The sequence below is a fragment of the Oncorhynchus nerka genome, linkage group LG20, assembly GCF_034236695.1.
Source record: "Oncorhynchus nerka isolate Pitt River linkage group LG20, Oner_Uvic_2.0, whole genome shotgun sequence".
NCBI lineage: Eukaryota > Metazoa > Chordata > Actinopteri > Salmoniformes > Salmonidae > Oncorhynchus > Oncorhynchus nerka.
Genome location: NC_088415.1, coordinates 65,238,686 through 65,382,864, shown reverse-complemented (window position 1 = coordinate 65,382,864; position 144,179 = coordinate 65,238,686). Strand labels below are relative to the sequence as shown.

The window sequence follows — 144,179 nt, the reverse complement described above, 5'->3', positions numbered from 1 at the left end:
GTAGAGAGTAGTCTGAATTGGGTTCTGGAGGTGTATTCCAACTCACACATTGCACTCATATGCCAGCCATGAGTGTTTCCAAGCCAGTGAGGTCACATCCACCAGTAGTGCTGGAGAGGTGCACTGGCTGGTTTCTCCTGTAAAGACAACTCACAATGGCTCATATTCTCTGTGTACTCACTCACCTAGATCAGGAGATACCCTGCAGGGTAGTGATTGGCTCTTGTCTCAGACCTTCCCCAAGGTGATTGGTTGAGTGACGAGCACCCTGCATGTGACCTCTATGATTCCACCCACAGAAACAGAGACAGGGTAGATGTTGTTATATAGTGCCACAGTGGCCTCGACCTCATCTATTACGGTTTTACAACTATTTTGAAAGGTACCCTTGAAAAATATTTACGGGCAGAGTATATATTTTACATATGATAATTTTTGTTAATCAACAATCCCACCCACCTAGGTACAGTTGTCTGTGGTTGTGAAGTGAAATTCTGGGAATATGCAAATCAGGACAGCTAAGATCAGTCATTAAAGGGATAGTTCTGGATTTGGCAATGAGGCTCTTTATCTGTGGGTAATAGTCGCATAGTAACGGAAATTTGAATAATAAATGTGTTTGTTTATTTAGTTGAAAGAGTAAATGTGATAGACAGTAGTTTGAGAATAAAACTGTGGGTAGAGAGTAGTCTGAATTGGGTTCTGGAGGTGTATTCCAACTCACACATTGCCAGCCATGAGTGTTTCCAAGCCAGTGAGGTCACATCCACCAGTAGTGCTGGAGAGCTGCACTGGCTGGTTTCTCCTGTAAAGACAACTCACAATGGCTCATATTCTCTGTGCACTAACTCACCCAGATCAGGTGATACCCTGCTAGGGTAGTGATTGGCTCTTGTCTCAGACCTTCCCCAAGGTGATTGGTAGAGTGATGAGCACCCTGCATGTGACCTCTATGATGAGCTTCCACCCACAGAAATAGATACAGGGTAGATGTTGTTATATAGTGCCACAGCGGCCTCGACCTCATCTATTACGGTTTTACAACTATTTTGAAAGGTACCCTTGAAAAATATTTACGGGCAGAGTATATATTTTACATATGATAATTTTTGTTAATCAACAATCCCACCCACCTAGGTACAGTTGTCTGTGGTTGTGAAGTGAAATTCTGGGAATATGCAAATCAGGACAGCTAAGATCAGTCATTAAAGGGATAGTTCTGGATTTGGCAATGAGGCTCTTTATCTGTGGGTAGTGTAGTCGCATAGTAACGGAAATTTGAATAACGGAAATTTGAATAACTCACAATGGCTCATGTGTTTGTTTATTTAGTTGAAAGAGTAAATGTGATAGACAGTAGTTTGAGAATAAAACTGTGGGTAGAGTAGTCTGAATTGGGTTCTGGAGGTGTATTCCAACTCACACATTGCCAGCCATGAGTGTTTCCAAGCCAGTGAGGTCACATCCACCAGTAGTGCTGGAGAGCTGCACTGGCTGGTTTCTCCTGTAAACACAATGGCTCATATTCTCTGTGCACTCACTCAGATCAGGTGATACCCTGCTAGGGCAGTGATTGGCTCTTGTCTCAGACAAGGTGATTGGTTGAGTGATGAGCACCCTGCATGTGACCTCTATGATGAGCTTCCACCCACAGAAACAGAGACAGGGTATATGTTGTTATATAGTGCCACAGCGGCCTCGACCTCATCTTTTACGGTTTTACAACTATTTTGAAAGGTACCCTTGAAAACTATTTACGGGCAGAGTATATATTTTACATATGATAATTTTTGTTCATCAACAATCCCACCCACCAAATCCAGAACTACAGTTGTCTGTGGTTTTGAAGTGAAATTCTGGGAATATGCAAATCAGGACAGCTAAGATCAGTCATTAAAGGGATAGTTCTGGATTTGGCAATGAGGCTCTTTATCTGTGGGTAGTGTAGTCGCATAGTAACGGAAATTTGACTAATAAATGTGTTTGTTTATTTAGTTGTCTGTGGTTTTGAAGTGAAGTTTGAGAATAAAACTGTGGGTAAGAGTAGTCTGAATTGGGTTCTGGAGGTGTATTCCAACTCACACATTGCACTTTATGCCAGCCATGGGTGTTTCCAAGCCAGTGAGGTCACATCCACCAGTAGTGCTAAGCTGCACTGGCTGGTTTCTTTAGTTGAAAGACAATGTGCTCATAGTTTGTGAATAAAACTGGGTAGATCAGGTCTGATACCCTGCTCTGGAGATGTATTGGCTCTTGTCTCAGACCTTCCCCAAGGTGATTGGTCCAAGAGTGAGGTGAGCATCCTGCATGTGACCTCTATGATGAGCTTCCTCCTGTAAAGAAACAGACATGGCTATATGTTGTTATATCAGTGATCAGGTGACCTCATCTATTACGGTTTTACAACTATTTTGAAAGGTACCCTTGAAAAATATTTACGGGCAGAGTATATATTTTACATATGATAATTTTTGTTAATCAACAATCCCACCCACCTAGGTACAGTTGTCTGTGGTTGTGAAGTGAAATTCTGGGAATATGCAAATCAGGACAGCTAAAATCAGTCATTAAAGGGATAGTTCTGGATTTGGCAATGGCAATGAGGCTCTTTATCTGTGGGTAATCGCATAGTAACGGAAATTTGAATAATAAATGTGTTTGTTTATTTAGTTGAAAGAGTAAATGTGATAGACAGTAGTTTGAGAATAAAACTGTGGGTAGAGAGTAGTCTGAATTGGGTTCTGGAGGTGTATTCCAACTCACACATTGCACTCATATGCCAGCCATGAGTGTTTCCAAGCCAGTGAGGTCACATCCACCAGTAGTGCTGGAGAGGTGCACTGGCTGGTTTCTCCTGTAAAGACAACTCACAATGGCTCATATTCTCTGTGCACTCACTCACCCAGATCAGGTGATACCCTGCTAGGGTAGTGATTGGCTCTTGTCTCAGACCTTCCCCAAGGTGATTGGTTGAGTGATGAGCACCCTGCATGTGACCTCTATGATGAGCTTCCACCCACAGAAACAGAGACAGGGTAGATGTTGTTATATAGTGCCACAGCGGCCTCGACCTCATCTATTACGGTTTTACAACTATTTTGAAAGGTACCCTTGAAAAATATTTACGGGCAGAGTATATATTTTACATATGATAATTTTTGTTAATCAACAATCCCACCCACCTAGGTACAGTTGTCTGTGGTTGTGAAGTGAAATTCTGGGAATATGCAAATCAGGACAGCTAAGATCAGTCATTAAAGGGATAGTTCTGGATTTGGCAATGGCAATGAGGCTCTTTATCTGTGGGTAATCGCATAGTAACGGAAATTTGACTAATAAATGTGTTTGTTTATTTAGTTGAAAGAGTAAATGTGATAGACAGTAGTTTGAGAATAAAACTGTGGGTAGAGAGTAGTCTGAATTGGGTTCTGGAGGTGTATTCCAACTCACACATTGCACTCATATGCCAGCCATGAGTGTTTCCAAGCCAGTGAGGTCACATCCACCAGTAGTGCTGGAGAGCTGCACTGGCTGGTTTCTCCTGTAAAGACAACTCACAATGGCTCATATTCTCTGTGCACTAACTCACCCAGATCAGGTGATACCCTGCTAGGGTAGTGATTGGCTCTTGTCTCAGACAAGGTGATTGGTTGAGTGATGAGCACCCTGCATGTGACCTCTATGATGAGCTTCCACCCACAGAAATAGATACAGGGTAGATGTTGTTATATAGTGCCACAGCGGCCTCGACCTCATCTATTACGGTTTTACAACTATTTTGAAAGGTACCCTTGAAAAATATTTACGGGCAGAGTATATATTTTACATATGATAATTTTTGTTAATCAACAATCCCACCCACCTAGGTACAGTTGTCTGTGGTTGTGAAGTGAAATTCTGGGAAAATGCAAATCAGGACAGCTAAGATCAGTCATTAAAGGGATAGTTCTGGATTTGGCAATGAGGCTCTTTATCTGTGGGTAATCGCATAGTAACGGAAATTTGACTAATAAATGTGTTTGTTTATTTAGTTGAAAGAGTAAATGTGATAGACAGTAGTTTGAGAATAAAACTGTGGGTAGAGAGTAGTCTGAATTGGGTTCTGGAGGTGTATTCCAACTCACACATTGCACTCATATGCCAGCCATGAGTGTTTCCAAGCCAGTGAGGTCACATCCACCAGTAGTGCTGGAGAGCTGCACTGGCTGGTTTCTCCTGTAAAGACAACTCACAATGGCTCATATTCTCTGTGCACTCACTCACCTAGATCAGGTGATACCCTGCTAGGGTAGTGATTAGCTCTTGTCTCAGACCTTCCCCAAGGTGATTGGTAGAGTGACGAGCACCCTGCATGTGACCTCTATGATGAGCTTCCACCCACAGAAATAGATACAGGGTAGATGTTGTTATATAGTGCCACAGCGGCCTCGACCTCATCTATTACGGTTTTACAACTACTTTGAAAGGTACCCTTGAAAAATATTTACGGGCAGAGTATATATTTTACATATGATAATTTTTGTTCTTCAACAATCCCACCCACCTAGGTACAGTTGTCTGTGGTTGTGAAGTGAAATTCTGGGAATATGCAAATCAGGACAGCTAAGATCAGTCATTAAAGGGATAGTTCTGGATTTGGCAATGGCAATGAGGCTCTTTATCTGTGGGTAATCGCATAGTAACGGAAATTTGACTAATAAATGTGTTTGTTTATTTAGTTGTGTTTGTTTATTTATAAAACTGACAGGTAAATGTGATAGACAGTAGTTTGAGAATAAAACATGTGGGTAAAGAGAGTAAAGTCTGAATAAAAATCTGAATTGGGTTCTGGAGGTGTATTCCAACTCACACATTGCACTCATATGCCAGCCATGAGTGTTTCCAAGCCAGTGAGGTCACATCCACCAGTAGTGCTGGAGAGCTGCACTGGCTGGTTTCTCCTGTAAAGACAACTCACAATGGCTCATATTCTCTGTGTACTCACTCACCTAGATCAGGAGATACCCTGCTAGGGTAGTGATTGGCTCTTGTCTCAGACCTTCCCCAAGGTGATTGGTTGAGTGACGAGCACCCTGCATGTGACCTCTATGATGAGCTTCCACCCACAGAAACAGAGACAGGGTAGATGTTGTTATATAGTGCCACAGCGGCCTCGACCTCATCTATTACGGTTTTACAACTATTTTGAAAGGTACCCTTGAAAAATATTTACGGGCAGAGTATATATTTTACATATGATAATTTTTGTTAATCAACAATCCCACCCACCTAGGTACAGTTGTCTGTGGTTGTGAAGTGAAATTCTGGGAATATGCAAATCAGGACAGCTAAGATCAGTCATTAAAGGGATAGTTCTGGATTTGGCAATGAGGCTCTTTATCTGTGGGTAGTGTAGTCGCATAGTAACGGAAATTTGAATAACGGAAATTTGAATAACTCACAATGGCTCATGTGTTTGTTTATTTAGTTGAAAGAGTAAATGTGATAGACAGTAGTTTGAGAATAAAACTGTGGGTAGAGTAGTCTGAATTGGGTTCTGGAGGTGTATGGAGGTGTATTCCAACTCACACATTGCCAGCCATGAGTGTTTCCAAGCCAGTGAGGTCACATCCACCAGTAGTGCTGGAGAGCTGCACTGGCTGGTTTCTCCTGTAAACACAATGGCTCATATTCTCTGTGCACTCACTCAGATCAGGTGATACCCTGCTAGGGCAGTGATTGGCTCTTGTCTCAGACAAGGTGATTGGTTGAGTGATGAGCACCCTGCATGTGACCTCTATGATGAGCTTCCACCCACAGAAACAGAGACAGGGTATATGTTGTTATATAGTGCCACAGCGGCCTCGACCTCATCTTTTACGGTTTTACAACTATTTTGAAAGGTACCCTTGAAAACTATTTACGGGCAGAGTATATATTTTACATATGATAATTTTTGTTCATCAACAATCCCACCCACCTAGGTACAGTTGTCTGTGGTTTTGAAGTGAAATTCTGGGAATATGCAAATCAGGACAGCTAAGATCAGTCATTAAAGGGATAGTTCTGGATTTGGCAATGAGGCTCTTTATCTGTGGGTAGTGTAGTCACATAGTAACGGAAATTTGACTAATAAATGTGTTTGTTTATTTAGTTGAGAATAAAACTGTGGGTAGAGAGTAGTCTGAATTGGGTTCTGGAGGTGTATTCCAACTCACACATTGCACTCATATGCCAGCCATGAGTGTTTCCAAGCCAGTGAGGTCACATCCACCAGTAGTGCTGGAGAGCTGCACTGGCTGGTTTCTCCTGTAAAGACAACTCACAATGGCTCATATTCTCTGTGCACTCACTCACCTAGATCAGGTGATACCCTGCTAGGGTAGTGATTAGCTCTTGTCTCAGACCTTCCCCAAGGTGATTGGTAGAGTGACGAGCACCCTGCATGTGACCTCTATGATGAGCTTCCACCCACAGAAATAGATACAGGGTAGATGTTGTTATATAGTGCCACAGCGGCCTCGACCTCATCTATTACGGTTTTACAACTACTTTGAAAGGTACCCTTGAAAAATATTTACGGGCAGAGTATATATTTTACATATGATAATTTTTGTTCTTCAACAATCCCACCCACCTAGGTACAGTTGTCTGTGGTTGTGAAGTGAAATTCTGGGAATATGCAAATCAGGACAGCTAAGATCAGTCATTAAAGGGATAGTTCTGGATTTGGCAATGGCAATGAGGCTCTTTATCTGTGGGTAATCGCATAGTAACGGAAATTTGACTAATAAATGTGTTTGTTTATTTAGTTGAAAGAGTAAATGTGATAGACAGTAGTTTGAGAATAAAACTGTGGGTAGAGAGTAGTCTGAATTGGGTTCTGGAGGTGTATTCCAACTCACACATTGCACTCATATGCCAGCCATGAGTGTTTCCAAGCCAGTGAGGTCACATCCACCAGTAGTGCTGGAGAGCTGCACTGGCTGGTTTCTCCTGTAAAGACAACTCACAATGGCTCATATTCTCTGTGTACTCACTCACCTAGATCAGGAGATACCCTGCTAGGGTAGTGATTGGCTCTTGTCTCAGACCTTCCCCAAGGTGATTGGTTGAGTGACGAGCACCCTGCATGTGACCTCTATGATGAGCTTCCACCCACAGAAACAGAGACAGGGTAGATGTTGTTATATAGTGCCACAGCGGCCTCGACCTCATCTATTACGGTTTTACAACTATTTTGAAAGGTACCCTTGAAAAATATTTACGGGCAGAGTATATATTTTACATATGATAATTTTTGTTAATCAACAATCCCACCCACCTAGGTACAGTTGTCTGTGGTTGTGAAGTGAAATTCTGGGAATATGCAAATCAGGACAGCTAAGATCAGTCATTAAAGGGATAGTTCTGGATTTGGCAATGAGGCTCTTTATCTGTGGGTAGTGTAGTCGCATAGTAACGGAAATTTGACTAATAAATGTGTTTGTTTATTTAGTTGAAAGAGTAAATGTGATAGACAGTAGTTTGAGAATAAAACTGTGGGTAGAGAATTGGGTTCTGGAGGTGTATTCCAACTCACACATTGCACTCATATGCCAGCCATGAGTGTTTCCAAGCCAGTGAGGTCACATCCACCAGTAGTGCTGGAGAGCTGCACTGGCTGGTTTCTCCTGTAAAGACAACTCACAATGGCTCATATTCTCTGTGCACTCACTCACCCAGATCAGGTGATACCCTGCTAGGGTAGTGATTGGCTCTTGTCTCAGACAAGGTGATTGGTTGAGTGATGAGCACCCTGCATGTGACCTCTATGATGAGCTTCCACCCACAGAAACAGAGACAGGGTAGATGTTGTTATATAGTGCCACAGCGGCCTCGACCTCATCTATTACGGTTTTACAACTATTTTGAAAGGTACCCTTGAAAAATATTTACGGGCAGAGTATATATTTTACATATGATCATTTTTGTTAATCAACAATCCCACCCACCTAGGTACAGTTGTCTGTGGTTGTGAAGTGAAATTCTGGGAAAATGCAAATCAGGACAGCTAAGATCAGTCATTAAAGGGATAGTTCTGGATTTGGCAATGAGGCTCTTTATCTGTGGGTAGTGTAGTCGCATAGTAACGGAAATTTGACTAATAAATGTGTTTGTTTATTTAGTTGAAAGAGTAAATGTGATAGACTAAAACTGTTTGAGAATAAAACTGTGGGTAGAGTAGTCTGAATTGGGTTCTGGAGGTGTATTCCAACTCAACATTGCACTCATATGCCAGCCATGAGTGTTTCCAAGCCAGTGAGGTCACATCCACCAGTAGTGCTGGAGAGTGCACTGGCTGGTTTCTCCTGTAAAGACAACTCACAATGGCTCATATTCTCTGTGCACTCACTCACCCAGATCAGGTGATACCCTGCTAGGGCAGTGATTGGCTCTTGTCTCAGACAAGGTGATTGGTTGAGTGATGAGCACCCTGCATGTGACCTCTATGATGAGCTTCCACCCACAGAAACAGAGACAGGGTAGATGTTGTTATATAGTGCCACAGCGGCCTCGACCTCATCTATTACGGTTTTACAACTATTTTGAAAGGTACCCTTGAAAAATATTTACGGGCAGAGTATATATTTTACATATGATAATTTTTGTTAATCAACAATCCCACCCACCTAGGTACAGTTGTCTGTGGTTTGAAGTGAAATTCTGGGAATATGCAAATCAGGACAGCTAAGATCAGTCATTAAAGGGATAGTTCTGGATTTGGCAATGAGGCTCTTTATCTGTGGGTAGTGTATCGCATAGTAACGGAAATTTGACTAATAAATGTGTTTGTTTATTTAGTTGAAAGAGTAAATGTGATAGACAGTAGTTTGAGAATAAAACTGTGGGTAGAGAGTAGTCTGAATTGGGTTCTGGAGGTGTATTCCAAACATTGCACATGCCAGCCATGAGTGTTTCCAAGCCAGTGAGGTCACATCCACCAGTAGTGCTGGAGAGTGCACTGGCTGGTTTCTCCTGTAAAGACAACTCACAATGGCTCATATTCTCTGTGCACTCACTCACCCAGATCAGGTGATACCCTGCTAGGGTAGTGATTGGCTCTTGTCTCAGACCTTCCCCAAGGTGATTGGTAGAGTGATGAGCACCCTGCATGTGACCTCTATGATGAGCTTCCACCCACAGAAACAGAGACAGGGTAGATGTTGTTATATAGTGCCACAGCGGCCTCGACCTCATCTATTACGGTTTTACAACTATTTTGAAAGGTACCCTTGAAAAATATTTACGGGCAGAGTATATATTTTACATATGATAATTTTTGTTCTTCAACAATCCCACCCACCTAGGTACAGTTGTCTGTGGTTGTGAAGTGAAATTCTGGGAATATGCAAATCAGGACAGCTAAGATCAGTCATTAAAGGGATAGTTCTGGATTTGGCAATGGCAATGAGGCTCTTTATCTGTGGGTAATCGCATATGATAATTTTTGTTAATAACGGAAATTTGACTAATAAATGTGTTTGTTTATTTAGTTGAAAGAGCTCTTTAATGTGATAGACAGTAGTTTGAGAATAAAACTGTGGGTAGAGAGTAGTCTGAATTGGGTTCTGGAGGTGTATTCCAACTCACACATTGCACTCATATGCCAGCCATGAGTGTTTCCAAGCCAGTGAGGTCACATCCACCAGTAGTGCTGGAGAGCTGCACTGGCTGGTTTCTCCTGTAAAGACAACTCACAATGGCTCATATTCTCTGTGCACTCACTCACCTAGATCAGGAGATACCCTGCTAGGGTAGTGATTGGCTCTTGTCTCAGACCTTCCCCAAGGTGATTGGTTGAGTGACGAGCACCCTGCATGTGACCTCTATGATGAGCTTCCACCCACAGAAACAGAGACAGGGTAGATGTTGTTATATAGTGCCACAGCGGCCTCGACCTCATCTATTACGGTTTTACAACTATTTTGAAAGGTACCCTTGAAAAATATTTACGGGCAGAGTATATATTTTACATATGATAATTTTTGTTAATCAACAATCCCACCCACCTAGGTACAGTTGTCTGTGGTTGTGAAGTGAAATTCTGGGAATATGCAAATCAGGACAGCTAAGATCAGTCATTAAAGGGATAGTTCTGGATTTGGCAATGAGGCTCTTTATCTGTGGGTAAGTCGCATAGTAACGGAAATTTGAATAACGGAAATTTGAATAATAAATGGCTCATGTGTTTGTTTATTTAGTTGAAAGAGTAAATGTGATAGACAGTAGTTTGAGAATAAAACTGTGGGTAGAGAGTAGTCTGAATTGGGTTCTGGAGGTGTATTCCAACTCACACATTGCACTCATATGCCAGCCATGAGTGTTTCCAAGCCAGTGAGGTCACATCCACCAGTAGTGCTGGAGAGCTGCACTGGCTGGTTTCTCCTGTAAACACAATGGCTCATATTCTCTGTGCACTCACTCAGATCAGGTGATACCCTGCTAGGCAGTGATTGGCTCTTGTCTCAGACAAGGTGATTGGTTGAGTGATGAGCACCCTGCATGTGACCTCTATGATGAGCTTCCACCCACAGAAACAGAGACAGGGTAGATGTTGTTATATAGTGCCACAGCGGCCTCGACCTCATCTTTACGGTTTTACAACTATTTTGAAAGGTACCCTTGAAAATATTTACGGGCAGAGTATATATTTTACATATGATAATTTTTGTTAATCAACAATCCCACCCACCTAGGTACAGTTGTCTGTGGTTTGAAGTGAAATTCTGGGAATATGCAAATCAGGACAGCTAAGATCAGTCATTAAAGGGATAGTTCTGGATTTGGCAATGAGGCTCTTTATCTGTGGGGTGTAGTCGCATAGTAACGGAAATTTGACTAATAAATGTGTTTGTTTATTTAGTTGAAAGAGTAAATGTGATAGAAAGTAGTTTGAGAATAAAACTGTGGGTAGAGAGTAGTCTGAATTGGGTTCTGGAGGTGTATTCCAACTCACACATTGCACTCATATGCCAGCCATGAGTGTTTCCAAGCCAGTGAGGTCACATCCACCAGTAGTGCTGGAGAGCTGCACTGGCTGGTTTCTCCTGTAAAGACAACTCACAATGGCTCATATTCTCTGTGCACTCACTCACCAGATCAGGTGATACCCTGCTAGGGTAGTGATTGGCTCTTGTCTCAGACCTTCCCCAAGGTGATTGGTTGAGTGATGAGCACCCTGCATGTGACCTCTATGATGAGCTGGTTTCCACCCACAGAAACAGAGACAGGGTAGATGTTGTTATATAGTGCCACAGCGGCCTCGACCTCATCTATTACGGTTTTACAACTATTTTGAAAGGTACCCTTGAAAAATATTTACGGGCAGAGTATATATTTTACATATGATAATTTTTGTTAATCAACAATCCCACCCACCTAGGTACAGTTGTCTGTGGTTGTGAAGTGAAATTCTGGGAATATGCAAATCAGGACAGCTAAGATCAGTCATTAAAGGGATAGTTCTGGATTTGGCAATGAGGCTCTTTATCTGTGGGTAATCGCATAGTAACGGAAATTTGAATAATAAATGTGTTTGTTTATTTAGTTGAAAGAGTAAATGTGATAGACAGTAGTTTGAGAATAAAACTGTGGGTAGAGAGTAGTCTGAATTGGGTTCTGGAGGTGTATTCCAACTCATTGCACTCATATGCCAGCCATGAGTGTTTCCAAGCCAGTGAGGTCACATCCACCAGTAGTGCTGGAGAGGTGCACTGGCTGGTTTCTCCTGTAAAGACAACTCACAATGGCTCATATTCTCTGTGCACTCACTCACCCAGATCAGGTGATACCCTGCTAGGGTAGTGATTGGCTCTTGTCTCAGACAAGGTGATTGGTTGAGTGATGAGCACCCTGCATGTGACCTCTATGATGAGCTTCCACCCACAGAAACAGAGACAGGGTAGATGTTGTTATATAGTGCCACAGCGGCCTCGACCTCATCTATTACGGTTTTACAACTATTTTGAAAGGTACCCTTGAAAAATATTTACGGGCAGAGTATATATTTTACATATGATAATTTTTGTTAATCAACAATCCCACCTAGGTACAGTTGTCTGTGGTTGTGAAGTGAAATTCTGGGAATATGCAAATCAGGACAGCTAAGATCAGTCATTAAAGGGATAGTTCTGGATTTGGCAATGGCAATGAGGCTCTTTATCTGTGGGTAATCGCATAGTAACGGAAATTTGACTAATAAATGTGTTTGTTTATTTAGTTGAAAGAGTAAATGTGATAGACAGTAGTTTGAGAATAAAACTGTGGGTAGAGAGTAGTCTGAATTGGGTTCTGGAGGTGTATTCCAACTCACACATTGCACTCATATGCCAGCCATGAGTGTTTCCAAGCCAGTGAGGTCACATCCACCAGTAGTGCTGGAGAGCTGCACTGGCTGGTTTCTCCTGTAAAGACAACTCACAATGGCTCATATTCTCTGTGCACTCACTCACCCAGATCAGGTGATACCCTGCTAGGGTAGTGATTGGCTCTTGTCTCAGACCTTCCCAAGGTGATTGGTTGAGTGATGAGCACCCTGCATGTGACCTCTATGATGAGCTTCCACCCACAGAAACAGAGACAGGGTAGATGTTGTTATATAGTGCCACAGCGGCCTCGACCTCATCTATTACGGTTTTACAACTATTTTGAAAGGTACCCTTGAAAAATATTTACGGGCAGAGTATATATTTTACATATGATAATTTTTGTTAATCAACAATCCCACCCACCTAGGTACAGTTGTCTGTGGTTGTGAAGTGAAATTCTGGGAATATGCAAATCAGGACAGCTAAGATCAGTCATTAAAGGGATAGTTCTGGATTTGGCAATGAGGCTCTTTATCTGTGGGGGTAATCGCATAGTAACGGAAATTTGAATAATAAATGTGTTTGTTTATTTAGTTGAAAGAGTAAATGTGATAGACAGTAGTTTGAGAATAAAACTGTGGGTAGAGAGTAGTCTGAATTGGGTTCTGGAGGTGTATTCCAACTCATTGCACATTGCCAGCCATGAGTGTTTCCAAGCCAGTGAGGTCACATCCACCAGTAGTGCTGGAGAGCTGCACTGGCTGGTTTCTCCTGTAAAGACAACTCACAATGGCTCATATTCTCTGTGCACTCACTCACCCAGATCAGGTGATACCCTGCTAGGGTAGTGATTGGCTCTTGTCTCAGACCTTCCAAGGTGATTGGTTGAGTGATGAGCACCCTGCATGTGACCTCTATGATGAGCTTCCACCCACAGAAACAGAGACAGGGTAGATGTTGTTATATAGTGCCACAGCGGCCTCGACCTCATCTATTACGGTTTTACAACTATTTTGAAAGGTACCCTTGAAAAATATTTACGGGCAGAGTATATATTTTACATATGATAATTTTTGTTAATCAACAATCCCACCCACCTAGGTACAGTTGTCTGTGGTTGTGAAGTGAAATTCTGGGAATATGCAAATCAGGACAGCTAAGATCAGTCATTAAAGGGATAGTTCTGGATTTGGCAATGAGGCTCTTTATCTGTGGGTAGGTAGTGCATAGTCGGCATTTGAGTAACGGAAATTTGACTAATAAATGTGTTTGTTTATTTAGTTGAAAGAGTAAATGTGATAGACTAAAACTGTTTGAGAATAAAACTGTGGGTAGAGAGTAGTCTGAATTGGGTTCTGGAGGTGTATTCCAACTCACACATTGCACTCATATGCCAGCCATGAGTGTTTCCAAGCCAGTGAGGTCACATCCACCAGTAGTGCTGGAGAGCTGCACTGGCTGGTTTCTCCTGTAAACACAATGGCTCATATTCTCTGTGCACTCACTCAGATCAGGTGATACCCTGCTAGGGCAGTGATTGGCTCTTGTCTCAGACCTTCCCCAAGGTGATTGGTTGAGTGACGAGCACCCTGCATGTGACCTCTATGATGAGCTTCCACCCACAGAAACAGAGACAGGGTAGATGTTGTTATATAGTGCCACAGCGGCCTCGACCTCATCTATTACGGTTTTACAACTATTTTGAAAGGTACCCTTGAAAAATATTTACGGGCAGAGTATATATTTTACATATGATAATTTTTGTTAATCAACAATCCCACCCACCTAGGTACAGTTGTCTGTGGTTGTGAAGTGAAATTCTGGGAATATGCAAATCAGGACAGCTAAGATCAGTCATTAAAGGGATAGTTCTGGATTTGGCAATGAGGCTCTTTATCTGTGGGTAATCGCATAGTAACGGAAATTTGACTAATAAATGTGTTTGTTTATTTAGTTGAAAGAGTAAATGTGATAGACAGTAGTTTGAGAATAAAACTGTGGGTAGAGAGTAGTCTGAATTGGGTTCTGGAGGTGTATTCCAACTCATTGCACTCATATGCCAGCCATGAGTGTTTCCAAGCCAGTGAGGTCACATCCACCAGTAGTGCTGGAGAGCTGCACTGGCTGGTTTCTCCTGTAAAGACAACTCACAATGGCTCATATTCTCTGTGCACTCACTCACCCAGATCAGGTGATACCCTGCTAGGGTAGTGATTGGCTCTTGTCTCAGACAAGGTGATTGGTTGAGTGATGAGCACCCTGCATGTGACCTCTATGATGAGCTTCCACCCACAGAAACAGAGACAGGGTAGATGTTGTTATATAGTGCCACAGCGGCCTCGACCTCATCTATTACGGTTTTACAACTATTTTGAAAGGTACCCTTGAAAAATATTTACGGGCAGAGTATATATTTTACATATGATAATTTTTGTTAATCAACAATCCCACCCACCTAGGTACAGTTGTCTGTGGTTGTGAAGTGAAATTCTGGGAATATGCAAATCAGGACAGCTAAGATCAGTCATTAAAGGGATAGTTCTGGATTTTGGCAATGAGGCTCTTTATCTGTGGGTAATCGCATAGTAACGGAAATTTGACTAATAAATGTGTTTGTTTATTTAGTTGAAAGAGTAAATGTGATAGACAGTAGTTTGAGAATAAAACTGTGGGTAGAGAGTAGTCTGAATTGGGTTCTGGAGGTGTATTCCAACTCACACATTGCACTCATATGCCAGCCATGAGTGTTTCCAAGCCAGTGAGGTCACATCCACCAGTAGTGCTGGAGAGCTGCACTGGCTGGTTTCTCCTGTAAAGACAACTCACAATGGCTCATATTCTCTGTGCACTCACTCACCCAGATCAGGTGATACCCTGCTAGGGTAGTGATTGGCTCTTGTCTCAGACAAGGTGATTGGTTGAGTGATGAGCACCCTGCATGTGACCTCTATGATGAGCTTCCACCCACAGAAACAGAGACAGGGTAGATGTTGTTATATAGTGCCACAGCGGCCTCGACCTCATCTATTACGGTTTTACAACTATTTTGAAAGGTACCCTTGAAAAATATTTACGGGCAGAGTATATATTTTACATATGATAATTTTTGTTAATCAACAATCCCACCCACCTAGGTACAGTTGTCTGTGGTTGTGAAGTGAAATTCTGGGAATATGCAAATCAGGACAGCTAAGATCAGTCATTAAAGGGATAGTTCTGGATTTTGGCAATGAGGCTCTTTATCTGTGGGTAATCGCATAGTAACGGAAATTTGACTAATAAATGTGTTTGTTTATTTAGTTGAAAGAGTAAATGTGATAGACAGTAGTTTGAGAATAAAACTGTGGGTAGAGAGTAGTCTGAATTGGGTTCTGGAGGTGTATTCCAACTCAACATTGCACTCATATGCCAGCCATGAGTGTTTCCAAGCCAGTGAGGTCACATCCACCAGTAGTGCTGGAGAGCTGCACTGGCTGGTTTCTCCTGTAAAGACAACTCACAATGGCTCATATTCTCTGTGCACTCACTCACCCAGATCAGGTGATACCCTGCTAGGGTAGTGATTGGCTCTTGTCTCAGACAAGGTGATTGGTTGAGTGATGAGCACCCTGCATGTGACCTCTATGATGAGCTTCCACCCACAGAAACAGAGACAGGGTAGATGTTGTTATATAGTGCCACAGCGGCCTCGACCTCATCTATTACGGTTTTACAACTATTTTGAAAGGTACCCTTGAAAAATATTTACGGGCAGAGTATATATTTTACATATGATAATTTTTGTTAATCAACAATCCCACCCACCTAGGTACAGTTGTCTGTGGTTGTGAAGTGAAATTCTGGGAATATGCAAATCAGGACAGCTAAGATCAGTCATTAAAGGGATAGTTCTGGATTTGGCAATGAGGCTCTTTATCTGTGGGTAATCGCATAGTAACGGAAATTTGACTAATAAATGTGTTTGTTTATTTAGTTGAAAGAGTAAATGTGATAGACAGTAGTTTGAGAATAAAACTGTGGGTAGAGAGTAGTCTGAATTGGGTTCTGGAGGTGTATTCCAACTCACACATTGCACTCATATGCCAGCCATGAGTGTTTCCAAGCCAGTGAGGTCACATCCACCAGTAGTGCTGGAGAGCTGCACTGGCTGGTTTCTCCTGTAAAGACAACTCACAATGGCTCATATTCTCTGTGCACTCACTCACCCAGATCAGGTGATACCCTGCTAGGGTAGTGATTGGCTCTTGTCTCAGACCTTCCCCAAGGTGATTGGTTGAGTGATGAGCACCCTGCATGTGACCTCTATGATGAGCTTCCACCCACAGAGACAGGGTAGATGTTGTTATATAGTGCCACAGCGGCCTCGACCTCATCTATTACGGTTTTACAACTATTTTGAAAGGTACCCTTGAAAAATATTTACGGGCAGAGTATATATTTTACATATGATAATTTTTGTTAATCAACAATCCCACCCACCTAGGTACAGTTGTCTGTGGTTGTGAAGTGAAATTCTGGGAAAATGCAAATCAGGACAGCTAAGATCAGTCATTAAAGGGATAGTTCTGGATTTGGCAATGAGGCTCTTTATCTGTGGGTAGTGTAGTCGCATAGTAACGGAAATTTGACTAATAAATGTGTTTGTTTATTTAGTTGAAAGAGTAAATGTGATAGACTAAAACTGTTTGAGAATAAAACTGTGGGTAGAGAGTAGTCTGAATTGGGTTCTGGAGGTGTATTCCAACTCACACATTGCACTCATATGCCAGCCATGAGTGTTTCCAAGCCAGTGAGGTCACATCCACCAGTAGTGCTGGAGAGCTGCACTGGCTGGTTTCTCCTGTAAACACAATGGCTCATATTCTCTGTGCACTCACTCAGATCAGGTGATACCCTGCTAGGGCAGTGATTGGCTCTTGTCTCAGACCTTCCCCAAGGTGATTGGTTGAGTGATGAGCACCCTGCATGTGACCTCTATGATGAGCTTCCACCCACAGAAACAGAGACAGGGTAGATGTTGTTATATAGTGCCACAGCGGCCTCGACCTCATCTATTACGGTTTTACAACTATTTTGAAAGGTACCCTTGAAAAATATTTACGGGCAGAGTATATATTTTACATATGATAATTTTGTTAATCAACAATCCCACCCACCTAGGTACAGTTGTCTGTGGTTGTGAAGTGAAATTCTGGGAATATGCAAATCAGGACAGCTAAGATCAGTCATTAAAGGGATAGTTCTGGATTTGGCAATGGCAATGAGGCTCTTTATCTGTGGGTAATCGCATAGTAACGGAAATTTGACTAATAAATGTGTTTGTTTATTTAGTTGAAAGAGTAAATGTGATAGACAGTAGTTTGAGAATAAAACTGTGGGTAGAGAGTAGTCTGAATTGGGTTCTGGAGGTGTATTCCAACTCACACATTGCACTCATATGCCAGCCATGAGTGTTTCCAAGCCAGTGAGGTCACATCCACCAGTAGTGCTGGAGAGGTGCACTGGCTGGTTTCTCCTGTAAAGACAACTCACAATGGCTCATATTCTCTGTGCACTCACTCACCCAGATCAGGTGATACCCTGCTAGGGTAGTGATTGGCTCTTGTCTCAGACAAGGTGATTGGTTGAGTGATGAGCACCCTGCATGTGACCTCTATGATGAGCTTCCACCCACAGAAACAGAGACAGGGTAGATGTTGTTATATAGTGCCACAGCGGCCTCGACCTCATCTATTACGGTTTTACAACTATTTTGAAAGGTACCCTTGAAAAATATTTACGGGCAGAGTATATATTTTACATATGATAATTTTTGTTAATCAACAATCCCACCCACCTAGGTACAGTTGTCTGTGGTTGTGAAGTGAAATTCTGGGAATATGCAAATCAGGACAGCTAAGATCAGTCATTAAAGGGATAGTTCTGGATTTTGGCAATGAGGCTCTTTATCTGTGGGTAATCGCATAGTAACGGAAATTTGACTAATAAATGTGTTTGTTTATTTAGTTGAAAGAGTAAATGTGATAGACAGTAGTTTGAGAATAAAACTGTGGGTAGAGAGTAGTCTGAATTGGGTTCTGGAGGTGTATTCCAACTCACACATTGCACTCATATGCCAGCCATGAGTGTTTCCAAGCCAGTGAGGTCACATCCACCAGTAGTGCTGGAGAGCTGCACTGGCTGGTTTCTCCTGTAAAGACAACTCACAATGGCTCATATTCTCTGTGCACTCACTCACCCAGATCAGGTGATACCCTGCTAGGGTAGTGATTGGCTCTTGTCTCAGACAAGGTGATTGGTTAGAGTGATGAGCACCCTGCATGTGACCTCTATGATGAGCTTCCACCCACAGAAACAGAGACAGGGTAGATGTTGTTATATAGTGCCACAGCGGCCTCGACCTCATCTATTACGGTTTTACAACTATTTTGAAAGGTACCCTTGAAAAATATTTACGGGCAGAGTATATATTTTACATATGATAATTTTTGTTAATCAACAATCCCACCCACCTAGGTACAGTTGTCTGTGGTTGTGAAGTGAAATTCTGGGAATATGCAAATCAGGACAGCTAAGATCAGTCATTAAAGGGATAGTTCTGGATTTGGCAATGAGGCTCTTTATCTGTGGGTAATCGCATAGTAACGGAAATTTGACTAATAAATGTGTTTGTTTATTTAGTTGAAAGAGTAAATGTGATAGACAGTAGTTTGAGAATAAAACTGTGGGTAGAGAGTAGTCTGAATTGGGTTCTGGAGGTGTATTCCAACTCACACATTGCACTCATATGCCAGCCATGAGTGTTTCCAAGCCAGTGAGGTCACATCCACCAGTAGTGCTGGAGAGGTGCACTGGCTGGTTTCTCCTGTAAAGACAACTCACAATGGCTCATATTCTCTGTGCACTCACTCACCCAGATCAGGTGATACCCTGCTAGGGTAGTGATTGGCTCTTGTCTCAGACCTTCCCCAAGGTGATTGGTAGAGTGAAGAGCACCCTGCATGTGACCTCTATGATGAGCTTCCACCCACAGAAATAGATACAGGGTAGATGTTGTTATATAGTGCCACAGCGGCCTCGACCTCATCTATTACGGTTTTACAACTATTTTGAAAGGTACCCTTGAAAAATATTTACGGGCAGAGTATATATTTTACATATGATAATTTTTGTTCTTCAACAATCCCACCCACCTAGGTACAGTTGTCTGTGGTTGTGAAGTGAAATTCTGGGAATATGCAAATCAGGACAGCTAAGATCAGTCATTAAAGGGATAGTTCTGGAGCTGGCAATGGCAATGAGGCTCTTTATCTGTGGGTAAGTAGTAACGGAAATTTGACTAATAAATGTGTTTGTTTATTTAGTAAATGTGAAAGATAAATGTGTTTTGAGAATAACGGAAATTTGACTAATAAAGATCAGTCATTAAAGGGATAGTTCTGGATTTGCCAGCAATGAGGCTCTTTATCTGTGTTTAACGGAAATTTGACTTAAAGTTGTTTATTTAGTTGAAAGTAAATGTGATAGACAGTAGTTTGAGAATAAAACTGTGGGTAGAGAGTAGTCTGAATTGGGTTCTGGAGGTGTATTCCAACTCACACATTGCACTCATATGCCAGCCATGAGTGTTTCCAAGCCAGTGAGGTCACATCCACCAGTAGTGCTGGAGAGCTGCACTGGCTGGTTTCTCCTGTAAAGACAACTCACAATGGCTCATATTCTCTGTGTACTCACTCACCTAGATCAGGAGATACCCTGCTAGGGTAGTGATTGGCTCTTGTCTCAGACCTTCCCCAAGGTGATTGGTTGAGTGACGAGCACCCTGCATGTGACCTCTATGATGAGCTTCCACCCACAGAAACAGAGACAGGGTAGATGTTGTTATATAGTGCCACAGCGGCCTCGACCTCATCTATTACGGTTTTACAACTATTTTGAAAGGTACCCTTGAAAAATATTTACGGGCAGAGTATATATTTTACATATGATAATTTTTGTTAATCAACAATCCCACCCACCTAGGTACAGTTGTCTGTGGTTGTGAAGTGAAATTCTGGGAATATGCAAATCAGGACAGCTAAGATCAGTCATTAAAGGGATAGTTCTGGATTTTGGCAATGAGGCTCTTTATCTGTGGGTAGTGTAGTCGCATAGTAACGGAAATTTGAATAATAAATGTGTTTGTTTATTTAGTTGAAAGAGTAAATGTGATAGACAGTAGTTTGAGAATAAAACTGTGGGTAGAGAGTAGTCTGAATTGGGTTCTGGAGGTGTATTCCAACTCACACATTGCACTCATATGCCAGCCATGAGTGTTTCCAAGCCAGTGAGGTCACATCCACCAGTAGTGCTGGAGAGCTGCACTGGCTGGTTTCTCCTGTAAAGACAACTCACAATGGCTCATATTCTCTGTGCACTCACTCACCCAGATCAGGTGATACCCTGCTAGGGTAGTGATTGGCTCTTGTCTCAGACAAGGTGATTGGTTGAGTGATGAGCACCCTGCATGTGACCTCTATGATGAGCTTCCACCCACAGAAACAGAGACAGGGTAGATGTTGTTATATAGTGCCACAGCGGCCTCGACCTCATCTATTACGGTTTTACAACTATTTTGAAAGGTACCCTTGAAAAATATTTACGGGCAGAGTATATATTTTACATATGATAATTTTTGTTAATCAACAATCCCACCCACCTAGGTACAGTTGTCTGTGGTTGTGAAGTGAAATTCTGGGAATATGCAAATCAGGACAGCTAAGATCAGTCATTAAAGGGATAGTTCTGGATTTGGCAATGAGGCTCTTTATCTGTGGGTAGTGTAGTCGCATAGTAACGGAAATTTGACTAATAAATGTGTTTGTTTATTTAGTTGAAAGAGTAAATGTGATAGACTAAAACTGTTTGAGAATAAAACTGTGGGTAGAGAGTAGTCTGAATTGGGTTCTGGAGGTGTATTCCAACTCACACATTGCACTCATATGCCAGCCATGAGTGTTTCCAAGCCAGTGAGGTCACATCCACCAGTAGTGCTGGAGAGCTGCACTGGCTGGTTTCTCCTGTAAAGACAACTCACAATGGCTCATATTCTCTGTGCACTCACTCACCTAGATCAGGTGATACCCTGCTAGGGCAGTGATTGGCTCTTGTCTCAGACCTTCCCCAAGGTGATTGGTTGAGTGATGAGCACCCTGCATGTGACCTCTATGATGAGCTTCCACCCACAGAAACAGAGACAGGGTAGATGTTGTTATATAGTGCCACAGCGGCCTCGACCTCATCTATTACGGTTTTACAACTATTTTGAAAGGTACCCTTGAAAAATATTTACGGGCAGAGTATATATTTTACATATGATAATTTTTGTTAATCAACAATCCCACCCACCTAGGTACAGTTGTCTGTGGTTGTGAAGTGAAATTCTGGGAATATGCAAATCAGGACAGCTAAGATCAGTCATTAAAGGGATAGTTCTGGATTTGGCAATGGCAATGAGGCTCTTTATCTGTGGGTAATCGCATAGTAACGGAAATTTGACTAATAAATGTGTTTGTTTATTTAGTTGAAAGAGTAAATGTGATAGACAGTAGTTTGAGAATAAAACTGTGGGTAGAGAGTAGTCTGAATTGGGTTCTGGAGGTGTATTCCAACTCACACATTGCACTCATATGCCAGCCATGAGTGTTTCCAAGCCAGTGAGGTCACATCCACCAGTAGTGCTGGAGAGCTGCACTGGCTGGTTTCTCCTGTAAAGACAACTCACAATGGCTCATATTCTCTGTGCACTCACTCACCCAGATCAGGTGATACCCTGCTAGGGTAGTGATTGGCTCTTGTCTCAGACAAGGTGATTGGTTGAGTGATGAGCACCCTGCATGTGACCTCTATGATGAGCTTCCACCCACAGAAACAGAGACAGGGTAGATGTTGTTATATAGTGCCACAGCGGCCTCGACCTCATCTATTACGGTTTTACAACTATTTTGAAAGGTACCCTTGAAAAATATTTACGGGCAGAGTATATATTTTACATATGATAATTTTTGTTAATCAACAATCCCACCCACCTAGGTACAGTTGTCTGTGGTTGTGAAGTGAAATTCTGGGAATATGCAAATCAGGACAGCTAAGATCAGTCATTAAAGGGATAGTTCTGGATTTTGGCAATGAGGCTCTTTATCTGTGGGTAATCGCATAGTAACGGAAATTTGACTAATAAATGTGTTTGTTTATTTAGTTGAAAGAGTAAATGTGATAGACAGTAGTTTGAGAATAAAACTGTGGGTAGAGAGTAGTCTGAATTGGGTTCTGGAGGTGTATTCCAACTCACACATTGCACTCATATGCCAGCCATGAGTGTTTCCAAGCCAGTGAGGTCACATCCACCAGTAGTGCTGGAGAGCTGCACTGGCTGGTTTCTCCTGTAAAGACAACTCACAATGGCTCATATTCTCTGTGCACTCACTCACCCAGATCAGGTGATACCCTGCTAGGGTAGTGATTGGCTCTTGTCTCAGACCTTCCCCAAGGTGATTGGTTGAGTGATGAGCACCCTGCATGTGACCTCTATGATGAGCTTCCACCCACAGAGACAGGGTAGATGTTGTTATATAGTGCCACAGCGGCCTCGACCTCATCTATTACGGTTTTACAACTATTTTGAAAGGTACCCTTGAAAAATATTTACGGGCAGAGTATATATTTTACATATGATAATTTTTGTTAATCAACAATCCCACCCACCTAGGTACAGTTGTCTGTGGTTGTGAAGTGAAATTCTGGGAATATGCAAATCAGGACAGCTAAGATCAGTCATTAAAGGGATAGTTCTGGATTTGGCAATGGCAATGAGGCTCTTTATCTGTGGGTAATCGCATAGTAACGGAAATTTGACTAATAAATGTGTTTGTTTATTTAGTTGAAAGAGTAAATGTGATAGACAGTAGTTTGAGAATAAAACTGTGGGTAGAGAGTAGTCTGAATTGGGTTCTGGAGGTGTATTCCAACTCACACATTGCACTCATATGCCAGCCATGAGTGTTTCCAAGCCAGTGAGGTCACATCCACCAGTAGTGCTGGAGAGCTGCACTGGCTGGTTTCTCCTGTAAAGACAACTCACAATGGCTCATATTCTCTGTGCACTCACTCACCCAGATCAGGTGATACCCTGCTAGGGTAGTGATTGGCTCTTGTCTCAGACCTTCCCCAAGGTGATTGGTTGAGTGACGAGCACCCTGCATGTGACCTCTATGATGAGCTTCCACCCACAGAAACAGAGACAGGGTAGATGTTGTTATATAGTGCCACAGCGGCCTCGACCTCATCTATTACGGTTTTACAACTACTTTGAAAGGTACCCTTGAAAAATATTTACGGGCAGAGTATATATTTTACATATGATAATTTTTGTTCTTCAACAATCCCACCCACCTAGGTACAGTTGTCTGTGGTTGTGAAGTGAAATTCTGGGAATATGCAAATCAGGACAGCTAAGATCAGTCATTAAAGGGATAGTTCTGGATTTTTGGCAATGAGGCTCTTTATCTGTGGGTAATCGCATAGTAACGGAAATTTGACTAATAAATGTGTTTGTTTATTTAGTTGAAAGAGTAAATGTGATAGACAGTAGTTTGAGAATAAAACTGTGGGTAGAGAGTAGTCTGAATTGGGTTCTGGAGGTGTATTCCAACTCACACATTGCACTCATATGCCAGCCATGAGTGTTTCCAAGCCAGTGAGGTCACATCCACCAGTAGTGCTGGAGAGCTGCACTGGCTGGTTTCTCCTGTAAAGACAACTCACAATGGCTCATATTCTCTGTGCACTCACTCACCCAGATCAGGTGATACCCTGCTAGGGTAGTGATTGGCTCTTGTCTCAGACCTTCCCCAAGGTGATTGGTTGAGTGATGAGCACCCTGCATGTGACCTCTATGATGAGCTTCCACCCACAGAAACAGAGACAGGGTAGATGTTGTTATATAGTGCCACAGCGGCCTCGACCTCATCTATTACGGTTTTACAACTATTTTGAAAGGTACCCTTGAAAAATATTTACGGGCAGAGTATATATTTTACATATGATAATTTTTGTTAATCAACAATCCCACCCACCTAGGTACAGTTGTCTGTGGTTGTGAAGTGAAATTCTGGGAATATGCAAATCAGGACAGCTAAGATCAGTCATTAAAGGGATAGTTCTGGATTTGGCAATGGCAATGAGGCTCTTTATCTGTGGGTAATCGCATAGTAACGGAAATTTGACTAATAAATGTGTTTGTTTATTTAGTTGAAAGAGTAAATGTGATAGACAGTAGTTTGAGAATAAAACTGTGGGTAGAGAGTAGTCTGAATTGGGTTCTGGAGGTGTATTCCAACTCACACATTGCACTCATATGCCAGCCATGAGTGTTTCCAAGCCAGTGAGGTCACATCCACCAGTAGTGCTGGAGAGCTGCACTGGCTGGTTTCTCCTGTAAAGACAACTCACAATGGCTCATATTCTCTGTGCACTCACTCACCCAGATCAGGTGATACCCTGCTAGGGCAGTGATTGGCTCTTGTCTCAGACCTTCCCCAAGGTGATTGGTTGAGTGATGAGCACCCTGCATGTGACCTCTATGATGAGCTTCCACCCACAGAAACAGAGACAGGGTAGATGTTGTTATATAGTGCCACAGCGGCCTCGACCTCATCTATTACGGTTTTACAACTATTTTGAAAGGTACCCTTGAAAAATATTTACGGGCAGAGTATATATTTTACATATGATAATTTTTGTTAATCAACAATCCCACCCACCTAGGTACAGTTGTCTGTGGTTGTGAAGTGAAATTCTGGGAATATGCAAATCAGGACAGCTAAGATCAGTCATTAAAGGGATAGTTCTGGATTTGGCAATGGCAATGAGGCTCTTTATCTGTGGGTAATCGCATAGTAACGGAAATTTGACTAATAAATGTGTTTGTTTATTTAGTTGAAAGAGTAAATGTGATAGACTAAAACTGTTTGAGAATAAAACTGTGGGTAGAGAGTAGTCTGAATTGGGTTCTGGAGGTGTATTCCAACTCACACATTGCACTCATATGCCAGCCATGAGTGTTTCCAAGCCAGTGAGGTCACATCCACCAGTAGTGCTGGAGAGCTGCACTGGCTGGTTTCTCCTGTAAACACAATGGCTCATATTCTCTGTGCACTCACTCAGATCAGGTGATACCCTGCTAGGGCAGTGATTGGCTCTTGTCTCAGACCTTCCCCAAGGTGATTGGTTGAGTGATGAGCACCCTGCATGTGACCTCTATGATGAGCTTCCACCCACAGAAACAGAGACAGGGTAGATGTTGTTATATAGTGCCACAGCGGCCTCGACCTCATCTATTACGGTTTTACAACTATTTTGAAAGGTACCCTTGAAAAATATTTACGGGCAGAGTATATATTTTACATATGATAATTTTTGTTAATCAACAATCCCACCCACCTAGGTACAGTTGTCTGTGGTTGTGAAGTGAAATTCTGGGAATATGCAAATCAGGACAGCTAAGATCAGTCATTAAAGGGATAGTTCTGGATTTGGCAATGAGGCTCTTTATCTGTGGGTAGTGTAGTCGCATAGTAACGGAAATTTGTAACGGAAATTTGAATAATAAATGTGTTTGTTTATTTAGTTGAAAGAGTAAATGTGATAGACAGTAGTTTGAGAATAAAACTGTGGGTAGAGAGTAGTCTGAATTGGGTTCTGTGAGAGGTGTATTCCAACTCACACATTGCACTCATGCCAGCCATGAGTGTTTCCAAGCCAGTGAGGTCACATCCACCAGTAGTGCTGGAGAGCTGCACTGGCTGGTTTCTCCTGTAAAACACAATGGCTCATATTCTCTGTGCACTCACCCAGATCAGGTGATACCCTGCTAGGGCAGTGATTGGCTCTTGTCTCAGACAAGGTGATTGGTTGAGTGATGAGCACCCTGCATGTGACCTCTATGATGAGCTTCCACCCACAGAAACAGAGACAGGGTAGATGTTGTTATATAGTGCCACAGCGGCCTCGACCTCATCTATTACGGTTTTACAACTATTTTGAAAGGTACCCTTGAAAACTATTTACGGGCAGAGTATATATTTTACATATGATAATTTTTGTTCATCAACAATCCCACCCACCTAGGTACAGTTGTCTGTGGTTTTGAAGTGAAATTCTGGGAATATGCAAATCAGGACAGCTAAGATCAGTCATTAAAGGGATAGTTCTGGATTTGGCAATGAGGCTCTTTATCTGTGGGTAGTGTAGTCGCATAGTAACGGAAATTTGACTAATAAATGTGTTTGTTTATTTAGTTGAAAGAGTAAATGTGATAGACAGTAGTTTGAGAATAAAACTGTGGGTAGAGAGTAGTCTGAATTGGGTTCTGGAGGTGTATTCCAACTCACACATTGCACTCATATGCCAGCCATGAGTGTTTCCAAGCCAGTGAGGTCACATCCACCAGTAGTGCTGGAGAGCTGCACTGGCTGGTTTCTCCTGTAAAGACAACTCACAATGGCTCATATTCTCTGTGCACTCACTCACCCAGATCAGGTGACACCCTGCTAGGGCAGTGATTGGCTCTTGTCTCAGACCTTCCCCAAGGTGATTGGTTGAGTGATGAGCACCCTGCATGTGACCTCTATGATGAGCTTCCACCCACAGAAACAGAGACAGGGTAGATGTTGTTATATAGTGCCACAGCGGCCTCGACCTCATCTATTACGGTTTTACAACTATTTTGAAAGGTACCCTTGAAAAATATTTACGGGCAGAGTATATATTTTACATATGATAATTTTTGTTAATCAACAATCCCACCCACCTAGGTACAGTTGTCTGTGGTTGTGAAGTGAAATTCTGGGAATATGCAAATCAGGACAGCTAAGATCAGTCATTAAAGGGATAGTTCTGGATTTGGCAATGAGGCTCTTTATCTGTGGGTAATCGCATAGTAACGGAAATTTGACTAATAAATGTGTTTGTTTATTTAGTTGAAAGAGTAAATGTGATAGACAGTAGTTTGAGAATAAAACTGTGGGTAGAGAGTAGTCTGAATTGGGTTCTGGAGGTGTATTCCAACTTACACATTGCACTCATATGCCAGCCATGAGTGTTTCCAAGCCAGTGAGGTCACATCCACCAGTAGTGCTGGAGAGGCGGTTTCTCCTGTAAAGACAACTCACAATGGCTCATATTCTCTGTGCACTCACTCAGATCAGGTGATACCCTGCTAGGGCAGTGATTGGCTCTTGTCTCAGACATTCCCCAAGGTGATTGGTTGAGTGATGAGCACCCTGCATGTGACCTCTATGATGAGCTTCCACCCACAGAAACAGAGACAGGGTAGATGTTGTTATATAGTGCCACAGCGGCCTCGACCTCATCTATTACGGTTTTACAACTATTTTGAAAGGTACCCTTGAAAAATATTTACGGGCAGAGTATATATTTTACATATGATAATTTTTGTTAATCAACAATCCCACCTAGGTACAGTTGTCTGTGGTTGTGAAGTGAAATTCTGGGAATATGCAAATCAGGACAGCTAAGATCAGTCATTAAAGGGATAGTTCTGGATTTGGCAATGTGGGTAATCGCATATAACGGAAATTTGAAATTTGAATAATAAATGTGTTTGTTTATTTAGTTGAAAGAGTAAATGTGATAGACAGTAGTTTGAGAATAAAACTGTGGGTAGAGAGTAGTCTGAATTGGGTTCTGGAGGTGTATTCCAACTTACACATTGCACTCATATGCCAGCCATGAGTGTTTCCAAGCCAGTGAGGTCACATCCACCAGTAGTGCTGGAGAGCTGCACTGGCTGGTTTCTCCTGTAAAGACAACTCACAATGGCTCAAATTCTCTGTGCACTCACTCACCCAGATCAGGTGATACCCTGCTAGGGCAGTGATTGGCTCTTGTCTCAGACCTTCCCCAAGGTGATTGGTTGGGTGATGAGCACCCTGCATGTGACCTCTATGATGAGCTTCCACCCACAGAAACAGAGACAGGGTAGATGTTGTTATATAGTGCCACAGCGGCCTCGACCTCATCTATTACGGTTTTACAACTATTTTGAAAAGTACCCTTGAAAAATATTTACGGGCAGAGTATATATTTTACATATGATAATTTTTGTTAATCAACAATCCTACCCACCTAGGTACAGTTGTCTGTGGTTGTGAAGTGAAATTCTGGGAATATGCAAATCAGGACAGCTAAGATCAGTCATTAAAGGGATAGTTCTGGATTTGGCAATCTCATAGTAACGGAAATTTGAATAATAAATGTGTTTGTTTATTTAGTTGAAAGAGTAAATGTGATAGACAGTAGTTTGAGAATAAAACTGTGGGTAGAGAGTAGTCTGAATTGGGTTCTGGAGGTGTATTCCAACTCACACATTGCACTCATATGCCAGCCATGAGTGTTTCCAAGCCAGTGAGGTCACATCCACCAGTAGTGCTGGAGAGGCTGGTTTCTCCTGTAAAGACAACTCACAATGGCTCATATTCTCTGTGCACTCACTCAGATCAGGTGATACCCTGCTAGGGCAGTGATTGGCTCTTGTCTCAGACATTCCCCAAGGTGATTGGTTGAGTGATGAGCACCCTGCATGTGACCTCTATGATGAGCTTCCACCCACAGAAACAGAGACAGGGTAGATGTTGTTATATAGTGCCACAGCGGCCTCGACCTCATCTATTACGGTTTTACAACTATTTTGAAAGGTACCCTTGAAAAATATTTACGGGCAGAGTATATATTTTACATATGATAATTTTTGTTAATCAACAATCCCACCTAGGTACAGTTGTCTGTGGTTGTGAAGTGAAATTCTGGGAATATGCAAATCAGGACAGCTAAGATCAGTCATTAAAGGGATAGTTCTGGATTTGGCAATGTGGGTAATCGCATAGTAACGGAAATTTGACTAATAAATGTGTTTGTTTATTTAGTTGAAAGAGTAAATGTGATAGACAGTAGTTTGCGAATAAAACTGTGGGTAGAGAGTAGTCTGAATTGGGTTCTGGAGGTGTATTCCAACTTACACATTGCACTCATATGCCAGCCATGAGTGTTTCCAAGCCAGTGAGGTCACATCCACCAGTAGTGCTGGAGAGGCTGGTTTCTCCTGTAAAGACAACTCACAATGGCTCATATTCTCTGTGCACTCACTCAGATCAGGTGATACCCTGCTAGGGCAGTGATTGGCTCTTGTCTCAGACATTCCCCAAGGTGATTGGTTGAGTGATGAGCACCCTGCATGTGACCTCTATGATGAGCTTCCACCCACAGAAACAGAGACAGGGTAGATGTTGTTATATAGTGCCACAGCGGCCTCGACCTCATCTATTACGGTTTTACAACTATTTTGAAAGGTACCCTTGAAAAATATTTACGGGCAGAGTATATATTTTACATATGATAATTTTTGTTAATCAACAATCCCACCTAGGTACAGTTGTCTGTGGTTGTGAAGTGAAATTCTGGGAATATGCAAATCAGGACAGCTAAGATCAGTCATTAAAGGGATAGTTCTGGATTTGGCAATGTGGGTAATCGCATAGTAACGGAAATTTGAATAATAAATGTGTTTGTTTATTTAGTTGAAAGAGTAAATGTGATAGACAGTAGTTTGAGAATAAAACTGTGGGTAGAGTAGTCTGAATTGGGTTCTGGAGGTGTATTCCAACTCACACATTGCACTCATATGCCAGCCATGAGTGTTTCCAAGCCAGTGAGGTCACATCCACCAGTAGTGCTGGAGAGCTGCACTGGCTGGTTTCTCCTGTAAAGACAACTCACAATGGCTCATATTCTCTGTGCACTCACTCAGATCAGGTGATACCCTGCTAGGGCAGTGATTGGCTCTTGTCTCAGACCTTCCCCAAGGTGATTGGTTGAGTGATTAGCACCCTGCATGTGACCTCTTTGATGAGCTTCCACACACAGAATCAGAGACAGGGTAGATGTTGTTATATAGTGCCACAGCGGTCTCGACCTCATCTATTACGGTTTTACAACTACTTTGAAAGGTACCCTTGAAAAATATTTACGGGCAGAGTATATATTTTACATATGATAATTTTTGTTAATCAACAATCCCACCCACCTAGGTACAGTTGTCTGTGGTTGTGAAGTGAAATTCTGGGAATATGCAAATCAGGACAGCTAAGATCAGTCATTAAAGGGATAGTTCTGGATTTGGCAATGTGGGTAATCGCATAGTAACGGAAATTTGAATAATAAATGTGTTTGTTTATTTAGTTGAAAGAGTAAATGTGATAGACAGTAGTTTGCGAATAAAACTGTGGGTAGAGAGTAGTCTGAATTGGGTTCTGGAGGTGTATTCCAACTTACACATTGCACTCATATGCCAGCCATGAGTGTTTCCAAGCCAGTGAGGTCACATCCACCAGTAGTGCTGGAGAGCTGCACTGGCTGGTTTCTCCTGTAAAGACAACTCACAATGGCTCAAATTCTCTGTGCACTCACTCACCCAGATCAGGTGATACCCTGCTAGGGCAGTGATTGGCTCTTGTCTCAGACCTTCCCCAAGGTGATTGGTTGGGTGACTAGCACCCTGCATGTGACCTCTATGATGAGCTTCCACCCACAGAAATACACACAGGGTAGATGTTGTTATATAGTGCCACAGCGGTCTCGACCTCATCTATTACGGTTTTACAACTACTTTGAAAAGTACCCTTGAAAAATATTTACGGGCAGAGTATATATTTTACATATGATAATTTTTGTTAATCAACAATCCTACCCACCTAGGTACAGTTGTCTGTGGTTGTGAAGTGAAATTCTGGGAATATGCAAATCAGGACAGCTAAGATCAGTCATTAAAGGGATAGTTCTGGATTTGGCAATCTCATAGTAACGGAAATTTGAATAATAAATGTGTTTGTTTATTTAGTTGAAAGAGTAAATGTGATAGACAGTAGTTTGAGAATAAAACTGTGGGTAGAGAGTAGTCTGAATTGGGTTCTGGAGGTGTATTCCAACTCACACATTGCACTCATATGCCAGCCATGAGTGTTTCCAAGCCAGTGAGGTCACATCCACCAGTAGTGCTAGAGAGCTGCACTGGCTGGTTTCTCCTGTAAAGACAACTCACAATGGCTCATATTCTCTGTGCACTCACTCACCCAGATCAGGTGACACCCTGCTAGGGCAGTGATTGGCTCTTGTCTCAGACCTTCCCCAAGGTGATTGGTTGAGTGATGAGCACCCTGCATGTGACCTCTATGATGAGCTTCCACCCACAGAATCAGAGACAGGGTAGATGTTGTTATATAGTGCCACAGCGGCCTCGACCTCATCTATTACGGTTTTACAACTACTTTGAAAGGTACCCTTGAAAAATATTTACGGGCAGAGTATATATTTTACATATGATAATTTTTGTTAATCAACAATCCCACCTAGGTACAGTTGTCTGTGGTTGTGAAGTGAAATTCTGGGAATATGCAAATCAGGACAGCTAAGATCAGTCATTAAAGGGATAGTTCTGGATTTGGAAATGAGGCTCTTTATCTGTGGGTAATCGCATAGTAACGGAAATTTGAATAATAAATGTGTTTGTTTATTTAGTTGAAAGAGTAAATGTGATAGACAGTAGTTTGAGAATAAAACTGTGGGTAGAGTAGTCTGAATTGGGTTCTGGAGGTGTATTCCAACTCACACATTGCACTCATATGCCAGCCATGAGTGTTTCCAAGCCAGTGAGGTCACATCCACCAGTAGTGCTGGAGAGCTGCACTGGCTGGTTTCTCCTGTAAAGACAACTCACAATGGCTCATATTCTCTGTGCACTCACTCAGATCAGGTGATACCCTGCTAGGGCAGTGATTGGCTCTTGTCTCAGACCTTCCCCAAGGTGATTGGTTGAGTGATTAGCACCCTGCATGTGACCTCTATGATGAGCTTCCACCCACAGAATCAGAGACAGGGTAGATGTTGTTATATAGTGCCACAGCGGTCTCGACCTCATCTATTACGGTTTTACAACTACTTTGAAAGGTACCCTTGAAAAATATTTACGGGCAGAGTATATATTTTACATATGATAATTTTTGTTAATCAACAATCCCACCCACCTAGGTACAGTTGTCTGTGGTTGTGAAGTGAAATTCTGGGAATATGCAAATCAGGACAGCTAAGATCAGTCATTAAAGGGATAGTTCTGGATTTGGAAATGAGGCTCTTTATCTGTGGGTAATCGCATAGTAACGGAAATTTGAATAATAAATGTGTTTGTTTATTTAGTTGAAAGAGTAAATGTGATAGACAGTAGTTTGAGAATAAAACTGTGGGTAGAGTAGTCTGAATTGGGTTCTGGAGGTGTATTCCAACTCACACATTGCACTCATATGCCAGCCATGAGTGTTTCCAAGCCAGTGAGGTCACATCCACCAGTAGTGCTGGAGAGCTGAACTGGCTGGTTTCTCCTGTAAAGACAACTCACAATGGCTCATATTCTCTGTGCACTCACTCACCCAGATCAGGTGATACCCTGCTAGGGCCGTGATTGGCTCTTGTCTCAGAAAAGGTGATTGGTTGAGTGATGAGCATCCTGCATGTGACCTCTATGATGAGCTTCCACCCACAGAAACAGAGACAGGGTAGATGTTGTTATATAGTGCCACAGCGGCCTCGACCTCATCTATTACGGTTTTACAACTATTTTGAAAGGTACCCTTGAAAAATATTTACGGGCAGAGTATATATTTTACATATGATAATTTTTGTTAATCAACAATCCCACCCACCTAGGTACAGTTGTCTGTGGTTGTGAAGTGAAATTCTGGGAATATGCAAATCAGGACAGCTAAGATCAGTCATTAAAGGGATAGTTCTGGATTTGGCAATGAGGCTCTTTATCTGTGGGTAATCTCATAGTAACGGAAATTTGAATAATAAATGTGTTTGTTTATTTAGTTGAAAGAGTAAATGTGATAGACAGTAGTTTGAGAATAAAACTGTGGGTAGAGAGTAGTCTGAATTGGGTTCTGGAGGTGTATTCCAACTCACACATTGCACAGCCATGAGTGTTTCCAAGCCAGTGAGGTCACATCCACCAGTAGTGCTGGAGAGCTGCACTGGCTGGTTTCTCCTGTAAAGACAACTCACAATGGCTCATATTCTCTGTGCACTCACTCACCCAGATCAGGTGATACCCTGCTAGGGCAGTGATTGGCTCTTGTCTCAGAAAAGGTGATTGGTTGAGTGATGAGCACCCTGCATGTGACCTCTATGATGAGCTTCCACCCACAGAAACAGAGACAGGGTAGATGTTGTTATATAGTGCCACAGCGGCCTCGACCTCATCTATTACGGTTTTACAACTATTTTGAAAGGTACCCTTGAAAAATATTTACGGGCAGAGTATATATGTTACATATGACCATTTTTGTTAATCAACAATCCCAACCACCTAGGTACAGTTGTCTGTGGTTGTGAAGTGAAATTCTGGGAATTTGGCAATGAGGCTCTTTATCTGTGGGTAGTGTAGTCGCATAGTAACGGAAATTTGAATACATGTGTTTGTTTATTTAGTTGAAAGAGTAAATGTGATAGACTTTTTGAGAATAAAACTGTGGGTAGAGAGTAGTCTGAATTGGGTTCTGGAGGTGTATTCCAACTCACACATTGCACTCATATGCCAGCCATGAGTGTTTCCAAGCCAGTGAGGTCACATCCACCAGTAGTGCTGGAGAGGTGCACTGGCTGGTTTCTCCTGTAAAGACAACTCACAATGCCTCAAATTCTCTGTGCACTCACTCATCCAGATCAGGTGATACCCTGCTAGGGCAGTGATTGGCTCTTGTCTCAGACCTTCCCCAAGGTGATTGGTTGGGTGACTAGCACCCTGCATGTGACCTCTATGATGAGCTTCCACCCACAGAAACAGAGACAGGGTAGATGTTGTTATATAGTGCCACAGCGGCCTCGACCTCATCTATTACGGTTTTACAACTACTTTGAAAGGTACCCTTGAAAAATATTTACGGGCAGAGTATATATTTTACATATGATCATTTTTGTTAATCAACAATCCCACCCACCTAGGTACAGTTGTCTGTGGTTGTGAAGTGAAATTCTGGGAATATGCAAATCAGGACAGCTAAGATCAGTCATTAAAGGGATAGTTCTGGATTTGGCAATGAGGCTCTTTATCTGTGGGTAGTGTAGTCGCATAGTAACGGAAATTTGAATAATAAATGTGTTTGTTTATTTAGTTGAAAGAGTAAATGTGATAGACAGTAGTTTGAGAATAAAACTGTGGGTAGAGAGTAGTCTGAATTGGGTTCTGGAGGTGTATTCCAACTCACACACTGCACTCATATGCCAGCCATGAGTGTTTCCAAGCCAGTGAGGTCACATCCACCAGTAGTGCTGGAGAGCTGCACTGGCTGGTTTCTCCTGTAAAGACAACTCACAATGGCTCATTCTCTCCACCCTGCCGCTGGAGAGCTGCACTGGCTGGTTTCTCCTGTAAAGACAACTCACAATGGCTCATATTCTCTGTGCACTCACTCACCCAGATCAGGTGATACCCTGCTAGGGCAGTGATTGGCTCTTGTCTCAGACCTTCCCCAAGGTGATTGGTTGAGTGATGAGCACCCTGCATGTGACCTCTATGATGAGCTTCCACCCACAGAAATACAGACAGGGTAGATGTTGTTATATAGTATATAGTGCTATTGCGCTTGCAATGATGTCCGAGGGGGGGATGCATTTGTTTGTAGTAATGTCTTTGTTGTTGTAATATCACAAATGCCACGGATTCCAGCTTTAGAAAAAATAAATGTTTCATTTACATATTTGTGTCCCCAAAAAAAAATACATTCAAGTGCGTATGTGCATAGCCTGTATTTTCCCTTCTTTTGGATAGCAACATATACTGATTATATGTTCCAGGAGGAGCAGGGATAGAACCTGATCTGCCTGCCGTACACCACGGCAACATCGGTGATGTGTTCCGACGGGACCATCTGGCTGGAGCCTGAAGCGCTGTTCTCTGGGCCTCACCAAGCCTTTGAGTTCCCTCAAATCAACTATTAGAAGCACGGTGAGAACAACTACACATATGCCTACGCCTCAACCACTTCAGAGTTGAGTCGTCTTGTTTGCCACAAATCTGTCTTCAAAATCTTCTAACTCTGAGCAGTAAATAGCAGGGGCCATAGCATGTTACCTGAGTGACCATGAGTTTCTGTCTATATGTGGTTGTACATCATCAAACTGAATGTGAATACCAAAACATGTATGTTAGACCTTGATGAGTCTCTGTCCACTTGCGGCTGTAGATTATCAAGTTGAACGTGAAGACCAAGGAGACCTAGGTGTGGCAGGAGCCGGACTCCTACCCCTCAGAGTCAGTTTATGCAAACCCCCGATGGCGTGGATGAGGATGATGGTATGTACTGTACTGTTACTGTTTTATACGGTAACAGTTACAGGTATGGTGCAGGGCAAACACATACCCAGTATCTTGTTTGTGTTAGTGTTAGGAATAGAGTTTAAGAGACTTTAGCTATTTATCCAGGGACAAGGTATTTTCAATTTAGTAGAAAAATGTTCTAAGCAAAATTTGTTCAAAAGTGGGGTTACTGTAAAATTTGCTGGGTGCTGTATTTTCAAACCTGGACTCAGGGGTAGACATAGTAAATGTAAATCTGTCTACCTCCATTTAGTATGATATGTTGTGTATTAATTTGTGGATGTCCATCATCCATCTCGTATAATATGGTATAAATTACAATTCGTATGATATGTTACGAATTGCAATGCGTACAATATGCTATGAATATGCAATATGTATGATTTGTTACTAATTTCAATTTGTTGTGGCTAACGTTACCTAGGCTAGGGGTTAAGGTTTAGGTTAAAGGGTTAAGTAACCTTCTGTCTTATGTAACCAAACATAACATATCATACTAATTTGAGATTCCCCGATATAAAATGTAATATGTTACATCTAGTCTATGAGTCCAGGCTGTTTTCTAACAACCAGTGTGGTTTTCCAATGACCCACAGGTGTCCAGTTGACCATTGTAGTGGCCACCGGGGCCCAGAGGCCAGGGTACATGCTGATCCTCAACACCAAGGACATGTCGGAGATCGCCAGGGCAGAGGTGAAGTGCTCTATGCGGGTCACATTCCACGGAATGTACAAGCCATAACCTGGCAACAATACTCTGGGCACAAAGACTAGTAGTCACCACTCCAAGCTATTCAAACTAACTAAGCATCAACTGTCACTCAACAATAGAACAAACAAATAAACAATGACAAACTATAGGTTACAAATAACTCGCAAAAAAAGCCACTCACCTGATCATCTTACATCATGATTTAAAGTCATTTAACTTTGTGAAACCTATGATTTAGTATGGTTGAGCACAAAATGGAACCTGCAGGTATCAGGGCATCAGTAGGCTTCTTACAATTATTTCTTAGGGAGCCCACAGACAGCGTACAAGATCAGCTTGTAGTTTTTGAGTACTTCAGGGTTGCAATACTAAAAAACCTTACTAATGCTGATCGGAACTACTAGTGAAAGGGCAACAAAGACTAGCTGTTGCCATAGAAAATCTGATTAGGTGCATTGTATGCATGCAGTCGTTTTGGATAAAAGTGTCTGCTTAATGGCATGTATCATCATGATTGTATTAAGTTTCAAGGAAAAGTACAAACATGTTAGCATGTTGCAACAAGAGTCATTATTTTGACAGAGCCCATGTTTTGTGTAACGTTGCCTAATGTAATCTTGCCTACGTATCATGACATTAGCCCCGCTAGCCTAAACTTTCACAGGTGAATGCATTGAAACATTGCTAAATTAAGCTGATCACACCGATTAACTGGGACAAACACCTAATCTGAGGAACAAACAGGCATGTTGCCAATCCCTTTTTGTAAAAGCACAGATCATGGCCATAAAAGCCTGGCTTTGTACAAAACTGTCTGGCCATGTCTCAACAGGCAGCCTAATTCCGATTTTTTCTTCTTCTCACTAAATTGGTCTTCATACCAATCAGATCAGCTCTGAAAAACAACTTATGTGATTGGTCAAAAGACCAATTAGCGTTAAAAAAAAATCTGAATAGGGCTGCCTATGGCAAGAGACTTTCAAAAAACATGGCCATGATAATGACAGCGAAAAAACAACAAAGGAGCAAAATATACTGTATGTACTGTGTTGATAGAGCTAGCTTTAAAGGGGAAATATAACACTGTACTACCATCTGGTGTAACAAGAAGATACTACAGTCTCAGAACACTAATAATTCAGGGATTACCCAGGTGTGTGCTTTCCGGTTTATTTTATACAGATTACATATAGGGGCTGTTTGGCCTTCCAAAAATCAAGATTACATTTATTTTCAGATTCCTGAACAAAAAAAAAGAAGCAAAAGATGTAAAAAAACATTTACTTTTCCCACATTGTTACATTACAGCCTCATTCTAAAATGGATTCAATTGTTTTCCCCCCAAATCATCAATCTACACACAATAACAAAAGCAAAAACTGTTTCTTACATTTTGGCAAATGTATTAACAATTAAAAATGCATCACATTTACATAGGTATTCAGACCCTTTACTCAGTACTTTGTTGAAGCACCTTTGGCAGCGATTACAGCCTCCAGTCTTCTTGGGTATGATGCTGCAAGCTTGGAACGCCTGTATTTGGGGAGTTTCCCCCATTCTTCTCTGCAGATCCTCTCAAGCTCTGTCAGGTTGGATGGGGAGCGTCGCTACACAGCTATTTTCAGGTCTCTACAGAGATGTTTAGATCGGGTTCATGTCTGGGTTCTGGCTGGGCCACTCAAGGACATTCAGAGACTTATACGAAGCCACTCCTGCGTTGTCTTGGCTGTGTCCTTATGGTCCCTCTCCTGTTGTAAGGTGAACATTGGCCTCAGTCTGAGGTCCTGAGCGCGTCGGAGCAGGTTTTCATGAAGGATCACTGCACTTTGCTCCGTTCATCTTTCGCTCGATCCTGACAGGTCTCCCAGTCCCTGTAGTTTCCTGCAGCAGTGATGCTTGGCATTCAGGCAAAATAGTTAAATCTAGGTTTCATCAGACCAGAGAATATTGTTTTTCACGGTCTGAGAGTCTTTAGGTGTTTTTTGGCAAACTCCAAGCGGGGTGTCATGTGCCTTTTACTGAGAGGTTGCTTCCATCAGGCCACTCTAACCTAAAGAACTGTTTGGAGGAGTGCTGCAGAGATGGATGTCCTTCTGGAAGTTTCTCCCATATCCACAGAGAAACTCTGGAGCTTTGGCAGTGACCATCGGCTTCTTGGTCACCTCCCTGACCAAGGCCCTTCTCCCCTGATTGATCAGTTGGGCCAGGGTTGCCAGCTGAAGGAAGAGTCTTGGTGGTTCCAAACTTCCTCTATTTAAGACTGATGGAGGCCACTGTGTTCTTGGTACCCTTCCACACATCTGTGCCTTGACACAATCCTGTCTCGGCGCTCTACGGACAATTCCTTCGACCTCATGGCTTGGTTTTTGCTCTGAGATGCACTGTCAACTGTGGGACCTTATATAGTCAGGTGTGGGCCTTTCCAAATCATGTCCAATCAATTGAATTTAGCACAGGTGTCAAGTTGTAGAAACATCTCAAGGATGGTCAATGGAAACAGGATGCACCTGAGCTCAACTTCGAGTCTCACAGCAAAGGATCTGAATACTTATTTACAGTTGAAGTTGACATCCACTTAGGTTGGAGTCATTAAAACTCATTTTTCAATCACTCCACAAATTTGTTAACACACTATAGTTTTGGCAAGTCGGTTAGGACATCTACTTTGTGCATGACACAAGTCATTTTTCCAACAATTGTTCACAGACAGATTATTTCACTTGCAATTCACTGTATCACAATTCCTGTGGGTCAGAAATTTACATACACTAAGTTGACTTGTGTTTAAATAGTTGGAAAATTCCAGAAAATGATGCCATGGCTTTAGAAGCTTCTGATAGGCTAATTGACATCATTTGAGTCCATTGGAGGTGTACCTGTGGATGTATTTCAAGGCCTACCTTCAAACTCAGTGCCTCTTTGATTGACATCATGGGAAAATAAAAATAAATCAGCCAAGACCTCATAAGATAAATTGTAGAACTTCACAAGTCTGGTTGATCCTCGGGAGCAATTTCCAAACACCTGAAGGTACCACGTTCATCTGTACAAACAATAGTATGCAAGTATAAACACCATGGGACCACGCAGCCGTCATGCCGCTCAGGAAGGAGATGCATTCTGTCTCCTGGAGATTAACGTACTTTGGTGTGAAAAGTACGAATCAATCCCAGAACAATAGCAAAGGACCTTGTGAAGATGCTGGAGGAAACAGGTACAAAAGTATCTATATCCACAGTAAAACGAATCCTGTATCGACATAACCTGAAATGCCGCTCATTAAAAAAGCCGGACTACGGTTTGCAACTGCACATGGGGACAAAGATCGTACTTTTTGGAGAAATATCCTCTGGTCTGATAAAACAAAAATATAACTGTTTGGCCATAATGACCATTGTTATGTTCGGAGGAAAAAGGGGGAGGCTTGCAAGCCGAAGAACACCATCTCAACTGTGAAGCACAGGGGTGACAGCATCATGTTGTGGGGATGCTTTGCTGCAGGAGGGACTGGTGCACTTCACAAAATAGATGGCTTCATGAGGAAGGAAAATTATGTGGATAAATTGAAGCAACATCTCAAGACATCAGTCAGGAAGTTAATGCTTGGTTGCAAATGGGTCTTCCAAATGGACAATGACCCCAAGCATACTTCCAAAGTTGTGGCAAAATGGCTTAAGGACAACAAAGTCATCACAAAGGACTGACCTCAATCCAATAGAACATTTGTGGGCAGAACAGAAAAAGCATATGCGGCAAGGAGGCCTACAAACCTGACTCAGTTACACCAGTTCTGTCGGGAGGAATGGGCCAAAATTCACCCAACTTATTGTGGGAAGCTTGTGGAAGGCTATCCGAAACGTTTGACCCAAGTTAAACCATTTATAGGCAATGCTATCAAAAACTAATTGAGTGTATGTAAACTTCTGACCCAATGGGAATGTGATGATAGAAATCAAAGCTGATATAAATCATTCTCTCTCCTATTATTGACATTTCACGTTCTTAAAATAAAGTGGTGATCAAACTAACCTAAGACAGGGAATTTTTACATGGATTAAATGTCAGGAATTGTGAAAAACTGAGTTTAAATGTATTTGGCCAAGGTGTATATAAACTTCCAACTTCAACTGTAAATAAGGTTTTTGTTTTTATATATATATATATATATATATATATACACACACATTTGCAAAATGTCTAACTCTATAATGACAAAGAGAAAACAGGTTATTGTGTGTAGATTGATGGGGGATTTTTCAAATGTAATCAGTTGTAGAATAATGTGGAAAATGTGGAAAAAGTCAAGTGGTCTGAATACTGTCCAAATGCACTGTAAATCTTCTCCCTCTTGCACTTTATATCTCTGGGACAGAGTTTTGCAGATGCATAGTCAAAACCAGTGTAAACTCTAATGGCCAAAACTTTTATCTCCTACAAACACAATGACAAACAATACATCTAAAGGTAGGAGATATACAAACATCCAGTGGTGTAAAGTACTACTTAAGAAGTTTTTGGGGGTATCTGTACTTTAATATTTATATTTTTGACTACTTTTACTTCGCTACATTCCTAAAGAAAATATTGTTTTTTTTACTCCATACATTTTACATGACACCCAAATGTACTCGTTACATTTTGAATGCTTAGTAGGACAGGAAAATGGTCCAATGCGCGCACTTATCAAGAGAACATCCCTGGTCATCCCTACTGCCTCTGATCTGGCAGGCTCAATAAGCACAAATGCTTTGTTTGTAAATGATGTCTGAGTGTGTCCTTGTCTATCCGTAAATTTAAAAAACGAGAAAATGGTGTCGTCTGGTTTGCTTAATATAAGGAATTTGAAATTATTTATACTTTTTATATTATTTATACTTTATATTTAAAACCAAATACTCTTTAACTTTTACTCAAGTAGTATTTTACTGGGTGACTTTTACTTGAGTCATTTTCTATTAAGGTATCTTTATTTTTACTCATGTATGAATTTGGGTACTTTTCCCACCAGTGCAAACATAAATACAGAAAAGGGTATCAATTATAATATAAACTAAACATTTAACGGAAATAATTCACCACAGCAGCAGTTACAAACATATATATATATAAAAAGCGACAAACAAAAAAGGAAATCATAGTGTATGTAAAAACAGCCAGAACGTATTTTTGCACAATGATGTATTGACTGTGGGAGAAGACTGAAAATACAGATAAGTAAGCTAAGTACTTAAGGGAAGAAATTCCACTATTCTTAATGTCTCCCCTCCTCCCAGTCACTTTCACACAAAAACACACGCTAGGATCAAGACAAGCAAAACAAAGCAGAGACTCACTCTACTGAATCACACAATTCATGAATATATATTCAGCTATTGAGCTTTTCTTTAATGTGATAAGTGACCAATGGTAGCATTGATACCATTATCAATATCAATCCTAACTTCTGTGCTGCAAAAATAATAAATAATATTGAAAAGTGCAAGGTTCTAGATATAGATATATATTAACATAATGCTTCCGTTAATGTCCTATAAGTAAAGTGCAAATCTCGGGATCAGATTTAATGTGTGTGCAAGCATTCCTAACTTCTAGACTGATCCTCCACCACATGCACAAACGAGCCCTTTACATTGGCTGACAGCTATGTTAATCCTCTAAAAGTAAAACATATGAACCTTACACAGGGTGACTGACATACAGCTCATACACTTCTTTAGGCCATTCGGAATGGCAGTGGAGCTATTTCGAATGGTAAATCTGAATGGCAAAACAAAAGCCAATGCATGTAGTACATAGTCTAATAAAGGATGGACTTTGGGTGATTTCTGCACTGTGTATGTGCATACTATAGTTACTTTGTTGTAAGCCTAAAGAATACTATGCTCTGTAACTTATTTTACTTTGCAACTGTAACACTAAAACAGGGTAAGCTTCAGTCCATAGAGAGATACCGATTATTACGCCACCATGCCGGCTTTCCTGGGGCTTTTTTACCCTTACTAAGCCATATTCAGAGTGCAGGATTTGGAGACTTTAGAAGACAGATGAGTCATGTCATGGTGTTGCCAGCTGTGGCTTTTAGAGGAATCTGATAGGATACCTCCTGGTGGCCAAATTCAGACGACAGAGAATTATCCAATCACATTTTCAGCTACTAATCATGGTGAACAAAATGCTGGAATGGGATACCACCGAGACCTGCTCAAATGGAACTGCAGTGAGCCATCACTACGGTAACAGCCCCCTCCTTCCCACCATAACATCACCAACCCAGGCCTACTGTATTCAACAGCTGGCTCAGGAACCCAGTCCACCACAGACACACAAACATATTTTCATGCTTGTCCTCCTATGTCCTCCATGACTCAGCCTGTTCAGTTCAGAGCCAGTTCCAGGTGATGGGCGGATGGGTCAAAGTCTTTTCATTGTTAATCACTAGTGTTCGCATAGTCTCTCTCTATCTATGTCATCACCGACCAAGACACCATGCTACTCGTTATCCCAAAGTTAAAAGCGGAGGAGGGCAGCGTGTGTATGTATTTGTTGGGGCTGGTGGAGGTGGAGCTGTAAGAAGTCTGTGATGGTTGTAGTGTGTGTGTGTGTGTATAGGGGTGCAGCTTTGCGGAGCTCATCATAATGGGGTAGGGTTGTCTTAGGGGTCAGTTGGTCTCGTAGGTAGAAAGCAGGGCAGCATCCACAGGCTCCATGCAGGAGGGGCAGGTGAAGGACCTCATCAGCCAGTCATCTATACAGTCCATGTGGTAAATGTGCATACAGGGCAGGAATCGGATGGGGTCCCCGTACACAAAGTCCATCATACATATCACACACCTAGAAAATGGGTTATATACAATTATGAATAGTAGTTTTAATTAGAGTCTGTCGTATATTTCTCCTGAGCACATTACCTGACCAGGAAAAACCATGGGCACTAGTTATGTTAAACACATGTTACAGCTAGGGCAGAAGTTTTACCTAGTTAGGTCACATGATCAGTGATCTTTATCAATAACATCAAAGAATAAAAACAGTGGTATGCAGATGCTCACTCTCTGATTTTTTTCTCGGAGCCATCCCGGCCTCCGTCATAGACGCCCCGGGGAAGATGCTGGATGAGGCCGATACGCTGGGCGATACGGACCTGCTCCTCCTCAGTCAGCTGGGTGGCCAGGCGGGCCTGGCTGGGGGTGGGGTGGTACACCGGCATGTGCGCCTGCTCCTGGAGAAAAGACACACATACAGAGGAGAGTCAATAAACAGGCCAATTCAACTGGACTGATTGCACAACCCAGTGTTTTATCAATCACTGTATGCGTGAGATGGGATGGGCCCCCCTCCTAGCTCAGTTTCACCCTGCCTATAAGAGTGGCTGGGCTTATATTGGTTTCAATTGATAAAGTTGATGCCAGATGACACCTAGTTGTAATAGTAGAATGCACAGGGTGCAATTTTGAAACTGGGCGGTGCATCATCAGTTCCTTTTGTCATGTTAGTCATTACATACCTTAGAGAGCTATTTCTAACTTGTCAGAAATTTCATGTCAGCTAAAGTTGTTCATTTAGGCTTTATAAGCCCATAGATATTGTTGTACTGTTATCCACCCTGCCGTGGATAAAGCCGTTGACAAAAACTGCCCATTCTGGACATTCTTGGCAAGCCTGTTAGGAACACTTTTGTGAGATTGAAAAGCATTTGGGCAACAAAAGTGCTGCGTGTGTGATTTTTCCTTTGTGTAACTGGGTTTGTTAAACTATTGTAATATGAAAACTCAGACCCATAATCAGTTGCAATACCTAGCTAATACAATACATAGTCTAAGGTGTCACTACAGTCCCTGGTTCGAATCCAGCCTGTATCACATCTGGCCGTGACTGGGAGTCCCATAGGGCTGAGCACAATTGGCCCTGGTCCAGGTTTGTCCGGGGTAGGCCGCCATTGTAAATAAGAATTCCTTCTTAACTGACTTGCCTTGTTAAATAAAGGTAAAATATATATTTCTAAATATTCAAAACCTATTATTTACCCTGGTCTTTAAATCTTTCATTCGGGCTAATCTGAAGTCAAATTGAAACTATAAATTTGACAGCAACTTTAAACTATAACGTTACCGAGCTATATGAATGAGTCATAACCCAGGTCTGGAAGAATACAAACGAAATTACATCAACCAGCTAGCTAAATAATCAGAAAATGTTTTGACCAGATTCCCAAGATGTTCAATGCATTTGCCCCCTACCCTGGGTTTTGCATGATTCTGTCAATTATCATAACCCTACTTCACACCAGTGACTGGCTAACGTTTGCTAGCTAAATAACTAATAAAACTATCTAGCTAAGTTAATATCAAGTCTGACCTGGTAAGGCGGAGGTGGCTCCAAATCCGCGTCTGCGTCCGCATAACTTCCTCTGTCAGACTCGTGAAGCAAAGATATATCGTCCGACGTCGGCGATTTGAGACAATTACCCATGTCCTCTTCTCAGCCCCTCGTTGTTTAGCTAGCTATAGAAGCTAGCTTGTAAACTTACTATTGTTAGTTTACAACCACATGTATCCTCCACTCGTTACAGAAGTAACGGTATTACACATTAACTACTGTTTAACAACCCATTAAAATATAATATGTCTGTTCATACGAATACTATATCGAGCCCCAGCAGCTTTCCAAGCTATTCAACATCATCAGACCATCACAGTCAAAACAAAGAGCTAGATAATAACAGTAGCTAACGTTAGCTACTTCGGTTAGCTAGCTAATGTTAGCGACATGTTATTCCTTAAATGAATATCACTCATTCCTCGGTCTACGATTTGAAATGTAAAACGTTCACTTAAAAAGCAACTACCATAACAACATCAAGCGATAGAAAATTAATATTTTGTACAAATATCGACCAATGACTTCGCGAAAAAATTAACAAATAACTGTCTGGCTAGCAATATTATCAGAGATCCTGGACATAATGACAAGATGCTTGTGACTCCGCCCTAACAATGGGATTCGCTGTCCATAGAGCGGAACAGTGGGATGTCAAGCTCCCGCCCATTCCTCTCTGGATTGGAGGATACATCTCGTTATTTGAATATACTTTCAATATTCGATAAGGGTGTTGACGTCAACCGCCTGTATTCAATGGAGAGTGAGATGCTATTCTAGCCTCATGAATATGCATAGACGCCTTGAATTTCAACAGGGACAATTCAATGAATTGTGTTTTTTCTCAATTTACCAGAATGTCACGTGCATCACACTTATTATCAGTATGCTCATAACAACCTAAGCATTACTTAACCTATATTAGATCAAATACGCCTCAGGTATCAAAAAAAACAATTCATTTTTTTCTTGACTAAATTCCACACTCTCTCAAAAACTCCTCACTTGCTTAATAATTAAAGATGCACTATGCAGAAATCAAATCAAATCGAATCAAATCAAATTTATTTATATAGCCCTTCGTACATCAGCTGATATCTCAAAGTGCTGTACAGAAACCCAGCCTAAAACCCCAAACAGCAAGCAATGCAGGTGTAGAAGCACGGTGGCTAGGAAAAACTCCCTAGAAAGGCCAAAACCTAGGAAGAAACCTAGAGAGGAACCAGGCTATGTGGGGTGGACTGGGGACAGCAAGGAGTCATCATGTCAGGTAGTCCTGGGGCACGGTCCTAGGGCTCAGGTCAGTTGAAACTGGAGCAGCAGCATGGCCAGGTGGACTGGGGACAGCAAGGAATCGCTCCGCCATTTCTTCAATGCAAAATTTCTAATAGTTCACCTAATTTCAGTTTATGTAACAAAACAATTAAGTATAGTGTAGTGTAGAGTATAGGGTAGAGAATCATTAAGTGCTGATGGTGCCGACAGAGAGGGCTGCCTCGCTTCTAGTCAATAGGAAACTTTGCAGTATTATTTCTTACATTGCTAGCCCAGAAAATCTATATTAGATTTGGGATTATATACACTCTATCGGCAGGATAGTGTTATTTCATACAGTCAGGAAGAACTATTGCTTTTTGTTTTGTTTTTTCGCGTTGTTCGTAACTTGTTTGGTACATAATGTTGCTGCTACAGTCTCTTATGACCGAAAAGAGCTTCTGGACATCAGAGCTGCAATTACTCACCTCAGAATAGGCAAAGAGTTTTTCTTCAATGATTCGGCACGGGAGGGAGATACTACAGACAACTGACCAAGCCCAGATCACCGGCATTCACTGGAGAATGAAACTGAGATTTTGCGGAAAAAGATCAAGTACATTAGAGTGTCTAGTTTGAGAAACAGACGCCTTACAAGTCCTCAACTGGCAGCTTCATTAAATAGCACTCGCAAAGCACCAGTCTCAATGTCAACAGTGAAGAGGCAACTCTAGTATGCTGGCTTTCTAGGCAGAGTTACAAAGAAAAAGCCATATCTCAGACTGGCCAACAAAAATAAAAGATTACGATGGGCAAAAGAACACAGACACTGGACAGAGGAACTCTACTAGAAGGCCAGCATCACAGAGTCGCCTCTTCACTGTTGACGTTGAAACGGGTGTTTTTTGGGTACTATATCATGAAGCTGCCAGTTGAGGACTTGTCAGGCGTCTGTTTCTCAAACTAGACACTCAAATGTACTTGTCGTCTTGCTCAGTTGTGCACCGGGGCCTCCCACTCCTCTTTCTATTCTGGTTAGAAACAGTTTGCGCTGTTCTGTGAAGTGAGTAATACACAGCGTTGTACGAGATTTTCAGTTTCTTGGCAATTTCTCGTATGGAATAATCTTCATTTCTCAGAACAAGAATAGACTGACGAGTTTCAGAAGAAAGGTTTTTGTTTCTGGCCATTTTGAGCCTGTAATCGAACCCACTGCTGATGCTCCAGATTCTCAACTAGTCTAAAGGCGGTCAGTTTTATTGCTTCTTTAATAAGCATAACAGTTTTCAGCTGTGCTAACATAATTGCAAAAGGGTTTTCTAATGATCAATTAGCCTTTTAAAATGATAAACTTGGATTAGCTAATACAACATGCCATCGGAACACAGGAGTGATGGTTGCTGATAATGGGCCTCCGTACACCTATGTAGATATTCCATTAAAAAATCGTCCAGTTCCAGCTTCAATAGTCATTTACAACATTAACCATGTATACACTGTATTTCTGATCAATTTGATGTTATTTTAATGGACAAAAAATGTGCTTTAATTTAAAAAACAAGGACATTTCTAAGTGACCCCAAACTTTTGAACGGTAGTGTATATTTACTGAACAAAATTATTAACACAACATGTGTTGGTCCCAGAAGTTCCCAGAATTTTTCCATAAGCACAAAAAGCTTATTTCTCTCAAATGTTGTGCACAAATTTCTTTACATCCCTGTTAGAGAATATTTATCCTTTGCCAAGATAATCCATCCACCTGACAGGTGTGGTATATCAAGAATCTGATTAAACAGCGTGATTATTACACAGGTGCAACTTGTGGTGGGGACAACAAAAGGCCATTCTAAAATGTGCGGTTTTGTCACACATCACAATGACACAGATGTCTCAGGTTTTGAGGGAGTGTGCAATTGGCATGCTGACTGCAGGAATGTCCATCAGAGCTGTTGCCAGAGAATTGAATGCTCATTTCTCTACCATAAGCCGCCTCCAACATTGTTTTAGAGAATCTCGTGGTGCCCCAGATCCTAATGAGTTAACTGTTACATTATTCATTTAATCAGGTAACAATTTAACATAGTTAGTTAATTAGATAAATAACAGTCTTCAGATTAATGTTAAAGTCAAGATAGCAGAGCAGCACTTCATCGAGGACATACAGTACCTCTCCCCATCTTAGCAACCAATGCATCAATATGTTTGACCACTTCAGTTTCAATCTATGTTACACTAAGCAGTTTAGTCTCCTCAACTTGCTCAATTGCCACATTATTCATTACAAGATTTAGATGAGGTTCAGGGTTTAGCGAGTGATTTGTCCAAATTACAATGCTTATAGTTTTTTATATATTATGGACCAGCTTATTATTAGCCTCATATTCTAAAACTGACTGCAGCTCTTTTTTAAGGGTTGCAATGATATCACTTGCTGTGGTAGCTGACATGTATAATGTTGAGTCATCAGCGTACATAGACACACAGGCTTTACTCAAGGCTAAAAGGTAGGTCATTAGTAAAAATAGAAAACAATAAAGGACCAAGAAAGCTGCCTTGATGTATACCACACTGGTTTATGTTAGAGAGGCTCCCATTAAAGAAAACCCATATGTGTTATGTTAGATAGGTATCTCTGAATCCACAATATGGCAGATGATGTCAAGCCTCTGACCATTGGTCTAGTCTACCTCAGATATGGAGACAAGCAGCCACATATTGTATGTGCAATTGAGGACACTTCTATTGCAATTGAGGACACTTTTATTAATATATACAGCTATTATACACATATAAACCAAACAACTATTTTGCATTCCAGGACAATTCTCCATGTTTTTTGGTTAACTGAGTTTCACAGAATCATTACCCTTTTTCAGGCAAATAAAACAAATACAAATACCTTAAATTAACATTCCAGAGATACCCTATTCCATCCTTTAAGCGTGTTGTGAGCAGAAAGGGATATTGACTCTTACAATCCTACAGAAAATATGATAGAAATGTACTGTACATTATTAGTAAACCATTCTAAATAACGGGTGAAAACAGGTGTGAAAAACATCCTTTTACATCTGTCGTCTGTAATGGTTCATACAGTATTGACATAAAGAATGAAGAAGATATACAGTTGCAGTGAGTTCTTTGACACATACCGATGATGTTGCAAGCTAATGTACAAAGAGGAGAATGTGGACGGCTACATTGATGAACAACAGAACACTCAAGTTCATGATTGCTTCTGTGCCAGTTATTGATTCTGGAAGATGACAAGGAATGAATCCGTCAAATGGTAGAATATTGTAGCAACTGAAGAAAAACAGGTACAGTACGTTGACAAGACGAAAGTTGGTCCAAGACAGGCAAATGGTCTGCTGGTTTTCCTAGTGACTTAATAAAGGTTCATTGATGAATTGAAGCCATGTTCTGGGCGTAATTCGAGTCATTTGGTTCTCTAGAGTCCAGTTCATAGCAAAGCACTGTCTTTTCAAATCACACTGGATATTTAGGCATTCCTTTCTGAAAAACAGTTGATCGCATTTCATGACATTGTTGGTTGCTTTAAATTGTCCTGCAAGTCGGTAAAAACATGTAAATAAATCATACAGATTCCCAACAGAAGAGTGTGCCATTCACTTTCTGTTTGTATACAGTGGATAACTGTCCTACTGATCATTGTTTTATTCCTTTGACATGTTACAACAGGAATGACATAGTTTACGTATGAATAGATAATTACTAAAGAGGTGTGTTCCCTTTGTAGACAGTAAATGGATAGGAAATCTAATGGTGGAGGGCGCAGAAGGTTAAAACCTCTCTACTACATTTCAAAACACATTGCTTTGATCAATTATTGTTTGTGTCTATTTTTTGTTAACAGACATGACATTTTATTAACTTAATGATAAGTCAACAGATAACCTTCTCTATGGCCATGTAACCTACTCAGACAATCAAGTGGTATTGGTGGCAATACAATTTTATGACAAAAATCACAGGTATTTACAAAAGCCATGGTTTTCAAAGATATTGTTTCTCCTTATATATTTGCACATATTCACACACCCCACATACACTGTTAAGAGAAACACAAAATCAATGTCAGAGAAACACCTTCAGAAATGACAATACCTATTGACAGACAACGTAATTCTATCCTTTCAATTTATTTCATCTCTTTTCTGTACATCCAAGGCTAATTGAGGTTTATTATTAGTCACTTTCTTTTGTTAAGTCAGAATATAAATAAACCACAGTCAAATATTTGCGGGTAGATATTTATTGTACATTTTCTGTGTGACTTTAAAAGGGATCCTACTTGCAGGAAGTGGAAAAATGGATGTTCTTAATTTTTTTCCTCCCCTCACATTTGATCAAACATACTGCAATCACACAGGTATGCAGTATTAATGCAAGAGAGCGACAAATGTCCCTCTTTCTTTTATATTGTAGTACATCTTATACACTAGCACCTTCCTCACCTCTCATCCACCACCACTTCCTCCTCCTCCTAGCAGTGGCCGTCCTCCTCTGTGTCGCTGAGTGGCTCACAGCCTGCAACAGAGACGGTCTGAGCCAGGCGTTTCCGGAAGTGTCCATTGGGGATCTGCCAGCCGCTCCTGGAGCCCCGTCGGGCCGAGCTGAAGCTAGAGCTGGAGCTGGAGCTGACCGTGTTAGCGCGTCCTAGGCTAGTGGCCACCGCCGCCTCGAAGGTCAGTGTCTCCATGAACCTGGAGGGGTCCGGACTGTGCTCGTCCTCCTGCAGGGTGAGATAGGGCTCCGACGGGTAGCGACGCAGAGGGGAGCCCTGCTGGTGGTGGTGGCGACGACCCCTTGGCCCGGTCTGTCCCTCTCCACCTGCCTCTCTGGAGGCCTCCCCCCACCTCTGGGTCTCTGGGCTGCCCCTGTCGTCATCATCGTCCCCGGAGGGAGGGTGAGTGCGACACACCAGAGGGGAGTAGGAGATGTGGGGATGGGAGCGAGTTGGGGTCTGGGACAGGGGGCGGCGACTAGGGGTACTAGATTCAGAGGTGGGGATGGGGCTGTCGGAGCTGTTACCCTGGACACAGGAGTCAAAACACATTTAATACAGACATCTGATTGCCTTTTTTAAAAGTGTCTATTGTGTATCCAATGTGGGTATGTGTTTGGGGTCTACTTCGTGTCAACCAGAGTTTACACCAGTGGTGTATGGCCCTTTAATGTTTGCCCTTGGTAAGGCATCCAGTGTGTGTGTGTGTGTGTGTGTGTGTCCTACCTGTTTGTCCAGGGGGTGTGTGTGCTCTCGGCTAGGGGAGCATGAGGGCTGTAGACTCCTCTCCTCAGAGTTACAGCGGGATGTGTCTGGGGAGAGGAGGTGGCGGCGCTCTTTGGACCTCCCGCGCTCCTTCTCGGTGTCCAACTGCCTCTTTCTTTCTGACCGGGAGACTGGAGGAGGAAGACCATGGAAAGGAGCACAGAGAGGGAAAGCAAGATAAGAATATATATATATTTTTTTTGTAACACTGTAGATCATTAAAAAGTATGTTGACAGGTAGATCATTGACGCACTTAGGATAAAAGAAAAGGAAAAGCGGCACTTGAAAATAGGATAAAGACAAAAGAAAAGAAAGGGAAATACGGGGAAGAGAACTTGACATATAAACACATGCAAACAATAACCACACAGTAACATCCCTCATCATGCCAGTGGGAGAGATGAGAGGAGAGGTCACGTGAGTGGAAATTGGAGAGTGGAGACTGACCGGCAGCCTTGTAGCTCTTGTGGCGTGGTCTGTACAGTCTATCAGGACTCTTCTTCTCCTCCTGCCACAGGCCATTCACCCTCTGGTCAGCCACAGTGGACGAGGACCGCTTAATGGAGCCACTGGCCATCTCCGTCTGCACGCACATAGAGGGAGACACAACTAAATACCTGCATGTACCATAAAATAGGTTTTTGTTCTTTTCAAAGAAATCCATCCATCTGTCGATCCATGCAGCATTCTCTGTTTTTATCCATCTCCATGCTCAATATTCCAGGAAATGAACAGGTCAACTAGGATGCTTGAACCTCTTCATTTTACTCTTCAACTCATTGTTTAGCGGAAGACAGAGACAAAACATACCAGTAACCCAGGATCAATCAAACACCATTCTGAAACGCTAGCATTCCTTTCAAACATCCATGTTGATTATCCCTCTCCAGAAACCCAGCAGCAAACAGAAGATACATAAACCCATTTTTCTCTCCAAACGGAACAACCAGTGTAGTCTGGTCCTCGTCCTCTGTCAAACAAACATGCATGTCACACTCTGGGGCCCCCTTGCTGCCCGGGGCCCTTCTGGCCCCTGGAGGAGTCAGTGTGGTCAGAGGGCAGTACCTGTGGCTCTACAGCCAGACGGGGCATAGAGGAGGCCCGTACACACAGCCCCTTGCCAAACGGGAGCTGCAGTGAGTCAGGAATCAACCCACTGAACTCCCCAAGACTCACCTATATGAGACCAGAGACAGAGAGAAGGGCGAGGGGAGAGATAGAGTACAGTACAGATCAGGCTGGTCAATTTAATACCGGTACTAACTGCCTTTTGGGGTTCCAGCCAAGGAGGGTTTCGGCCAATGTTACATCGTAATAATTTGCGAGTGCCTTTCTGCAATTGGGAGAGAACTTAAGCCATTCCATCATCACCAACCAATCAGAAGCCATTCCAGCCAAAGAGCCACAGATTAACAACCAATGACAACAAGGAGACTGACCCCAGAAGGATTGGGCAAAACATGAGTAGGAGAAAGAGTAAGAGGGCGTAAGGAGACGGCGACATAAGCACATCGCTACGACAATAAATGAGAAGAGAGAGGACAGAACAACTATCGGACTGTTGTTACACATACACTCATGCAAGTTCAGATCTGGATGCACCAAACATACTGAGCCAGACAAGTTCACCTGCTTTAAAGCCAGTCATGTTACTCCCCAGTGAAAATATACATAGAAGAAGGCAAACACTAACAGATTCCTATAGGGCAAAAAGTACACTGCAGACCAGTTCAACCAAACAGCATAGAAACAGTACAGTAAGCACTGAGAATGACAACGTCTCTTTTCAAACCTCCACTAACCGGACTACAACTTGGCAAGGACAGAAACATCTTGAAACATCAATGCCGTGCTCTGCAATGCACTACTAGTATCTTCATTCAACCATTACTAGGGATAGTTGTTTTTTTCTAAATGTTTTTCTTTAACCGTTATTTCCAGCATTATCCACTAGGTTTGCTGCAGGTAGAAAATCCTAGGAAATCTTTTTAATTGACACAAGTTAAAAAAGTTTGAAATATCCAATAAATGTCGTTCCACTTCATGATTGTGTCCCACTTGTTGTTGATTCTTCACAAAAAGATACAGTTTTATATCTTTATGTTTGAAGCCTGAAATGTGGCAAAAGGTCGCAAAGTTCAAGGGGGCCGAATACTTTCGCAAGGCACTGTATACACTTAGATTGGAGTCATTAAAACTCGTTTTTCAACCACTCCACAAATTTCTTGTTAACAAACTATAGTTTTAGCAAGTCGGTTAGGACATCTACTTTGTGCATGCCACAAGTAATTTTTCCAACAATTGTTTACAGACAGATTATTTCACTTATAATTGTAACTGTATCACAATTCCAGTGGGTCAGAAGTTTACATATATTAAGTTGGCTGTGCCTTTAAACAGCTCGGAAAATTCCAGAAAATTCTGTCATGGCTTTAGAAGCCTCTGATAGGCTAATTGACATCATTTGAGTCAATCAGAGGTGTACCTGTGGATGTATTTCAAGGCCTATCTTCAAACTCAGTGCCTCTTTGCTTGACATCATGAAAAAATCTAAAGAAATCAGCCAAGACCGCAGAAAAAAATTGTAGACCTCCGCAAGTCTGGTTCATCCTTCAGAGACATTTCCAAATGCCTGAAGGTACCACACCATGGGACCATGCAGCCGTCATACCACTCAGGAAGGAGACGCGTTCTGTCTCCTAGAGATGAACGCACTTTGGTGCGAAAAGTGCAAATCAATCCCAGAACAGCAGCAAAGGACCTTGTGAAGATGCTGGAGGAAACAGGTACAAAAGTATCTATATCCACAGTAAAAACGAGTCCTATATCGACAAAAAGGGGAAGGCTTGCAAACCGAAGAACACCATCCCAATCATGAAGCACGGGGGCTGGCACCATCATGTTGTGGGGGAGCTTTGCTGCAGGAGGGACTGGTGCACGTCACAAAATAGATGGCATCACGAGGTAGGAAAATGATGTGGATATATTGAAGCAACATCTCAAGACATCAGTCAGGAAGTTAAAGCTTGGTCGCAAATGAGTCTTCCAAATGGACAATGTGTAACGCCGGGAGAGTGATGGGTGTGGAGTCAGACGCAGAGAGCAGAAGGTAGACGGGAGAGTGATGGGTGTGGAGTCAGACGCAGAGAGCAGAAGGCAGACGGGATAGTGATGGATGTGGAGTCAGACGCAGAGAGCAGAAGGTAGACGGGAGAGTGATGGGTGTGGAGTCAGACGCAGAGAGCAGAAGGTAGACGGGATAGTGATGGGTGTGGAGTCAGACGCAGAGCGCAGAAGGTAGACGGGATAGTGATGGGTGTGGAGTCAGACGCAGAGAGCAGAAGGTAGACGGGATAGTGATGGGTGTGGAGTCAGACGCAGAGAGCAGAAGGTAGACGGGAGAGTGATGGGTGTGGAGTCAGACGCAGAGAGCAGAAGGTAGATGGGATAGTGATGGGTGTGGAGTCAGACGCAGAGAGCAGAAGGTAGACGGGATAGTGATGGGTGTGGAGTCAGACGCAGAGAGCAGAAGGTAGACGGGATAGTGATGGGTGTGGAGTCAGACGCAGAGAGCAGAAGGTAGACGGGATAGTGATGGGTGTGGAGTCAGACGCAGAGAGCAGAAGGTAGACGGGAGAGTGATGGGTGTGGAGTCAGACGCAGAGAGCAGAAGGTAGACGGGATAGTGATGGGTGTGGAGTCAGACGCAGAGAGCAGAAGGTAGACGGGTGAGTGATGGGTGTGGAGTCAGACGCAGAGAGCAGAAGGTAGACGGGTGAGTGATGGGTGTGGAGTCAGACGCAGAGAGCAGAAGGTAGACGGGAGAGTCATGGGTGTGGAGTCAGACGCAGAGAGCAGAAGGTAGACGGGAGAGTCATGGGTGTGGAGTCAGACGCAGAGAGCAGAAGGTAGACGGGGAAAAACGCTTCAATGTCCTCAAGCACAGTAACAGGTACAAACATGGGTGAAGCCCAAAACACAGGCGCAACAAACCCAAAACCACTGTTACCAAAATACCGGACAGGGAAAACCCAAAAGTACACAAACACCACTCACGTAAAATAACCACAAGCCCGCACAAACACCAGCGGGCTAAACTAACTTAAATAACACCCATCCCAAAACTCCAACAAGGAACAGGTGAAAACAATTAGACAAAAACAAACGAAAAGGAAAAAGGCATCGGTGGCAGCTAGTAGACTGGCGACGACGACCGCCGAGTGCCACCCGGACAGGAAGGGGAGCCACCTTCGGTGGTATTCGTGACACAATGACCACAAGCATACTTCCAAAGTTGTGGCAAAATGGCTAAAGGACAACAAAGTCAAGGTATTGGAGTGGCCATCACAAAGCCCTGACTTCAATCCAATAAAAAATTTGTGGGCAGAACTGAAAAAGCGTGTGCGAGCAAGGAGGCCTACAAACCTGACTCAGTTACAACAGCTCTGTCAGGAGGAATGGGCCACAATTCACCCAACTTATTGTGGGAAGCATGTGGAAGGCTACCTGAAACGTTTCACCCAAGTTAAACAGTTTAAAGGCAATGCTACCAAATATGAATTGAGTGTATGTAAACTTCTGACCCACTGGGAATGTGATGAAAGAAATAAAAGCTCAAATAAATAATTCTCTCTCCTATTATTCTGACATTTCACATTCTTCAAATAAAGTGGTGATCCTAACTGACCTAAGACAGGGAATTTTTACTAGGATTCAATGTCAGGAATTGCGAAAAACTGAGTCTAAATGTTTTTTGCTAAGATGTATTTAAACTTCTGACTTCAACTGTATAGCAGAAACTTGTCTAAATTACAGGTGAACATAGCAGTGAAAGTAGCAAGTAGTAAATTAATTATAAGCTAAATTATTATTGAATTATTATGGTGGCTCGAACTGCACAGGTTGACTACTTTTTGAAGTGATGTGTTTGTTTGACAATCAGATGAAAACATCTTCACACAATACGCGTAATATGCGAAACTGAGCCTGCACAGTAAACAGGATAAGATGTTTACACAGTATCCCGTTTTAGATCAGAATATCCCAGGCATCTTCTCCGGGTTTCTCATAACCAGGATATAGGCTTTTTACAGTTATTGGATAGGATGTTTATATGAGTCAACTCAAAAACAGAATGCTTGAGTATCCCGAATAATAATGGGGTATTGGTGTGCGTGTAAATGTAGTCATTGACTCTCCCCTTAAATTGCCCCTGGGGCTGCGTTTAAGCAGCCCACTATTTGTAGAGCAGTGACTCTATACCTCACTCAAGTCGATCCTCTCCAATGGACTCGGAAGTTGTAGCTAAAGATGGCTCAATTAGGCTGCATTTACACAGGCAGCCCAATTATGATATTTTTTCACTAATTGGTCTTTTGACCAATCAGATCAGCTCTGAAAAAGATCTGATGTTGTTGGTAAAAAAAAGATCAGAATTGTGCTGCCTGTATAAACATAGCCTAATTGACCAACTTTTTGCTACAACTGCCAAGTCCATTGGAGAGGATCGGCTTGAGCAAAGTGAGGTGTAGAATCCCTGATCAACAAATAGCATTCCCTGCAAGATAATAGGGGGAAAAAACACAGAAACCAACGAAAACAACTGGCCCTAACCCTTTCTACTAGATGTGTCATTGATTCATTGTTGTCTATGTTTGGGTTGATAATGAGCTTTACCACAGGAGGTTAGGTTTTCATTGTGCAGTATTTCATATTCTGCCCATAGCTACTATATCATTGTGATTTTCCTTTTTCCTTTTGGCTCCTAGCAAAGGGCCTTATAGAGCTATCATTGTACACTTACTAAATTATATAAAGGCTCCTTTGTTGGTGTACTATGTGTTGGTGTCTGTGCTAGTTTAGTGTGATATACAGTACTCCTGTGATAAGTTTCTACAGTACGTAGTCCTTGGTACTTCTCCTTACCCTGGAGTGTTGACTGTTGGTGTCCTGGTCAGAGGTCATGGGCTGCATGGCGAACAGGTCCTGGGAGAGAGGACTCAATGCCACCAGGCCTCCTCTGGTCCTACAGATGGAGGCAAGCCCCACAGGAAATACTGTCAAATACTTACTAAAGGCACAACGCACGCACGCACGCACGCACGCACGCACGCACGCACACAGCGTGGATTGACTCACAGGGCGGAGCCGGCACTGAGGGGCATGCAGGGCAGGGGATGGGCATTGTACAGAATGTCTTCAGAGAGAGTCGAGGCATCCAGCCTCTTGAACGGCATCAGGCTGGCCTTCTGTAGAGGAGACCACACCAAGCAATGTATCACTGCAGGCACTGGGTTGTGTCAACAGATCAGATGTCATGATAATCTTATACAAAAGAGAAGTGAGTTTTATACAGTATATATGATGTTAATATAGTGTGTACATCTGACCTGTGCTTCCAGCTGTGCTCTCAGCTTCTTGGCTTTGTTCTGTTTGAAGTAGTCCATGATCATCATGGAGGCATATATCTTACCTACTGTCATGTCGGAATCTGTAAGACACAATCATAGTTAGATTGCTAGTCATTGAGTGACTGACTGCCTCCCAGCTCTACCTCTCCAAATCTCTCTAACGTGGGTCTGACCTTTGTTGATGGGCACCAGTACATCCAGGGTCTTCTGGGGGAGGTACGGCCATATCACACTGATCTCCTTCTGTAGCTCAGTGTCCAGAGCTACTCGGTCCTCCCCACCTGGAGCACAATAAAATAGATATTTATTCATCCATTATACACAGGCAGTGGAAATGGTTGATTTTGCTAAATTTCCTGATTCAACTACTCAACCAATCATCAAGCCATTTCTAAGTTGAATCAGGTGTGTTACCAGTAATGGGCTGGACCAAAAGCCTGCATCCCTAGGATGTGTGGATCTCCAGGCTTAAGATGGAAGACCAAGTCTAAACTGGATAAACGCATTCAGATGCAGTGATGCATGGTGGTTTCAAACTCAACTCATTCCCTGACCTCGTGCGATCTTGATCTCCAGAGCGGTGCGGATGAGAGACATCAAGGTGGACGTGAAGTGGACTGACATGTCCTCATCCACTGGCATGTTCATCAACACCAGCCTCTGTGGAGAGAGAGAGGGAGGGAGAGGGAGAGTAAACAACAGTAAAACAACAAATTAAAAAGAAGAAAATAAGTGTTTCTCCCATACCTTGTAGGCCATACCTCTGGGGCATTTCTTCCCCAGACCAAGGGGTGGAGACATATGGGTCAACATCTCATACATGGCAGTGTAGTGTATACGCCCACTACGGAAGAAACAGAGAAGATGAGGAAGGAGAGAGAGTGAGTTAAGGAAAAAAGGGATTGGTAGAGACATTCATTACGAGTTTGTGTAAATTTGAAACAGAACAAGTTGGCAAATCTTGCACAGGAATAAATGCAGTTTAGGCCTATTTAGTCTGTAGTGAATCAATACACTGCCCTCTGCTGGGCAAAGTTGAGACATGGTGGGTTTCTTATCTCTCACCATGCTGCACGGTCGTACTCTCCCCAGACACGGACAAACTCATCCAGGTGATGAGGCCCCAGGATGGAAGAGTCTCTGGTCAGGTACTCAAAGTTATCCATGATCACAGCCACAAACAGATTCAGCATCTACACAGTCATACAAGAGGAGAGGACGTGTGAAGGGCGGCATGTGTGTATGTACAAATACATCAGTATGTGCTATACTGATGTGCACATGTGCATGCATGCATACAATAAAAATAACTGCTTTTAAGTATGAGAATGAAAAAGATGGACAGAGAGTGGTGACAGAGTGGAGAGAAAGTGTATTTGTGTAGCACAATCAAAATGTACTTTGTGTATCAGTAAGATGGACAGAAAGAGAAAGAGAGAGAGAGAGAGAGAGAGAGAGAGAGAGAGAGAGAGAGAGAGAGAGAGAGAGAGAGAGAGAGAGAGAGAGAGAGAGAGAGAGAAGAAAGAAAGAAAGAAAGAAAGAAAGAAAGAAAGAAAGAAAGAAAGAAAGAAAGAAAGAGAGAGAGAGAGAGAGAGAGAGAGAGAGAGAGAGAGAGAGAAGAGAGAGAGAGAGAGAGAGAGAGAGAGAGAGAACTGACAAACGGTGGAGGTAGGGAGAAAAAGTGTATTTCTGGAGCGTCCTCACCAGGAAGGAGCTGAAGAAGATGAAGGAGACAAAGTAGCAGTAGGCGAAGTCAGTACCACAGCCTCCCTCATGGTCAGGGGACATGGTCATGGGTGCCATGGAGGAGTCTGGCTCACACTCCTGCCCACCCAGACACGATAGCATGATCTCCTGCCATGACTCACCGGTCGCACTCCTGTCAATCAATGAGTTAATCAATGAGTCAATGAATTAAGCAAGCAATTATTTGATTAACCAGTTCGTCTATTGATATATATTAATTCGTCATCAGTCAGCATAATCATCTACTTATAGTTTAGAATATCTCAGTTCAGCTTCCGAGTCCTTCTCAATGCGCCCACCTGAAGAGAAGCATCAGCGCACCGGAGAAGGTCTTGAAGTTATTGTGCTGGTTTATGTGGTTTTCGTCGTTCAGTTTGATGTTTCCAAACACCTTGTGTGGATCAGGTGAGAAAAAAAACATGATACTACTTCCCTTTGAGCATGGTTCCCCAACTGGCGGCCCCCCATGTTTTCTGAGCAAAAAATAAATACATGCATTTTTTTATTGGGGGGGGGGGACATAAAAGACTGTAAAAACACTAACAATTCAGCTCCAACTGATTTTAATTTTGAAAATCTGTTCCAAAGTATTCCCACGTATAATAGAGAGATATAAGGGATGCTATACAAATGTAAACATGGTTGGAAACGATCAGGGGCGCAACTTTGTTTTTAGAAGTGAGGGGTACTGCTCAGAGGCGTCTCTATTGTCCTAAAGCACACCGTTGCCTCGTTTTGAATCACATTCCAATTATAAAACTTGGGGGGGACAAAAATACAATTTCAGAACGTGTGGGGGATATGTCACCAGTGAAAGTTTCGCCCCTGGAAGCAATTATGTTTTAGTCAAATATTATATCTGTTTTGGCTTCTTGGTAACTATTGGTGTATCTTCCAGCTCCCTGATCATCCACTGCTGAATCTAGTTGATGATCCATGCCTTTGAGGCTGAAGTTACCATTGTAAAGCATATAAGCGTTTGGATGCTTTACCTGCATCCCAATGATGGCATAGATGAAGAACAGCATTGCGATGAGCAGACACACATAAGGAAGGGCCTAGAGAGAAGAAGAGATACAAAGAGATACATTATTATTTGGTTTTCGCAATAGCATACACTCTGGCAGCCTACTGCAGGTCAGTGGTCACCAACCAGACTGGTCGATCTTCAAGGCATTCCTAGTCGATCAACAAACACTTCTGTAGAAAAGCCAATGATTAAGGCTTAGCGCTCCCTTTTTTTTGTGTTGCGCTGTTGACGGCAGATGCACTTGATTTAGAAGCCCTGTGCATTGGGTAGGCAAAGTATTCCCTTTTTAACCATTCCATTTGTCTGAAAATACAAACTGCGGGAGATATGTGGCTAAATCAAGTGCACCTACTGTGCTGGCCAATCGGATAGCTCAAATCACCATGCCTACCTACAGCTTCCACGACCCTGCACACAGCAAAGTTTGATACTAGCCTATGTGAGGTTTCATAACTTTTAAAACCATGACCGGAGAGAGACTGTCAAATACAGCAAAGAGCTGCTGTTTTTATGAGTGAGTTCATGTATACGTTTTATCCAGCACTGTCAACACTTTTTTATTCAACACTATTACAAAACATAAAACCGGCTTCTCTCTACTTCCACTCGGGCTGCAGCTGCAATGAATGAGTAGCCAAGTGTATCGCTAACGTTGCACTTTTATTATTAGCAGCAGCTCATCGTGTCTATTTTAAAATCGAGGAGTATTTCACTTTCTCTGGTCATAGGAACAACATCTGTCATAGGAACTCACTTCTGTCGTCATGAAATGCTTTAAGAGACTAGCCTAGGATCATATCACCTCTAGCTAACCTGTCACCCTAGACTCAGTTCAATTTGCTTACCGCCCTAATAGATCCACAGACGATGAAATCGCCATCACTGCACACTGGCGTATCCCATCTGGACAAGAGGAATACCAATGTAAGAATGCTGTTCATTGACTATAGCTCAGCATTCAAAGCCATAGTACCTTCCAAGCTCATCATTAAGCTCGAGTCCCTGGGTCTGAACCCCGCCCTGTGCAACTGGGTCCTAGACCCCCCCAGGTGGTGATGGTAGGAAACAACACCTCCACTTCTCTGATCGTCAACACAGGGGCCCCACAAGGGTGCGTGCTCAGCCCCCTCCTGTACTCCCTGTTCACCCATGACTGCGTGGTCAAGCACGCCTCCAACTCAATCATCAAGTTTGCAAACGACACAACAGTAGTAGTCTTAATTACCAACAACGACGAGACAGCCTACAGGGAGGAGGTGAGGGCTCTGGGAGTGTGATGCCAGGAAAATAACATCTCACTCAATGTCAACAAAACAAAAGAGATGATTGTGGACTTCTGGAAACAGCAGAGGGAGCACCCCCATACCCACATTGAAGGGACCGCAAAAGAGAAGATGCAAAGCTTCCAGTTCCTCTGCATACAGATCACTAACAAACTGAAATGGTCCACCCGCACAGACAGTGTGGTTAAGAAGGTGCAACAGCGCCTCTTCAACCTCAGGAGGCTGAAGAAATGTGGCAACTAAAACCCTCACAAACTTTTACAGATGCACAATTGAGAGCATCCTGTCGGGCTGTATCACCGCCTGGTACAGCAACTGCACCACCCGCAACCGCAGGGTTCTCCAGAGGGTGGTGCGGTCTGCCCAACACATCACCGGGGGCAAACTACCTTCCCTCCAGTACACCTACGCCACCCGATGTCACAGGAAGGCCAAAAAGTTCATCAAGGACAACAACCACCCGAGCCAATACCTGTTCACCCTGCTATCATCCAGAAGGTATGGTCATGGACATGGACATTAGAGGCTGCTACCTATATAAATAGACTTGAAATAAATCACTGGCCACTTTAATAAATGGAACACTAGTTGTAGAAAAGGCCCATGGAGTTGGTGGAATAATCCTTTAATTCATGGCCACTTGCTCAGCTGAGCCAGGGGACTTTAATTAGGTCAGGTGGAATGTACGACAGATCTCAACTCATTAAAAGGAGGAAATCGCCATCGCCCGACCTCGCTGCTTTCTCTTCCTTAACTCTGTCTAATTCAGACATTCTGTGAATCCACGTAAGTCCACCGACTCTCGACCTTTCATCTGAACTATCTGTTGCGATCGGGAGAGCGGGCCATCAGTTATTATTTATAGTTTTTACCGCGGAACGCGGCTTGGAGCGCACGCTTCAAACCTATTGCGTAATGTAAATAGACAATAATCACAGCCCTACAGATCATCACAGGCCAATTATGACATCGATATCTGGTTAATATGTAATGAAATTCAGTACAGAGAGAGACTTGGTCTTGGTAATTTCTTCAAACAATCATCTTTATTTAATATCGATTAATTATTGCAATAGTCTTGACTGACTGTTAGGTTGAGAGTCTAGCCTTTACACACGGTGCACAGTTTTTATATAGCTGATACCAAGATTGCTTAGTCAGTCACTTCTAACCTTCCCATAAGACACCTTGGTTATCTACACAGGATGGTCTTTTACTTAGTTTCCCAGATGCATGAAGATGAGACTATGAGGCATTGTGCTTAACTCTTCCAGGCTCTCTCCATCTCGAGTCACACACACCACATCTTGTCTATAGAATGCTAGCTTTTAGGTTTTTATCACCAACACAAATCAATTGTCAGCTTTAAGCTATCTCTAGTAGAACCCCATGTCCTCACCACCCAGACTGGCTGCAGGGTGCTAGAGTGGAGACCATAAAACACAGCATTAGCAGGACAGAAATATCTCACTGTTCGTTAAGTAAGTAATTGTTACATAGCCAACAAATAAGGTGAATACATCATTTTCCCCTCACAGAAGTCAAACTTGAAATGTGAAATATGAAACGTCATTATTGTTTGCTGAACTGATCAATTCTGATATCAAACTGATGGAGATTATAGATTGAATAACCAATCACTGATTTAATTATTTGTATTATTATTCTCCTGATTATGATGAATAGTTATGAGCCTAAATGACTCAATGATGATTCCTATTGACTTCTTATTGAACTGAATTGCTGAATTACACAAATACGTTAATAATGAGAAGGATTGTTAGGATTTGACCTTTGTGATTATGAATTTCATACATGTTATTCTGTTTCCTTTGTTATGCAGCACAGACAGACTACCCAGTAAATATACCACTTTATGGTTAAAGGAATTCTTGCCTCAGTCTCATCCATTCCGTGACCACCTGTTCACCTTCACTGTCAGTCATCCTACCTGTCCAGCTTCCCACACAGATTCCAATAATCGTTCACTAGTCATTTTAATATTGTTTACATATCTTACATTACTCATCTCATATATATATACTGTATTATATACTATTCTACTGTATCTTAGTCTACGCCACTCTGACATTGCTCGTTCATATATTTATATATTCTTAATTCCATTCCTTTACTTAGATTTGTGTGTATTGGTATATGTTGTGAAATTGTTAGATATTACTTGTTAGATAATACTGCACTGTCGGAGCTAGAAACACAAGCATTTTCCTACACCCACAATAACATCTGCTAGACATGTGTATGTGACCAATAAAATTGGATTTGAACTGGAGTTTCACCATCAGGTGGAAGACTGGCCCTCTCTCTGGTCAGTCTCACCGGAGGACAGGAAGAAGAGAGCAGAGATGGTGAGAGGCAGACCCTCTGCTGCTCTCTCCCTCCCGCTGAGACTAATGCCATGTTCAAATAAACTGGGGACTTGGAAATCTCCGACTTCCGATTCCAATACGTTCAAGACAACTGTGAACTGGGTGAAAAAGATCAGACTGGGGAAAATCGCTTTGAATGGTCCTCCAACTCGGAAACTGTGGCATCTTTTTAGAGCGCAGACTTTCTGACCGGAAGTTCACTGACGTCATGATTTGACCTTGTTTTTTCCGAGTTCCCAGTTGTCTTGAAAGCACCATGACCATCAGATGCAGGTACCAGTCCAGTAAAATAAAAATGTCAATTATTAGCAAATTATTTCAATTGATGCTCAGCTGTGCCTCACAAGTGCTACACTAACAGATCTATCTTGTTATCCAAGCTTGAGTTTTCAAATATAATATGGTCTGAGAAGAACAATATTGGCAGGCCAGGAATATCGCCAATATGCTGTGATAATGTATTAGACCTACTGCACAAACCTCATTTACACAGAACTGTTTTTATTAGTTTAATGTTACATTTATTAAATCAAGTAGAAAAAAAATTGTGAGCGGTAGTTCTCGGCTTGCTATTTGACTGCGAAAGTGATCTTAACTCAGAAAAGGTTGGTGGTTCATCATAGTGTACTGGGACCAGGGACATACAAAGAAAAGACTGAACACCATGTATATGAACAAAGTTGGATATTTATTAAGTGGACATGAGAGATGGTAAATGTAGGGGAGAACATGGCTGACCTTAAAGGATTGTACGAAGGTCCAGAGCAGGATCCGTATGGTGTAGCCCTGCCTCAACAGCTTGATCAGCCTGGCAGCCCGGAACAGCTTCAGGAAACTCATATTGAACGTGTTTATTGACTGAGATAGACAGACCATAGGAAATATAGAGAGGTGGAGACGACAAGGAATATACAGAAAGGAGAAGGGTCCGGGGAGAGAGAAGGTGTTAGAGAAATGACAAAGACATAGGCAGATAGATTTGATTGAAAGTCACTCAAGTGAACAAAGTGAGTATACAACTTTAATAGCCTAGTTTTTACTGAGAGAAAAAGCTTTACAGTACTACCACCTTGGGAATCAGAATTGTTATAAAGTAAAGGTTAGTCTCTTGAAACTAGGGGGCACTATTTTTATTTTTGGAAAAATAACGTTCCCAAAGTAAACCGCCTATTTCTCAGGAATTGACAGCTTAGGATAGAAAACACTCTAAAGTTTCTAAAACTGAGTAAATATTGTATGTGAGTATAACAGAACTAATATTGCAGGCGAAATCCTGAGAAAAATCCAATCAAGAAGTGACTCTTATTTTGAAACCCCTGTATTTCTATGCATCCCTATTGCCCATTGAAAGGGATATCAACCAGATTCCTTTTTCTGTGGCTTCCCTAAGGTGTCTACAGCCTTTAGTTTCAGGGCTTTATTTTGAAGAATGAGTGTAAACGACTACATTGCGTTAGTGGCCAGCTGAGGGCTCTCAGAGTGATTCTTGCGTAAAAGACAGAGGTAGTCATTTTTCCTCTCACTCCTACTGAAAAGCCAATTGTCCCGGTTGATATATTATCAAATAGATATTTGAAAAACACCTTGAGGAATGATTATAAAAAACGTTTGCCATGTTTCTGTCGATATTATGGACATAATTTTGAATTTTTTTCGCTGTTGTCGTGACCGCTATTTCCGGTGGATTTCTCAACATAACGTGGCAAACAAAGGGGGTATTTTGGGTATAAAAATAATCTTTATGGAACAAAAGGAACATTTGCTGTCTAACTGGGAGTCTCGTCAGTGAAAACATCCGAAGATCATCAAAGGTAAACGGTTAATTTGATTGCTTTTCTGATTTTCGTGACCAAGCTTCCTGCTGCTAGCTGGACATAATGCTATGCTAGGCTATCGATAAACTTACACAAACGCTTGTCTTGCTTTGGCTGTAAAGCATAATTTCAAAATCTGAGATGACAGGGTGGTTAACAAAAGGCTAAGCTGTCTTTCACTATATTTCACTTGTGATTTCATGAATGTGAATATTATCTAGTAATATTTTTTGACCGTTGCGCTATGCTAATTAGTGTAGTTGATGACAATTCTCCTGGATCCGGGATGGGTAGTTCCAAGAAGTTTAAGGAGCTAGAGTGAAATATTACCTGTAAGTCCACAATGATCTCAGTGATGCTGCCGAGCACGGTGATGAAATCAAAAATGTTCCAAGTGTCTCGAAAATAGTTCTGTCAGGGGACAAATGAACACCATTGGAAAATGGCAAGGCTTCTTTCTTGAATGGAAAGGATTATGTCTGTACATGCCACCATATCATTGGATCAGTTAATTACATTTTGCCAACAGTTGACTAAAGTCCTACTGTCTTGCTCACCACAAAACCAAAGGCCATGATCTTGAGGATACACTCCAGGGAGAAGAGAACGGTGAAGGCTGTGTTCAGGTGCTTCAATACTGTATCATACGCTGCTGGAGCGGAGTTGTACTGCAGATAAACAGGACACAGTCAGGGTAATAGCGGGATGTATCAAACAGTGAGCAAGTTGACATTTATTGAGATGTTTCATGTACTGGAGGCAGCTCTGCAGAATAGTTACTAGTCAAGTCATAAAATCTGAGTTTAAACATAACCCTAACCTTAACCACACTGCTAACCCTAATACCCAACTCTAACCTTAAATTCAATTTTAACCTATTTGTATAGGTTTTTAGTGGAAACCTCTCAGTTCTGCCTACAGGGTACAACTCGTGACAATAAATGTCAACCTCTGCAGAGCGATGGCAAAGAAGAGGGTAATATATTTAATACAAAGAGTCTGAGATGTGTAATATTAAACTGTTATCAGACAAACAGGGGCACACTGGGCTTTCTCCTATGGATTTGATTCTTTGAGAGTGAAACTAGTTTCAATCAAAGGCCTGCACATATGTCATGTTTATAAGCTCTGTTAAAAAGATATAGGTTCCATACCTTCATCATGAGCACCACAGTGTTGAGGGCAATCATGACCAGCACTGTGTACTCAAATGACGGTGACACCACAAAGTGCCACAGCCGGTACTGGAACGTCTGTCTGTTCTGAGGCATGTAGCAGGTCAGGGGCTTGGCACTGATGGTAAAGTCAATGCATGCCCTCTGATGGAGAGATAACAAAAAAAAGAAGAGGGAAAAAAATCAGGAATGAATCTGTTACGAGTATTGTGATCAATATAAAGTGTATATCTGATCAAGATGCCAAGATGGTTATTGTAGGTGAATCAATTTCATGAACTCCTGTAATTGTACAGCGCATTCGGAAAGTATTCAGACCCCTTGACTTATTCCACATTTTGTTATACATTGTTTCCCCCCCCCCCCCCCATCAATCTACACACACAATACCCCATAATGACAAAGCAAAGACAGGTTTTTAGAAATGTTTGCAAATTTACAAGAAAAAAGAAAAAACCTGATATGACATTTACATAAGTATTCAGACCCTTTACTCAGTACTTTTTTAAGCATCTTTGGCAGTGATTACAGCCTCGAGTCTTCTTGGGTAGGATGCTAAAAGCTTGGAATGCCTGTATTTGGGGAGTTTTTCCCATTCTTCTCTGCAGATCCTCTCAAGCTCTGTCAGGTTGGATGGGGAGCGTCGCTGCACAGCTATTTTCAGGTCTCACCAGAGATGTCCGATCAGGTTCGGGCTCTGGCTGGGCCACTCAAGGACATTCAGAGACTTGTCCCAAAGCCACTCCTGCGTTGACATAGCTGTGTGCTTAGGGTCAATGTCCTGTTGAAAGGTGAACCTTCACCGAGTCTAAGGTTCTGAGTGCTCTGGAGTAGGTTTTCATCAAGGATCTCTCTGTACTTTGCTCTGTTCATCTTTCCCTTGACCCTGACTAGTCTCCCAGTCTCTGCCGCTGAAAAACATCCCCACAGCATGATGCTGCCACCACCATGCTTCACCGTAGGGATGGTACCAGGTTTCCTCCAGATGTGACGCTTGGCATTCAGGCCAAAGAGTTCAATCTTAGTTTCATCAGACCAGAGAATCTTGTTTCTCATGGTCTGAGAGTCCTTTGGGTGCCTTTTGGCAACTCTAAGTGGGCTGTCATCTGTCTTATACTGAGAAGTGTCTTCCGTCTGGCCACTCTACCATAAAGGCCTGATTGGTGGAGTGCTGTAGAGATAGTTGTCCTTCTGGAAGTTTCTCCCATCTCCACAGAGGAACTCTGGAGCTCTGTCAGAGTGACCATTGGGTTCTTGGCCACCTCCTTGACTAAGGCCCTTCTCCCCCGATTTCTCAGTTTGGCCGGGCGGCCAGCCCTAGGAAGAGTCATTTAAAAATTATGGAGGCCATTATGTTCTTGGGGACCTTCAATGCTGCAGAAATGTTTTGGTGCCTGTCCCCAGATCTGTGCTTCGACAAAATCCTGTCTCGTAGCTCTATGGACAATTCCTTGGTTTTTGCTTTGACATACACTGTCAACTGTGGGAACTTATATAGACAGGTGTGTGCCTTTCCAAATCATGTCCAAACAACTGAATGTACCACAGGTTGACTCCAATCAAGTTGTTGAAACATCTTAAGGATGATCAATGGAAACATTAGGCTCAAATAGCTCAATCTCGTAGCAAAGAGTCTGAATACTTACTGTAGGTAAATAAGGTATGTGTTTTTTTATTTTTAATACATTTGCAAAAAATGATTAAAACCTGATTTCGCTTTGTCATTATGGAGTATTGTGTGTAGACAGATGAGGATTTTGTTTTATTTAATCCATTTTAGAATAAGTAACATAATACTGTAACATAATAAAAATGTGGAAAAAGTCAAGGTGTCTGAGTACTTTCCGAATGCAATTTATTTGTGTTGTAAGAATTTGTGTATGAGTGATGTGTGTTTAAGCTACAGTAGACAGGGAGTGCGTTTGTATGGCGCTTTTCTGTCCTGTACCTCATTTTTCTCCAAGCTGCACTCCTCCATCATCTTATCCCCCTGCTCCTGGAAGGTGATGATGATGAGAGCAACAAAAATGTTGACAAAGAAGAAAGGGAAGACCACGAAGTAGACGACGTAGAAGATGGACATCTCCATCCTGTTGCCCCGACTTGGACCCCTGTCCTCCTCTGTCACATCCACAGAATGCTGCAGGACCCTGGAGGGAAGGAGAGAGAAAGATAGAGAAAGGGAGAATAGTAACAGTCTAATGTCTAAACAGTCTCTCTGAATCTCCTATCAAATGGCATTCATTTAGTGTTAGAGCATACACTCTTAGAAAAAAAGTTGCTATCTAGAACCAAAAAGGGTTCTTCAGGTGTCCCCCATAGGAGAACCGTTTGATGAGCCCTTTCCACAGAGGGTTTTACATGGAAACAAAAAGCGTTCTACCTGGAACCAAAAAGGGCTCTACCTGGAATCAAAAAGCGTTCTCCTATGGGAGACAGCCGAAGAACCCCTTTTTTCTAAGAGTGTAGGGCTGGGAACATTAGGCATTAGGGACTCACTGCGGCCAGCCCTCTCCAGTGGAAACAGTGAAGAGGGTGAGCAGAGCCCAGCAGACATTGTCATAGTGGAACTCATGTCTCTTCCACTCCCTCTTCTTCACTTCCTTCTTGTCTCGAGCGTAGTCTATGTAATAACCTCTGTAGGAAACAGAATGGTGGTTAGGGGAGGGAGCCAGAGGAGGTTGGGATTCCTCCGATCCCTCACAAAATGGGGTGGTATGTGGATGATCACGACTTAATGGTATTTATTTATTCATTTGATTGTGAAGAGATAAATTAGTAAGGTCAATGTGTATATCTTTGTTTGTTCCAGTGTGCGTATTGTAAGAGGGGACAGCAGGCAGTGTGTATGTTTGACTCACTGGCACTCCTTCTCTGTGTCCATGGAGCTGTCTGTGCAATAGAAGAACTTTCCCTTGAAGAGCTGCACGGCGATGACAGCGAAGATGAACATGAAGAGCTTGTAGACGATGAGGATGTTGAAGACGTTCTTCAGGGATGTCACCACACAGTCAAACACTGCCTGTATAGGAGAAGGAGAGATGATAACATAATGACAAGGTAGCACAAATCAAAAGTAAAAACCCACATTCCCTGGAAGGTTTCATTCATTTGAATGTAGAAGCCAAGGTCAACTAAACATTGCCATGTTGGCAGATGAACATAAATTAACATATACACAGTACATTACCTTGAGTTTGGGGAGTCTCTTGATGGTCTTCAGAGGTCGTAGGACTCTCAGGACCCTGAGGGACTTGATGGTCTTGATGTCTCTGCCTTTGTTGTTCCTGTTGATGTAGACATGTGTTTTAGTGTACTGTGGGGACAGGGAAGACACACGCATACACGCATATATGCACGAGCGAGTGCAAGTACACACACACACACACACACACACACACACACACACACACATTAACAAAAAAGATCTCAATCTATCTTTTGATGACAAACAATACTATAAAGAACATTTTCAGAGTAATATGAATTCACTTGTATTCGGTACTTTAAAGTTTTGCAGCTGAGTGGGAAGTATCAGACAAAAGACAAGGCGAATCATGTACAAGAAGTATGGGAAGTACATGAGAATTCTATGAGAAGTGTATGACAAATTGTACATGACAAGTATGAGAGTGAGAAGTGTTTGCTTTACCCAATCACATTCCTGGAAGCCCCAACAGTGATAAATTCCCCAGGAACAACAGAGAAATAGAAGAACAAATAGAGATACACAATGAGGATCACAGTTACAGCCATATCCACAACAGAGAAATCAAACACACAGTCATATCTATATATAAGGCAGGGGAGAAGCACAACTTCATTAATCTCGCAACCCAGAACGGAATATTTTGTGTGTTAGCTAGCTAGCTAGCTACTTGATTACGTTACTAGTCTGTTAGCCTACAAGAGACTGAAAGTTATTTAACATGTTCACCTGTCAGAGGGGAAAGAGTTATCACCGCACGAGGCATCAACCAGAAGATGCATATCAGACACTTAGTTTGGAGATATGCTACAGTGCACTGTATAATATATGTGAGCCAGTGAGTCAGTGTGATTACTAATCCAGCACCAGAAGTATTGTGACTCACGTCAGAGCGAAGGCGAACAGAGCTCCCACCACCACGATGAAGTCCAGAATGTTCCACAGGTCACGGAAGTAGGAGCCGTCGTGCAGAAGCAGGCCCAGGTCAATCATCTGGAAGACACACGCACACACCCACATACACAGGGCAACATAGATACACACACACACACACACACACACATAAGACAACATAAGTTACTACACTGAAAAAAACGTTACAAGTGTATTTCCGTGCATAGTTTTAGGAGGTCCAAATTGATCATTTCTCTTTGAGTATCTCACCTTTATGATAATTTATCTTTGAGTATCTCACCTTTATGATCATTTCAAAAGTGAAGACTCCAGTAAAGACGTAATCAAAGTAACGGAGAACCTGGAAAAGCAAAAACGCATCCGACAATTACGTGAGAGGAAATACACATCTTCACGTCACTGACACAAACATTCCAGATTCGTATGGAACTTACCCTGTTTCTGTCAGAGTTGGTGCACACAGGGTCTTCAGCAGCCAGAGCGATGCTGCTAGCCACGATCACCAGCAAGATGGTCATCTCAAAGTAGCGCATGGTCACCACATAGTGACAGATCCTCCTGATCCTACAGATCAATAAAGAGGAGCGGAGTTGACAGTATCGCAAACACTTATGGTCGCTCATACAGGCTCAGAAATGATGGATTGTCGTTTCTCTTTGCTTATTTGAGCTGTTTTGGCCATAATATGGACTTGGTCTTTTACCAAATAGGGATATCTTCTGTATACCCCCCTATCTTGTCACAACACAACTGATTGGATCAAACGCATAAAGAAGGAAAGAAATTACACAAACTAACTTTTAAGGAGGCACACGTAAATTTAAATGCATTCCAGGTGTCTAACTCATGAAGCTGGTTGAGAGAATGCCAAGTGTGAAAAGCTGTCATCAAGGCAAAGGGTGGCTATTTGAAAAATCTCAAAAATAAAATACATTTTGATTTGTTTAACACTTTTTCGGTTACTACATGATTCAACATGTGTTATTTCATAGTGTTGATGTCTTCACTATTATTCTACAATGTAGAAAGTAGTACAAATGAAGAAAAACCCTTGAATGAGTAGGCGTTCTAAAACTTTTGACCAGTAGTGTACCTCTGAAGATACATTTTGATATGTTTGTACTGCAGGGAACAATATGGTACCCTAACCAAACCTTTTTCTCTGAGAGTGAGAGTGCTGTACAGCTACAGTGCATGAGAGAGTGTGTGCAGAGAGAGAAACACAATAGCCTACGTATACTAAAAGGGATCAAAGAAACATGTTTCCGAGTCCTTTTATAAAACTGAACTGAATTGATTAGTACCGCCGTAGAATGCATGCCAAGACATGGCCAGGAAGGAGAGTCTTACGGATTGGAGGCCTTGAAGAGGAACATGCTGTCAGGAGGTACAGGTTTGGGCGGGCTGGCCTCCTCCTGCGCCTCCTTCTCCTCCTTTTCCTTCTCCTTCTCCATCCTTTCAGGCTGGTACACCTCCATCTCTTTGTTGTTGTGTAAAGCTACATGTAAATTGAAGATAAAACCTGTTATTTGACCTGGCTCCTGCCGGGCATGGCAAAACAAGTCCATCGTCATCGTTACCATCCTTGTTCCAGCAGGAAACGGTACAGAACAGTCAATGGCAATTACATTGCTTTCAAAGAACTAGAATGTATCAAGCTACGAATGTCGGTCAAGAGCGACTATATGGAAGCATACCTGTCAAAGGGATGATCTCCAGCAGTGGCTGTTCTCCAGACATCTCTATGATCACACTAGCCTGGCTGTCTAGGACTTGGCCTGGCCCCTCACCCTCCTCACGGTTCAGGGAGGCTGGGTTGTTCTCTGAATCATTGACCCCGGATGCTGCCTGGAGCTCTGGGGGGTCTGTGAACTGTTCTGGGGCTGGCTCCAATGGAGGGTCCTGAGACAGGGGCTCACACTGCCCAGTTTCCCCCACCTCGCCCTCCTCCATCTGGGGTGGAGGGTCCAACAGGGGTGGGGGTAGGGACTCGGGGAAGTCATCACATAGGGGAGGCTCGGGGATGTCTGCAATACACACTCTGAAGAGGAGGTGTATGGAAGAGAATGTGTGGATGTGTTTAGACACTTAGCCAATCCTAATGTGGGCCTGAAGTCTCATCTCACGAATCACAATCGCTTAACCCTTAGCTTAAAATAATGGAACATTGCACCACTGTCTTACCTCAGATGCTCTTCTTCACTCTCTAAGTTGACAATGCTGGCTCCTTCTTCCTGGCCCGACACTCCTCCCTCCACCACGGCGACCTCTCCTTTGTCCATCTTCTCCTCTTTTTCTTCTTTCTCCTTCCTCTCTTCCAGTATCTTCCTCTCTCTGCTGCCTGATTCTCTGACCTCCTCATGTGGGGACTCTCTGCTCTTGGCCTCAGCCCGGGCCTCACGATGACGGTGCCTCCTATGCCGAGCCACCCCTCCCTCCTCCGCCCCCCCAAGGCCAGGCCTGAACTTCCGTGCCACCCTGTGCCTCCTGTCCCCACCTGCGGGTCGATGGTGCACTGCTCTCTCCTCAACCAATGTAAACAGAGGCCTAGGCTCAGAGTCTGGAGGTTCCGGCAGCCGGATGGCGATGGACATCGGGGGTTCAGGCATGGGCATGATTCCGGACATGGGCGACTCGGGCAGGTGTCCAGGACTGGTGTCTGGGGAACGGGTGGGTGCACGGTAGGCGGTGGTAGGGTTGTCAGTGGTGTCCTCGGTGGGGCTGCCTCCGAACAGCACCTCCTGGCTCTCCATCTGGCGCCGCTTGCGTAACTGGTTGGCCCTCTGCTCCCACACGGATCTTCCGCCTCTTCCTCCTCCTCCTCCTCCTCCTCCCCCCCTCCTCCGTCTGTCACGGCGGTTGGAGAAGGCGTTGGCCCCATTGGGGGGCTGGTCAGCTCCGCCCGGGGCACCGCTCTCCTCCTCCTCTTCGGGGACGGCCATACGGCCCCTGTGAATGGCCTTCTTCCTGTGGAGATAGGGCCTCCTCCTCCTCCTACAGAGCACAACACAAAGCCTGTCACTAGAGGGCAGCATCATGCCTATGTCATATGTACACTTACATATCAATGAAAGGATACATCTCAACACTAAATACTGTATAAGCATATTACATATTATATAACATTGTATGTATTCATGTATGTATGTATGTAAGTCAATAATGAAGTACGAAAATTGCATGACATATATTAACATTTTGACTCAGATATATTGCATATTGTATGGCTAAAGATTCATTGAATTCACACATTGAATTATCATCTAAATAAAACAAACATCCATAAATTCAATTGCAATTCAAATGATGAAAGTACCTGGGAAGAAAGCGCACAAACTCAAAAAGCCACAAAAACAAAAAGGAATAGTGCAGGATTAAAATAGGAAAATACTGTTATATCTAGCAATTAGCTTCTTCTTCTAAGATAAAGGAAATGGAATTATGTGTCACAGGGGTACAGACAAACAACTTTACTTACGGGTATTCAAACTCTTTTGTAGTCCATGTAATCAATGAGTGATTGGTTGAAAACAAGACATTAGTGATTTTGGAACAAAGACAGAACAGAACCTTGTGACACAGTCCAAAACCAGGTCAAGGGTCAAGGCCAATGGTCAACAGACATCACCGTAATGCCAGTCTAGTATATTTGGTTATATCTTATTTTTCTTATAATTATATTTTCATATTTGGCATGGGGATTTGGCTTTGAAGGCTTGATCAATGGATCCAAATCCTGTTCACTTAGAAAAATCATTATTTCCTAAGTAGTGACAGTGGATGTTTTATAAATATTATCAGATAACAGTGGTTATCCAAGTTACAAATTGTTTCACCTTGACCGTACAGGGGCAGGGTTCGAATTTAGACTTCTATATTTTGTCCTATCTCTTTCGGTCAGTGCCACATAACAGGCATAGAGTAACAAGACAACATGATGGAAGCAGCATTACATAACATTACACCATAGTACAGTATATGTATCAAAAGCAGTGGCATCTTGATAGCTCTGAAGCACAGAGGACTGACACTCAAATATGTAGTAACAGACAAAAGACAGAGTCAGCGTAACGTGCCTGGAGAAGATCAGAGGACAGTACAATCCATGCATCCTTTTCCCCCCTACCTGTACCTGTTACAGAGGGAGCAGAATGGTTGGTGGTGCTTATACACTAAGCACATACTCCGCTTATACTCTATAATTGCCCTGTCATTTGGTTTAATTTACCCGTCGACTGACATGCACAATTAAACAAATTCTAAATAAATAAAAACTTGCGTGTATAACTGGCCTGTTATCTTTCTTAATTTACCTGTTGAATGACATGCTCAACTAAACAAAACAAAAAGTAGAATTAAAATCATGCATTATCCTTTAGCAAGTCCCCAGAACAACATCAGATTCATGAGCGAAGATGCTTGTAATCACTAGGATGTGCGCCTCATCCCTAATTTCACTAATGCAATTACCGTTACACATGCTTTGTAACAGGCAGCTACACATACATTATCCACACTCAGAACATGCCTCTCTAACCCTGAAGACTCGTCGTGCAGCTGTACGCAAGGAAAATAAACATTCTTCCTGGTAACGCCTACATCGCATTCTCAAAGCTTAAAGAGAATAGTGGATCCTTGTTTTTCGGTGGGTTTTACGGCTGTGTAATCGACAGATATGGAGAAAGCGTCATGATCACCCCTCAGATTCAATCTCCTCCTAATCATCATCAAGACTCGGCCAAAGTAGGTGACTGACCAACTGCCATTGTGATAAAAGTATAAACAGAACACTTACTCAGACATCGGGCCATCTCTGCCTCTGGCGTATCTTGCATTGAAAAACTCCTCTTCCTCCTCTTCGTCCTAACAAAGGTCAAATAAAAACACAAAGTAGTTTACATCCCACAATTAGTTTATGATATCGGGCAGATATGGCCTTAGGTCATGACCCTTACACATTTCTTTGAAAGCACTTATTTTAATTTAAAGATACCCCATTCTGTAAAAACTCTTAAAACAGTACTACACACCTTGGTGAGTTCCTGTGCGTTGGCAAGGTTATCCACAGCGATGGCCAAGAAGACATTGAGTAGTGTATCTGTTCACAGTATGGTCAAGAGTCCTAACAGGGGTGGATGAAACTGAAATACATGAATTAGGTTACTGTCGGACAGTTCCACAAAACATCTGAAATACGTTTAAAACAAGTGGAATCGCTATAAGGGGTTATCCCCTGGGTTGTACTCAGTGCATCTTTTCCCCCAATAAATCAACCCATGACCCTACTACCACTAGGTCTATGCTACAACTTTCAACGAAAAAGAAAGATACATGTAAACCTATTGACAATGTGAGCAGAATCTGTCAATTGTGGTTAGCAGGATGTTGAGCAAGGATACAGTTCCCAAACAGGGTGAGCACTATGAAGTATATGGAGGACCACATGCCGTACTGCACTCCTCCTTGGGAGCGGATGCCATTGTACATCACCTCATTCCAGTCCTCACCAGTCAGAATCTAGATTGAAAAGTACAAGATCTGTAATGATCAGCCTCTTGAAGTCTGAATGAAAGTAATACGCAAACAGCGTAAGTTAATAAAGTCAGAACTAGTATTATTTGATTTGTCTCTGAATCCCAGTTTATGGTTTTGATCAAACATTCTTCCATATTTCACAGCTCTGACATGTATGTGCATATGTGTATGTATGGGATGCTAGTAGATGGAGGGGGAGGTGAGCAGTGTTGTTCCATTCTGGCCCTGGGGGGGGGGGGGGCGGTTGTGGGAGATATACCCGGGTAGGTTATGTGTGTCACCATGGAGAAGCCAGTGAGAGGGACGGTCTGGAGTGTATGAGCCAAACCTGGAACACTGTCATGATAGCAGCTGGAAACGTGTCAAAGTTGGCAGGAGTGTAATCTTCAAAGATGAACCTGAAGGGAGAGAAAGAATGGATGGGCAGATATGACCGGGGAAGAGGAGGAGGTGGAAATTGCTATTTTCAACTAGACGTGTAATTTCAGGTCTATCATTCCATTTCCCGACACAGCAAAACAAAACATGGCAAGCTTCCAGCTGCTTCGGAAGTTATATTTGTAAATATATACGGTGACGTGATGATGGGCAATACACATCATTAGTCAATGAACAGATCAACTGAAAATAAATTCATGGGACCTGGGACTTGTGCATACCAAAACATACTGATGTCCTAATATTGGTGAAGCACTGAATCACTATCCTGAGATCAGTGACCACCGTATCTAATAAGTGAACCCAACCCTCTGGTTGTGCTCACCTGCCCCCAAAGAGCTGCATGCCCAGCAGGGCGAAGACGACGATGAAGAGGAAGATGAGGAAGAGCAGACTGATGATGGACTTCATGGAACTCATAAGAGACACAACCAGGTTCCTAAGAGATGCCCAGTACCTGGTCAAGAAAAAGGAAAAAAAGGTTCACATACAAAATAGACAGACCTCAACATCTTCTGTTTGCCATTTGAATGTATTTTTGGAGAGTAATATATTGTACTTCCAGCAGTATAACCAATGCTGACCCTACATTTACATTTGAGCAATTTAGCAGAAGCTCTTATCCAGAGCGACTTACAAAAGTGCATTCATCTTAAGATAGCCAGGTGAGACAACCACATATCACAGTCGTAGCAAGTACATTTTCCCTCAACAAAGTAGTTATCAGACAGGTCAGTGCTAGTAGGAAAAGACAGCAGCAACACTAAAGCTGACCCTACCCTAACCTTTAACCTAGAATGGTAATACATTATACTTACAGCAGTAACACTAAAGCTGACCCTATCCTAACCTTTAACCTAGAATGGTAATACATTATACTTACAGCAGCAACACTAATGCTGACCCTACCCTAACCTTTAACCTAGAATGGTAATACATTATACTTACAGCAGCAACACTAATGCTGACCCTACCCTAACCTTTAACCTAGAATGGTAATACATTATACTTACAGCAGCAACACTAATGCTGACCCTACCCTAACCTTTAACCTAGAATGGTAATACATTATACTTACAGCAGTAACACTAATGCTGACCCTACCCTAACCTTTAACATAGAATGGTAATACATTATACTTACAGCAGTAACACTAATGCTGACCCTATCCTAACCTTTAACATAGAATGGTAATACATTATACTTACAGCAGTAACACTAAAGCTGACCCTACCCTAACCTTTAACCTAGAATGGTAATACATTATACTTACAGCAGTAACACTAAAGCTGACCCTACCCTAACCTTTAACCTAGAATGGTAATACATTATACTTACAGCAGCAACACTAATGCTGACCCTACCCTAACCTTTAACCTAGAATGGTAATACATTATACTTACAGCAGTAACACTAATGCTGACCCTACCCTAACCTTTAACATAGAATGGTAATACATTATACTTACAGCAGTAACACTAATGCTGACCCTACCCTAACCTTTAACCTAGAATGGTAATACATTATACTTACAGCAGCAACACTAATGTTGACCCTAACTCTCATTCTGGTTGATGTCCCACTCACTTGGTGATCTTAAAGATCCTCAGGAGTCTCAGTGCCCTCAGGACGCTGATGCCAAAGGACATGCCAGGCCGGAAGAAGCCCCACACCACCTCAAAGATGCTGCCAACTATCACCTGCACGGGAGAGACACCACGCAACATTCAAACACCACAAGGGAAGTTTAGACAAACCTTTATCATTAAGAACACACATTAGTCAGCAATATAGGACAGTATCACATAACAATAGCACTTAAGTGTCCATATTGTTAGAAATGAAATGTCTTGTTGTTTTTCCTAACTCCCTAACATAACACACCTCGGTTCACCCGTACAACCATAAGAAAATCTTATGTTGCCACACGTCTAAGTCCTGGTTCACTATCAGCTAACATGGACTAGAATGAATGAACTCACTCCACAGTCGAAGCAGTTGAAGGAGGAGTGGAAATAGAGGCGGAATCCCAGGCCGTACATCTTTAAGAACATCTCTGCCAAAAAGAGCCCCAGGAAAACAAACTCCGCATAGTCTGAAGAAAGAATAAATCATTATGAATCAAAGACTGGGCAAATGTTCACAGTCTTTCCTCTGTTCAAACCAAGCTATTTAGCTTTTTTTTCATGTTATAAACTCTGCACGACAGAAGAACCACATCTCCATCTTCTAGAAGTATATTTGAAAGCCGGCCAGATTGAATTGATAGTTTGCTACTGTTACTGTAAATACACTACATATCCTATACTTAGGACCTGAAGTTTCTTCTGAATGTGCAATTGTTGTTGTAAAAAGGGCTATGAAGACACATTTTCATTCATTGATTGGTTGGTTGATTGACAGTCCAGCCCAGACGTACACAAGAAGGTGGAGAGCCATTCGGGCTGGTTGTGATGTACGATGGCCACACAGATGGTGTTGAGAGCCACCAGGCTGAGGACGGTCCAGTAAAAGGTGTCGGTCTTCACCATGCGCCGCAGGGAGATACGCAGCATACGCTCCTTACGGCGTATATACGCCACCGGGCCACGCCGCACTGTACGGATCCGCATACGAGGTGCTCCTGGGGCAGGAGGAATGAGGAGAGGAAGAGAGGATGAGTAGATAGAAAGAAAGAGAGCGAGAGAAAGATAAAGGGCTGGAGAGGAGAGAGAAAGGGTGTTGAAAATAATAGATATGTCAAATCGAGGTCAAATACAGTAGATATAAGGGGAAAGAGACCAGAAATGGAGGTGGAGAGAAAAACAGGAAGATGCCTAAATATGAGGATCTGGGCTGTGTGTTCCTCTCTCACCTATAGTGGAGCTCTCTGCATCCCCAGGACCTCCTCTATGCTTAGCATTTTTACTGGTGGCCCGCTTCAGCACTGAATACACACACAACAGAAAATTAGGACAAACAGAGAATATCCCCAATAGCATGGATAGAACAACAGATGCTTATAAGCACAACGGCACAACATATTTCACTTGCCAGCCATTTCGTCCATAAGGAGCGACAAACTAGTTATAGAGATAATGATATATTAATGGATGGAAACGCTAATGTTGACGTGCTAACTTTCAGGCAAACTGACTGAAATACTTTGAACATGAGAGGAAGGAGGAAGAGCCAATTAAATGTGGCTTTAATGATGGCACCTTTTTGTTAGGTTGATAAGGTATGGTGTAAATGAAAGTGTCATTATGAACCATTCTCGTTTTCCAAAAAGGAGTGAGACTAACAAAAACATGATATAAAAACAAGACAGTTGACAGACGATATATCACTACAGGCGTGCGCCAAGCCATTTTCACCTTGCTGTTCCCAAGACACCCAAGTTCACACAGTAACCAAAGCAAATTAACTTCTTGAGGTTTTTACGGTATATTTTTCTCTGAAAGAGGTTTAGCCTTTTCACTGCAATTTTCAATTGTCTGCAGCAGATCTAAGCTAATGGAGGTCAAAGAGGAACTAAATGTCTGCCTTTGTTTACAACTGGAGTTAAAGTGTAGTGGATGTAGAGAGGCAGGGCAGAGGATCACTGGTTCAAGCCCAGTAATGGGGCATTTGGACAGTAGAGGAAGCAAAGCTCTTAGCAGCACACTGACCCCTGTTACATAAGGATTTACTGATGTGAACGTGGGAGGAAAGGTCTTCCGCACAATTGAATTCACCATTATGGTGGTAACTCCTCTCAATGAATTGTGTTTTCTGGTGGTTCTTACCATCTAAAGCAGATCTCCCTGAATTCTTGTTCTCCTCAGCCAGCATCACCTCCTCTGAAACAATGGGGTGAACATGTCATTGTCATCCACACAAAGTGAATTCCAGGTCAGTCATAAAGTGCTCCTGAAACATAAACAGGGCTCTCTCTCTCTTTCCCTTAGCACTCTCAGATGATTGTGAGCAAATCATGGGGCCAACCTGTTTAAATGTAATATTGAAATGATTTTATTAGCACTACAAAGGTGAGTATTTGAGCTGAATGCATAGTGTTGATGCTCTGAGAGAGGGAAGAACTCATCATCAGGTAAGAGCTCATCCAGGGCTCGCCTGGTAGCTAACTTTTCACTTTCAGGGCCCTGATGCCGCCCTGCAGAGAGGGAACACTTATTGATTTCTATGACGAATGCATACATTCAAACACACACGGATGGACGCATGAATGTGCATACACACACACGGACGTACACATACACACAGACATTCACACGCACACACACACACACACACACACACACACACACACACACACACACACACACACACACACACACACACACACACACACACACACAGAGATGAAAATACACACACGGAGGAGTGAACACACACCCACACGCATGCACACCAGCTCACACACACACAGATATGCACAGACTCGCACTCACACATTTACACTTGGGTCAAGGAGTCCGCATCACCTTCCTCTCAACCTCTACTTGCGTGGGAGAAAGATGCTGTAGATTGCCATTATAGCACTGCAGCTTCACAAAGTCACCCTCCATCAACATATTCACCAGGTAGCTCCATCCACATATTCACCAGGTAGCTCCATCCACATATTCACCAGGTAGCTCCATCCACATATTCACCAGGTAGCTCCATCCACATATTCACCAGGCAGCTCCATCACGGCAGATCCACTTGGATCTTATAATACATACATTTTTGAATTTTATGTAGTTATCTCGGGTGGTAGCGGTTGTAAGGTAACAGTACAGTACCTGCTCGGTCTATCCAGGCTCTGTATCCATTGAGTTCTCTCTCCACCTGCTGTTGACGTCTCAGCTTCATGAAGGCTCTCCTGTTCTCCACCCGCTCCCTCTCTTTGGCAAACTCCCTACACACGCAGGACATGAGGCAATCCATTGTTTCCTCTTCCAAAACACTTATAAAATCACACACAAAATTCCACATGTGCACGCACACAAACACAGCTTTTATTTACTCACCCAGAGAGGACTCCCAACACCAGGTTGAGTACGAAGAATGAGCCAATAATGATGAGAGGAATAAAGTACATCCAATTCCACATAGAGCCCAAGGCATCGTTGGTCTAAAGGAGGTACAATAGACATGTATAAGGTACATAAATACAGGTACAGACTTAACGCTTCACTGCTGAAGAGTTACTATGTAAGAACAAGGGGCTATGCATTCTCTGGAAATCAAGCACAACGCGGACGCTGTGCCACAATGCTGTGCGCCGGGGACGCATCACACACGCACATTGTGGGTTATTTCCACCGGACTTCCTAGCCCCTCTTTGATTATCCCTTACTTCAATGTCTCTACCTTGTAAATAGTTCCTAAAAAATACTTTGAGTGATCTGTTCTCACATTGTAGAGTACAGCTGTCCACCCCTCCATGGTGATGCACTGGAAGACAGTGAGCACAGCGAACAGGATGTTGTCAAACTGGGTGATGCCGTTGTTGGGGCCAATCCATGACCCGATGCAGTCATACTTCTCCGGACACTTCCTCACTCCACAGGCAAACTCCACCTCGGTCGTATCCATCGTCTCATTTTCTAACACAGGACAAGGCAGGGGTTGTGGTGGTTAACGTGTAGCTAGCTTGTTACTTTCTACACAAAGCTAACAGTGTCGCAGATTTCTCATTGTTTGATTACTTTAGCGCTGCATCTGACCTTTTCAATGTGACAAAGTTGCCTTAAATCTGCAGTTGGTACATCCAATTTTGACCTTTTAAATTACTGATATGTACCCATTGATTTTTTAAGAATATAACTTAGAAATACCCCATTAGCTTAGATCAACTGTCGTTGCCCATCTGAACCCAAAATATAAGCTTGTTTTATAGGTCCCGTGTAGCTCAGTTGGTAGAGCATGGTGCTTGCAACGCCAGGGTAGTGGGTTTGAATCCCATGGGGGACCAGTTGGAAAATGTATGCACTCACTACTGTAAGGGTGTCTGCTGAATGTTTAAAAAATTATACTCCATTGTTTGTAAACAAAGTAATTGAGAACAAACACTGTACAGCCTCGAAACATTGTTAAAATGAACATGTGGATGGTCAGTCCTGTCTATGAATTTGAGAGTGGTTACATTTCTCCAGCCCCATCCCTCAGCTGTTTACCTAAACAGTGGTACGGTAAACACTTTGTTGTTCTTTGAAATGCAGATTGCTCTTCAAGAGGGAAATACGGTTTAGGAGTAGCGGATGTCTAGAGCGTCAACCTTAATTACAACAGGAGAGCTGTGAAAAACGGACAATCTGTTTCAGGTAACCACCTTAGGGACCGGTCATCAACATCACAGGGGTCAATGCTGCTTCGTGAATTGAGGGTTGAGAAGTACACATTCTGGAGAGATCCTATCTGACTGTGTTAAACCATATTTATTAAAAATACTATATTTGGCTTGTGTGATTACAGAGTAATCATGGTTGGCTAATTAAAAAGGTAGCTAGGGAGCCCAGTTGGGCGTATTAAGGGACGGATTCCAATTTACAGAATGGATACCTCGAGGAAAATGGGGGTGTCATGTTCAATTTTAGTCAAGGGGAGGGTTTGGGGTCATGTAATTTGTATTTGATGAAATGTTTTTATTTCTCTGTGTTATAGAATTAGATGCTTATTAGGCTATATATCGATGTGTGCCTGAAGCCGTCCCCTCATCTCTGATTCTCTGCTGGGCATGCAATATCAAGTGCTCCCATGTGCTATTTAGTGTGGTCTCAATCAAGTGATCCATAGCCTATAGGCTACGAAGTGCACGCTTGGAGAAGCACAGAGAAAAGTTATATGTCTAAGATAACTGATGGGATGGTGTAAATTAAACTAGGCTTTACTACACATGGAAATGGGCTGCTCTTTTTTTGTGTGCTGCCTAACCAATGGCTGTGCTGCGTAGGCCTACAGTGGTAGTTCAGGAGGAGAGTGATAGGTTTCTACCAAAAATAGGTTTTGATTGGGCCTACTCCAAAAAATGGAGGACCGGAGGTAAACTTTGACAGCTTGCTACTACTATAATTGATTTGATTAAAAACAATATGTTTCTTGCCCCTTATGTTTTTATTAAACTTATTGACCTCACAATAAGCCAGATTCAAGTAACTTAATGTACATTGTGGTGCCGCGGCACAATCAATCGAAAATGGACAGCTCATGGAGCTGAAAGTAGTCAAATTCTAGTAGGCATCATTTATTTCAACCGTCTTCATTTGAATTAGACTTTAATAACAACAAGAGGGTTTTGTGTTGGAGCCTAGAGGTCGGCCTACCTGTTTGAGAGACAAAATTAGGCTACAGGCTGCTATATCCTTAGATTTGTTGGTTATTCTTCCACCCACAATGCACTCTTCAATTATTCTAAGACGTTGGAGGAGGAGGGAGGGTTGCTAAGCTGACATGTGGAATTGTTTTAAGATGGTTATACTATGGATCCTTTAGCTATTTGATTTTGAATTGTTGGACCCCTTAAGTTATAAAAAAAAAACATACTTTTTCTTTGGGCCTTTACTACCAAAGTCGATAGAAACACATAGAATAACACATTGAATGCAAAAACAACCAAAAACTAAATCATAAGAAATAAGGTTTTGAAGTGTCTGTCCTAAATCTAGGAGATATAAAAAAAACTTAGGATATATATATATATATTTTTTACACATATTTAACTACCTTCATACTTCCATTTGTTTTTTTTAAACCGGTACCTTCAGATGAGTCTTGTTACACTTTTGGGGGTTGTAGATGAAAACGGAGAACACCATCATGTTCCCATTAGTTTGTAGCCCAAACAGTTCGGACGTTACCAAACAGAAGTTGGTACATCAACCGTACACACTTCAGACAAGTCAAAACGGAAAACACCATCGTGTTCGTGACAGTCTCCCCTTTAGGGAGTGGTCATATTAATTTATAGGTCAAACCGTTCCGACGCTACAGACGTTTACGTGAATGGCCAAAACAAAAAAAACAGATATCTCTAGTTTAAAAAAACAGATATCTCTAGCTTAAAAAAACAGATTTTGATAGGTATTTTTTGGTTATTTAATTTAGATTGACGCACTGGTGCGGCAATTGACCCTAGGGAGTTAAATAGCCGTGTCAGTGAAGGGGTGTTAAAACCAAAACTCGAATTGTGGGGGTATGAGAGGGTATGCCATAGGCCTACCTTTTATTAAAGAAAATGGCAACAAACAAAAAAGCACAGGCCTACGGCTTGTTAGTTTAAGATTTTGAGGAAAATAAAACGGATCTGATTATATAAAGTGATCTATAAGAGCGCTTTGATCCGCAATGCTTTATGCTAGAAACAAGCTCTAAACTACCCGGAAAAGATGCATATGGGGATATCACTGTTTCGTTTTTTTGACATTCACAGGCTTACTTTGCATGGGAAATAATCTAATTATGTCACTATCAATGTCACGCCCTGACCTTAGAGAGCCTTTAAATGCTCTATTTGGTTGGTCAGGGTGTGACTAGGGTGGGAAATCTATGCTAATATTTCTTTGTTGGCCGAGTATGGTTCCCAATCAGAGGCAGCTGTCTATCATTGTCTCTGATTGGGTATCATACTGGGATCTTGGGGATCTGTTGTGGGATCTTGGGGATCTGTTGTGGGATCTTGTCTTTTTGTGTTGCATGTGTTGCACTCCTAGCTTTACGTTTGTTGAGTTGTTTATAGTTTTTTTGGTGGAGCATTTAAAATGAAAGAAAATGTATGCCTACCACGCTGCACCTTGGTCTTCATTTAACGACGGACGTTACAATCAATTGATTAAGCTGTTCACTTTCTGTACAATAGAAAGTAGTTCAACTCAGACAGCTTTTTAAGGAAACACTTGTGACCTTCTCTCGTTGGTTAAGCCATGGAAGAAAAGTAGCCAGTAGTTAAAGCTGTAATTTTTCTGCATCGGTAGGCTTACTCTGTGGGGTGGAAAGGTAGTGGTTTTGAAACTTTTGAAAGCACCATGCACAGATTCCTAATGATGTCTCAGATTGAATTATTTGAAAACAAGGACAGTTTGGTTGCAAACAAGACACACTGATTTTATATGATGAACACATAGGTTTTATCTCTCTGTCCATTCTTAGCCTGTCATTTCAATTACTTGTGTTGTATTAAAAAAACGATTCCGCTAATATGTCAAATTAAGTACAATTGCGTGACATTTTTTTTATAAAAGGCTATTTTTTCTCGGACCTGCAAATACAACGATAGATTCGTGTAATGTTTTTACTATAAAGGAGATCTTTCCACTCCTATTATTTTCCATGAAGGTCTGTGAACCCACAACCTTCTGGCCCGCAGCCCTGTGAGCTATCAAAATTCCTGCATTGCCATATCATGCTTACAGGACGAAGAACAGTTTCTAAAACTGCATATCTAAGGCTCTGGTCTGTCTAAGAAGTCAGGGTAAATGGTAGACATGTTCTCTGCTATCCACTTTTTCATTATTATTTGCGGTATAAGGTGACCTGTTTATTTTGTAAGCGTTCAGGGAGGGAAATATATTTTGCTGAAGGGAGGGCCATCCATTTTCATTTCAGCGGTCAAATTTTCTCCATGTAACCCTTATTATAAATAACGTTCACTCACAAACATGAATCATGTTTGCCCCATGCCACCACCTTACAAATGTGTGCACATTAAAAGCCTGTAAGTACAGTACACTACTTAGAACAAGCAGTTTGAAACATGACTGTGTAAATAAAAACAAAATATATTTAAAAAAAATTGTCGAGTAGGGTCAGATGCATTGGTGTATCAGTACTTTACTTTACTATTTATAGTTTTGACTATTTATAGTTTTTCCTCATGAAAATAATTAACTTTTTACTCCATACATTTTCTCTAACACCACAAAGTACTTGTTCTATTTTGAATGCTTAACAGGACAGGAAAATTATCCAATTCATGCACTTATCAAGAGAACATCCCTGGTCATCCTTTTTGAAAAGACGGCATCGAAGAACATGCCTGACGTTTTACATTCTCACAAAACAAATTATGTTCTGGGATTCATCCAATGGCATTGAGGAATACATCACCTCAGTCATCGGCTTCATCACTAAGTGCAACAATGACGTCATCCCCAAAATGACTGTAACCCAACCAGAAACCATGGATTACAGGCAAAATCTGCATCGAGTTAAAGGCTAGAGCTGCCGCTTTCAAGGCGCGGGAGACTAATCCGGACGCTTATAATAAATCCTGCTCTGCCCTCAGACGAATCATCAAATAAGCAAAGCGTACAGGATTAAGATTGAATCCTACTACACTGGCTCTGACGCTCGTCGGATATGGCAGGGCTTGGAAACTATATACGGACTACAAAGGGAAACCCAGACACGAGCTTCCCAGTGACGCGAGCCTACCAGACGAGCTAAATGCCTTTTATGCTCGCTTCGAGGCAAGCAACACTGAAGCATGCACGACAGCACCAGCTGTTCTGGATGACTGTGTGATAACGCTCTCGGTAGCCGATGTGAACAAACATTCACAAAGCCGCTGGGCCAGACGGATTACCAGGACATGTATTCATAGCATGCTGTCAAGTGTCTTCACTGACATTTTCAACCTCTCCCTGACCGAGTCTGTAATACCTACATGTTTCAAGCAGACCACCATAGTCCCTGTGCCCAAGGAAGCGAAGGTAACCTGCCTAAATGATTACTGCCCCGTGGCACTCACATCAGTTGTCATGAAGTGCTTTGAAAGGCTGGATCACATCAACAGCATCCCCCGGACAGCTTAGACCCACTCCAATTCGCATACAGCACCAACAGATCCATAGATGACGCAATCTCAATCGCACTCCACACCGCCCTTTCTCACCTGGACAAAAGGAACATCTATGTGAGAATGCTGTTCATCAACTACAGCTCAGCGTTCAACACCATAGTGCCCATGAAGCTCATCACTAAGCTAAGGACCCTAGGACTAAACACCTCCATCTGCAACTGAATCCTGGACTTCTTGGCGGGCTGCCCCCAGGTGGTAAGAGTAGGCAACAACACGTCTGCCACACTAATCCTTAACACTCGGGCCCCTCAGGGTCGTGTACAGGAAAAGGAGGGCTGAACAGACCCCATTAACATTGATGGGGCTGTAGTGGAGCGGGTCGAGAGTTTCAAGTTCCTTGGTGTCCACATCACCAACGAACTATCATGGTCCAAACATACCAAGACAGTTGTGAAGAGGGCACGACAAAATCTTTTCCCCCTCAGGAGACTGAAAAGATTTGGCATGGGCCCCCAGATCCTCAAAAGGTTCTACAGCTGCACCATCGAGAGCATCCTGACCGGTTGCATCACCACCTGGTAGGGTAACTGCACGGCATCTGAGCGTAAGGCTCTACAGAGGGTAGTGCGAACGGCCCAGTACATCACTGGGGCCAAGCTTCCTGCCCTCCAGGTCCTATATAATAGGCGGTGTCAGAGGAAAGCCCATAAAATTGTCAGAGACTCCAGTCACCGAAGTTATAGACTGTTTTCTCTGCTATCGCACGGCAAGCGGTACCGGAGCGCCACGTCTAGGACCAAAAGACTCCTCAACAGCTTCTACCCCCAAGCCATTAGATTGCTGAAAAACTCATAAAAATCACCACCGGACAATTTACATTGACACCCCCCCTCTTGTACACTGCTGCTACTACTACTACTACTCGCTGTTTGTTTGTTACCTATGCATAGTCACCTAGCCTCCACCTACATGTACAGATTACCTTAACTAGCCTGTACCCCTGCACACTGACTCGGTACCGGTGCACCCTGTATATAGCCTTGTTATTCTTATTGTGTTACTTTTTATTATTACTTTTTATTTTAGCCTACTTTGTAAATATTTTATTCTTCTTGAACTGCATTGTTGGTTAAGGGCTTGTAAGTAAGCATTTCACGGTAAAGTCTACGCTTGTTTTATTCGGCGCATGTGGCAAATCAAGTTTGATTTGACTTGATTAACTGCCTCTGAACTGGCAGACTCAATAAACACTTTGTTTGAAAATGATTGTCGACGTGTTGGAGTATGCCCCTGGCTATCCCTAAGTATATATATACAGTATATATTTTTTGTTATTGTGCAGTCTGGTTTGCTTAATATAAGGATTGTGAAATGATTTAAATCATTACTTTTGATACTTAAGTATGTTTAAAACCAAATCATTTTACACTTTTACTCAAGTAGTATTTTACTGGGTGACTTTCATTTTTACTTGAGTCATTTTCTAATAAGGTATATTTACTTTAACTCAACTATGACAATTGGGTATTTTTTCCACCACTGTTTAGATGGGACAGTCGGGTCCTCATGAAGCTGTAAGGTAAAAGAGTAGCAGTATGAAGATGTTCTTAATAACAATGCAGGGGGGTGAGCGCGAGAGAGAGAAAGAGCGAGAGATTGTCAAATACAAGATAATAGAGATGAGGACCCTGTGAAAATGCAACACAGAGGGGGAAGGGAACCTCTTTAATGGATAGAGGTACAGTAGAAAATAGGTTTTGGATAGAGAGAGAGTATGAGGGAGTGTGGGGGAGTGTATAAAATACAGAGTGTGTGAGGGAGACTGGAGTATGTAACTACCCAGGATGTCAGCAGTAGGTAGACAGGTGTGGTGGAGCTTCCCGCTGTAGAACTCCAGGCCGATGATGGCGAACATAAGAATGGCAAAGAACAAGAGCAGACCGATCTGGAGCAGGGGCACCATGGCCTTCATGATGGACTTCAGCACGATCTGCAAGCCTGATGATGAAATCAATTTAAAAAACACACACACACATGTGAAGAGTTCATGTCTGATTGCCTCTGAGAATTAGACATTATAGTAAGGTACATATTGAGGTATTATGACACTGTAAATTATATTGATATGCTGGTAGATATTGACTGTACTCACTGGGGATCCCAGAGACCAATTTAAGGGGCCTCAGGACTCTCACCGCCCTCAGGGTCCGCAGATCCACTGGTATGTTCATGTGGGCCCCTGCTGTTGCCAGTATTCTGCAGATAGAAATACATGATCAGATTCAGAATAAAAGATTGAATACATGTTTTCCAGTGGGATCAACGGTTAATAAGCAGTGTGGTTTATAAGGGGTTTTGGGGCGGAAGTGGTGTACATTGAATTATAATTTACACGGAATATACCAAACATTATCAACACCTTCCTAATATTGAGTTGCACCCCCTTTTGCCCTCAGAACAGCCTCACTTGGGGAATGGACTCTACAAGGTTTCGAAAGCGTTCCATAGGGCTGCTGGCCCATGTCGACTCCAATGCTTCCCACAGTCGTGGCAGTTGGCTGGATGTCCTTTGGGTGGTGGACTATTCTTGATACAAACAAGAATGTTGTGCGTGAAAAACCCAGCAATGTTGCAGTTCTTGACACAAACCCGCTTTGCACACCTGGATTGTACAATATTTGCACATTATTCTTATAAAAATTCTTCAAGCTCTGTCAAGTTGCTAGACAGCCATTTTTAAGTCTTGCCATAAAATTTCAAGCTGATTTAAGTCAAAACTGTAACTAGGCTCCTCAGGAACATTCAATGTCATTTTGGTAAGCAACTATATATTTAGCCTTATGTTTTAGGTTATTGTCCTGCTGAAAGATGAATTTGTCTCCCAGTGTCTGTTGGAAAGCAGATTGAACCAGGTTTTTCTCTAAGATGTTGCCTGTGCTTGGCTCTATTCTGTTTCTTTTCATCCTAAAAGAACTCCTCAATCTTTGCCGATGACAAGCATACCTATAACATGATGCAGCCACCACCATGCTTGAAAATATGAAGAGTGGTACTCAGTGATGTGTTGTGTTGGATTTGCCCCAAGCATAACGCTTTCTATTCAGGACACACATTTTTGCAGTTTTACTTTAGTGCCTTATTGCAAACAGGATGCAAGTTTTGGAAATGTTTTATTCTGTACAAGCTTCCTTCTTTTCACTCTGTCATTTAGGTTAGTATTGAGGAGTAACTACAGTGTTGTTGAGCCATCCTCAGTTTTGTCCTATCATAGCCATTAAACTTTGTAACTGTTTTAAAGTCACCATTGGCCTCATGGTGAAATCCCTGAGCGGTTTCCTTCCTCTCTGACAACAGAGTTAGGAAGGACACCTGCATCTTTGTAGTAACTGGGTGTATTGATACACCATCCGAAGTGTAATTAATAACTTCATCAGGCTCAAAAGGATATTCAATGCCTACTATTTTTATTTTTACCGATCTACCAATAGGTGCCCTTCTTTGCGAGGCATTGGAAAACCTCCCTGGTCTTTGTGGTTGAATATTGGTTTGAATTTCACTGCTCAAGCAAGGGGTCCTAACAGATAAGTCCATGCAACTAATGTGACTTGTTAAGCAAATGTTAATAACTGCTGAAGTTATTTAGGGATTGTATACTTATTGACTCAAGACATTTCAGCTTTTCATTTTCAGCTTTTCATTTTTTATTAATTCGTCTTGACATGTTTGCCGCCGTAGCATTTGATTGATTGATGCCTACAAGCATTTGGCCACCCTTGATTTAAAAAAGTATAAAATAATTAGCCAATCAGCATTGAGCTGAGCTCAACTGTGGGTTGTCCTGGTGCAGCAAAGCACCGTCCAAGGGAGGCCAGTTTGGATTAGGCTTCAGACCAATCAAATCACTTCCTTTGCAAAATATCATTGTCAGAAAAGCGTGTCTGTTTCTGGTCTGCTGGTGTTGATGTTCTGCAGTAGCTAGCTTGCTAAATTGTCCCTTTCCTAAGCCATGGATGGAGATGGGGATTTGAACTTCTGGTTTTTACTTAATTCTCTGTACAGCCAATGATTATGACGGAGATTCTGATCTAACCATAAATTAATATGTTGTGCCACTGGCCTGAGACGATTGAAGTTGAATATGTAGCCTAGATGTTGCCTAGTAGGCTCCCATTAACTAGCTAGTTAACTTAGATGGTTCATTGTTGCCCATGTGAGGAATTGAGGCTAGCAAGTATTTTAGCTAAGTAGCCTATCACAACAAGAACTAAAAGCATGTATGACAGAGCCATAGATCATTTTGCCAACATGAAAGAGAGGAGGATGGCATTGGCGTTCAACTAGTCTACAAGTAGGGTAAGTCAACAGTTTTTGTATGACTTATTTACTTACACACACACACACACACACACACACACAAACCAACACAGACGAATCAGCACCATGGACAGCCACATGATATTTAGCAACATTGATTGGACTAAATCGTTTTTGGTGTCTTTAAGTTTGTTTTGAGTGTATTAAACTAAGCATATATAATCTTGTTGATCTGATGATGTTTCAATGTTTACATTGAAATGGTGCCGGAATAGCAGAGGCAGTGCTCCTGTTGTCTTAGCGCTGACTTGTGGTAACTCTGTGGTTCTAAATCAGTAGTTGTTTAGTAAACTGTAAATATTAACTTGCTTGACCATGCTGCAGGTGATATAACTGTGGATATGCACTATTTGCTTTGTGGACACAGGACATATGTTAATTTATGGTTTTGGGATGAAACAAATGTATGTGTCAAGCCCTGATCTGTTTCCCCTGTCTTTGTGCTTGTCGCCATCCCCCTCCAGGTGTCGCCCATCTTCCCTATTATCCCCTGTGTATTTATACCTGTCTTCTCTGTCTGTTTGTTGCCAGTTTGTCTTGTTCGTTTAAGCTTACCAGCATTTTTCCTGTCAGGTCCACTCGTTTCCCAGCCTCTCTTTGCTAGTCCTCCCGGTTTTGACCTTTGCCTGTCCTGACCCTGTACCCGCCTGCCTGACCTCTCTGAACGGGTGCTCTATAGGCCAAGTCACCCACCAGACCACCCCCATCAGCCTACGAGTGTCAGGGAACCACAGTGAGGCTATCCAATTCCTGCTGGTTGAGTCTCCGCAGGCCCCTGTGGTAATGGGATTCTCTTGGCTCCAGCGACACAATCCCTCCATTGACTGCGCTACTGGTGCCATCGTGGGCTGGAGCCCGTCTTACCACACTCATTGCCTGAAATCAGCTCTGCCTGCCCCGGGACGTCTTCCTGGGGGCTTGAAAATTGCACCGGACCACTCTGTCAGCTCCGCAGATTACCAGGACCTCCGGGAGGGGTTCAGTAAGGCCTGGGCCATTTCCCTTCTGTAGCACCGACCAGTACCCGAGAAGGTCAAGTCTGAGGCACTGGCACATCGTTATAGGGCCGCGGCTACACCCCCGGAAGCCGAGACCTGTCCCCCCAGCACCAAGATCATTTGCCCTTCTGCTGTTCATCCTCTGTTGCCCTGTACCCTCCGTATTCTTCCTACCTTTTCTGTTTCTAGAGTCAAAACCATGTCTGACTGCCCCTTGTCTTCTGTTTCTAGGCCCATCCCTCCCCCCGTGTCATCGAGGGCCAGCCAGCGTTCATGGTGAGACGCCTCCAGAGGTTTGACCACGGGGCAGGGGTTTCCAGTACCTGGTTGACTGGGAAGGTTATGGTTATGGCCTGGAGGAGAGGTGCAGGGTTCTCGCTAAACATTCTTGGACCCAGCCCTCATCACCGACTTTCGCAGCCGGCACCCCAGTCAATCAGGTATCCGCCCAGGTGGAACGCCAGGTGGAGTCCCTAGAGGGGGGGGGGGGGCGATCCTGTCATGCTCTGATCTGTTTCCCATGACCTTGTGATTGTCTCCACACCCCTACAGGTGTCGCCCATCTTCCCTAATATCCCTTGTGTATTTGTACCTGTGTTCTCTGTCTGTTTGTTGACAGTTTGTCTTGTTCGTTCAAACTTGCCAGCGTTTTTCCTGTCAGCTCCTTTCATTTCCCAGCCTCGCTTTGCTAGTCCTCCCGGTTTTGACCTTTGCCTGTCCTGACCCTGTATCCACCCGCCTAACCTCTCTGCCTGAGCCTGCCTGCCGTCCTGTACCTTTGCTCCACCCCTGGATTACTGAACTCTGCCTGACCCTGAGTCCGCCTGCCGTCATGTACCTCAGCCGTACCCTGGAAATTCGACCCCTGGCTGCCTTGCCCTGTCTTTGTCTGCCCCTGTTTGCTATAATAAACAGTGTTACTTCGACAGTCTGCATCTGGGTCTTACCTTGATTCCTGATAGTATGTGTAGTTGAATTTATTCAGACACTGTGTGACTGTTGTCTTTTTGTTGTCACGGCCTTATTGTATATCATGGTGGTGTATGAACAAATGGGTTATAGAGCAAACAACGCAATTATCACAACATAGGTTGTAATATGGCTTTTTTACTGATTTGGCTTGGCTTCCCCAGTGATGTTATCCACGCACCGCTACTGGTCAGGATTTTTTAAAAATGTATTTCACCTTTATTTAACCAGGTAGGCAAGTTGAGAACAAGTTCACATTTACAATTGTGACCTGGCCAAGATGAAGCAAAGCAGTTCGACATAAACAACATCACAGAGTTACAAATGGAGTAAAACAAACATATAGTCAATAATACAGTAGAAAAATAAGTCTATATACGATGTGAGCAAATGAGGTGAGATAAGGGAGGTAAAGGCAAAAAAATGGTCATGGTGGCGAAGTAAATACAATATAGCAAGTAAAACACTGGAATGGTAGATTTGTAGTGGAAGAATGTGCAAAGTAGAAATAAAAATAATGGGGTGCAAAGGAGAAAAATAAATAAATACAGTAGGGGAAGAGATAGTTGTTTGGGCTAAATTATAGATGGGCTATGTACAGGTGCAGTAATCTGTGAGCTGTGTTTCCAGTTTCAGAGATTGTTGTAGTTCTTTCCAGTCTTTGGCAGCAGAGAACTGGAAGGAAGGGTGACCAAAGGAAGAATTGGTTTTGGGGGGTGACCAGAGAGATATACCTGCTGGAGCGCGTGCTACAGGTGGGTGCTGCTATGGTGACCAGCGAGCTGAGATAAGAGGGGACTTTACCTAGCAGGGTCTTGTAGAGGACCTGGAGCCAGTGGGTTTAGCGACTAGTATGAAGCAAGGGCCAGCCAATGAGAACGTACAGGTCGCAGTGGTGGGTAGTATATGGGGCTTTGGTGACAAAACAGATGGCACTGTGATAGACTGCATCAAATTTATTGAGTAGGGTATTGGAGGCTATTTTGTAAATGACAAGTACCTAGGTACCTACAAGTACCTAGGTGTGTGGTGTACAGTCTAACCACACACCTAGGTACTTGTAGTTGTCCACATATTCTAAGTCAGAACCGTCCAGAGTAGTGATGGTGGATGGCGGGCAGGTGCAGGCAGCGATCGGTTGAAAAGCATGCATTTAGTTTTTACTTGTTTTTAAGAGCAGTTGGAGGCCATGGAAGGAGAGTTGTATGGCATTGAAGCTCGTCTGGATGGTTGTTAAAACAGTGTCCAAAGAAGGGACAGAAATATACAGAATGGTGTCGTCTGCGTAGAGGTGGATCAGAGACTCACCAGCAGCAAGAGCGACATCATTGATGTATACAGAGAATAGAGTCGGCACAAGAATTGAACCCTGTGGCACCCCCATAGAGACTGCCAGACGCCCCAAAAACAGGCCCTCCAATTTGAAACACTGAACTCTATCTGAGAAGAAGTTGGTGAACCAGGCGAGGCAATCATTTGAGAAACCAAGGCTATCGAGTCTGCCGATGAGGTTTTGGTGATTGACAGAGTCGAAAGCCTTGGCCAGGTCAATGAATACGGCTGTACAGTATTGTTTCTTATCGATGGCAGTTAAGATATCGTTTAGGACCTTGAGCGTGTGTCACGCCTTGACTTTAGAGAGCCTTTTTATGTCTCTATTTGGTTTGGTCAGGGTGTGATTTGGGGTGGGCATTCTATGTTTTGTTTTCTATGATTTTGTGTTTCTAAGTTTTGGCCGGGTATGGTTCTCAATCAGGGACAGCTGTCTATTGTTGTCTCTGATTGGGAACCATACTTAGGTAGCCCTTTTTCCCTCCTTTCTTTGTGGGTAGTTAACTTTGTTTGTGGCACTAATGCCCTGTAAGCTTCATGGTTGTTTTTTCATTTGTTGTTTTGTTGGCGTTATTCCAAAATAAAGAAGAAAATGTACGCTCACCACGCTGCACCTTGGTCTTCTTCCAGCAACGGCCGTGACAGCGTGGCTGAGGTGCACCCATGACCAGCTCTGAAACCAGATTGCATAGCGGAGAAGGTGTGGTGGGATTCGAAATGGTCGGTAATCTGTTTGTTGACTTGGCTTTCGAAGACCTTAGAAAGGCATGGTAGGATAGATATAGGTCTGTAGCAGTTTGTGTCAAGAGTGTACCCCCCTTTGAAGAGGGAGATGACCGCAGCTGCTTTCCAATCTTTGGGAATCTTAGACGACATGAAAGAGAGGTTGAACAGGCTAGTCATAGGGGTTGCAACAATTTCTGCAGAACATTTTAGAAAGAAAGGGTCCAGATTGTCTAGCCCGGCTGATTTGTAGGGGTCCAGATTTTGCAGCTCTTTCAGAACATCAGCTGACTGGATTTGGGAGAAGGAGAAATGGGGAAGGCTTGGGCGATTTGCTGTGGGGGGTACAGTGCAGTTGACCAGGGTAGGGGTAGCCAGGTGGAAAGCATGGCCAGCCATAGAAAAATGCTTATTGAAATTCTCAATTATAGTGGTTTTATTGGTGGTGACAGAGTTTCCTATCCTCAGTGCAGTGGGCAGCTGGGAGGAGGTGTTCTTATTCTCCATGGACTTTACAGTGTCCCAGAACTTTTGAATGCAGCGTACAGTACAAGATATACAGTGAATACAGTACATAGAGACTGTGAATTTGCCTTTCTTTGCCTCCTGTTGGTTGCTGTAAATGGTGTTTCAATGTTTGTGTGTGTGGGTGGAAGGCTGTCAATACGTGCGTCGGTTGTTGAGGGATGTGAGATTTGGTTTGTACTCTCTCCCTCCAGAGAGAGCCACACTGAATGATGTCTGTGTTCTTACCTACTGATAATGTCTCTCTGAATATAATGTGGTCAGATGATAATAAATAATAATGAGTGGTGTAATCAATGATTTATACACTGAGTATACCAAACATTAGGAACACCTTAATAATATTGAGTTGCACCCCCTTTTGCCCTCAAAACAGCCTCAATTCATGAGGGCAATGGATTCTACAAGGTGTTGAAAGCATTCCACAGGGATGCTGGGCCATGTTTACGCCAATGTTTCCCACGGTTGTGTTAAGTTGTTTGGATGTCCTTTGTGGTGGACCATTCATGATACACACTGGGAACTGTTGAGCATGAAAAACCCAGAAGCTTTGCAGTTCTTGACACAAACAGGTGCACCAGGCACCTACTACCATATCCCTTAAAAAATGTGGTCTTGCCCATTCACCCTCTGAATGGCACACATAGACAATCCAAGTCTCAAGGCTTAAAATCCTTCTTTAACCTGGCTCCTCCAATTCATCAACACTGATTGAAATGGAAATAACAGTTGACATCAATAAGGGATCATAGCTTTCACCCGCTCTTTCTATGTCATGGAAAGAGCGTGTGTTTTGTATACTCAGTGCATATTAGTGTTTTGTTGTACATACTTTTTTCTTTTTTTACAAATGTTAGAATTTCTTTCCACTTTTACAGTACAAAGTATTTTGTGTAGATCATTGACAAAAAAAATACTATTAAATTCATTTTAATCACACTTTGTAATGCAACAAAATGTGAAAAAAGTCAAAGGGTGGGAATACTTTCTGAAGGCACTGTAGATTAATAGATTCACTCACTCACACACGTCAGTGCTGTGGATTGTGGGCGAGGGTGTGTGTGTGTGCGCGTGCGTGCGTGTGTGTGTGCGTGTGGAGGGGTGCAGAAAGCACATGGCAGAAACTCAAGTGTGGGCCTATGCAATATTCACTGAAAGCGGAGAGAGAGAGAGACAGAGAGCGAGAGAAAGAGGGAGAGAGATTGACGAAAAGAAAGAGCGAGAGATTGAAGGAGAGAAAGAGGGTAAGAGAGAGAGCGTGGAAAGAATGAAAGAGAGGGGGTTTGTCCTGAGACTGGGGAGAGAGCACGAGAGAGAGAGCGAGAGAGAGAGCGCGAGAGAGAGAGCGCGCGAGAGAGAGAGAGAGAGAGAGAGAGAGAGAAAGAACACATGGAAACCATATGTTTTCTGTATTTGATACCAGTCCACCTATTCCGCTTCACCCATTACCACGAGCCCATCCTCCCAATTAAGGTGCTACCAACCTCCTGTGGTGGAGAGGTGTAGGAGTCTACAGCCAGCAAACACGTTTAACAAAAGATGCAGCACTACTGCTTTTTCAAGGCTGATCTGGTGGGGGGAGACTGGTTTTGAGACTGGTTTGGTTTGCTCTCAGAACCACACGACCAATAGCCTCGTCCCAGATCTGTTTGTGGCTTTTGCCAACAGCACTGCTGTCACTGTCAAGCCAAACATGACATTGAGTGACAGTTGATATGATAGCACAAACAGACTGGCACTCAGGCTACACAGTCTAAATCAACCAGTTCCTGCATTGGAGAAATACACTAGCTAATAGAAATGAGTATTTTCAGTAGTTGTTAATGTAAGGGATTGATAGGAGTAGCATCGGCAGATTTCTGGAATTAATTTACGTTGTTTACGTGTTTGTTTGTCGTCGTTCATTCACGCTACACTGAGTGGTCGCTCCACTTTCACGGTCACCTCATAGTGTATCACTGTATTGTACTGAAACAGACTTTTAAGTGATTGAATTCATTACATGAACAGAATGCGGCCTGCCGGCCTCTCCCACACACCTCCACCTACACTGTGAACCAGCACTGAACACTGGGAGGGAAAAATAGAGAAAAAGAAAGAGAGAATAACTCTATTCTGAACATCACATTGCTGCCATTATAAGACAACTCTGCTTACAGCTAACAACAACATAAACAGAGGAGTCCTGTTTGTAGGGGGGAGTGGGGTAAGTTACACCAAAGGGGTAAGTTGAACCAGCCTTGTTTCTAGGAAACCATACACAAAATGAATCATTTCACCAAATATTTCATGGAGTCTGTGCAGGAAGAATCCACATGGAAAAAGTGGTAAGCAAGTTAGGATCCAAAAAACTGATTTTCACCAAGTCAAATTAATTTATTGTGTTAGAGGTTTCATGACGCTTCTAAACCAACGTAGATCATTTTACGATTGTTCTGTACATTAGTTGGGGTCTATAAGCTTCCATATGAGGTCCTAAACCTAAACCTGTAGTATGAAAGTGCATCCTTATACCTGTATTTCACCTTTATGTGGGCTAATACAGTCAAAATGTTTGCCTATGGGTAAATTGAGCCAATGGCCATGGGGTATGTTGAGCCAATGGCAATTAGAGCAAATTGAAATGTTTTCTTCCCAGGCATAGTGCAAGGCATTATCGCTGGGATATGAGGTAACAACAGGGTCTGGCCTATGTTAAAAGTACAAAGTATTTTTTTTAGATGTTAAGCCTCTGTTAAAAGATGCTTAAAATTATTAAAATATTGTGTTGAATGTGTTTGTGTTTGTTTGATTGTGTTGTCTTGTGTTTGGGGGAAAAAGATAGTTATGGTATTGGTAATATTTCATTCAGTACAGAAATTTGTAGGCGGCTTAACTTACCCCATATCCGGGCAAAGTTGTGTCAACAGACCACATTTTTTAGACAAGCTAGCTTTTCAAAACTGTAATGTTTACATGATTCTGATCATTTCCATGGATACACAACATCGTGAAATACATGTAGATATATTTTCCTTGATGGAGTGCTGCTGAATCTAAAAAATGTCTCTCCTTACCCCACGCCCATAGACGACTGTACTAGACTTAAGTGCATTATCTTCCATTTAACTTCACAAACGTAATGTTTTATAAAACGTTTAGCGTGCTTCCATTTGGGATTAGGAAAGCATGCGGCATTAAACCATTATTAGTCACAGAATAAATAGCTGGGCCTGTGTTTTTCCAACCACTACCCACATGGGACTAGAAACCATTGTTTATACAGTTCAATTAGCACAGCAAGATTGGAAATGAGCACCCCCCTCCCAATCCCCCATCACATCCCCTCCCCTATTTTATAAGTGCTGTATAATAAGTGCTGTATAATATTGCCAATGCTGTGTACAGACTGAAAATGTAGCGAAAAGGAGTCAAGAGGTAGACTGAATATATGCTGAGGAGCTGGGAGTGTCCACTGTAGCTGTGTGTGAGGTGTGAGGCGATGCCGAGTACAGGTAATCCACACATACACAGCATGGAGGAGCTGTCTCTGTGCCAGATGGCCAATAAATCATTCAGAACACCCTCCCAGATCTATTATGAATCAGAGCTAAGTGTCTCACACACACACACACACACACACACACACACACACACACACACACACACACACACACACACACACACACTCTATCAGGAACAGCAGAGGGACAGCATGAGGAGAGGCAAGTGATGGCTGGGGGGTGAGGGGAGTATGGAGGATGAGCTGGTCTGGCACATAGAGTAGAGAGAGGGGTGAGGGGGCGAGAGGTGAGGAGTGGGGAGGGTGAGTTGGTCTGTGGTCTGAATGTGTCATTCAGGTTGACACATACATTTTAGAGGGGTCAGTAGTACAGTACAATGAAACGCAGTTTGGCATCGAGGGTATCCAGCCAACCAGGAGCATTCCCAGAACATTAGCTAAGATTCCCATTAAGTTCTAGTTAGGGTTGTATCTAACATTAGGATGATATAACCAAAACATTCAAAAACCAAATGTTTTTTTTTATGTGTAAAATTAAATATCCTTGGTGTGTTCACCTAGCATTCACTAAAATGTTCCTAGAAAGTCCAAATTGGTTCTGTAAACATGAGTTATGTTGTGGCAAATGTTCTCATAACACAAGAACTGTCCAGTCGTGCTGACCCCACAATGTTCAGTCGTGATGTCCCCATGGGAACATTGTGGGAACAGTCCGGGTGGGAACATTGTGAGGACATCACAAAAGATGAACAGTTGTGCGGATGATTATACAATGTTAATTTCAGGGTGCAAAAAACATTCACCTGATGTTACAAGAACATTCCTAGAACACATTTTTTAATGTTATTTCAAAGCTCCCAGAACATTTAATTAGGTTGTGAGAACAGTGTGGGTACATTAAAAGAGATAGGTTCCCAATGCACAAAATAACTCAGTTGTGATGACATTCATCAAATGTTGAAGTTACGTTACACAGCACATTCCCTTAATGTTCTTTAAAGGTTCCCAGAATATGTCATTAAGTTATGTGAGTTGTCTGTGATGTTGCAATAATATTCTTGTGACATTTACAGTGCCTTGCGAAAGTATTCGGCCCCCTTGAACTTTGCGACCTTTTGCCACATTTCAGGCTTCAAACATAAAGATATAAAACTGTATTTTTTTGTGAAGAATCAACAACAAGTGGGACACAATCATGAAGTGGAACGACATTTATTGGATATTTCAAACTTTTTTAACAAATCAAAAATGGAAAAATTGGGCGTGCAAAATTATTCAGCCCCCTTAAGTTAATACTTTGTAGCGCCACCTTTTGCTGCGATTACACCTGTAAGTCGCTTGGGGTATGTCTCTATCAGTTTTGCACATCGAGAGACTGAATTTTTTTCCCATTCCTCCTTGCAAAACAGCTCGAGCTCAGTGAGTTTGGATGGAGAGCATTTGTGGACAGCAGTTTTCAGTTCTTTCCACAGATTCTCGATTGGATTTAGGTCTGGACTTTGACTTGGCCATTCTAACACCTGGATATGTTTATTTTTGAACCATTCCATTGTAGATTTTGCTTTATGTTTTGGATCATTGTCTTGTTGGAAGACAAATCTCCGTCCCAGTCTCAGGTCTTTTGCAGACTCCATCAGGTTTTCTTCCAGAATGGTCCTGTATTTGGCACATCCATCTTCCCATCAATTTTAACCATCTTCCCTGTCCCTGCTGAAGAAAAGCAGGCCCAAAACCATGATGCTGCCACCACCATGTTTGACAGTGGGGATGGTGTGTTCAGGGTGATGAGCTGTGTTGCTTTTACACCAAACATAACATTTTGCATTGTTGCCAAAAAGTTCAATTTTGGTTTCATCTGACCAGAGCACCTTCTTCCACATGTTTGGTGTGTCTCCCAGGTGGCTTGTGGCAAACTTTAAACAACACTTTTTATGGATATCTTTAAGAAATGGCTTTCTTCTTGCCACTCTTCCATAAAGGCCAGATTTGTGCAATATACGACTGATTGTTGTCCTATGGACAGAGTCTCCCACCTCAGCTGTAGATCTCTGCAGTTCATCCAGAGTGATCATGGGCCTCTTGGCTGCATCTCTGATCAGTCTTCTCCTTGTATGAGCTGAAAGTTTAGAGGGACGGCCAGGTCTTGGTAGATTTGCAGTGGTCTGATATACTTCAATATTATCGCTTGCACAGTGCTCCTTGGGATGTTTAAAGCTTGGGAAATCTTTTTGTATCCAAATCCAGCTTTAAACTTCTTCACAACAGTATCTCGGACCTGCCTGGTGTGTTCCTTGTTCTTCATGATGCTCTCTGCGCTTTTAACGGACCTCTGAGACTATCACAGTGCAGGTGCATTTATACAGAGACTTGATTACACACAGGTGGATTGTATTTATCATCATTAGTAATTTAGGTCAACATTGGATCATTCAGAGATCCTCACTGAACCTCTGGAGAGAGTTTGCTGCACTGAAAGTAAAGGGGCTGAATAATTTTGCACGCCCAATTTTTCTGTTTTTGATTTGTTAAAAAAGTTTGAAATATCCAATAAATGTTGTCCCACTTCATGATTGTGTCCCACTTGTTGTTGATTCTTCACAAAAAAAATACAGTTTTATATCTTTATGTTTGAAGCCTGAAATGTGGAAAAAGGTCGCAAAGTTCAAGGGGGCCGAATACTTTCGCAAGACACTGTACATATTATACTTAAAACATAGCACACAACACTCCCGCAATGTTCCACAATGTTGCACAATGTTGTACAATGTTGCACAATGTTCCACAATTTCCAAATAAGTAATTTGTTCATAGGATATTTGTTTTAGCTTTAACATCATATTCAATTGATGTTCACACAATATGCATTTTAAATTCTCTTGGAGGTCCTCAGAATATTTCAATAACATTTAGAAAATGTTATATTATAACATTATAACAATTATAAAATTGATCTGATTTTAATTCTAGCTTCTTAAACTAACTTGGACATTTTGATAATAATTACTGAGACTTGTTTAAAAAAAAGTCTGTGCCAGACTCCAATGTGTCTAAATGGATCGAATGTTTATAGATCTGACAGGAGGTGGGGGTGTCACCATATTCATAAAGAACAACTTGAATGTTACTGTGTGTATTATCACCTCTGTCCCTAAGCAATTTGAATGTCTTGTCCCAAATGTGGGCCTTGGTAATAATGCCCAACTAACGTTAGTGGACGTTTATTGCCCTCCCGCGACTGAGCTAAATTTAACTCAACTGACAACTAAATCAACCCACCCCAACTTAAAACAGCCTGAAAAATCTACGTTTTTCATTCTGACAAACACCCCTCATAAGTTTACTGCCAATGGAATCTTTGCTAACGAGCTCAGAGACCATTGTCCCATTGCCTGCATTAGAGATTCTAAGCTATCCTAAATCATGTCCACGCATTATTACAAAGATACATTTTAGAACGTTCAATGAACAACATTTCCAGTGTGACCTGGGATTGTATGCTTGGGAGGATGTGTCCTCTATCGCTGATTTGTATCAGGCCCTTAAATGTTTTACCTCTCTGTTTAACTCTGTTGTAGATAAACATGTCTCATATAAGACATTAAGAGTAAAGGACAGATCTAACCCATAGTTCATGCATGAATTGTCTGAAAGATTTCATGAAAGAAACTTGCTTGGTGTCACACCCTGACCATAGTTTGCTTTGTATGTTTCTATGTTTTGTTTGGTCAGGGTGTGATCTGAGTGGGCATTCTATGTTGTGTGTCTAGTTTGTCTGTTTCTGTGTTTGGCCTGATATGGTTCTCAATCAGAGGCAGGTGTTAGTCAATGTCTCTGATTGGGAACCATATTTAGGTAGCCTGTTTGGTGTTGGGTTTTGTGGGTGATTGTCTCCTGTGTCAGTGTTTGTGCCACACGGGACTGTTTCGGGTTTACACGTTTGTTGTTTTGTAGTTTATTCATGTATAGTTTTCTTATTAAAAACAAACATGAATTTCAACCACACTGCATTTTGGTCCTCCTCTCCTTCAACGGAAGAATCCCGTTACAGAATCACCCACCACAACAGGACCAAGCGGCGTGGTGAAAAGCAGCAACAGCAGGAGAGGCAGCGACGTCTGGACTATACGAATTGGGAAGAGATAGACAGGTGGACGGTCGACCCAGGGAGAGTGCCGGAGCCCGCCTGGGATTCGCTGGAGCAGTGCGAGGAGGGGTATAGGAGAATGGAGTTGGAGAGACAAGCACGGCGGCGCGGTAGGAAGCCCGAGAATCAGCCCCAAAAATGTCTTGGGGGGGGAACACAGGAAGTGTGGCGAAGCCAGGTAGGAGACATGCGCCAACTTCCTGTGCTTACCGGGGGGCTAGAGAGACCGTGTTATGCTGTGGAGCGCACGGTGTCCCCAGTGCGGGTGCATAGCCCGGTGCGGTACATACCAGCTCCGCGTATCGGCTGGGCTAGAGTGGGCATCGAACCAAGTGCCATGAAGCCGGCTCTACGCATCTGGTCTCCAGTGCGTCTCCTTGGGCCGGCTTACATGGCACCAGCCTTGCGCATGGTGTCCCCAGTTCGCCTGCATAGCCCAGTGCGGGCTATTCCACCTCGCCGCACTGGCAGGGCGACCGGGAGCATTCAACCAGGTAAGGTTGGGCAGGCTCGGTGCTCAAGAGCTCCAGTGTGAATGCACGGTCCGGTCTATCCAGTACCACCTCCACGCACCAGCCCTCCGGTGGCAGCTCCCCGCACCAGGTTTCCTGTGCGTGTCCTCTGCCCAGTACCACCAGTGCCAGCACCACGCACCAGGCCTAGAGTGCGCTTCGCCTGTCCAGTGCTGCCAGAGCCTTCCTCCTCTCCCGCCTGTCCGGCGCTGCCGGAGTCTCCCACCTGTCCGGCGCTGCCGGAGTCTCCCGCCTGTACGCCGCTGCCGGAGTCTCCCGCCTGTACGGCGCTGCCAGAGCCGCTCAGCCCAGAGGTGCCAGAGCCCCTCAGCCTAGAGCTGCCAGAGCTTCCGCCCCTCTGTCCCGAGCTGCCCCTCTGTCCCGAGCTGCCCCTCTGTCCAGTGAGGTCATTTAGCAGGGTCGCCGTGGTTAGGAGGCCACGGAAGCGGACAATGGGGCGGACTAAGACTACTGTGAAGTGGGGGCCACGTCCAGCACCAGAGCCGCCACCGCAGACAGATGCCCACCCAGACCCTCCCCAATAGGTTCAGGTTTTGCGGCCGGAGTCCGCACCTTGGGGAAGTACTGTCACCCCTGACCATAGTTTGCTTTGTATGTTTCTATGTTTTGTTTGGTCAGGGTGTGATCTGAGTGGGCATTCTATGTTGTGTGTCTAGTTTGTCTGTTTCTGTGTTTGGCCTGATATGGTTCTCAATCAGAGGCAGGTGTTAGTCATTGTCTCTGATTGGGAACCATATTTAGGTAGCCTGTTTGGTGTTGGGTTTTGTGGGTGATTGTCTCCTGTGTCAGTGTTTGTGCCACACGGGACTGTTTCGGGTTTACACGTTTGTTGTTTTGTAGTTTATTCATGTATAGTTTTCTTATTAAAAAAAACATGAATTTCAACCACGCTGCATCTTGGTCCTCCTCTCCTTCGATGGAAGAATCCCGTTACACTTGGAGTAAGGCTAGATTGACTGATTCTTCCCGTGACTGGCACAGGAAATGCATGTCTTAATCTGTTTCGAAAAGCCAAGTCAGCATACTTGTGTATCGGAGAGTGGTGGAAATCCAGCTAAATTCTGGAAAGTGGTCAAATCTTTGAGAATAAACTCCACCCCCCTCCCATTGCCCCAGCAGGCTGTGACAGCCTCTGGTCCCATAACAGACACAGATTGTGTGGTGCTTTTACTAACCATTTAGCCTCAGCCTGCCATCTATTTGTAAAAATTGCTTGTGAAAATACCTTAAGCTCCACTACATGACCAAAAGTATCTGGACACCTGCTCGTCGAACATCTCATTCCAAAATCATGGCCTTTAATATGGAGTTGGTCCCCCCCTTTGCTGCTATAACATCCTCCACTCTTCCAGCACTAGATGTTGGAACATGTCTGTGGGGACTTGCTTCCATTCAGCCACAACAGCATTAGTGAGGTCAGACAGTGTTGTTGGGCGATTCGGCCTGGCTCGGAGTCTGCGTTTCAATTCATCCCAAAGGTGTTCGATAAGGTTGAGGTTAGGGCTCTGTGCACAGGACGTTGTCCTGCTGAAACAGTAAAGGGCCTTCCACAAACTGTTGCCACAAAGTTGGAAGCACAGAATCATCTAGAATGTAATTCTATGCTGTAGCATTAAGATTTCCCTTCACTGGAACTAAGCGGCCTAGCCCGAACCATGAAAAACTTCCACAGACCATTATTCCTCCTCCCCCAAATGTAACAGTTGGCACTATTAACGGTCGCACCAGCGTGAGTTTCTTTATGGCCGTGATGTGAGAATGCACTCACACACCAAAATGTGATTGTTACACAACAGGACAGTTAACACGAGCTACCTGCTAATACACTATAGGCTATGTTTCAACTTGTCAATTTCCAATTATTTTCTAAAGCAGTTTGAATTGAGGTGTGTTCGACCTCGTTCATTCACATGGAAGTAGCCCATTACAGTGTAGAATACAATTTATGTTTGAGGCTTTACTGAGCCGGACAAACTTTCCACTTCGAGGAGAGCTCTTCACAATTTTTTTCGCACTTCAAGTATGCAGACCTGTGCACAGTCTTGCACGAACCGGCTGGCCCTCGCATTGTTGCATTGTTGTTTTCCTTACAAATAATAACTTTGGACGTGTGAGCTCCTATCTAATTAAGTGCCTTTTTTCTGTATGTTGACATTTCTACTGAAGCATAGTGTGCATGTATGTATGGCGCATAATGTATTTAGCTTTATTTAAAAAATTCAAGTAGGGGTTACAAATAATGCATTCCGATTATTGCATAGATTGTAATGGACACCTATGATGTGTAAAATACTTTTTTGTATTTTGTTGTACTGATTATAATGAACTAATGAACTAATTCTAAGCTATTTGCCAGCTGTGTGTGTGGCGTCATGTTTGTTGACATTACACAATGCATTCTGGGTGTCACGTAAACGTCTGTCAGACCAAAGATGTCATAATGAAGTGAAGGGATTGTTCACTTATCCTTCAAGTAAACTTCCGGAAGTGAATGAAGGGAAGTGAAAGATCGTAGACGACACACCCCTTCAACATTCATACTGCAAACAGACCAAACTCATCTTGTCTCCTCTTATATTTGGTTGAAGCCAAAACAAACAAAAAACATAGCGGTGCGCACAAACTACCCATTGTCTGATTACTTTTGATTTCTAGAAAGTGTTTTGCTCAATTATTTCGATCAATGTTGAGCTCACCCGTGATGTGATGAATTATAAATATAACTTGCTATTAGCTAATTAATTTTGTGGTTTCTGTCAGCCGAGAGTTCTCTAAATATGACTGCTTGTGTTATGTCAATCTTTCCTCAGTTCGTGCTAGGACTAATGTCACCTACAATTTCCAGTTCGGATGATTGTGTTATGCTGTCGCTATTTCTGTTAATGTCTGAACATTGCATCCAAAAATAAACTGATCACATTCTGGACATAACTTTGTAAGGACTGTGTTTGTGCAACATGTTTCCGTGAAAAAAACAGTGTGGCCAGCTCAAGTGCTGACTGTTGCATCAATCGAAACTGGATGTTCTAAATAAACGCTCTAATCACACCGTTTTGAGCGTATGCTACAGGGACTGTAGAATGACCACACCCATTTATGGGTACGTGTGAAAAGGTTAATACACTTGCAAAAATGTCCAAAAAAACCCTGTATATGCTTTGTCAAAATGAGGTATTGAGTGTAGATTGATGATACATTTAAAAAAAAATCTATATTAGAATAAGGCTGTAACATAACAAAATGTGGAAAAGGTCAAGGAGTCTGAATACTTACTGATTGCAGGCTGTTTTATATACATGCAGTTACACTGCAGTTTTTTACAACGGCAGTGTATGTTAAAACCTGTTATGGCTAGACGTGCCGCTAGCGGGACACCTCGACAACATCCTGTGAAATTGCAGAGCGCCAAATTCAAATGACAGAAATGTAAATATTTCACATTCATGAAAGTACAAGTGTAACACATCAAAATAAAGCTTAATTTCTTGTTAATCCAGCCTCTGTGTCAGATTTCAAAAAGGCTTTACAGCGAAAGCACACCATGCAATTATCTGAGGACAGCGCCCCGCATACAAATGCATGAAAAACATTTTTCAACCAGGCAGGTGCGACACGAAAGTCAGAAATAGCGATATAATAAGTGCCTTACCTTTGAAGATCTTCTTCTGTTGGCACTCCAAAAGGTCCCAGATACATCACAAATGGGCCTTTTGTTCGATAAAGTCCTTCTTTATATGCATACAAACTCAGTTTAGCTGGCGCGCTTCATTCAATAATCCACCGGTTTCCCTCCTTCAAAATGCATACAAAATGAATTCCAAACATTACCAATAAACTTCTCCAAACAAACAAGTCAAACAACGTTTATAACCAAACCTCAGGTACCCTAATACGTAAATAAACGATCAAATTTAAGACGGAGAATAGTATGTTCATTACCGGAGATAAATAACAAAGAACGCACTTTCATCCACGAGCATGGAAACACGACAGCCAAAATAGGTGCCACTTAGAAAAACTACAACTTCTAGCTAATTTTTCCAAAATCCAGCATGAAATTCTTTACCACTGAAAGACTGAGTCAAAATCTGGCCCCCAATGGTGGAAGCCCTAGGAACTTCCGGAGACACCTGAAAATCTAAGGAATACCTAGGAGGACTTTGCCTCAAAATAAACACTATTGTAAAGCATTTGGAAACAGTGGTAGGCTGCTAAAATTAAATAAATGTTTTTTTCCAGCATGGGTGGTTTGTCCAAATCTGGGAGGACTTTGCCTCATAATAATAAACATGAAACCATGGTTTGTCCTCAGTTCTGCCATATCAGTTATACTCGCAGACATTATTTTAACAGTTTTAGAGTGTTTTCTATCCAAATCTACCAATTATATGCATATCCTAGCTTCTGGCCTGAATAACAGGCAGTTTACTTTGGGCACGCTTTTCATCCGGACGTGAAAATACTGCCCCCTAGCCCAAAGAGGATATATACCATTTGCATACAAAAAAGGATGTGATGAGTCTTGAAATATTGAACACTGTAAATGTGAACTGGAGAGACAATGCACAACATCCCAAGAAAGCTGAGGGACAAAACGGAAACGATAGGGGACATTTTACTAACTTACTGTAATTATCCTGTTTTATAAAGTGTCCTGTGTGAATTTAAGTATGCTCCCTCTAATTCTCTCTCTCCCCTCCCAGAGGACCTGAGCCCTGGGTCCATGCCTCAGGACTACCTGGCCTGATGACTCCTTGATGTCCCCAGTCCACCTGGTCGTGCTGCTGCTCCAGTTTCAACTGTTCTGCCTGCGGCTATGGAACCCTGGCCTGTTCACCGGACGTGCTACCTTGTCCCGGACCTGCTGTTTTCGACTCTCTCTCTCCACCGAACCTGCTGTCTCAAACTCTGAATGCTCGGCTATGAAAAGCCAACTGACATGTATTCCTGAGGTTCTGACGTGTTGCACCCTCTACAACCACTGTGATTATTATTATTTGACCCTGCTGGTCATCTATGAACGTTTGAACATCTTGGCGATGTACTGTTATAATCTCCACCCGGCACAGCCAGAAGAGGACTGGCCACCCCTCAGAGCCTGGTTCCTCTCTAGGTTTCTTCCTAGGTTGCTGCCTTTCTAGGGGGGTTTTCCTAGCCACCATGCTTCTACATATGCATTGCAGCACTGCATTGTAGCACATCGTGACATCGGCTGATTTAAAAAGGGCTTTATGTATAAGTTTGATTGATTGATTGAATAGAGACACATCCATTGAGCTATATGTGTCTGGGGGGTGGTTTGATTTTATTTGATATATAGTGTGTTTACTAGAGACAATGTGAAGAACAACATGCTAGGATATAGGCCAAGGGATATAGGCCAAGGGATATAGGCCAAGGGCTAGATAGAGTATTTTTTACCTGGAGAGTTTCCTTATTGTTGGCTACTACTTGAAAATCTTTCAAGGGGATTTTCTGGTGCTTGTTTACAAGGTGGAATCATTTATCACATTTCAAATAAGCTTAACTTTCCCATGTTTCCCCCACCTGCAGTTGTATGATATACCATTATGAAGCTCTGAGTCTGTACTTTTATCAAATGTACAAAAAGCCAATCTTGGAAAGGGTACATAAGACTCAATTGGGAAATGTAATCACATGTAAAATGAACATGATTATTTATCAGTGTTGGAAAAAGTACCCAATTATTATACTTGAGTAAAGTAAAGATACCTTAATAGAAAATGACTCAAGTAAAAGTGAAAGTCGCCCAGTACAATCCTACTTGAGTAAAATCTAAAAGTATTTGGTTTTAAATATACTTAAGTATCAAAAGTAAATGTAATTGATCAAATATACTTAACCCTTGTGTAGCCTTAACATTCTGTATACTCCCCTTGTCCTAAGGGTAAAAAATAACCCGCCTTCACTAAACCCCTAAAATAAAGCAGCTTAATTGAATTTTAAACCTCAAATCTATTTTGCATGAAGAAACACATGTAGGACAGTATGCAAATGTAGGACAGTATGCAAGTGTGTGTGCATGGACTTTGAAAATGTATTTCTCATATGTGCAGCACATAATATTTGTTTTTCAGTCCTTCTTTGGGGGCAGAATTGGCATCTCCTCCTTGCCTTCCCCAGCTGCAGCCTCAGGTGGATCAGGACAAGATTCAGCCCCCTGAAAAAAATAATCACAAGCACTGCAGAGGCTGCTGTGCGGGGGAGGCGCTCCCTTCTTTGAATGTGTGGGGTTATAAGTGCCTTTCCCAGCTGCTCCAGGAGCACCCTCCTCGTGTTCAGCTTATCAGGCATCCAGGTATGGTTGATCTTGTTCCATATCACGAAGGCATTGTACACATCAATGATGTTTTGGAAGATGACCAGGGGCCAGCTGGCAGTCAGCTGGTAAGTTCCAATCACCTTGTCCAGGTTGTCCACGCCTCCTTTGTTGTGGTTGTAGTCCAGGATGATGGCTGGCTTCCTGTCCTCACGATCACTGATCTCAGCCGTTTTGTGCAGTGTGCTCAGGAAGACCACATTCTTGTTCCTCTTTGGGAGGTAAGAAACTAGAGTGGTGGTGGGGGTGAAGGCAAACGTTGATGAGAAGGCCTCCCTCCCCCTTGTTTGCAAGGAGTGCAGGGGGAGATCAGGCTTGTTCCTCTTTGGGAGGTAACAAACTAGAGCGGTGGTGGGGGTGAAGGCAAACATTGATGAGAAGTCCTCTCTCCCCCTTGTTGCAAGGATTGCAGGGGGGAGCTCAGGCTTGTTCTTTCTAACTGTGACAACTATGGTGATCTTCCTCTTCAGTAGCTGCTGGCTGAGTTCAATCAGTAGCACACATAATCGCAATTTCTCTTTGTGCATGGTTTTTGTGTCTAAAATGATTTTGTAACGTCCGGGTAAAAAATGACCCTAAGACAATCTTTGTACCCTGGTGGTGAACAGCTTTCATGGAAATATGAACAAAGGCGATGTTTCACTTTTCTGATGTTGGGGTCACTCTAGGACAAGTCATCAAATTTCAGGTTGAAAAATATAATTTAGGGAGTTTTCTCTGCTGTTAAACATAGTGGCGGGTCATTTTTGACCTTAAGACAACACAAGGGTTAAGTATCAAAAGTAAAAGTATAAATCGTTTCACATTCCTTGTATTACGCAAACCAGACGGCAGCATTTTCTTGTTTTTTACACTTACGGATAGCCAGGGGCACGCTCCAACACTCAGATATCATTTACAAACGAAGCATGTGTTTAGTGAGTCCGCCATCAGAGGCAGTAGGGATGACCAGGGATGTTCTCTTGATAAGCGTGTGAATTAGACCATTTTTCTGTCCTGCTAACCATTCAAAATATACTTTTGGGTGTCAGAGAAAATGTATGGAGTGAAAAGTACATAGTTTTCTTTAGGAATCTAGTCAAGTAAAAGTAATAGTTAGCCACTTGCTTGTCATTCCCACTCGCCAACACTAACCGCTGTCATCAAATGGACTCATGCTAGCCACAAGTTCTGACTGAGCTCAATTGTCATGAAACGCAAATACAGCGATACGTTTCTCTCTCTTTCATACATACTTATAACGAGGAGCGCCCACAATGTGTTTTGTGCGGGGAAGTGCTTAGTAGTGCTACGACAGTGGAAAAGGAAGTCAGCTAGCAAGGCATTGTTGTCATTTAATAACAGGTGATGACAAGCAGAAATAAGGGAGTACTAACTAACTCTCATAGTAGTAGATGTGAATTTGTCTTTCAAACAATCCCCTGTTCTTGTACACAGCTAATAGCTAACGTTAGCCAAAGCAAGCTAGCTACTGTAACAGTACAGATGAAGATGAAAAAATTATCGGGCTTTACTGTACATTTTACTGTTGAAATGACTGTTGATAACTAGTCTAGGTTGAAACTGTTGCTGTTAAAATACAAGTAATAATTGTTATTGTTAACTGGAATAAACTGATTGAAGCAAGATGCTTTTTGAGGCAGTTCTGAGTTGCTCATCTACAGTACAGCAGGAAGCGGTCTCCTGCCTGACTGAGAAAGCAGTAGATTTTCTGATCCAGTTTGGCACCACATACCTATGTGAGCCAAGGTTCTCAACTCTGACATACTTAGAAAACAAGTACAGAAACTGTTTCAAGGCTGAGGATGACCTCAGAGTTGCACTGTCAAAAACAGAGCCCAGAATAGACATGCTTGTTGAAAACTTCAACCAGCCACACACCTCTCATTAGGACTGTGTGTATGTGTGTGTTTTCTGGTCTACATCTGTGTAATTTGATCAGTCAGTTTATTCCAGTTCAGAATAAAAAAAATATGTATTTTAACAGCAACAGTTTCAAACTAGACTTTCAACAATAATTTATACAGTAAGATGTACAGTAGGCCTGATAAATGTTTTTCTGTACTGTTACTTAGGGTTGCACAATCAAAAAGCCTGTGTGTGTGTGTTCTGTTATTCATCTGTGTGATGTGATCAATCAGTTTATTCCAGTTCAGAATGAAAATTATTCATTGTATTTTAACAGCAACAGTTCCAACCAAGACAGGAATGTAAGTGTTTTTAATGGGGGGAAATAAAAATGAATAGATATTTATATGGATATTGAATTTCATTGTTATTTGTTTTTGTCTATATTGCATTTGTTTTAGGCATAAGGACAATAAAATGTACCAATATTTATGTATAGTTGCATATTTTCCTAAACTTGGGTCCCAGGAAAACACAGAATTTCTCATTTGGGTCCCAGGCTGATAAAGTTTAAGAACCCCTGCTTTAAAGTATTTTTACTTAAGTGCTTTACACCACTGTTACTTATATATTGTAACAAGTGGTAACTACCCCAACACTGGGATATGCATAGGCTCTTGAAGAACTCATACACTTGTGTAAGCCACATTAACACGTTCAACTTTAACATGTGATAACAATACAGCAGATTAACCTGAATGACATTTACTCTTACGGGTGACCAAAAAAATCTACCTGAAAGCCACACCCTACTAAGCCACAGCCTCCAGTCTTCTGATCCGACCCGCTGGGTCACATCTCAACAATCTAGCATCAACAACCCAACCTTGCTCTTTTTAAAGAAAACAATCCGTCTAAGTGACCCAATGCCTGCAACCCAGCATTTTTTTGAGTATAGAGAAATTGAGTAGTGATAAGAGGGTTGTTATTTCAAATCCTTGGAGCTGGAAACCCCACCTCTGTATAGATGCATATATTGTAGCTATCCAGTTGTCCAACTAATTCAGAATGCAGCAGCATGTCTCCTAACGAAGAGCAGAAGGAGCACACGTAACATCTATTTTAAAGTCCCTGTATTGGTTTCCTGTTAGTTTTAGAATTGATCTTAAAAATGGCTTTATTGCTTTTTAAAGCACTTCGTGGCCTTGCACTCAAATACATGTCTGATATGCTTTTAAGATATGTGCCTGGTCGGTCCCTCAGATCCTCTGGCAAAGGCCAGAATAAAAGCGTTTGGTGAGGTTGCCTTAAGCCAGTATAGTCCTGGCCCCTGGAACAGCCTGATGGAGCACCTTAAGGCCTCAGAAACTGTAGAAATGTTGAAGAGAGATCTTAAGACCCACCTTTTTAGTCAAGCTTTTACTTGGGGTACTTTCATTTCATGTCCACTGCTATTTTATTGTTGTTTTACTATTTAAACGTCTCACCTTTTATTATTCTCTTTTGTTAAGCACTTTGAAATGCAAACCCATGTAAGAAATGTGCTCTATAAATAACGTTTGATGTGATACAGTAGTAATGCATAATTGGAATACCAACATATGCAATCAAATTCACCTGGGATATGCTAATCAAAAATGACCTACCAAACTTGTTGCCAGGGGAGCTACTGTAATTGACCACATTCAACACCCCATCAAATCAAATCGTTTTTTGGGGGTACGATGGACTAGTGCTGGATTTTTCTACACACTCTCCCCATCAAAATTAGGAATTCTTAATTGAGATCTGAGTCCCTGTAGATTAGGTTCCAGCGATTTCATTATTTTCAGACGAAATGAAAGCTGCCAGCTACTGGCCCACTGGCCTTGTTTCAATTCCCATCCGGTCGCCGCCGTGACACGTGTGCTGTTTCTTTTAAGTCTGACTTACTTCCTAGCTGGCGGAGCGGAGGGAAAGGGTGGAGAGGAGGGGAGAGGCAGAATATGCTTCCAAACAGAAAGTGTGTCAGATAAGTGCAGTAGAAAGCAGGTCATCAGTAATACAGGTTCCAGATGTGTCTGTGTGTGAATCCATGCTGGACAAAAGGATGTGGAAAACATTATAAGTGACAGATTTTGTACATTTTGTTCAAATTGATTGAATTGTAATAGGAGAAGTACAGTTTGATTTTCAAACCACCCAGCTGCAGTGACCTTTTAGAATATTTTCTGGGTCACGAGATCAGTCCTACTTCCTCAACTGATTAATTCTTCAATATTGCTAACACACCTGATTTAATATTTTTCTAGTGAAATATTCTGTTAAATAATTATTTGAATGATTGACTAATCAGTTGATTACTACTACCCAAGAATATACCATACGTAGCATCCAATATACTGACGATGAGTAGCAGGAAATGGCATGACACATCTTCCATTTGAAATAGTGACCCTTGTCAGGGGATGAAGCATTGAAATTAAACAGCTCTGATTCACCCAGGTCCACAGGCATATTGCATTTACAACTCTCTCTGGCACGCACACACACACACACACACACACACACACACACACACACACACACACACACACACACACACACACACACACACACACACACACACACACATACACAGTACACACACACACATACACAGTACACACACACATACACAGCGCACACACATACAATACACACACACGCACACACACATACAGTACACACACACTTTTTTGACCAGCCAGCAGGTGAGCTACTGTACAATAAAGGGCCGGCTCTGTGGTACAGATCGATCATCAACCTTTTTCTTTCCAACAAGAACAGCATGGATGTTCTGTCCTCTACGGACATGTGGTCTGTCTGTCCTGCCGTGACCCCCACTGATGACTCTGATAAAGGGGGGGGACTTCAACCTGAGTTAAGCATGACTAAATGGAACATAAAATTCCCTTTTTATGCACTTTTCTCTCTAAGCATATTATGACCTTGAACTTAAGCATGAGAATAGCATGCTAGTCACCCACTATTGCTTTGGGGTAGAGATCATAGAAATAAAGGTGTGGCGGGGGTGTGTCTACATACATGCCGTATTCTGACCTCTGACCTCTACTTTCTTTTCAACGATAGAAATAACACCATTCTCCATGCACTGTAATTTAGAAATTGATAAGCGCTATTGATAAAAGCTAGGTAAATGAGTAAGCTGTTTGGATAAATGGATTGTAAATATAAATCACAATTGTTTTCGATCTATTTTAACTTATGATCGCCGCAGACAAATGTGAAACCAGTCATATGGCAGAAAACTGAAGCATATCAACATATCACCTTTTCCACAGTGAAGTTAATGAAATGCCGGCCTTATAGCCATAAGTAAGTGACAGTATAGCGCCAAACCTACAGAGTTGATTTTTGATTTCTAGCGTGTTTTAATTATATGCCCTTTTCACAGTATTTTTTATAATTTGCATCGTGTTAAATATTAGACACTGTCGGTAGCCACCATCACTTATACCCACATTCATTCGGTTCACGCGACTGGACCATTGTCATTACAGTTCCATGATTAGTGAGGATTACTTGGGTAGATTTATAGGACTACTGTTCAACCCCTATACTTTTCTCACCTTCCAATATTTCATGGATTGAACAATTGAATATGGCATTGTTTTTATTATTTAGAAATACTTACCTAACCCTAAATAATATGCAAGATTAGAGTATTTTTTAAACTTTGTCAGGATCGGTGGTCCCCTGCGGGACAGTTGAGCTAACATAGGCTAATACGATTAGCATGAGGTTGTAAGTAACAAGAAAACTTAAATTCTTGTTAATCTAACTGCACTGTTCAATTTATAGTAGCTATTACAATGAAAGAATACCATGCTATTGTTTGAGGAGAGTTTTGAACATGAAAAGCTATTAATAAACAAATTAGGCACATTTGGGCAGTCTTGATACAACATTTTGAACAGAAATGCAAGGGTTCATTGTATCAGTCTAAAACGTTGCACATACACTGCTGCCATCTAGTGGCTAAAATCTAAATTGCACCCGGACTGGAATGATGAAATTCTCTTGCATTTCAAAGATGATGGTACAAAAAAAAAAAGTTTGGTTTTTTCTTTGTATTATCTTTTACCAGATCTAATGTGTTATATTCTCCTACATTCATTTCACATTTCCACAAACTTCAAAGTGTTTCATTTCAAATGGAACCAAGAAAATGCATATCCTTGCTTCAGGGCCTGAGCTACAGGCAGTTAGATATGGGTATGTCATTTTAGATCGAAAATAGTAAAAAAGGGTCTGATCCTTAAGAGGTTTTTAAATCTAGCATTTGGTGCTGAAAAGGAGGTGAATATGTGTGTATACATGGCTTTCTTCCATTGATCCCTGATATTCTGAACAGTTCTCTCATATATTCTAGTCCAGTGGTCACCATCCGGTCAATCGCATTTCTGTAAAAAAATTAAAAATAAAACCTTGCGTTCCAATTTTTTTTATTAGCTTCGCACTTTTGGTGGTACTGTAGAGGCACTTGATTCAGCAGCCCTCGCACCGGGAAGGCAAAATCTTCCCATTTTGAACCATTTCATGTGTATGTAGGTAGAACTCTGCCTCCCCGGCAGGCCTAGACAGCAAATTAGATGCACCTATAGGCCGACCGCTGCCCAAATAGATAACTCAGATCACCTTGTCTGCACAGTTTCCTCGAGCCATACACTAAAAAGAAGCCTCGAACGCACAGAAAAGTTTATACTGTGAGATTTCTAAACTTTTAAAACCATGACTAGAAATGGACACAACGAATACAGCAGAGAGCTGCTGGTTTTATGGGTAAGTTATTCAATTTGTTATTCAGCACTGTCAACACTATGTTCAACATTTTTATAAGCCATAAAATGTGCGTTCTCCCTACGTCCATTCATGCTACCACCAGCATTGCAGCTGCAATGAATGAGTACTGCAAAGTGTCTCAATAAGCTTGTGTTGTTATTATTAGCAGCTTGTGTATTTTTTTATATTGAGGAATATTTCACTTTCTCTGGTAATAAGAGTAACAACATGAATTGGTGCATGAGGCAGAAATGATGCAGTGCAACTTGAGTTTTGCTGTCAGCTGGAGGACTGTCCCCTTTTCTCGGTGAAGGGAGGGAGAGCAGAGGGACAGTGAATGGCAGCCTCACAGCTGCTCCCTCCCTCCCCTCAGAATGACCATGAGATGCAGGCCATCAGTCCACTAAAAATAGTATGCTCACTCAGCTGTGCCTCACAAGTAATATAACAAATGATCTATTACTAGTGTGATCATATACTGTATCTAAAAAATTTCAATAGAATTTCAAAATTGTCTGAGAAGAACAACATTGGTAGGGCAATTCAAGCGTAGCCAATATGCAGTGATAATGTTTTGGGCCTATAGCCTACGGCACAAACTTATTGGTAACTGCTATAGAACTGTTAATTGGTTAATGTTGCATTGGCTTTCATTTTTTTAAATAATGTTTTTTTTTTTAATTGAGTGGTAGATCTCAGCATGCATTTGACTCAGAATGTAATTTGAATTAATGTTGCACCAATCTTAAAAGGTAGGGCTTTAGATAAATGTACTGAAATTCCAATGAATGAAAACTCCATGAGAAATTCTGTTGGCCAGGAAGTGGGAGGGTTATCAGCAGTTGTATTACCTTTATTCAACGCGCACAAGGGACCCACGCCCATTATGCAACTGCATAAGGTAAGTCCGAACATCAACTACTGAGAAGTGTGTAGGAAAGGCGTACATTTTCTAAGCCTGAATCGGGGCCCAAAATGAAAAATATATATTTTGAATCTAAGTAGAGCCTCTGTTTCAGATTCTTCCAGTGATGGACATCTATTCTTCCAACACTAAATGGTGAAAGAACAGATGTTGAGATTGACCTGTTGGTTGCCATGTTCTCGCAATGTTAGATACTAACGTTCTAAACACATTGCAAGAACAGTCCTGTGTCCAGTTTTCTTAGGGTTATGCGAATATTCCATCAAAGTCACATCAAACATACACAGGACATGGTTGCCATCTTCTCAGAATGTGTAACGGACGTCTTCGGGAGAAAGAGAGGAGGACCAAAGCGCAGCGTGGTAAGTGTTCATGATGATGTTTAATTAAACCTCAGAACAATAAATGACAACGTGAATTTACAAAACCGAAACAGTACTGTGTGGCCCAAACACTCACATGGAAACAAACACCCACAAACCAAAAGTGAAACCCAGGCTACCTAAGTATGATTCCCAATCAGAGACAACTAACGACACCTGGTCTCTGATTGAGAACCATACTAGGCCGAACACAAAAACCAATATAGAAAAACAAACATAGACTGCCCACCCCAACTCACGCCCTGATCATACTAAAACAAAGAATAAAATAACAGAACTATGGTCAGCACGTGACAGAATGTAAAAAGATATTCATGTTCTAGACAAATTTCATGGGGACGTTGCAAGAATGTTTCCAAAGAAACGTTCTCACAACAACAACAAAAATTCATTACACATTACGCCTTGTTACTGTTGCCAAGCCCATTAGGGCCCTGATTGGTGAACCACTGATTCAGTCAAAGCTCTTGTTGTCTGTTGGCACGGTCAGTGATACACACACATACAGTAGGGCTGTTATGGTAACCGTATTACCGCCTCACAGGCGGTCACGAGTCCTGATGGCAGTCATATTCCACGTGACTGTTTAGTTACAGTAATTAGGCTTCTCCAAGCTCTGATGCTGCTGGTGGTCATTAGTAGCCTACCAAACTTGCTAACTGCCTGGTACTCAGCACTCTATTGTCCCTCTAATCATTCTGACATCAATGCAAATGGTATCATAAAATCTAATCAAACACTTCATGAGAGCCCATGAGCTCATGTTTCTCAACATTTCTATAGGCTATGCAATTGCGTTATAAAACAGAGTGATGGCCTCTATTAAAAAGAGGAGAATTCCATCAGCTTTGTATAGGCTAGGCCTACTATATTTATTTCTCAACTTCCCTAATATTAAACACATTGCTTCTCTTTACAACAGGAGTATAGCCTACCTGGCTGGCATGAAAATGAACCACGGGGAAAAGCGTCCTCCACTTACTATTTAAGTGCATAGATGACATTTTTTCCCCTTGCTCTGAGGTGAATGAAAATGTTCCATTTTAAATCAAAACTAGTTTCACACATACATTATTTAGCATATGTAAAGACAAGATTAAATCAAGAATAGTCTGATGGGTGGCAACATTAGCCTCTCACTTGTGAATGATATATTCTCACTTGTGAGGCTATATTAAATACATTTATTAGATGTTTTAAAATGTAGATGTTCCAAAGGTCTGCATCAGTGGATGGTAACCTAGGCGTAGAAGCCAGGAGATGCTAAATGTGTTTATGTTGTTTAAAAGTCAATTACCGTGAGACCGGCAGTTATTTGCTTGACAATCACTGGCTGACTAAAATTAATGAACACTACAGCCCTACTCACACACACTGCTTTTAATATACAGTGTTTTTAACTTACATATTTTACACACACTATTGCATTGTGCATGTTCATTTATACAGTAATTATTATTCAGCATTTCTTCACCTGGGATTTCAACTCACAACCTCCTGGTTCATGGCATTTGTATTGTATTTATTATGGATGCCAAGGCAGCAGCTACTCTTCCTGGGGTCAGGCAAAATTAAGGCAGTTATACATTTAAGAAAATATTACAAAACATTTACAACAGATTTCACTACATATTAAGTGTGTCCCCTCAGGCCCCTACTCTACTACCACATGTCTACAACACAAAATCCATGTGTACGTGTTTGTATAGTGCGAATGTTATCATGTGCCTGTGCCTATGTTCGTGTTACTTCATAAGGTGTATTTGTATCTGTTTGTTTAAATCTAATTTTACTGCTTGCATGAGTTACTTGATGTGGAGTAGAGTTCCATGTAGTCATGGCTATATGTGGTACTGTGCGCCTCCCATTGTCTGTTCTGGATTTGGGGACTGTGAAGAGACCTCTTGTGGCATGTCTTGTGGGGTATGCATGGGTGTCCGAGCTGTGTGCCAGTAGTTTAGTCAGACAACTGGGTGCATTCAACATTCCAATACCTCTCATTAATAAAAGTAGTGATGAGGTCAATCTTGGGGCTAGGAGAGATTGACATGTATATTATTAACATTAGCTCTCTGTGTACATCCAAGGGCCAGCCGTGCTGCCCTGTTCTGAGCCAATTGCAATTGTCCTAAGTCCCTTTTGGTGGCACCAGACCACACGACAGAACAGTAGTCCAGGTGCGACAAAACTAGGCCCTGTAGGACCTGCCTTGTTGATAGTGCTGTTAAGAATGCATAGCAACACTTTATTATGGACAGACTTCTCCCAATCCTAGCTACTGTTTTAACAATTAGGTTAAACCATGATGGTTTACGATCTAGAGTTACTCTAAGCAGTTTAGTCTCCTCAACTTGCTCAATTACCACATTATTCATTACAAGATGTAGTTGAGGTTTAGGGTTTGTAAATGATCTTCCTGCTACTCCACCATGTCTATGTCAGTTATCAGTTAAATTGACTATTCTCTCATCATTGATTTTTAATTACTTGAACAATTTAAGGGCTTTCTGTATAGATGTCTAATGTTGGTTGGGGCATATTAACCTTAAACTACACAAACCCAATAAGCACATGCCCTAGAGATCTCTCTTGTTGGGACAGTGGTTAGGGTGTTCATCATTAGTGCTGACGGCCTGGGTTCCAGACCTGCTGGGGGAATCACTCTACCCTCACATTCTTAGCAATATTTGATCATGTCATTATTGCCGTTCTAGATTGTATTCATCAGACTTGTTTATATGGACATAATGTGTATACAGTTCTTCTCTTTCACACATTTGTGGAACTTTGGCTGCCTCTTTCACACATTTCTTGAATTTTGGCCAAAGTTCCAGAAATGTGTGAAATCCAAAAGATTTTTAAGCCTTGAGACAATTGAGACATGGATTGTGTATGTGTGCCATTCAGAGGGTGAATGAGCAAGCAAAAATATTTAAGTGCTTTTGAATGGGGTATAGTAGTAGGTGCCAGGCGCACTGGTTTCAGTGTGTCAAGAACTGCAACGCTGTTGGTTTTTTCATGCTCAACAGTTTCCCGTGTGTGTCAAGAATGGTCCACTAACCAAAGGTCATCCAGCCAACTTGACACAACTGTGGGAATCATTGGAGTCAACATGGACCAGCATCCCTGTGGAACGCTTTCGACACCTTGTAGAGTTCATATCCCAACAAATTGAGGCTGTTTTGAGGGTAAAAGAGGGTACAACTCAATATTAGGAGGTGTTCCTAATGTTTTGTACACTCAATGTATGTTAAAAACAATGTTTGTGTTAAAAACACTGTCTGTTTTCTAACCATTTTCTGTGTATGTTTGATGGAATATTCTCCTAACCCACAGAAAACTGGACACATTAACATTTTTGCCACGTTCTCATGAAACGTGTCTCGAACATTATTATCTTATGTTTTGAAAACATAGCAACGATGTTCTATGTATGTTGGTGGGATGTTGATGGAATATTCTCCTAACCCACAGAAAATTGGACGCATTAAACCTCTTAAGGATCCGCCCCTTTTTTTCAATTTTCGCCTAAAATGACATACCCAAATCTAACTGCCTGTAGCTCAGGATCTGAAGCAAGGATATGCATATTATTGATACCATTTGAATGGAAACACTTTGAAGTTTGTGGAAATGTGAATGTATAATCTTAATTATTCCAGCCCAGGTGCGATTTAGATTTAGATTTTGGCCACTAGATGGCAGCAGTGTATGTGCAACGTTTTAGACTGATCCGATGAACCATTGCATTTATGTTCAATATTTTGTATCAAGACTGCCCAATGTGCCTAATTCGTTTATTAATAACTTTCAAAGTTCATAACTGTAAACTCTCCTCAAACAATAGCATGGTATTAGTTCAATGTAATAGCTACTGTAAATTGGACAGTGCAGTTAGATTAACAAGAATGTAAGCTTTCTGACAATATCAGATATGTCTATGTCCTGGGAAATGTTCTTGTTACTTACAACCTCATGCCAATCGCATTAGCCTACGTTAGCTCAATCATCCCACGGGGGGACCCACCGATCCTGTAGAGGTTAATGTTATTGCAAGGCTCTCATTTAACTTTTCTAGAACAGTCATATCTTAAGTTCTGAGAACACGGTAACCACGTTCTTGATCAATTCTATTTGATATTAAGGGAACACTCTCTTGGAAACATTCCTTGCAAATCACGGGAACATTCCTATGACACCGTTAGTTAAGGACTTAATGAAACTCTTAAGGGAACGTTCTGTTAAGTTGTGGGAACGTGTGTTGTTAGCTGGGCTTTTATGTAAGTACATTCAGTAAGAGAAAGTGGAGAGAGAAAGAGATAGATGTGGGCGATGGGGTGAGCTTTGATGTCAATATGCCAACAGCTATATTCCCTGAATACTGTATGCTGTATGCTGCTTCTCCCTCCATACAACAGAACTGAAAGAATACGGATGCCAATAATATTGACTTAAACTATTATGAATAAGTAAACATAAAGCATAAATTAACCCATTCCTGGGGGAAACAAAAGAACGGTCTCTGTGTCTCTCTCGCTCTGTCTGCCTCTCTTTCTCTCTCTATCCCACCTCTCTCTACTTTTCTAGCATAAAATCTTCTTCAGGAATACATTTACAGGTCCTGGGGGCGAAACAGGTTTTCGACACGACCGCCAATCCACTTATCCACCCACCTATCTGCTGGCCGCACTGTGCAATGGGAGCACACACTTCCCCTAGTTATGCATAAACACACATGTTAGTCGTTGCACATTTTCATTTCGTAATGATGAACAGCTATCTATCTAACCAACACAAGTCATGACATGAGCAGGTATCCATAGCTACACTGTATCAAGGCAATTGAATAAGGTTTCTTCACCAATTTGTGACTTACGGTATGTTTGTCAGACTACGTCTCATATGTCCAAGGTTTGGAAATATGGATCCATCCTCATATACAGTGTGTCTAAGTACAAACACTGACTGAAGCCCAACGCACACAATGTATAGTCATTACTGTAATAGTCACGGCCTAACTGCCATAGACTAGATTCATATGGATCTGTTGGCAATACAGTCCACAACAACAAACCACTGTGGACACCCACACAGCCATAGCTTTGGAGGTCACGGAAAAGAGAGAAAAGCGGCCCATGCAGCCACCTACCCATTGAACTCACAAGTAAATTTAGGCCTTAAACCCAAAACCTTGGCACAAGATAAACAAGTCATATTCGTGCAGGAGCTTCTTTTCTTTAATCCTCCAGCAACAGGACATTTAAATCGTCCAAATTTCACACACATACGCAAAGCAATCCATATTTCACTAGTTGTAAACTCACCCGCTGACCACCACGATGAAGTCCATGATATTCCATCCATTCCTCAGGTAGGAGCCTTTATGGAACACAAAGCCCAGGGCCACCAGCTTGATGCCAAACTCAAAGCAGAAGATCCCGATGAAGTAAGGCTCAGTACACTCCTGTAGAGGAAGAGGCAACATGGATACGTTAGGATATCAGAGGGACGGGAGCCAAGATGGAACCCTATTTACCTTACAAGTGTAGGATCTTAATTTGAGCCGTCGGGAAAATAATCCTCCAGCAACAGGACATTTAAATCATTTTTTGGGGTTGATACATTTTTCGTTAGGGCAAATCATGTCTGAAATTTCAAAATGGAAATTAAAAACATTAGAAACCTTTTTATAAACACACTACCACTTTCATTTCCCCTGGAAAATTCTCAGCGACTAAATCTGTATATAGTGCCATATGGACCATGATCAAAAGTAGTGCACTATTATACACTGAGTTCACAAGACATTATGAACACCTGCTCTTTCCATGACATAGCTGACCAGGTGAAAGCTATGATCTCTTATTGATGTCACTTGTTAAATCCACTTCAACCAGTGTAGATGAAGGGGAGGTGACAGGTTAAAGAAGGCTTTTCAAGCCTTGAGACAATTGAGACATGGATGGTGTATGTGTCCCATTCAAAGGGTGAATGTTCAAAACTAAATATTCAAGTGCCTTTGAACTGGGTATGGTAGCAGGTGTCAGGTGCACCGGTTTGTGTCAATAACTGCACACCGCTGTGTCTTTCATGCTCAACAGTTTCCCCTGTGTATCAAGTATGGTCGATCACCCAAAGGACATCCAGCCAACTTGACACAACTATGGAAAGGATTGGGCCAGCATCCCTGTGGAACATTTTAGACACCTTGTAGAGCCCACTAATTGAGGCTGTTCTGAGGGCGAGGGGGGTTGCTGGCCACTTTAGACTGTACAAAACAGTAAAAGAAAGGTAGGTAAACTTACAGTTTTTTAACCAATAGGCCTACAAAATAAATAAAAAATGGTAGTAGTTCTCAGTCACATGAATTGCAATGTAATACAATGGCTCTCTTGTAAATAACATCTGTAGATAATTCTTAATGAAATGAACTGTGGTCCCATTTAACTCTGTAACCCATTTACTGTAAGTTAAAACACTACAGTGAATAGTGGGCCATTTGAGATGCAGACTAAAAGTCTAATAGAAACCAATCAGGGCCTGTGGTCTCACCAGTCTTTTGGCCATGGGAGTCTTGTCCTCCCCAGGAAGATGTTGCTCCAGGGCCAGAACGATGCAGTTGGCCGTGATGGTTGCCAGGATCACCCACTCAAACGGTGTAAGGGCCATAAGGTTAAGGAAAGGGCTTTTTTTTACACTATCATATACAGTACACAACAATCCATTTACAAACAGATGATAGTGATAGTGCTTATTATATTGGTGTTGTGGGGAGGGGGCTTATCATTACAATGGAATCTGTTACACTTCTATGGCTGTGGGTGTTGGTAGTTCCAGTAAAATGAAAACTGGACGGATGGACGATGGAATGGTTGATATAGAGAATGGCATCGAAACAAAGCAGTCAGAGATAATATGGTATCCATGGCAACATTACAGTAACGGTTATCTGAGTGTGCTCAAAAGTCACTTTGGCCCTGACAGCCTCTTCCCACAGGACAACTCTTTGAGGGACCTGTTGGATGTGAAATGTGATACCTACAGACTTGCTGCTGCATCGCTGTGTGTATATGCCCTTGTGTGTGTGTGTGTGTGTGTGTGTGTGTGTGTGTGTGTGTGTGTGTGTGTGTGTGTGTGTGTGTGTGTGTGTGTGAGACTGTGTTTGTCTTGGCTGTGGTAAGAGGTGCCACATGGAACACTCGCTCCGTCATAATTCATTTCTAGCCTTGAGTGAAAATGGTGTCACTAACTCACTGAGGTAGGATGTGGTGGGGAGCCTCTGGGAGCTACTGTGAATGAGTCCACATCATGTCAGCACGACTCAAACTATTTAAAAATAGCCAATCCAGAGAACAAAATAATACTCCTCAACAAAAGAATACTCTGCAGATTCATGACTCCCATTAGTCAGTCACTTGAATTAATACTCACCACCAACTACCAGACCTGGGCTCACAAAGTATTGTTTTCTTTCAAATATTCTAAGTGTTTGATTGAACCTACCTGGAAGTGCCATGTGTAGAACATGTGCACTTTGGCGATGATTCTATTAGGTCCATTGCCTCACAAAAGCTCAATCAAGTGCAGAAAATAAAATACTATCTGGTCCGGAACACTCACAGTCTCGCCCTTACACCTCCAACCCTTTGCATTCAACTTGCCTTGACCACTCAGGTCCCACACCCACACAACAACTAGGATGGCGGTTTGATCACAGCAAGCAGGAGAGTGACACAATGTATGAGAGTGATGATTCTCAAAAGAGCAGTGTATTGCATTATGGAATCAAAGCAATATCTGTATAGCTAGAATGTAAAGCACAAGAACGTGTTAGTAAAGACGTAGGATCTTAATTTGAGCCAGTTTCATACAGCAAAAGTATCTGCAATGACCGACAGGGACAGATGTTTGTGTCGCAAAACACAAAAGTGAAAAGAATAACGCATTTGTCCCGACTCTTACTCTTGTCATGGACCAAGGCAGCAGAGATATGCTTACTACCTAGGCCTGTTAACTTCAATGAGCACAACCAGCTCACATTCACACAGAATTTTATTGCACAATAGGTACAACTATGGGTTTGAGGGAGATGGATAAAGGTACAGATGGTAGACCAGCTATTTAAAGTAGTCATGAAAAATGGAAAATTATAGATTGACAGACAGACAGTAACATTGGACTTATAGACAAATGTGCCGTGCCTCATCAAATAAAATATTGCAGGTAACAGTCCAATCAAATCTAAAGAACTATAGTGATGACTGAGGACAGCCATTACATAACATAACCTGCAACTAAATTCACTAAATTCCAATAGTGAAACATCTGTAGAATAGCGCACTTGATAAGAATGGCGCTTTCCATGGTGCTGAACTGCACTAAAGTCAATGTAGCGCCAACTTTTAGACAACGGAAAACTACTCTAAAGTGCTGTGCTATTCACGAGGTAAGATTTATAGTGAGTCTTTAAAGTATAAGGAAGGATATGGCCATTCTATGATCCTCTTGGCAGTTTTCCGAATGAAATTGTCCTCGGCGAATATAAAGAGTGACCTGTTGACGGTGAGGCAGTTCTGCCGGTGGGGTATAGGGTTGTAAAGAGCCATGGTGCGCGCCCTCGCTGCTTTGGTTTGTTTCAGCGTCCCTGACCCTGTCCCTGACCCTGTACCTGAAGCCGTGTCCCCCCGTGCTCCGGGTCCCCGGAGTCTCGAGAATCCATCGCCATCTGAACCTCTTCTCCAAACCGAGCCATTCTATGGAAGAAAAAACGATGATAAGCCTTGTAGAAATGTTGTTTTCTTGTATATCAAAACATGAAAAATCGAATGGATTGAAATAGTAAAAGATCCACTTTCAATCCATTGACAGCCTGAGACGACCTTTTGGAGCACCAAAAGTATCCCTGAAAAAGTTACATGTAATGTCATTCCATGCTGAAGTAAACTACAAAAGGTCAAATTCGTGAGGCGTCTTAATACAAATTCCACAATGTATAACGATTCGGTTACACGGATTGTAAAATAACTCAATCTATAGCATATCAATCATCCCATCTGTCCAGGCGAGTGAAAAGTGATAGTTAGCCACGCTCCAGGCAAGTTTCAACATAAGCAAATCATTGGATCCACCGACTTTCTAAAAACTATTAACGTGAGTTACGTACACTATAGAATGCATGTTTAGCCTAAACCCAGTTGATCTTCGTTAGATAATGGAATACTCGTCTCCAACAACTTTAAGCATCTCCTCTCGTCCAGCCAAATTCGATATTGGTAACTTTCCGGAACGATTGGTGTACTAACACATTTTTGCATTCCTTTATCCGCTTATCAATCAGAAATGTAATTGTTTCTGGAGATAGAAACATTGGATGCGATAATACTGTTTTGATAGGCGCACGCTTATCTTTCAAAATGATCACCTGCCACTAAATGCTCTGCGAGCGCAAGCTCCCGCACGCTTGCGCAACGCAACCCCATCCCACGTCTTTCAGTATGGCAATTGTCAACATCCATCCCAATGAGAATTATCATAAGATAGAAAAATCATATTTCCGTTTCCATGGCAATACATCTTTCAGCGTTCAATGATATACGCTGACATGTTCTCAAAATTGTCACTTTCAAAAAATATGCATTACATAAATCCATTATCCAGACCATTTGCAGGTCCTTGTAAGTTCTAAATGTATAGCAAGAAGCATAATTCATAAATGGGTGGGTAGAAGGGTGGGCTGAAATCGCCTTTGAAATTGAAGGAACACATTAGGAATCCTATCTATGAGCATTATGTTATGGTAAAATACAGGTAGACACACATACTCTAGGCCTCTTTCTCTGAAATGCATTTCAAAACGTTTTCTGCATAACATGAGGTGTGTCATTGGTACCACTAGGTGACAGTCATTGCATCAGAGAACACACCATCAACATGAACTGTAAGGGTTTCTATAGAACCACTAACACGACACTAGCCTCCCACTGGGCACCAACTGGTTAAATCAACGTTGTTAATGTATTGTGATGTGGAATCTACATGGACAATACATTGGATTTGAAAAAGTAGTCAACTGTTGTTTCGAGTGTAACATTTCCTCCATAGGATTATGTCATCATGGAAACCAATTTTCAACATAGACAAACCTTAAAACGACGTAATATCTTCTAAGTAATATCCACAATAAGAAGAAAAAAACTATAGGCCTGGAAGGACCTTCTACTTAACAGAGCAAATTAGAGGTAACCATCAATCCTACTGTATATCATCAATTAAGCTTTTTAAGCCTATATAGGAAAGTGGATCTTTTACTATTTCAATCCATTCGATTTTTCATGCTTTCATGCTGGGATTCGAAATAGTCAGTGATCTGTTTGTTAATTACCTTGGCTTTCGAAGACCTTAGAAAGGCAGGGTAGGATGGATATAGGTCTAGAGTGTCACCCCCTTTGAAGAGGGGATCTCAGACGATACGATAGAGAGGTTGAACAGGCTAGTAATAGGGGTTGCAACAATTGTGGTGGATCATTTTAGAAACAAAGGGTGCAGATTGTCTTAGCCCAGTTGACTTGTAGGGTTCCAGATTTTTCAGCTATTTCAGAACATCAGCTATCTGGATTTGGGTGAAGGAGAATTGGGGGAGGCTAGGGCAAGTTGCTGTGGGGGGTGCTGCTGACTGACAGCTGCTGACATGGGTAGGGGTAGACAGGTTGAAAGCATGGCCAGCCATAGAAAAATGCTTGTTGAAATTCTCATTTTGAGTCCCAGGGTTTAGCTAAAAAAACAACATACATATATATATATTATATATATATATACATATATATATACATATATATACATGTACACACCCCGGAGGGGCCCCAGTATTGAGGATCAGTGTGGCAGACAAGTTGTTGCCTACCCATACCACCTGGGGGCTGCCCGTCATGAAGTCCAGGATCCAGTTGCAGAGAGGTGTTTAGTCCCAGGGTCCTTAGCTTAGTGATGAGTTCATCTCATTTAAATGTTGATATTTGTTTGCATTGACAGCCAAACACAATTCAGTAACACTTTTGCAATATGGTAAATAGCCTATTAACTTATGATATGATGGATTCAAATCTGCATCTCAACCAAAAAATACAAGTTAAAGAAATCAAATAATAGGATTAAGCCAGTGGCTCAGATCTAACTATCCAAGCAGTAGATAGTTGATATATGGTTGCGTTGTCAACCAAGCATAATTCAATATATTTAGGTAGGAGTTTGTCTTGGGGTCATTGTCTTGCTGGAAGATCCACTGCCGGGGCGGCAGGGTAGACTAGTGGTTAGAGCGTTGGACTAGCAACCGGAAGGTTGCAAGCTCAAACCCCCAAGCTGACAAGGTACAAATCTGTCACTCTGCCCCTGAACAGGCAGTTAGCCCACTGGTCCTAGGCCATGATTGAAAATAAGAATTTGTTCTTAACTGACTTGCCTACTTCCGGGTTGGAGCGAGCAGTCGCATACGCACTTCGGTCTGCAGGTAGTATAACTTTTCATTACATTTCATTATAGTACAACGGTTTGATTTGTCTAATCTTAGCAATTTCTTCTTAGCTAGCTACATAGCCATCTTTGTATCAAAGATAATTGCGTAATTATCGTATTTCGTCGTCCTAACGTAGCTTACACTGCTATCTGCCCAGCAGCTAGCCAGCTAGCTAACGTCCACCGTCTACCGTATAGCAGCACTGTAGTAACTATTACACTCAACTGAACGACTTGATTAGTGTAGTGTTAGCTAGCTACATAGTTGTCTTTGCTGTCTTCGTATCCAAGATAATTGTGTAGTTTAGAGTGTGTAGTTTTAGAGTGATTATCTTAATTTACCGAGGTTAGCTTGCCAGCTATTTGTCGTCCTTAACGTAGGAGACACTGCTAGCTAGCCAACAGCTAGCCAACGTCTACCGAATAGAACTTAACAACCCGGTCGCATTCCGCCTCGCTCCACAGGTAGTATCACATTTTCATTTCATTTCATTACAGTACATCGGTTTGATTTGTTTGATCGTAGCTAGCTACATAGCTAGCTACATAGCCGTCTCTGTATCAAAGATAATTGTGTAGTCTAGAGCGATTTTCTAGGTTACCTAGCCAGCTATTGTCGTTCTTTTAACGCAACGTAACGTAATCAACACTGCTAGCTAGCCAGCTAGCCACCGAATCAACAACGCAGCCACTGCCAGCTAGCCTACAAAGTCAACAACGCAGCCACTGCCAGCTAGCCTACTTCAGCAGTACTGTATCATTTTTAATCATTTTAGTCAATAAGATTCTTGCTACGTAAGCTCAACTTTCTGAACATTCGAGACGTGTAGTCCACTTGTCATTCCAATCTCCTTTGCATTAGTGTAGCCTCTTGTGTAGCCTGTCAACTATGTGTCTGTCTATCCCTGTTCTCTCCTCTCTGCACAGACCATACAAACGCTCCACACCGCGTGGCCGCGGCCACCCTAATCTGGTGGTCCCAGCGCGCACGACCCACGTGGAGTTCCAGGTCTCCGGTAGCCTCTGGAACTGCCGATCTGCGGCCAACAAGGCAGAGTTCATCTCAGCCTATGCCTCCCTCCAGTCCCTCGACTTCTTGGCACTGACGGAAACATGGATCACCACAGATAACACTGCTACTCCTACTGCTCTCTCTTCGTCCGCCCACGTGTTCTCGCACACCCCGAGAGCTTCTGGTCAGCGGGGTGGTGGCACTGGGATCCTCATCTCTCCCAAGTGGTCATTCTCTCTTTCTCCCCTTACCCATCTGTCTATCGCCTCCTTTGAATTCCATGCTGTCACAGTTACCAGCCCTTTCAAGCTTAACATCCTTATCATTTATCGCCCTCCAGGTTCCCTCGGAGAGTTCATCAATGAGCTTGATGCCTTGATAAGCTCCTTTCCTGAGGACGGCTCACCTCTCACAGTTCTGGGCGACTTTAACCTCCCCACGTCTACCTTTGACTCATTCCTCTCTGCCTCCTTCTTTCCCTCCTCTCCTCTTTTGACCTCTCCCTCTCACCTTCCCCCTACTCACAAGGCAGGCAATACGCTCGACCTCATCTTTACTAGATGCTGTTCTTCCACTAACCTCATTGCAACTCCCCTCCAAGTCTCCGACCACTACCTTGTATCCTTTTCCCTCTCGCTCTCATCCAACACTTCCCACACTGCCCCTACTCGGATGGTATCGCGCCGTCCCAACCTTCGCTCTCTCTCCCCCGCTACTCTCTCCTCTTCCATCCTATCATCTCTTCCCTCTGCTCAAACCTTCTCCAACCTATCTCCTGATTCTGCCTCCTCAACCCTCCTCTCCTCCCTTTCTGCATCCTTTGACTCTCTATGTCCCCTATCCTCCAGGCCGGCTCGGTCCTCCCCTCCCGCTCCGTGGCTCGACGACTCATTGCGAGCTCACAGAACAAGGCTCCGGGCAGCCGAGCGGAAATGGAGGAAAACTCACCTCCCTGCGGACCTAGCATCCTTTCACTCCCTCCTCTCTACATTTTCCTCTTCTGTCGCTGCTGCTAAAGCCACTTTCTACCACTCTAAATTCCAAGTATCTGCCTCTAACCCTAGGAAGCTCTTTGCCACCTTCTCCTCCCTCCTGAATCCTCCTCCCCCTCCCCCCCCTCCTCCCTCTCTGCAGATGACTTCGTCAACCATTTTGAAAAGAAGGTCGACGACATCCGATCCTCGTTTGCTAAGTCAAACGACACCGCTGGTTCTGCTCACACTGCCCTACCCTGTGCTCTGACCTCTTTCTCCCTCTCTCTCCAGACGAAATCTCGCGTCTTGTGACGGCCGGCCGCCCAACAACCTGCCCGCTTGACCCTATCCCCTCCTCTCTTCTCCAGACCATTTCCAAGACCTTCTCCCTTACCTCACCTCGCTCATCAACTCATCCCTGACCGCTGGCTACGTCCCTTCCGTCTTCAAGAGAGCGAGAGTTGCACCCCTTCTGAAAAAACCTACACTCGATCCCTCCGATGTCAACAACTACAGACCAGTATCCCTTCTTTCTTTTCTCTCCAAAACTCTTGAACGTGCCGTCCTTGGCCAGCTCTCCCGCTATCTCTCTCAGAATGACCTTCTTGATCCAAATCAGTCAGGTTTCAAGACTAGTCATTCAACTGAGACTGCTCTTCTCTGTATCACGGAGGCGCTCCGCACTGCTAAAGCTAACTCTCTCTCATCTGCTCTCATCCTTCTAGACCTATCGGCTGCCTTCGATACTGTGAACCATCAGATCCTCCTCTCCACCCTCTCCGAGTTGGTTATCTCCGGCGCGGCCCACGCTTGGATTGCGTCCTACCTGACAGGTCGCTCCTACCAGGTGGCGTGGCGAGAATCCGTCTCCTCACCACGCGCTCTCACCACTGGCGTCCCCCAGGGCTCTGTTCTAGGCCCTCTCCTATTCTCGCTATACACCAAGTTACTTGGCTCTGTCATAACCTCACATGGTCTCTCCTATCATTGCTATGCAGACGACACACAATTAATCTTCTCCTTTCCCCCTTCTGATGACCAGGTGGCGAATCGCATCTCTGCATGTCTGGCAGACATATCAGTGTGGATGACGGATCACCACCTCAAGCTGAACCTCGGCAAGACGGAGCTGCTCTTCCTCCCGGGAAGGACTGCCCGTTCCATGATCTCGCCATCACGGTTGACAACTCCACTGTGTCCTCCTCCCAGAGCGCTAAGAACCTTGGCGTGATCCTGGACAACACCCTGTCGTTCTCAACTAACATCAAGGCGGTGGCCCGTTCCTGTAGGTTCATGCTCTACAACATCCGCAGAGTACGACCCTGCCTCACACAGGAAGCGGCGCAGGTCCTAATCCAGGCACTTGTCATCTCCCGTCTGGATTACTGCAACTCGCTGTTGGCTGGGCTCCCTGCCTGTGCCATTAAACCCCTACAACTCATCCAGAACGCCGCAGCCCGTCTGGTGTTCAACCTTCCCAAGTTCTCTCACGTCACCCCGCTCCTCCGCTCTCTCCACTGGCTTCCAGTTGAAGCTCGCATCCGCTACAAGACCATGGTGCTTGCCTACGGAGCTGTGAGGGGAACGGCACCTCAGTACCTCCAGGCTCTGATCAGGCCCTACACCCAAACAAGGGCACTGCGTTCATCCACCTCTGGCCTGCTCGCCTCCCTACCACTGAGGAAGTACAGTTCCCGCTCAGCCCAGTCAAAACTGTTCGCTGCTCTGGCCCCCAATGGTGGAACAAACTCCCCTCACGACGCCAGGACAGCGGAGTCAATCACCACCTTCCGGAGACACCTGAAACCCCACCTCTTTAAGGAATACCTAGGATAGGATAAAGTAATCCTTCTCACCCCCCTTAAAAGATTTAGATGCACTATTGTAAAGTGGCTGCTCCACTGGATGTCATAAGGTGAATGCACCAATTTGTAAGTCGCTCTGGATAAGAGCGTCTGCTAAATGACTTAAATGTAAATGTAAATGTAAATAAAGGTAAATAAATAAAACACTTGTGGTCTGGTTTCAGCCTCCTAGCAGAGGCAACCATGTTTTTGGTTATAATGTCCTGGTACTTGGTAGAGTTCATGATGATGTACACCTTGACAATGGCCCTAGGACCAGTGAAAGCAAAACAGCCCCATAACATCAAAGATCCACCACCATATTTTTCAGTAGGTATGGGGTTCTTTTCTGTCAAACCCACCACTGGTGTGCGTGGCCAAGGAGCTTTATTTTCATCTCATCTGACCATAGCACCAGCTCCTAAACCAAATTCCAATGCATTTGCATTTGTTGGTTGCTCTCAATAAAGTTATTTTTACGGCAACCCTTCCACATAGCCTATTGCCATGCAGGTGGTGTGCATTTGTAGATTTGGAGTCCTAAAGATGCGACCAAGTTCTGTAATTCTCCAACTGTGGCCCTTGGACTTTTCTTTGGCTTTTATTTGTGCGTCTACCTTTGTGTGATAATTTAATCCATTTTAGAGTAAGGCTGTAAGGTAACAACATTTGAAAAAGGTCTGAACACTTTCAGAATGCACTGTATGTACAAAAAGTGCTGTAATTTCTAAATGGTTCACCTGATATGGATTAAAATACCCTACAATTGACTACATCAAGCATGTGACTCTACAAATTTGTTGGATGGCATTTTCTGTTTGTTTTGCTTGTGTTACAGATTATTTTGTGCCCAATAGAAATTAATGGTAAATAATGTATTGTGTCATTTTGGAGTCACTTTTATTGTAAATAAGAATATATGTTTCTAAACACTTCTACATCAATGTGGATGATACCATGATTACAGATAATCCTGAATGGATCGTGAATAATGATGAGTGTGAAAGTTACAATCGCACTAATATCATAACCCCACCCTAAAACGCTAACCTTCACTGGTATTGTAATGGTGAGAGGATAGCATGTCTTGGGGGTAATTTCGAAACGGTTCCCCCGCTATGGGTGGGAATACTATCAAATTAAAGCTGACAGTCTGCACTTTAACCTCATATTCATTGTATCATTTATAATCGAAAGTGCTGGAGTACAGAGCCAAAAACAACCAAAAATGTGTTGCTGTATGAAATAATCCGTTATCAAGAGCGCCAACACTTTTGGAGGTGACTGTATTCGCTTTAGGCTACACACCGAGAGCATTGAGATATTTGTATTCGCTTTAGGCTACACACCGAGAGCATTGAGATATTTGTATTCGCTTTAGGCTACACACCGAGAGCATTGAGATATTTGTATTCGCTTTAGGCTACACACCGAGAGCATTGAGATATTTGTATTCGCTTTAGGCTACACACCGAGAGCATTGAGATATTTGTATTCGTGAAGACGAACTTGTAGGCTACTGTTAAAAACATTTAACCAATCCAGGTCATTGTGCTAATATCGGAATATCATGTCTGAAATAAAAATAGATCATGAAATAGATCTTGAAGGGCCGCCCCCCTTTATGAGGGAGAGAGAGGAGAAAGCAGGGGCTTTAACACTAGTTCAGAGTGTGATGGAGACCTCATTTGGCAACCAGGCTCTCTCATTCCATCTGCGGCTGTCCTTCCCTTCCCAATGGGGGCTGAGGGAGATGTGGAGATGGGTCTTACAAATGACTACCACGTCGCCCAAACACTCCCTCCCCCCATCCCTATGGGTATACTGTATGCGATGTATACTGTATGTGCAGATAAGGAGAGAGAGATAAAGAGAGAAAGAAAGAGAGGGGGAGCGAAAAAGAAGGAGGGAGAAAAAATAATTTAAAAAAACATTTAAATCCAGCTATCTGTTTTACATAAACCTAAATTACATAAAGCACAAAAAAAGACCCTCAGAGGTAGGCCTAAAATATTTGTAAATTTCTGTAAACATTCCTTTTTCTCTATCTTAACAGTTGTTTCCATAGCGACACAGCTCTCTTGAATTTCTGCTCTGTTCTTTTCATTTTGCCAACAAAAGCCACATTGCACAATAGAGCAACCTCTTCCTACATAAATCGTTTTTCCCCCCAGGGCAACTCCGCTTCAAGCACATCATGTCAAGGTTTCAGTCCCTCTAGATAAACGGAGAGGCCAATACCACCTTCAAACAATATTTCTATCCGGTAAAATAAGTGAACTGAACGTGTACCGCTCAGCTTACTATGATGGATGTAACAACCGATCATGATCCAATGTCTAATCATCAAAGTTGCACAGAGAAACACGTTTGAGTTTGTTTCCAGATTCAATCCACGTCATGCATAATAATCATGCCTTCAGATGTCACTTCATAATTCATGGCATCAGAAGGTTTAGCATGGTTGTTCCTATGACAGCACCAGGAACAATCGAGTAACCTTCTGCCTGTTCTGGTGGGGGTAACCGGATGTAGTAGGTGGAGGCCACATCTGCACTACACCTCCACTAAGATGACCTCAGTAAGGGGGTCATGGCAGAAATGGTGTGCTGTTATTATTTGTTTCAGTAGGAAGTTTTGTATTGGATATACAAAGAGGAGAAGAGCAGTTCCGGTGCCATCTCTTGTTTCTCCAGACATTGCAGGAAAACAAATGATGTATTTATCTCTTCACAACATTTAGGAGGAGGAAATTATAATAAGCACAGCCCTTTTTAAAGATATTCCCAGATGCACCACGTTAAAACGTTAATGGGTGTACTTATCGCCAGAACTCGGAAGAGCATTTATGTAACTGTCGACGGAGACTTTCACCAAAAAACAGTGACTGGAATGGCTTTATCCTTTTTATTTTTCTCCGTTACCTAGCAACAGACACGCTATATTCCTCAGTTATGTTGGTTTGGACATACCAATAACTGAAGCTTATATAAATAGACATAGTCTTCGTAACAAACTGTACACCACACCCCAAATCAAAGTTGGTAAAACAAAATGTTGTTTATGTCTCCTACGGCAATCACTATCCTGTACAATATTGCTCAAAGATGACAACTGTCAGTCAAAAGTGGTTGGTCCATCCCATCCTGTGACACTTGTCAAAAAGGTTTCCATCTTCAGACACACACTCATATGTCAATTAAAAGTTATTTGTTACCTTTCGTAAGATCCTTAGAAGTACTTGAATTAAGTATTGAAACCAGTCATCCACTACTTGTGTAGCCTCACCATCTCTACTGCTCTAGTTTAGCAAATACCCAAACTATTTTGTGTACCGCTAGGAAGAACAAGACGTTCTCTTTCAATTGTCATCTCCACTATCTATCTGATTTTCCACTGTCTGCTTTGTTTTATTCTGTGGCATCCTCTAATGGTCAGGTATGCACACTACACTCAGATAAACCATGATGCCTGGCCTTTCTGCTGGACATGCTATTAGGCCTCCAAAAACACTTGAGGTGGGATTCGGGGAACGTGTGGGAATAAATGTGTGAGTTCCCAAATTGAATCTCATTTTGACATGCTGAAACTGTTGATAAGGGTGAATTCCCAGGGATTCCCAAACCTGATAGACACCATAGTGCAAGACTGAGAGAGTAACCGTTGCATTCAATGTTGCACATTGGAACACTGGGTTGCAACCCAAAATAAACAGCTCTCCCAATTATGTTTGGCTGTATATGATGAATGAGTGAGGGGGCGGGGGGGGGGGGGGGGGTGAAGCAAGAGAGTGTGTGCTTGTGTAATAGGGATACAAAAGAGTAATTACGTACGTGTGTATGACAGAGTGAGAGAGAGCACGGAGAAGACAGAATGAGAGTGAATTCATCAGAGAGAAATAGAGAGAGAGAGGACGCATGAGAGAAAGAAAGCATGAGAGAGACAGAGACAAAGAGAGAGTTACACAAGGACCCAGTATATACCAGTATGTGCTGTATGTACGGTATGATGAAGAGCGTGTGTTGGGGCCGGTGGGGGGCGAGCGGGGGATAGAGAAATGAGGGGTCGACAGTGATAGAGTGGCAGAGTCAAGTGAGTTCCTAAGGAGTTCCTTCCTGATGCTAAGGAGTTAATCAGAGCTCCAGGCTTCAGAGCTCAATGTTCCACAAGCAAGCTACGCATACTGTAGCTTGGGTTCAACATAATTTTGCTCTGCCCCATGGCAAAAATATAATAATAAATAGTAAGAATAATTATAATAATATATTTTGGGGGGGTTGGGGAGGCATGCTCGAACCTTGCGTGGGCCCTGCAAAACTGCGCTACGCCACTGACCTCAATGTTGGCTGATTATACTGTGCATTCCTATAAATGACTGTATACATTTTATTCCTGTATACATTCTGTACATTTCTTTCCCCGTGCTTCTTTTCATCTTGACACATGCCAGAGATGTGAAGAGAGAACCCCTCCCCCTCTATCTTGTGTACTTACTCCCACTCTTTCCTGCGGGCTTGTGGTGTGCTCTGCATCTTGTGCGACTCGTGGGCTCTGATCACATCCTTCTGATCCACGATGCCCCCGCGTCTCCTCTGCATACTACAGGGGCTCACAGACCCCGAGCCTGTGTCCAACCTGGCCTTTTCCACCCTGTAAGGGACGTCGAAGCTGGCTGCCCGCGGGGGTAGAGCGAGGGTCTCCAGGCCAGTGCGGGGAACCTGCAGGGAGCAGGAACGGGACCCCTGGGCTAGGCCCCCCTGACGGGTGGTGCCCGGGCTGGGCATCGGGGTCCGACGCCATGCCTCGGGCTCAGGGAGAGAGAGGGAGGAGCGGGTGCCGTGCATCCCCCTACTGGTGGTGCAGACTTTGGGACCGGAAGCCAAACCCACTGGGGCACAGTGGTCTGGCATCAGAGAGAGAGATTTATCTGAGCTGGTGAGCATCTCTGGATAGAAGAGCTGCTGGGATCAACATAATGTTAGGGAGAGGGAGAGAAAAAGAGAATATATGAACAATATTCTGGTAATAGTTTTCTGTACAGAGTCTTAGAATATTTTTTTTCTGTAACTCAATCTGATAACCAGAAGCTAATAACAAGCTAAAAAAATCTCTGTTCGGTCTTATCTTATGCAGACCAGACAGATTTGTTTTCTCCTATCTCCCAGACATTGAGTCCACCTGCCTCGAGGTTCGCTATTTTAATCCTTTAACATCTTGTCCAATGTAGGAGCACCCAATGGTCACCTTTATTTGACAGTTGGTCCGTTCCTTTTAGTGATGATGACGATGTTGTCAAATAAAAGGGGTTGAAAGTCTGTTCCTTGCGGAGGCGTAAGTCTGTATTGATATTTGACTGAAGAATAATTGGGTGTATCTTGCCATTTCGCACAGCTGGATGAAAAGAAAAGTACAGTGATCTCCCTGGATGCAGTCCTATGTTCTTTCGGCGTTAATAACTGTTTATGTGAAGCTAACTACTAATACATAACCAATATTTACTAACGAACCAAGCACGTAGAGGATAATAGGGTAAGGAGAATTATAGATGGAAAACCGAGCTTTCACTCTAGACTTTTGTTTCTAGGGAACACAATACAATCTCCTAAACGAGGATGCTGACAACAGAATACGGCAATTACAATTCACCGATAGGAGAACATTCATTTCAATGGAGTAAAAGAATGACCTGATCCTCTCTAACCTCACCTTTCCTGAATGCAATCTGATTACACAAACAAAATCTACCCAATCATACACTATATTAAAATGACCTGAATAAGAGCACATCATTGGATGATAATGTAAATGCCAGGGCTTCATCACACCATTATCAACATCCTTGCTCCAACGGATCTCACAGGATTACCCTGGTTGATCTGAATTTGATTACCCTGTTGCAGTATAACTTTCCTGCAATGAATGTAAAACGTGTAGTGTATTTGAGGTTTAAAAAGACTTCTGAAGTTTGTCATTTCCACTTAGAAATTTCAGACTTGATTTTACCTTATGAAAAATGCATAAACCGCTACAAAATTGTCCATTAATTATAATCCATATAAAAAATGTATATTTCCTGTTACTGCAGGATCATTTTCCTGCTGTAGTAAACTGGCTCAAATTAAGATCCTACACCTGTATCAGGCACCTCAATCGGCTATTTAAGTATGTTGGCATTGGCAAGAGAACAGAACAGCGGATAGCTGTGACTGTCTGAGACAGAGGAGAGACAAGGCCGTTTCCATTGAGCAGGATCTGAAAGGAGCTTTATGAAGTGTGGGAGAGCTGAGGCACAGGGAGAGGAGGGAGAGTGAGTCACTTATCAGCAGCTAGGCTCATTAGACCTGTACAGCCACAGGAGACATGACTGCAGAGCTGCCTCTGCCCTCACCTAGGCTACAGTAGAGGGACAGCCTGTGACAGCCAGCATACCGTGAAAGGGTGAGAGTAATTCTATTGTGCTTTGTGTCCTGGACCTTGGCCTCATATTATCATTAAAGCAACATTGAAGCTGTGGGAAAATGGTTAGACACACCTAAACCAACACGATGTGAATCATATCAGTCTGGACTTCAGTTAATGCATAAGGTATATTTGAGCGGATCATTAGCAGCACTATTTATTCTGCCATATGACAGGTGTCATAGTAGCTGAATAAATGAATGACAGAAAAAGGTCTTCAGACTGCGTCAAGCCATGAGCGTCTTCCCTCACAAACATAAAGCCATGGGGTAGCTAGAATATAATAGACTAGATAATCAGGATGTCCACATGCCTTTTTCAATCTTCATCATAAAGTTAACCACTCCATTGAGATTCTCTGTCATTTTTAATTTGGAAACATTTCCTTGGCTGTTATCTTGCACAACACTTAATTAGTGCGCCCACGTACCCGGAATTGTTTGAAACAAGAGTTGGCAAGTTATACCTGCCTTTCGCCTAACTGGTGTGTGTCAAACATGGGTCGGCTGTGAAATTAAGATCCTAGATCCTAATGCGATAATAAAAACCGGGCTACCAACAGGTATATTTGGAATTATAGGATGTTTTTATGGACATTTCAAATGAACGAAAACCACCAATTAAGAACATTACAATATAATCAGAGAACATAATAAACGACTAGAAACAACTTACAATGGTTCCGCAGGGAATACAGTAATGGAAGGTCGGAAAAAACACCAATTAACTGATCTGTAAAAACATAATTTACCTTGAAGTGACGTCCCTTTCTCCATTCTACATGTTATGCGACTCGCGGCAGGGCACCTGCTATCAAAATGACACGAAATTTGTCTTATTCTCTTCTTATTCCTCAAGTTGTCGTTGACTATGGTTAGAAACGATTTTGTGCTGAATCCTTGAGGGATGATGATTAGTGCTGTGCGGCTAAATCCAGGAGAGTGGGAGCCAAGGAGTCTAGCTGAGATCAACGTAGGCTACACAGGCTGCATAGGGAAAGAAGGGAAAGGGGCTATGCATGGAATTCATCCCAACAATCATATACTCTCTGCAGGGATATGAGTCAGTGTTAGATCAAGTACAGCATGTTATATTATATAGTCACTAGTATATTGCTAACATCTGTTAATTGATCATCTTAATGTTTACTGTGAATAACGTAACCCACTCAAGCCTATTTGAAAAGCCTAATAACAACAATTTATTCAACTTCTGTAGCGCTTCTCATTACAAAAAAATAACCTCAAAGCACTTGAAAAAGGCAGAAAAAGACGATCAAGAATCAAATAAAACAGCTACAGTGTATGATAAGAGTCGGTCTGTACCACGATTTGAGTGTTTCCAGCCTCCAACAGATGGAGCAGATAGTCAATAGGGAATCACATGGCTTGAGCAGAGGGAGGTCAACAGTCCCACCTAATGTCACACCTGGTTTTATTCATTTGGGGAAACATTTTTGGAATTCCTTTTTCTTTCAGTTGAAGCACCGTGCAATGGCTTGGACGTCCATCTGCTTATTCGATCAAGAAAGAACAAGGGTCAAAACTACTGTATGCCTGAGGAAGTGAATAAGAACATTATTTACACAATACACATCAATGCAATATTGTTGAAATGGTCATAGGCTATTTGATACTATGGTGCTAAAGTAAAACTACAGTATACCACACATTTTCCACTAGATGGTGGCCTAGTCTTACAAGTATTACATTTACATTTGAGTCATTTAGCAAACGCTCTTATCCATTACAACAGTAGAACCAATCACTCAATGACAGTCAGCGATAGACTCCTCAACTTGTTAAATATTCAGCTTTGTCAACTTCTATTTTGAAATAAAATTGTCAAGCATCGCAAGGAATGGAACTCTGAATATAACATTTTTGAGTGATAGTCATATGGAAAGTGAAATGTGACAAATACGTTTAATTAAAGCCAGAATCAGTAAGTCCCAAATAAAATGTCACTATTTCACCAAAACTATGTGGACACCTGCTCGTCGAACATCTCATTCCAAAACATTGGACATTAATAAGGAATTGGTCTCACCTTTGTGCTATAATAGCCTCCAGTCTTTTGGGAAGGCTTTCCACTAGATGTTGGAACATTGCTGCAGGGACTTGCTTCTATTCAGCCACAAGAGCATTATTGAAGTTGAGTAGTTATGTTGGGCGGTTAGGCTTGGCTCGCAGTCGGCCTTCCAATTCATCCCAAAGGTGTTCGATGGGGTTGAGGTCAGGGTTCTGTGCAGGCCAGTCAAGTTCTTCCACACCAATCTCATTTTTGTATGGACCTCGCTTTGTGCACGGGGGCATTGTCATGCTGAAACAGGAAAGGGACTTACCCAAACTGTTGCCACAAAGTTAGAAGAACAGAATCGTCTAAAATGTAATTTTATGCTGTGGCGTTATGTCCCTTCACTGGAACTAAGGGTCCTAGCCCGAACCATGAAAAACAGCCCCAGACCATTATTCCTCCTCTACCAAACTTTACAGTTGGCTCTATGCATTCGGGCAGGTAGCGTTTTCCTGGCCTCCGCCACCACTGCTACGTGTTTCAGCACTCGGTTGTCCCGTTCTGTGAGCTTGTGTAGCCTACCACTTCGTGGCTGAGCCTTTGTTGCTCTTAGGCATTTCTGATTCACAATAACAGCACTTACAGTTGATCTGGGCAGATATAGCAAGTCAGAAATTTGACAAACTGACATTTTGGAAAGGTGGCATCCTATGAAGGTGCCACATTGAAAGTCACTAAGCTCTTCTGTAAGGCCATTATACTGCCAATGTTTGTCTATGGAGTTTGC

The 144,179-nt window shown here is 42.4% G+C and overlaps 2 protein-coding genes across 2 annotated transcripts; both read right to left on the bottom strand.

The window, feature by feature from the left end:
• Positions 1-41,471: 41,471 nt before the first annotated feature.
• LOC115102972 (RING finger protein 11-like) lies at positions 41,472-45,500 on the bottom strand. Its single transcript, XM_029623480.1, has 3 exons — positions 44,879-45,500; positions 43,573-43,742; positions 41,472-43,354 (listed from the first exon to the last, which is right to left on the bottom strand). Exons 1-3 carry the CDS (start codon positions 44,990-44,992, stop codon positions 43,183-43,185), a joined length of 456 nt encoding a protein of 151 aa, XP_029479340.1. The 5' UTR covers positions 44,993-45,500; the 3' UTR covers positions 41,472-43,182.
• A 3,371-nt stretch (positions 45,501-48,871) lies between these two features.
• Positions 48,872-139,862, bottom strand: LOC115102971 (voltage-dependent R-type calcium channel subunit alpha-1E-like). Its single transcript, XM_065005687.1, is given in 49 exon segments — positions 48,872-51,212; positions 51,411-51,580; positions 51,898-52,033; positions 52,516-52,626; positions 57,376-57,475; positions 57,589-57,698; positions 57,840-57,940; positions 58,034-58,141; positions 58,403-58,520; positions 58,608-58,704; positions 58,926-59,053; positions 59,565-59,739; positions 59,906-59,997; positions 60,599-60,664; positions 65,048-65,167; positions 66,454-66,534; positions 66,681-66,791; positions 67,278-67,442; positions 69,247-69,448; positions 69,798-69,935; positions 70,160-70,320; positions 70,489-70,585; positions 70,951-70,962; positions 71,393-71,499; positions 71,702-71,761; positions 71,856-71,985; positions 72,772-72,919; positions 73,119-73,462; positions 73,606-74,415; positions 76,217-76,284; positions 76,452-76,519; positions 76,821-76,938; positions 77,285-77,354; positions 77,720-77,851; positions 78,982-79,094; positions 79,377-79,489; positions 79,814-80,017; positions 80,249-80,320; positions 81,162-81,215; positions 82,164-82,279; positions 82,392-82,495; positions 82,780-82,970; positions 89,999-90,157; positions 90,312-90,415; positions 124,904-125,043; positions 126,132-126,237; positions 128,067-128,265; positions 128,268-128,332; positions 139,412-139,862. Coding segments are annotated over 49 exon segments (7,392 nt in total). The 5' UTR covers positions 139,861-139,862; the 3' UTR covers positions 48,872-50,663.
• Between the last annotated feature and the right edge of the window lie 4,317 nt (positions 139,863-144,179).

Coding starts and splice junctions, on each gene's coding strand:
- LOC115102972 (XM_029623480.1), bottom strand. CDS start 44,992: ATGGGTAATTGTCTCAAATCGCCGACGTCGGACGATATATCTTTGCTT. Junction 43,743..44,878: donor AGCCACCTCCGCCTTACCAG/GTCAGACTTGAT, acceptor TCTTTTCTCCAG/GAGCAGGCGCACATGCCGGT. Junction 43,355..43,572: donor TCCGAGAAAAAAATCAGAGA/GTGAGCATCTGC, acceptor CCCATTTTCTAG/GTGTGTGATATGTATGATGG.